Below are 105,196 nucleotides of genomic sequence, written 5' to 3'. Positions count from 1 at the left end.
TATGTTAAATATTTTTCTTATCTTATATATATAAATAGAAGCTAAGTATTTAATATTTCTACGTAGGAAATTATACTAAATTTAAAGTCTATATATTAGAACTTTCTCTACATATAAATATTTACCGGTAAACGTTTTACTACTTACTATTTTAATATATAGTATTTTAATATATTTAAATTTATAAAATATTTTATAATCTTCTTTTTAAATATAAAAAAATTAATATATAATTCGAACTAGTAGCCTTTTAAAAATATAATCCGTACAAATACTAATTATACTATAACATTAAATCTTATAATACAATTATTAACCGGATCTATATAAAATTTAGGTAATATTATTTTAAAAAATTAAGGCCGGTATAAATAGTTGAGCGAATAAAGTTAGATTTATCCCGGTCTAATCCGAAATTAATTTATACTATAAATTTTATCCGATATTTTACCCCTCTTAATAAATATACATAGTACGATGTAAATAACGTAATTACGTACTTGTATTTACTAATTTAGCGAAAGGAATAATCGTTATATTAATTAGAATCTTTTCTTTTCAAATTTCGTTTCCCTAATCTTTCTTCGACTATTTAAATATTTATTAATTTACCCTCGTCTACCCTCCGCCGCTCCTCCGAAATTTATCGAAATTAATTAGAAATTTATTAACGACTTATTTTCTATAATAGCGCCGGCTTAATATAAATTTAAAGTTTTTAACGTATATAAAGAATATTTAGAAGGCGATTAGAAACTTACCAAACCTGAAAATAAGGGTAAACGTTAAGCCGTAATACCTCTTTTAAAAATTAATAAATATACAAATATTAAAACTGATCTCTAATTTATTCTTAATTTATTTTTAATCTATTCCTACTAATTACCTTATAGGACGTATATATAATCGCCCTTAGTAAAATCTTTTACCGCTAGAAAAAATTTAAACTAAATTATAATAGCGCGGATATTTAATATCGTTTCAATATAAATAATATTTGAAAATTATCAATATTAATTTAATAATTAATCTTTAACCTATTTAAATTATATTTACTACCTATAGTAATTTTATTAAATATTTAATAGGTATTTATAATATCCTTAAAGAATATTTATTTAATGTTTCAATTGGAAATATTAAAATTAAAATTCATATAATTACTATTAGTATATAACCTGTCCTTAATTAATTTTTGAATAATTGAAAACTAATTACAAATAAATTTAAAATAGTATAAAGATTTTATACCCTTTATAACTTCTAATTAAATTATAACCGTCCTTATCCCTAGTAGGACTTTATAGCCAGTTATTCTCAAAAAACGTAAAGTAACAGTTATTGACGAAAAATCGAACTTATCAGATTCACTATCAATTGAAAAGGAAGAATAGTAAGAAATATAAGAGGAGGAGTAGGAGGAGGAGTAGGAGGAGGAATAAGAAGAAGAATAAGAAGAGGAGTAGGAAGAAGAATAGGAGGAGGAATAGGAAGAAGAATAGGAGGAGGAATAGGAAAAGGTATAAGAGGAGGAGTAATAAGAAGTATAAGAAGAGGAGTAGTAGGAAGTATAGGAGGAGGAATAGGAGGAAGAATAGGAGAAAGAATAGGAGGAGGTATAGGAAGAGGAGTAATAGGAGGTATAAAAAGAAGAATAATAGGAAATATAAGAAGAGAAATAGCAGGAAGAATAAGAGGAGGAATAAGAGAAGGAGTAGGAAGAAAAATAATAAAAGGTATAAAAGGAGGAATAGTAGGAAATATAAGAGAAAAGAAACGAAAAGGAAGCGGAAACGGAGGAAGATGGTCTTATAAAAGTCCCCTTTTAGAAGAACGGCAATATAAATATTTTGGATCTATCTTTAATAAATCGATAATTTATTCTTAATATATCCTTCAATTATCCTTAATTAATTTAATTAATATTTAGGTTAATACCTAATTAATAAAGAAAATATATAAAAAGTACGATAATATCGCTTCTTCCGTTAAATTTATTTATGTAGTATATAAAAACTTAAACGTATTTATAAATTTTACTTTAAATATATCTTTAATAAATCTTTTATTAATTATTAATTTATTATAAGTCCTCCTCCCTACCGTTTTAAATAGGGCAATAAAGGCCGGAGCTACGCTATCTAATACAAATTCCGCCGCCATCCAAATAAACCTACAAAACTTACTCCTTCCTCGTCTACAATTTAAAATATATCCCAAATATATTATAAATATATTATCGGACTTTATATTTCTCTACAGGGGAACTTTAGGCGAGCGAATAAGGTTATTTCTCCACGGGGGGACTTTTATAAATACGACCCGGATAAGCCTATAAAGCCTAACTTCCTCGTCTACAGCTTAAAATATATTCTAAATATATTATAAATATATTATCAGACTTTATTCGAACTACTATTATCAATTTAATATATTGAATTAACTCCGTACGAATACGTATTATAATAACTATATTAATCTTTTTCTTTTATAGGTCGGACTAATTTTGTATATGAATGCACGGACCATGGGGTTAGGAAGCTTTGGGTATGGGGTCGTATTATCTGACCACTCCTATTTCTCGTCCGCTCGCCGCGTTGGTCGCCTTACGGATACCCAGTCGCCATTCGTCATTTTCCACTCAAGTTCGACAGCAATCAGTCCTGGCTTCACGCCGTCCTCAGTCATAGGACCAAATGATCGGTTTCATCCCCGCTTGGCAGGGTTCGAGTCCAATGAAGCCATGCTTGCTCACCGAGACTTGACGACCAAGAAGCAGGTTCCTGATCGCAGAATGACTTGCATGGCGCTCGTCGCGGCCATGGAGTGAAATGTGAGCGACAAACCAAGGAAGACTGTCCAAGTTGAATCTCGACTTTGAGGCGCGGCACAGCAATCTGGAGGAGCACGTCCGACTGAAACCTGACGCGGGCACTATGCTGGCTGGCTGTCTTTTCCTCGCGCTGCCGGCGTCACAAGATGCTGACTGCCTACCCTACTGCTGACGACGAGAGAACCTTAACTTCAGCGAGCCTATACGGAGCTTGACGCCCAAGGGAGGCGCTGTTCCGCCGTTGCTGCAGGGGCGGTTTCGGGGGCAGAGGAGGACAACGGGAGTTGAGTCCTAACGACAAGTCATCATCTCTCGATGGCCTCTTGATATCCCATCCGTGGTGGTTTGGGTGAGATGTCGTCGGAACAACAGTCCTTGATGGGCAAAGCTCCCATAGTTAACCGCAGCATCTAACCCATTGTGGCAGTGGCCTCCGGACACCCAAACTGATGGCTAACGCAGTTACACAAGCAGAACGCCATGTCTTTCAATGGGCCGACCCAGTCGATCATAAGTCCGGCTTCATCCCGTATGGCTTCAACTCGCTAAAAGGGACCATACAGAGGTGCTATCCTGCTAAGGGTTGCGCGGGAAGAAAACGCCCAAGACTCGAGTGGCTTTTGCTCACTGGCCATATTCCATCTCGCTGGGATGGATGGTGGTGACGAGACAAAGGGACCGTATGTCTTACGGACTAAAATGTCAACTTTGGATTCGGCGTCTCTAGTATCCCCAAAACCTCCCAACTGCTCGTTTAGGGGTCGACCGCCACGACATCGATGACCCAAAGACGGACCACTGCCCGAATCTCCCAAAGTTTGAAACTCGGGGCTTGCTCCGAAACTTAAATCCGGTGGTTGCTCCGGTCATGATCTTTAAGGAGAGTTGGCTGTGATATCTGCAGAGCTACAGATTCAGCCACTGCGGGATCTTCTGAAATTGGGACCCGTGATGGTGGTTTTCGTCCTTAAGTTTGCATTCATCACAGTGCGTGGGCCGTCAACTAGGACTCAACCGGCGACACTACCATCCAATGAGAGGAGATCTTTTGAAGCATTTCCTCATTTGGCCGCCGCGATTGTCGACATCGCGACGTTAACCCAAACTGGGCACCAGCCACACCTGGCTATACTGCAATGCGACCATCCCTCTTCCCAAAACTGACCCGCGATTTGGGCATCTCCTGGAACCCATCCACTTAAAGCACCTGTTCCTGGACCGTATCCTCAAGTCACCAAGACGGACAAGCCAGTCAAGATTTTGGTCCGGATATATGCGGTACTTGGAAGCGATTCCCTCCAACACTACGCTCAGTTGCCCTTTACATCTAGGACTTTCACACCAGAACATGTCAGGACAACGCGGTGAGACATTGTGGTTCTTGTCAGCGCATTCCGGCCTGAGACTCCATGCACTCCTTGACACAAGGAAGGATCAGATCGCCATTTTGGAACAATACCGACCATTACCCAGACACCATCAGCTTCGCAAGTTGGCGCTTCTCGAGATCAAACCGATATCTGGCCAAAAGACTCTCCATCTTCGCCTCCACGATGCCCTCTTGGGATGTCAACATTCTCAAAAGGCGGCAAATGTACCCGTCTTGTTTCCGGGCCTCCTTGACCCAAGATCCAAAGCGTTGCAGTGCAGCGGCAATGCTCGCGCTTCACTTCCCTGGTGTTTGTGGAATTTCTGTAATGATTATCGAGGATTTGAGATCAACATACGCGTGTAAAGAGGGTCAGCGATGGTCAGATCCCCTGGTATTTGCTTACGACACCCCCGATACACCTCACCCTAAACTTAGGCGCGCAAACTTCTGGCCACCAAGAGCGAGACAGCTCATGACCAGACTCTGCTTGCATCAAGAGCCGCAATGCACGATGTAGCCATTCAGGTTGACAGTTGACAGCGAAAATAGTCTTCGTCAACCGTATCACCACAGACGGCGGTTGGGCTTGATCTCCAATCTCTGTACTCCCCATCCGGTGCTGATATACGAGTCCTTGGTCCTATGTTTATCGCATGGTGCGCGAACCATTCTTTCAGATTACACAGTCTTACAAACTGGTGTTTGAGCACGTATCGATACAATCATTCGGCAAGATCTCCATGTGCAACCAACCTCGAGACAAGACCCCATGGATGCCTATGGCCTCTACAAGAAAAGTGGCCCTCGATCACAGGTACGTATCGACATCACGAAGTACACAGCAAACTCCAATCTTTTCGAATTGTGGACCTCACGATAATTACAGGACCGTAAAACTGCTGAGTTGTCCAAGCTGTGCCAGTAGCCATGGAGCGCAGTAAGCACTAAAATGGCAGGCAATTGGCCAAAATTCACGGATGCCCCCCATAAAATTTATTGTTCAGACACTGGGACCCCGGCAACCGGCCCTTTCCTGATCGGGTCAAGCTTTTGATGTGTGTAAGACGACGTGATGAGAGAGGCCTTCCTCCGGTCGTCACCAATGGCTGAGCCACTGAGGCCTTCCCCTCTCCCCATTGCTTGTCAAGGTAGCCGCCGTACCACAGGTACTTGCTCTTGGCCTTTTTCCTTATCTGAGCTCTCGAGCAGAAGTATGTCAAATCAGTGAAGAGTTGAGGCTCTGCTGTTACCTCGGCTTGTACCTCGACTGTGCAGCTGTACAAGTTGGGCGAGTCCTTCAGTCCCTTTGCGGACGGGAAAGACCCTTGACTCTCAGTCACAGTCCACTTACACTGGCTGTCGTATAATACGCCCATGGCCCCCCTCCAGCTTCCTTCAGGTCACGCCTTTCTTTTTCAACCTTATCCTTCAGTCAACATCGAAGTGGTATGACTTAATTCATACCTCAAACATTTTACAACACCACGGGCATCTAACATTTCATATCTACTGATACCCCTTCTCACTTTTCTTCTTCCGTCACAACACTCGTGGCGTATCACGTTCTGTGTCCTCGAATGCACACTACCTTTCCACCCTGAACTACTCGAAGACCACCATATTGTTCGTGATTTGTGCATCTGGCACAGTTCGTCAAGATGACCAACCCATGGTTCTACTCCAACGACGGCTACAACTATCACAACATGCAATACACTTACAACAGAATGGAGGATACACCGGAACTACCCTCGAGCTTTATCGACCCCAGCCTGCAAAGTCTAACACCGCCATCAGTCTACCCGACCACCATGGATCAACACCAGTCGATGCAACGCCAACTCAAGGAAGAGCAAAAGACAATGTTCTTCAACTCTGACATCCCACAACAGGCTACCTTCATGCCTTCAACAATGGGTGCCATGGCTCCCTTCCAGGTCCGCTACACCAGCCCCTTTTCCGCCTTCGAGGCTTCAGAAGCATCCGGAAGTGCACAAAGCCCACCCGCCGACACCAACACCGAACCACCTGCATACTACGAAACCCGCTCGCCCCTACAAGAGCCTCTGCCGCTTGAAGACTTCGGCTTCTCCCAGAACCACTTTGTCCAGTTCGCCGGCATGGGTCTGGGTAATGACTCCTTCGTCAACCCCATGGACGTCAACTCAACCGGGCAGCTGGACGGCTACGACAGCGAGACTAGCACTCCCGAGTTCACCTTGCCTCAGCGTGTCAACAGCTGGGAGAGTTACACGACTGGTGGCGTGTCCGGGTGTGACGTGGAGCAGCAGCAGCACAACTCTCCTATAGTTGACTGCACAAAGCCCGTCAACCACTACGCGCCTGCACCCCAGGAGAAGATAGAGGAGCAATCACCAATAACCCTCCCACTCAACCTGAAGAGACCGAGAGGCGTCAACGCCGATGACGACGATGAATACCTCCCAACCACCAAGCGAACCGCAACCCTTGCCCCATCAACAACAACCACCAGCAGAACCGGAACCAAAACAACCACAACCCGCCGCGGCCGCCCCCCAACTTCTCACTCCCCCCTCACCAGCCACCGCCCTCACCAACACCAACACCAACACCAACCCACCCTTCCAGCAACCCTCCCCTCAACAACCAAAGCCCTAACCCCCAACACCAAATCCTCTCTCCTCCTCTGTCCCCACCCGCCCTGCCAACAATCCACCACCCATGGCTTCAAAGACCAGCCCTCTCTGGACGCGCACATCAAGAAACAGCATTCCCGGCCGTTCATCTGCGTCTTCAGCTTTGCCGGGTGCGACTCCACTTTTGGTTCCAAAAACGAGTGGAAGAGGCATGTGGCCAGTCAGCATTTGGTGCTGGAGTATTGGCTTTGTAGGGAGGGGGAGTGTGCTGGTGTTGATAATAACGTTCCTTCTGTGGCAGTTGCTGGTGGGGCTGGTGGATCGAGGTCTGGACGACGGGCTGTTGCAACAGTACTAACTGACGACGAAGAGGATGATAACGACGCAATGCTGCTACCGAACGGCGCCATTTTCAACCGCAAAGACCTCTACACTCAACACGTTCGTCGGATGCACTTGCCTTCGCACTTGAGCCACCTGAGGAAAACCACAGCCCCCCAATCTACCACGAGCAGCAAGAAACCATCATCCTCTTCCATGAACCAAACAAACGACACCACCGCCCAGGAACTAAACGCCTACATCACCACCTTACAATCCCGCGCCCAAATCAAGCGCTGTTCCCTCCCGACATACATGCGTTGCCCTGTTCCCAGCTGCCAGCAGGGCGCCGAGTTCAAGGGCACAGAGGCGTGGGATCAGAGGATGGAACACGTTGCTAAGCATCTTGAATCTTTTGCTGCATCTGCGGGGACTGCTTCCTCTACTGCTACTTCTCGCAATTCCAATTCCAATTTCCATACAGAACGTCATGGGAATGGGAATGGAGATACGGCGGAGGAGGAAGACCGGGTGGAGTTTGGTGGGGAGAACGATACCACGTTGACGGAGTGGGCTAGTAGTAGGGAAGTAGGCATCATCAAGCGCGTCAAGGCCGGAAGGGGAGGGGGAGGGGATTGGAAGTGGATGACTAGGGACCCGATTAAACGCAGGGGACACGGCGGCGGTAACGGAAACACCACACACGGCCACGGGTGCGGAGTGGGAAGGGGTGGCAGAACAAAGCCAGTCAAGGTTAAGGCCATGAGGATTAAGGAAGAGGAGGAGCAGAAACAGGAGCAGAAACAGATCTACGTCAAGCAAGAGATTGTGGTCCAGCAGACGTTCGACTTTGAAGGAGATGAGGACGATGGCATGGTTGCGCCAGAGGATTGGGAGGATGAATGACTTCTGACGAAAATGGGGAAGGTGGACAGAATGTTGCCTTCCCTTGTCGGGTCTTTGGTTCGATTTGGTTCAGGATCAGGATCAGGATCATGGCCACAATCACTGATGGGGAAAATTACTAATGATACGTTAACTGGAACTGGGGATTTGGTGGAGTTGGATATGATTGATTGATGATGATGATGATCATACCATGCTTATATACAGATACCTTGGCAGCTCTTTCTTTTGTTTATCTTGTGATGTGGTTAATACAAATGTGCGATTTGTGTTTTCTTCCATTCGCTGGTCAGTTGCTCCATCCAAGTGCCTGTCTGCCTTCGCTACTACTATGTTGAGTGACCCTTTCGGCATCTCTTGTGATTATCGGGATGCACCGTTGGTGGAAGGTCAGGGGTGAAGGATACCGAAGGAACCACATTAACTGAATACCTACATCAGATCGTTGGGTTAACAAATCGATATGAGAGGGATCTAGAGATTCTACGCTGTAGAGTTGAATACGTTACTGTCACAGCGACCTTGGCCATCTACTTGCCAGTATCATGACAATTATGAGGAGCCATAACTAGGTATGGCTCAAAGAACTTGCTTACCTTTGCTTTTTCCTAGCCAAGATATCAGCAGTAACACCTTCTCGCTTCATACTTCCGAACTTATTTTGCGCGGTTACCATCGTCTATAGACGGTCCACCTCACAAGCCATGCATTCAGCTCATGCTTGATCGTGATGGTGTTACCAAAGGACATCATGGCTGCATTCTAGGCCTCCTGCAAGGCCCCAAGCCAGCGCCATGCCATTGCCATACCAGGAGCGCCGAATTGTCCCCTGCGACTGCTGTTTGACAAAAGGTCCGGTGGTCGGGTCGCTTGTAGGCATCCAGGCATCCAGGCACCCAGGCCAGCCAGAAGAATCAGATTACCTATCAGCAAGGGCATGGTGCTGGCTTGGGGACTTGCAGCATAGTCGGATGGCGCTGAGCACGAAGCCAGCAGGAAGCCAGCGCAAAGAAGGGAAGCGGCGTGATGTCGGTCGTAGTGCCTGTAGTTTCGTAAATTACTTGTTCCAGTTTACAACCCGTTCGTACCAAGGATGTTGAATGTCCCTTTGGCAACGCGGGCAGGCAGGTAGGTAGGTAGGTAACAATCCGGCCGATCACTATAATCATCCGCATCATAACCAATTTCACCACACCGCGATTCTCCCACCTTGAAAGTTCTCAAAGTATGGCCAAGCAGCGGTGTGCCGAGCAATGTCGAGCAGAAAAGTTCAAGTTGCATCGCAGACGGGCGGGCGACGGGCAAATGTAACCTGCTACCACATCCGCGGTGCCAGGACCAGCATTAGGCCAGCATAGTGCCAGGTTGCTGTGGGTCTAACTTTGGATATGGAAACGCGGCGATGGTTTAGTATAGTAAATTGGGTACGTACTGCCCGGCTAGGTAGTAGTGCCCGTGGAGATCCTTGACTTGAAGATGCAGCCACAAGTCCAGCGAGTGGAATGGGGGAGTGGGCAAGTGATAGGGTGGGCCGACCCAGCACTTGGATGTCCATCCCTCATCGGCCCATGCCATTGGAGGTCGTACGAAAGGAGGATTTGGACTTTTTTAAACTCTGCTGGGCGGACGTGGGGTGGTCGTAGTACAAAGGTACTCTCGCAGGGATATATAGACAGACATCGGACATGCAGACAGGCAGACACTGCCATGCCGGCACCGAGACGGGGATCGATCCGTAGATTGATATTGGGGGGGACTGAGACTTGGGGTTGGTTGATGTGGTGATGCCGTGATGCCGTGGAGGTGGCTGTGAAGATACATCTACCGAGAGGCTTGTACACAGATAGATATCTGGTTGCTTGAGAACTGTGAAAGGTGATTGCGTGAGCGATACTGAGGACTCGAGTAACGACTGACGCAATCTCACTGTTGCGGGAATGGCCTCCCATAAAGGCGCCACGGACACGGACACGGCCACGGCCACGGTGCCCATCGCCCTGGGGCGGACGGTTGGGCGCAGGGCAAAGAGGGCGCCAGGGACTCCTAGGATAAGCGTCATTGTCCCCGTCTTTTCTTTTTCTGGCGGCTTTTCCTTCATGATGTCTCAGCATCATGAATACCGTTGACTATTCAGTATCGTTCGTCGTTCGGCGCAAAGGGTCAATGAAGGTCGTTTGACTGGTGAAAGGGTTCAAGGGTTCTTCTTTAGACCCCGTTGGCTATCACTTGCATCTTTGTGATCATCGCCGTTGCAGCTAAGCAGCTAAACTAGTGACGACTGACGAGAGAAAGCTCCCATGACGCGAGCTGAGACTCCATTCCCACTTGCCGCTCGTCTCGTGGTGAATGGAGTTTTAGAGCGATTACGCGCACCGGAAGGATTCACGTACCTCGCAGCTAGCAAGAGACTTGCCATTTGCTTTGCCTCGCACTAATGCGCGGGTCGACCCTGGAGGTATCGGAATTCCAAGATTTCGAAGAGGTATTGGCGGGAGAGGTTGATGGTGAGTAAGTGGTCTGTGGCTGGGTCGCAAGGAGGGCAACCGTCTTTGACATTTCTAGAAGACGAAATAGGAAATGCGGCGATGAAAAGGGAATGGTGCCTCTTGGCGAGCTAGCATGGTGCTGGCATGGGTCTGGCATCGCGCCGGCGTCGCTCTGGCATCGTGAACGCGTTGGTTTACCGAAAAGTGTGAAATGTGACTTGGGATTGGTCAGATAGACGCGCAAGGGGATTTGGGAGGAGAGAAAGAGGATGTGACAAAGTTCGTGGAAGGTTCGCCGGTCTCAAAAAGCGGGAACGGAAAGGATATGTGAGGAACGACCCTGAAGGACTGGCTACAAAATAATCCAAGACCAAGAATATGCTTCCCAACTTGGTCAAGCACAGTCTCGGATTTTATCTGCATTAATTCCTGTATTGCCGTTACACAAGATGTTACACAAATACCTACCAACACCACCAACACCACCAACACCCCTTCTCCACACTCCCTCCCACCTGCCGCATGCTTCCCCATCACTCCATCCAACAACCACACACAACTTTGGACAACACTCGCACACACACGCCGGCTTCTCAGCTGCAGTCAGCTCCTCGCCCTGGAAAATAATGAAGATCACGAATCACCCACGACTTTTTCGACAGTCAGTTACCGCGTACTGTGCTATCTGCCAGGCCTCTCGCCGGCTTTGCTTCATCTTCACCATCACTTGATCACCAAACGCAATGCAGCCACTATCGGGCTCTCAAAGTGACAGACTCTCAAAGGCTATCCTTTGCCCAAATCTCGGGTTATGTTTATCCAATCTCCCTCATTGTCGGAACAGTTCTTTTACATATCCAAAACAATCAGCACTCAGCACTCAGCTATGCAACATGACCTCCCTTCACCTAATCACCAGTCAACTTCGGAGATCCCCTGGGTGTTTAAACCTCAATCCTACGCATTATCTATCCGAACAACTCCCTCCCTCTCTCACCTATCCCAAAAACCCCCCATCTGCCTCGAACAATACCACTCCGAATGACTCCACCGACACTTTCCATACTTGCCAGCCATGATCAGCACTGTATATCCAACCCAGCAGTTAGCTTCTCTATCTTTCTCTCCCTCTCACACATCATACAGATACAGCAAAGAAAAGGGTTCAAGGCAACTACTCACATCCAACAGTATAAACCGCCACCCCAAACATGATGCCCAAAATGATATACCCGCTCAACAACATCAGCGGCAAGCAAATAATATTCCTTAACAACTTCCGCCACCAGCTTTCTGGTTTTCTGGTGGTGGTGGTGGGTTGTAGGCGGTATTTGTCCATGTCTTCGCTCGTGGTGGTGTCTTCGTCTCTTTTGGGTTGGTTGTAGAGGGGGGGTTTGACGTGTGGCCAGGGGTCGTAGTAGGGAGTGTAGGTGTTGGTGTTGTTGGTTGTGTTGGGTCGGTACATGCCCCTGCCGGTATTGCGGTTATTGGTGGTGGTGAGGTTGTTTCTGGGTGTTGAGGAACGAACGGGTGGTTGCTTGTAGAGGTGGTGGAGGTCGGTGATGGTATGGTTATATATGCTATGGTTTGACGCTTGGATGTTCAAGAGAGGTAGCTTTCAGCGGACTTTTGTGAAAACATTCTATCACCAGCGTCAACAAAGGAGTTTTGGGTGTTGTATGATTATACTCTTTTTCTTTCGGTAAAGCAAACGGTGGTGAATGCGTTGATGACACTTGCATAGCTACCTGTTGGGATCACATTGTATCAACAAAAAGTTTTGTTCCTTGCTGTGTCCTTCTTTATGATTGCTGCCTCAGATTGTTGCAGATATTTTTGTAGTCACATCACTTATAACGCAGCTGAGACCACCCATAGACCATTGTTTCATTTTGCATAGCCAAGCGTTCGACGGCCAAAATTTGTTATCTCTACGCTATCGGATGAAAAACTGACAACATCAGACATCAGGCAGAATTCTTCACGAGTGTCGCGATGAGCTTGAGATCGAGGCACTCCGGGTTTTCTCACGGGCTATCAAGCTGCAAGATATACATTCGAGGAAGAACGACATACCATGTTCATCGGAGAACTTCGTATCCAGACTGTCCTCGGAGCTCCTTCAGGTCCTCCTCACCTCAACTTCGGATCACCATGACGTCCACTCGAGCTTGGAAGCGGGTGGAAAACTTGCGCAAACTTTCCATCCTATTTTCTTCCCCACCAAAACCTGAACTCGACGCGCTTCCCTTCACCTTCACCTCGCCGCCATGAGGAGCACTGAGCAGGCAGGCAACCAAACCACAACCCGGTAAACATTCCCGAACTCGGCAGAAGCACCGCATTTTCCTCCGGCCACATCATCACTACTACATCAAACACGAATCCATACACGACCTTAACCTCCCCAGGGACCAACCCCCGCGATGGACAACCCATCCACTACCGCGGGTGACTCGCCCCCTTCCTCTTCTCCACCGCAACCACAAGAAAGCATCCTTAACCGCAAGATTCTCCCCCGCGGCCTCCCTCACAGCTTCTCATCCAACCTAAACCGCGACGTCACCACCCCTAAGAAATCAAAAGCGAACAACCGCTCCGTCCGATCCATCATCGCGTCATTCGAGAGCGCGGCGAGCAAACACCAGCCACCCCACTCGCCACTATTCGAGCCGATTACGCCGCGATGCAGCACCATCAGAAGCAGCGCATCGACGGGCGCGAGTCTGACAAGTTTTCGAAGAGTGAAGGGAAGTAGAGGGGTCAGTGAGTGTCATGACGCGAGGAACAGTCGCAATGGTGAGGGTGACGAGTGGGGAGAGGGGCGTAGTGACGCAGGAACTGCGGTGGAGGGCATCAGGAGCGTTTCGACGCCTGTCATCCCGAGGATAAGCTCGATCATGCCTTTTGCGGTGGAGGAGGAGGATTCATTGACGCTGTTGAATTACAAATCGTATTTCAACCAGCCTTTGGCGAGATGTCTTGATGGGTTTGTCGATCTTGAGGAAGGCAAAAACTCCTCCGAAGAGGAGAAAAGCAAGAAGGAAAACGACGAGAAGAAGTTGAGCACCAAGGCCGGCATCGACAAGGAAAATATACCCCTCCGTATCACGAAGCGAAAGGACAGAGTCAAGACGGCGGCCCAGACCGAGACCCAGCCTACCACAAGTGCCCCGCGACCCGTACGACGACAATCGAGGAGACCGAGTCTCACGCACAGAAAGTCCTCGGCTTCAGTCATTGCTTTGGAGAAGCTCATGCACGAGCTCGAGAACTTTTCGGTCAACCCACCGTTCGAGGAGGAAGAGAGCGAAATCATCGCCATGGCGGAAGACAAGCCAATCATTCGCCGCGACCCAAAAGAAGTCCAGGACTACTGGTGGACGGTCCGTCGCAACCTATGGGTTGATGAACACGAGGTGTACAACCCGGAGGCCTACCACGAATCCAATATCGCAGCGTCAAGCGATATCCCGAAGATCCAACTACCTCTGCCGGGAACAACCGATGTCTCGGCAAGAGCGTCATGCGCCTTCGACAAGCAGATTCCGCTACCTGCGCCTCCTATCCCTTTTCGCTCTCCGAACAGATTGTCCAGTGCCGGTCGGAGCAGTCCGTCGTCAATGGGCACACCGACTCGTTTGCCTAACCGGTCGATCTCAAGCAACTCCTCATCCCCCTTGAAGTATTCGGTGCTGACGGCAGGCCATCCTCCGCCCTCGCCATCCGCTTCTGTCAGACCGGAACCTCCAACACCCCTATCTCCCCCGGCTCTCTTTCGACAAAGTCCGAGTCCACCTCCTAGAAGCTCCAACCGGCCAGTTTCTCCCCCCTTGTCGACAGCGGGCAAGGACGACTACTCGAATGGTGATACTTCGAAGGCCACTCAAGCAATTGTATCCGACTTGAGAGACAGCCTTCACGACCACATACAGTCTCGTGGCCCAAGCTCGTCATCACTCGATGTGAATGCGAGCACATCGCAGGCGGACCGGGACTCGGCCTCGGAGTACGGAGACGAAGAAGTGCGTGAACAGAAAGCCGAGGATAATAATCGTCGTCGGACTCAGCCAGAAGGTCCATCGCTGGATGAGATTGACGGGTTGTTCAGCAGAATCCCAACAGATTCTGCGGTTTCTTCTCCAGCTACAGCTGTTGACGTTGGAGGCAGCCAGGAGAATACCCCCAAGGCCGAGTCCGCCTTTGACCAAATCAAGAAGCGAATAGAGAGCAGAGAAGAGAAGAAACGGTCTACTCATAGTCGTCACTCTTCCCTGGTGCGGTTGAGCGCCAGGTCGCCAGGCGACAGTTCCGAACACCAGCAACCCCATCAATCACCAAAGGAGCAGCAACAAGTTCCGCAGCAAAGTCAACCCCAGGAAGAGCAAGAATCCCCAAACCGTCACTCCGACTCTCACAGCCAAAACCGCCGTCACAGCCGCCGCCGCCTCCACCTCTCAGCCATGAACCTCCCCGGCCTCCGCCACCTCCGCAGCCGCCACAGCAAATCCTCCCTCTCCAGTCCCGATTCCGTGGACAGCCTCAAAACGCCCACCACCGCAAACAGCGTCACCAGCATCAGCAGCACCCGCGCAACCATCAGCAGTCCCGTTCCCATTCTCAGCGCCGGTATCAGCAACCCCGGTAGCAGCATCCCCAGCAGCATCCCTTACTCAGCTACCCGTTCGGCTCGCTCTTCTTTGGCTTCCATCATTGAGTCTGGGACAGGACGTTCTTCTCAGGATCAGGGTCACAAGACGCTAACGGACAAGGGAGGAGAAGATATAGGAATGGAAACTGCAGTGGGAAAGACGGAAGCCAGTGGGACCGTGGTGTTTTACCCGATGCAGTTCGTGACGAAGGTGCCGAAATTGGAGGAGGCGCCGAAGGGTGGTGGAGGGTTTAGGGGGCATTTTAGAAGGAGGAATAAGAGCCGAGATGAGACTAACGAAAACAAGGGGGCGAAGACTTCGATATTGAAAGACAGGAATGTGGAAGAGTTTTTGAACTTGCACAAAAAGAACAGTCCGGGGAAGGAAGGGAATGGCGCACAGCAGGAGGCTACAGCGGTGGAGGATGGCAGTAAGAGGCAGAACGAGGGAAGGAACGACCTTCGCCAGCCCTGCAAAGAGAAAACTCAGCACCGCGTTGGATCCAAGGAAGGAACAACCGGAATCACCTCAAGCACCAGCGCTTCCAGCATCCCACTCCCCACCCACCGCTTCGGCCGCTCCCAGGGGCAGTTTCAAGGTACTACTCACCACCTTCCCTCTTTTGATGACAACCACAACCTTTGCGAGAGCCCTTCGCGCGGCAGCACCGATCACCACGACCACACCACTCCCACCCAGATCCCCGACCCCAAATACGCCAACACCATCTCCTCTTTTATCTACTACACCCCGATAGTCAACACCACCAATAATACCAAAAACTCCCACGACAACAACTCCCACACCTCCTCCACCCCTGACACGCTCCCTTCAACAAGAAGACCAATAACAACCGGGGGGCGCTCTCGCGAAGACCACCTCTCCGAAATCGAATCCTTCCTCAACAAAGACAGCTTCCACAGCCTCCAGTCCATGCGCTCGCTTCATTCCCAGTCGCGGTCTTTGCATTCCATGCATTCCATCCCGGAGTCCAACTCGACTGGAAGTATGTACAGTCAAGATGAAGAGGAAAAGAGGGAGGATGCGTCGGTGTTGATTGGGGAGGTGTTGGAGACTGTTAGGAGCTTGGGGGAGGAAGTGGTGGCGAACCAGGCGAAGAGGAGAGGGTAAAGGAAGGTGAGGTGGGAATTTCCACTGTAGGAGTGAGGTGACAGTGGAGGGGATGACGAGGGCAATTAGGGCGAAGGAGAAAAGGAGTCAGTGGTTGTTTGTTCAAGTGTAAAAGTGTAAAAGTGCTTTGATCATGTGGATTTGAGAGGAGATAGGTTTAGCAGTTAGATAGGGGCGTGTCAGCGTTGGCGCAATGGAGGGGAATTATATCTCTGAGCGTGGTGAAACACGGATGGATCTGTGGTCAGCTTACCCCTCTGGCTCTCTCTACTTTCGCATCTGAGACTTGACTTGAAACAGCCGTAGATGAAATGCCACAAGTGAAAAGAAAGAAAAAGGCTACATACATCTGGTTGGCGTCGTTGTTGCTCGCGGCTGGGTTCACACATGGATGGATGTCCTTGATCCTAACAGAGCTCACTCACATGGACACTCGTTTATCGCCGCCGCCCATCAACACATCATTTTCCTCACGAAGCACATGAATCTGGTAGACCATCCATCCTTCAATGATCAACACCTTCCTTCCTTTAAAAACACAATCAAATTCTTTCCAGAATTACGATACCTAATCAACACCACCGCCCAAACTCCTCTCAGTCCCCACCGATCTCAACGTCCCCCTAGAATCCATTCATCCACAACCCCGTCCCAGTACTAGTAGCAAAGGACTCACCCATGTCCGTGCCCGTGCCCGTACCCGTCTCCGTCTCCTTTCCCTCGCCTCCTTTCATCTCCCTAACCTTGATGTTTACTCCTCCTCCTCCTCTTTCATTTACCCTCCCATTCCCACCATCAACTATCCTCCATCCTCCCCTCCCATAATCCCATTCCCATTGCTCTCCTCCATCTTCACCTTCACCTTCATCTTCATCTTCATCTTCATCCTTGTTCTTTTCCGAGTCTAAAGCTTCCTTTTTATCATGCTCATTGCCTTCGGGGTCACCTTCGGGGTCGGAAGCAGCGTCCGAAGAAGAAGAAGCACAAGAATGAGGCAAAAGGTAATAACAATCCTCCACCTCCTCCAGCGGGATAATCAATAAATCACTGTCCACCTGTACTGATGCCGTTCTCGTTCTTGTATGTCTCAGAGGTCCACTTCCACTTTCTACTCCTGTTTCTACTCCTGTTTCTTCCAGTGTAGAACTTTCATTCGCACTCCCGCTCCCGCTGTCCATGGTGTCAGTAGTCTGATCATTACTATGACTACGGGAGTGCGAGTGGGAGTGGGGGGAGTGTGAAGAAGCTCTGGAAGAAGAAGAGTCGTTGCTGGTGACCTTGTCTAGCGAAGAAACGCGAGAATCGGAGCCGGTGGTGGCGGTGGTGGAAGTGGTGGAAGTTGTTGAGGAGGATCGTTTTCTGTTTGTGCTTGTTGTTTTGGTTTCAGGTTTGTACCAGGAGCTGGGACCGGCAGTAGAAATACTCAAAGACCACGAAGATCTAAACGAGCGGTGATTGCCATTACTCTTGCTGTTGGTGTTGCTACTGCTTTTACTGTAGCGGTTGTGATGGCTGTGTCGGTGTTTCTCCTCCAACTGATCATCGTGTATTTGTTGGGGATCGTGTTCATGTTGATGATGATCGACATCGGCAGTGTTGTTGCTGTTGCTGTTGCTGCCGCCTTCTTCGGGAACAGGAGACGGTAAAGCAGCGGAAACGGATGCAGACGCGGAGGAAGAAGCATGTGCTGGTGAAGAAGAAGAAGAAGAAGAAGAAGAAGAAGAAGAAGAAGAAGAAGAAGAAGAAGAAGAAGAAGAAGAAGAAGAAGAAGAAGAAGAAGAAGAAGAAGAAGAAGAAGAAGCCAAAGCTGCTAAAGCACGCGGACGAGGACGGGTGAAGAACAGTTTGGGTGGTCGCTGGCCGGTGCCGACGTACGAGGGGGCTCGGTCGCAGGGGTGATGGGTTTCGTCTTCGTATTGTTCATGTTTGTGTTCATTTTCTTGTGTATCGAGCTGGTGGCTGTGGTCGTGGTCTGGGTCTGAATCGAGACCATCAGAAGTAATATCGGCGGTGATGTGTTTGGATGGGCTCGCTGTCAGACGGTGATCTTCTTCGCTTTCTGGGATTCGACGGTCCTTGGATGGGTTCTTCAACAACCCCTGCGGCCGAGTTGTCCTCTCTTGCCGAGTCCGTTTCGGGGATGTCTTCATCTGTGTCTTCGTCGGTGTCTGTTCGCTCGTCGTAGTCTTCAAGCTCTTCGTCTTCAAGCTCCTCGTATGTTCTTTTCCTTCTGAATGGTAAGCTTCTTCCTCCTCTGTAACATCATAATCACCTTCTTCAACAAAGTCACGATGCTTGTTTTCGCTGTGAGTTACCAACCGAAAATTGTTGTCTTCGTCTTCACCATGAGAAGAAGGAGTCAAACCAGAACGCCAGGAAGGAGTCAAACTATAACGAACCGCAGACTCCTGAAAGGTCCCTGGGAGACGGCCTGTATCGGTGAAGGTGAAGGCGCTGAACTCCGTTGCCTGGCCGAAGTCCATTAACGGCGATATCGGTGGGAGTGCCCATGTGTCCTGGTATGGTGGGAGCCGTGAGCCTAGATACGTTGGGCGGGATGGCATTAACAATGAGGGTAAGCCTGCGGGTGGCGTTTGACTGCTGGAAGGAATGGACCGCGGAGAGCGAGTGAAGTTGGCCGTTCGGTAAGAGGGAACCAGTCCTTGATATGTCGGCAACAATGTCCCGTCTCCTTGGTTCCCAGCGGTCGCCATTGATACCAAATCGATCGCTGTCTTACAGCGTTTGCATTCACAGGGGGCCTTCGGGCCCTCGCGAGGAGGCGGGAAACCAGGCCTGTGAGTCTTGAAGATGGAATCCTCGTGGTACAGACGGTAATCGATTCCTTTGCCTTTCTCCTTGGCGGACCTGGGCAGTTTCCCTTCACCGAAATGGCTTTCGTTGTCCTTCTCGTCGATGTACCAATATGTTGGGGGCGCCACCATGGATTTCAATCTGAGTATTGGGGGACGACGCGGAGAAGGTTTCTGAGACGACTTGTGCGAGGATTCCTCGTCGGACTCATTCGCCTTGTTGTTCCGGTCCATTGTCGTTGTCGTTTCTGGGACTTCCATAGCTGCTGCTGGTTGTGAAGGATGATTTGTCGAACGTCTGTGTAAAGGAGGAAGAAGTGCTCCCGCTGTAGACTCGGAAGAGGGGTGGTCGTCTTCAATACCCTTCACCTCACCCAGGCGTCTCCCCTTCCAGTGTGGGTGCAGGAGGCTCGTATCAACAATTTTTGCTCTTGAAGCGATGTACGGTCTTGTTGTTGCAGTCCGACTTTCTGAATGTGCCTTGCGGATGTCCGTCGACGAAATCAGCAGCTTTTTAACCTTCTCCAGGCCCCGCTTCCAAAGCCCGGAGGTCCGGTTCTTATGCTTGCTTTGCATCTTCTTATGCTCATGCACTTCTCCTCGGTCTGCATAGTCTGCATATCTCCGGTTGTTGGTATCCTTCTGCTTCTCGGTCGAGCTGGCACCAAGCACCTCAGCCAACCGGTCCATGGCCACCGAGTTTCGCGGCGGCTTTGGTATCGGTGGAGGTAATGGTATACCTGTGGTCTCATCCCAAGGGCCAAGGGCAAGCTGCCATCGTGTCTCCTCCGCTGCTGCTGCTGCTGCTGCTGCTGCAGCTGCCGGTTTATCCGTTCTCTTATGCCCTTCGAATCCCCAAACTCCGTTATCTGCATCCTGCACGCCCTTCCGTCCACGCCTCCAACTCCACCTCCCCTCTCTCTTCCCTTCCGCTTCTCCCCCTCTCCGTCCTGCACCACCACCATCATCCCTCAGACCTCTCAACCCATTCATATTCCTCAACTCCCTCCCCCACTTCCTAACCCTATCCTTCATCCTCCACCCCCTCCCCCTCTTCTTCCGTGAATAACACCCCTCCATAATCTTCCTCGCCGCCTCCTGAGCCTTCTTGTTCCGTTTGGGGTCATGTCGCCATTCTTTGCTCAAGTTGCTGCTTCTTCTCCTTGATCCTGATCCCGATCCTGTAGGGGTGGTGTTGGTTGGGAATATGTCCAGAGGGTCGGAGGGGAAGATTGGCTCCGTGACTGGATCGGTGAACGGGTTGGAAACTCCGGAAGGGTTGGAAATGGAGGGGAAGGAGACGCTCGTTATGGGTGTTTCTGATCTGTCGCAGCCGTGTGGACATGAAAAACCGTGGCCTCCGGGAGCTGAGGGGTGGGTACAGTCTATAGGGACGGAAGGGGGTGTGGAAGAGGGGACGGAGAGGGCTAGAAGGGGAGGGGAGGAGTTGAGTTGTTGCTGTGATGGTAGTGTACTATAGCCGGGAAGAGTGGTGCCACCGCCGTAGGTGCGGCGGAGAGTGGTGCCGCCGCTGTAGGTGGCTGTCGTGGTGGTGATCATGGATCCATTGGATGCGAGGGAGGTGGTGCTTTGTGGGTTTGCTCGTGCACCCGGCTGGATTTGGAGTTGAGATCCATTCTTGGGGCGTTTACCGGTCGGTTTTGGTTTTGATGCCTGGGAGCTTGATCTTGACCTTGACCGCGCTGGAGGTAAGAGAGTACTCGTCCAGGGCGGCGATGGGTCGATGATCGATCGTGCCGTCATTTCGGTTTTCCGTAAAGGATTGGCTGCCTAGGTAGCGGGCAGCTTCCCTTCGAGTTGGGCTACTGAAGCGATCGCAAGCTCGATCTCCTTTATACCTCTCTGGTATCGTACCCGATTGCCAATCGCTTTAAGGATCGCAATAGCCTGGGTATCGTGCCCGATCACTTCACTCCTCAGTAAGTGAGCGACACCCTTCTTGTCATATGCTTCACCACCTGTGCCCATAGTCAGCAAATTGTATTCAATCCCATCGTGTTCTTGTATGAACGAACGATCGAACCGGTGAAGCTGAGCTCAAACGTGAGCCAACTTCAATTTCCTCGGTTCTAACCAACGGCTAACTGAACAATGGAGTACCTATGAGCCGCGGGCGCGTAAGGCGAACCAACACAAACAATGGAATTCACAACGTACGTACCTCGAACCTTTCTTTGTCAGTCCCGTCAGTCCCGCCAGATCCGCCAGTCCCGTCAATGACAACCGCAGCGGTTAGATAATTAACAGCAAGAGCTATATCAAGCCCCAACTTGACCGACACGCGTCCCAACTCGGTTTTTCTTCAAGCTAACGGCGGCGCTTAGGAAATATAATTCTTTCCGCTGATGTATCTTCGATGATGAGGGAATATGTTCTCTCCCTCCGAGGCCTGCCTGGTCCGACACATCCGCTCTCCTTCTCCTATCCTAGGTGCGCCTTTCTCCTGACTGACTGCTTTTCCGTGTTTCGCATGAACCAAACTGACTCGAGTCCAAAATCTCGTCGAACTGTTTACCTCGATCAGTCCATCCAATAATATCTTGTGATGACAGTCTGGCCCGAACGGTTGCTAGGTACTCAGCCATGATAGCATCCGTTATTTTTCGACCTCTTGTGTAAACGACTCGAAAGAAAATAAACCCACGCGGCCGCCACCCCCGTGACAACAACAAAAAAAAAACATTTCCACCACCCTTCCAGAATAGCCTCACTCAGTACCGTGATCCAGAGCCGGCGCAGTGTTTCGAAAAATACCAGATGAACAACTCCCATACATGGTTGATCAAGGTTGGTCCCTGTTGTTGGCCTCGCTGGGACGTTCGGGTTGGATGGAATTCAGGGGCAAAACCGCACGTACCTCTCCTTCTATCTACCTCCTCTACGTACGCGAACGCGATCGCGGGAGTCATTGAAGGCATCGGTAACGTCCTTCTTCCAGGACTTTCGGTTGTTAAGTAGGCGGGAGAGTTGATGGAGCAACACCAGGGTGTTCTTTAATACGGTATCGAGAAAGAACTTGGACCGCAGTGTTGGTCCGATCACGTTGGCCGAGATAGAGGTGGTGGCGGCTGTGAGGATGCGGTCATTCTCAACGAGGATCTTGGGCAGGTTGGGAACTGATGTTGGAGAGGATCCCGACGACGTCGTCTGCGCGTTCGAACGGAGTCCGGATAGCTCCCGTCCCTGATCGACGTTCCGCCGCTCCTGCTGCAGTGCTGTGTCACGATTCCAGCGAGTCGGTACTCTTCATAGTATCGACGGCGAGAGAGGCCCTAAGGCTAAGAGAGAAAAACAAGAAACTATAATTTATACATTTGTATCGCTGAAACTAATAACTTGAAAAGACCACGGTGCCGCTACCACCACTGAACGCTTTGTCAGCCGCCAGCATTCGCCAGAAACAGGTGGGCAATTTCCTCCCAAACGCCGTTAAGAATACCATCAACTCATCTTCTTCCAGGGCACTCAGCTCCTGCTAGCAGCTTCTTCATCCTCAGCATCCTCAACCGCAGCGGGAGCAGGCCTCGGCCTAGGTCTATAACTTTCACTAACGTCAATAGATAAGCGACCGTCACTCTCAACCTCCTCCTGCTCTTCTTCTCTCCTGATACTGGGGGCCTGGGATGCCTCCGGCTGCGGAGAGGGCGGGACATTATTGAAGCTCCAACCTGCCCCCATTCCTCCCAATGGTCCAGTATTCGCGTCCGGCATTATCGTTACTGGATTATGGAGTCTGCTTTCTGGTCGAGTAGATGATGTTGATGGTACTGATGAACGCGGAGCTTGCGTCTCTCCAGTCCCGGCAGTTGTTGGTGATGCAGTGTTGGTGACAGGTTGTTGTTGTTCAGCAGGACTCATGGGAGTTGCGGGAGTCGTGGGGGTAATGGGTTGGCTGAGGCCAGTCGGTGGTGTAGTGGTTAGAAGACCAGAGGCTATATTTCCCTGGGCTTGATTTTGAGCTCCAGTTTGAGCTGCATTATCGGGCCTTGGTTCTACAACCGTTGGCACCGGTCCTGCCGTTGCTGTCCCTGGTATTGCTGTCTCAACATTCCCTTGCTGGCCGGCTTGGTCGGCCTGACCCGCATTCTGTCCCGGAGCAACAGCAGCACCGTTCAACCGCTCCAGAGGAAGTAGCGACCACCCCTCGGGGATCACCACCCCCTCGGGCAAGTCGGGACTGCCGGCTGGAATGGCTGTTCCCCAATCCGCAGCGCCATGCCTAGTGATGTTTTGTGGGAATGGTTGGATTTGTACAGGCTCTTGAGGAAGTGTAAACCCCAGAGCTTGCGCTTGTTGAGCGTGGCGTACCCGAGCCAGCTCTGTAGCAATGTTCTGCAACGAGCGGAACTGTCCTATCGTGGCGCTCAAGTCCCTCAATTCCTGGTCCAGGCGCTGCCCAATTTCCACCAGCTGCGTCTGAATCTGATCCATGCCAGTAGAACCTTGTCCATTAACAGGTTGTTGTGCTGGTGGTGCCTGCGCATTCACGGGCTGATGGGCATTAGCCATATTCTCCGGGATACCCATTCTCCTGGCCATCTCCTGAATATCCTGGCCTTGTGCGAAGCCTAATCTAATAGGACCCAAGTTGAACATCCGAACTCCGTTAATCCGAACTCCGTTATTCTGGTTGTTCACTTGATTATTAGGAGCTTGGTTGGCGGGCGCTTGACCGTTAATCTGTTGTTGAGGTTGCTGGTTCTGTCCAGCCGGAAGATTGAGCCCGTTGAAACCTGCCCCCTGCGCATTTCGGTCCGGCTGCTGGCCTTCCCTAGAAACCGGGCGTCGGCAGGTCGGGCACACTTGCTGGCGTTCCAGCCAGCTCTTGAGACATCCTTGGTGTAGAATATGGCCACAGGGCAGCTTCTTGGCACGAGTACGCTCGAGACGAATAGGGTCTTGGGGGTTCCAAGGGCGCATTTCTTCTCTGCAAATAATGCAGGTGTCGTCTTGTCCGAGATCTTGCTCGGTAGCGTCGGCATACTGATCCATGTCCCGAAGAGCCTGGCGGTAGCGCAGTAGGGCGTTGAGTCGCTTGATGAAAGATCTGGTCGTCATGAACCAGTCTCTGATAATGTGAATGGGCAATCCATAGAAGGTCATGAGGACGCAGAAGAATGCGGTGTAAATGCAGAGCTTGAGGAAGTCTGTTCGCCATGGTTAGTACAACTGCGCATACGCATAGCGAAGAGCACCCCGACTTACCAGAAACCAAATCCAATGACAAGATATACAGTCCCTTGGCATCCCAGCCAGGAACCTCGATATCCATCTCTTCCACATCATCCTCGCTCGGCAACTCCTCATTCTCCGCCTCCGCATCACCCTGCTCTCTGCGCCTCAGAATCTCCGCCCTGCGCTCTCTAATCTGCTGTCTCCTCTGCTCCAACCCATTCCTCGTCTGCACCCTCGTGATATGCTGCTCCCACATGGAGAACAGATACCTTATGAGCGTCTGGCCCGAGGTCACCGTCTGCACAGCAAACTCAAACAGGAACATCACCATCATGGTAGGACGCGCCTGCTGGACCACGGTATCGACGCAGTACTTCAACATCCAGACATTGTACGCCACGCTAAGGAGCAGCGAGACGGACAGGCGGGTGTGGAACAGTCGCGGGTTGGCGGGCGGTTGTTGCTCAAAGATCTCGACCCGGCCTTCGCCTATCCAGCCCCATACTTTGCCCGTGACAAGCGCCGTGAACATGAACAGGAAGAAGGGGCCGACTTCTTCGCGGAAGATGGTCATGGCCAGACATGTCTCGGTGACGGCGAACCAGGCGCGTTCGTACAGTTGCTCGATCTCGACGGGGCGGAGGGGGCCGAAGCAGAGGCGCTGGAGGCCGTACATGAAGGCTCCATAGAGGACGAGGATCAGGTTCGCGAGGACCTATTTGGTAGGAGAATATAGTTAGGTCAGCTACTGGGGATAATACCTCTTTCAGAAGGTTGATGGGAGGATATGGACGTACCACGAGAGAGAGGCTGTTCTGGCCCAGATGGACGACGGCAGAGTAGAAGTTGGCTCGTTGATGGAACGCCGAAAGGATGACCGAGGCCGCTAGGGCCGTCGAGCACTGTGCATTTGAACCATGGTTAGTTCGAGTGTATCTCCATATGGTTTGTGAGTATATAGAGAAGCTGGAGCTGGAGAGTTTGGAGATGTATGGGGGAGCTGGAGCTGAGCTAGGGGGAAGCTTCCACTTACCCCTGCGTACCACGCCAACCGCATCTTGGCCTATTTGCGAGAGTGAATGGCGAAACCGTGACCGAAGAGGTTGAACTTTTGGTTTAGCAATGGAGGGATCGCACTAAGTTGCCATCATGGGTGGAAGTGAGTGGAATGGGAATTCGTGATCGAGTGAACAAGCGAGGTCGTCGAGGTAGAAAGAGGTATCTCCTAGAGGTAGGTGATGAGGTGAGATTGACAGTGGACGTAAGCAGCTACAATGCAGGCAGTAGAATGCACTTCTGGGGGTCCAAAGGTGCTGTAAGGAGAACTTGAACTGTTCAACTGATAAACATGGCCGCGCCAGTAAAGTAAATGCCACGTTATGGGAAACCGCCAACCTAGCTTCAATCGGTTCAAGGTGACGCACGGCGACAGGGAAGGTGGCCCGAAGATCAAGAAAGCCAAGCGCGACTCCCGCACAGCCACAGACGCTTCTTTATTGCCGGCACAGTGTTCTAGAACCCTGGTGTGGCAGGCGTTACCCACCCTCTACCAAATCATGTATTTATTCCAGGCCAGCGGGGCATTCCCTCTCTTCCCTCTTCAACCTTCCAATCAATCCAATTCTACCACTTTGCTTGGTTCGCCTTGTTGTTGTTTTTACCTTGGGTTGTGGCGGCTGCGGACGGTACTAACCAATATGAGTAGGACAAATAGACCACTTCTTCAACAAAGTCACTTTGGCGGAGTGGTTAACGCGCTGCCCTGCTATTCGTAAGAAAGCAAGTTTAGGCAGTTCCCTCGGGAGCGTAGGTTCGAATCCTACAGGTGACGTTTCTTTTTGACTTTTTCCCAACTGCAGCCATCCTTCTTTTCTCTCTGTCTCTTTTTCCTTGCTTCGCCATTCATTTTGCTTTTCGGTTTTCCTTTTGCAAAGTTGACCGAGACGAAAACACTTTGTTAGGCTTGTGACTAATGTTGGGGATTGGAGGTCACTCAGTGTGCAGCAGAGTTGGGGAAACAGACAGGAACTGACCTCCAATCCCCAACGGGTAATGTTGGCAAGTGCTGCCACTATTAAATCGGTATCACAATCATCCGGTCTCTGTTTCTGACGAAGCTTGACTATGTCAACAACGGGGATAATGCGATCGCAATATAAACCAACCAGTATACGTAGCGGGTATACCTTACGCAGTAACAAAGACACGGCTTCTTATCATCGCTAAAAGTGTCCGCTGTCTTGGGTCACCAACCCAGTACCTATGCCTCCTTCCTCCCATATTTGTGGCGATGCAAGTTCGATTCTCCGGTGTGACATGTTGGGTGATGAACTGACCGAGGGATGAAGAGATGTTTGTTGGCTCTTCTACAATCTAATGCTGGTTTGTTTGTTAGCTTGGTACTCCTGGTATACTGGACAAGATCTATCCCGAATTCCGAAATTGTCCCAAACCTCACAAAGATAAAATGAATGGCTACAGACCTCTAGGTACGGATCGGAAAGGCATCAGCAAGATTCAATATGGCATATCAAATTTCCAAAATAGCATATGCAAGGTAAGATCACGCTTTGGTTATGGAACGAAACGGGCCAATTAGATATATAAACGCCTAGGAAAGTTGACCAGAGGTCTCGAGCTAACAAACAAACCAGTATTGGACTGTATAGCTGATCACATTGTCATAGGTATCCGATCAAATTTTCTTATAGTGTTCATCATTCGGGCATATCCGATCGTTTCGATCCTAAAAGTCTGCCTGGCATTGGAGTAATGCTCACCGCTCACCATCGGCATCGGCATCGGCATCGGCAACGGCCACATCTCGCCGGGCTTTCCGTTCAAAGGACGATCGATGCTGTGCCCATTTAATCGAAGTGTGGGATGCGATTTGGTGGTCGTGGTCGTGGTCGTGATCCCCAGACCCGTTCGCAGACCGCAGTTGCAAGTAGGTTGCAGGGCAGTGCCGAACGTTGTGCCGCCCGTTCGTTCGTGCCGTGCCGTTTTGGGGCCGCACAACTGTGTGATCGAAAGTTCGGGCACACGCATATGAAAGGACCAGCTGAATCGAACTGAACTTTCAAAACAGCAATTTGCGGATTATACTGTGTTCTTGCAGCGTGAAGTCCTGCTTTGTTGGAATTTTGGTATGTTTCAAAATCGTTCGACGAGATCGGATAACAACGTCACGACGGGTGAAAGGTAGGTATCATGTATGCCGTTCGGATCTGAACTTGGTACTGTTAATGGGCCGTTAAGATCGGAGAGATCAGAGATCGAACAAAAGATCAACAACTAGGATGGTGGTCTTGATCAAAGCCACCACCAACAGCAAGTAATTCTCTAGACACTTTGGCAGTGATAAGGAGCGTGGCTTTGCTAGGTAGATATACTACTAGACTGATTTATATTGCGATCACATTATCTATCCCCTCCCCGTTACTGAGATATCGAACTGTCGAGGGAGCCTTGGTGATGGGTGATCACATACGACTGTGGCAGGTTCGGGCATATAAGTATCACGTAGAGGTAGGTAAGGTACCTCTAGATATGCGAATTGTCAGCAAGTTGCCATTCCGATGCCGACGCTGATAGGGAGGAGACCTGATATACCGACCGAGTGTGAGATTCCTATCGTTTCACCCGATCAGGTTGGAGACATCGCTTGAATACCTCTGTGGCGTTCGGTCCAACCCGGCTTTTAGACATAAACGCGAGCTGAACAAAAAAAATATGCGAATTGTTCAGGTGATTGATGGAGATTGAGTTGGTGATGGTTTCAGAAGGAGGTGACGGAGTGTATATTGGGGGCTGACAACTGCATCGGTATGCAGTCTTAGAAGAGAGCTGAGTCTTTCCAACGCTTGTGCTCCGCGCTTAATGCGCTAAAACAAACAGCATGATCTATCTGGTGTGATGCGGAGGTTGGAAGAAGCAAAGAAACTTACAATTGGTTTAGAGCATGAGGAGAGAAGAAGAAGAAGAAAATGTGGTTGTAAACTGAAAGGGGTAGTGACGGGAATCAGATGTAGAAACTGGAGAGTCTATGTATTAAAGGGAGACAAGGGAGACGTTAACTAACACCACCATGCCATTACTTCCGTGTACGTAGCCATCTTTTTACCAATAAACAAAACCAAAACTCGACTTTTGTAGACAAGGTGTTAACGCGCTGGGAAGAGGAAAGGGGTAAAAAACAAAGCCAAACAAAAGGGGTATGGGTATCCCATGCGTATGCCAAAACACCATGTAGTCCTTACTCCTTCCCCAACTCCTTCTCTATATGTTCAACGCTCAACGCCCATCCCACATGATCTCGTGAGATTGAGGATACCTACAGAACAGGTCCCCAAACCTGCTCCAACCACTCCCTAAGCCTCATCGGCTGAAAGGCCGTCCTCTCGCTCTGATTTACCAATTCGTTAAGGTTCGTCGAGCGAATGCTATACCGCCCGTTAGCAGTCTGCAACAATCTCTGATAGTACAGATATGTCGCCACATCGCCAGCACGATGGTACTCGTTCGCCCAGGCCTCGGCTTCTTGGTAGGTTCGTCTTGTGACGCTGAACTGGACTGTTGTGTGTTTCTCGCCCGTTAGTACGTAAGTCTACAGCCAACTGGCGATAGATAAAGGCAAAGAGAAAGAAAATTCACCACCCCTAACAACCTCACAAACCCCAACCACCTCCCCCACCGCCATACAATCCCCCCTAACCCTCCACTCCCTCGGCCACCTCTCCAACGGCACCCCCAAAGATCCCGCTCCCGTCAACTCCACCGCCGCCGCCACGAACCTGGCAACATCATACATGCTCGTCATAGCCACGTACGCCGTCCGTCCCTGGGCATCCCGTTCCACCACCTCCGCCGTGCGCTGCTCGACATTCACCAAGTAATCACTCGTCGGCATCGGCCCCATCAACCCCAGCTGCGTCCCGATTCCCCAAGGCTGCAGTCCACCGCGAGCAAATCTTTCCATGAAGATTCCGCATGAGAAAACGGTGTAGTTCATCCGATGAGAGCGGGATTGGGACCAAGACTCCAAAAGGTCCAAAGCGGCGCGGGAGCCGCGGTTGTCGAGCGGGTCGGTCGAGTTGGCCGGTGGGCGGTGGGAAAGGGGGCCCTCAAATTCAGAGGGGACGAAGCAGCGGACGCGGGCGCGGCGGGCGGCGTCGATGAGGTTGAGCTGTTCGTTGTTGGAAATGGTGGAGATGAGGAGGTCGACGCCGCGGAGAACGTAGTGCAGTTCTTCGACGTTTTGGTAGTCTACTAGGGCGAGTTGGCATGAGGGGAGGTTTTCTTCGAATTCTGGATGAGGCTGTTTTTGTGTGTTAATAGAGTTGAAGTGGGAGTAAGGAGGGAAAGACATACCTGTCGAGTGAGAATGAGAACGGGATGGGCACTCTTGGTGATCTCCTGGGCGAGGATGTAGGCAAAGGAGCCGCCTCCTGCGATAGCGATTCTCATCATGGCAGCAGGTTGTTGAGAGGCTTTCTGGCGCATTGTAGAATGAGACATTCAGTGAGAGAGTTGGAGTTGATGGTCCGGCTTGTTGGAGATGCTGATGTCTGAGGTGATATTCGAGATGGAGAGGGTCATGCTGTTGAACTTATATGGGAACCCGGAGGTGTTGTCACTTCGTGATGCATCATCGTCTCACACAGAACCTTGAACCTTAACAACAGCAACCCAGAGGCACGGTAAATCCGGAGGGGGTCAGGAGGAGAGCTAGGCAAGCAGAATAACGAAGGGTAGATTCTCAAGCCAACGGCACAGGAGTAGAGCCGACAGGTGAAGATCGAAGTCGGGAGCAGAAGCCGATGACATCCCACACCCGACTCCTCCACCAGAACGCCTTTCCTTACGAGGCGGTTCGGCTCCGGCTGGCGGCGTGAACAATTCAAGGATGGCATGACTGACATCCAAGCTTGTTGGTCTATCCAACCCCAAGTGTGAGGACCAACGGTGCCCATACCGAAGATCCCATGTCATCACACGGAAGGACTGCCGCTTGGCCCTCTTCTGCACGAGATGTTGCCCGCCGCAATGGGCCACCGCGGAAACCCCACGCTTCGGCAGTCTGAATAATTTGCGGGCTCTTCCGAGAGGCTTCTCGCTTAGCCATACTCTGATCTCACGACTCAGGGGTCGGAAAGTCGGGGCAGATTGAGGTCAAGAATAGATACCATATGTGAGCGCTAGCGGGGCATGGTGATGGAGTTCTCTTCATAACATGAATTTCTTGCAACTTTGCGAGAATATGAAGGACCAGAGTTGAGACGCATGGTGATGGCGTCTTCGGTCAGAATCTAATTCGAGGGCTGGGGTCACCCGGACCGTAGATCGCATCATCTCCCGTAGGGCTGTCCCGAGGCCAAGCAGGCAGTAACCACAAGAGGGTTTAGAGTTGGAAGATGAAGAGTGTTTGGAGAGTTCCTAAGAAAAGACTTGAAACTGTGGCGAGTGGACGAGGATGGCAAATTGCAGAGATTATAAAACATGTTGAAGATGAAGAAGGACCACCGCAAATTGTTACTGTCAGAGTAAAGTGTTAGGAGTCGTGGAGTTGAGTGTTGTATCTGGGAATGGCAAAGCCACCCGAGGACCAACAAGCCACATTGATGATCAAGGACTGGGGTTTGAGGGTTGCGAGATGGTGCAACAAGGTGGGACAATAGGGCTGGCAAGGATGGTGATAGGGTGTTGTTGGCGTTAGACGCCGTTGAAAGAGATGATGGAGGGTGAAGTCTTGCCAATATTGGATTGGAAAGGCGCGCTGCCGAGTGGTCTTACTCGAGGCTTAGCAAAGTCTAAGTGCCGAGTCTTGGGAATAGGCGAGAGCTGAAAGGAAGTAGTTCAAGAAAGGATACTCAATGTTACACGCAGGCTTCAAAATAACCTCCGAACTCTATGTTGTTCTGGGCTTTGTGAAACCAAGTTGAAGGGAGTCTTTAAGCTGTTACCTGGATGCAAGCCTGAGACGAACTGCTGCGTGATGACTTGCATGTCCCTTCGCATCGTCCCTAGGGCTGTGATGTAACGGTGATGGGAACATGGGGTTGACGACACCGTAGCTCGAATAGCGAGACCGAATGACCAGATCTCGAAACGCCTCAAAAGAAAGTTGGTGATGAACAATATCAACAGTAACCACAGTTGGAAGTCCAAGAAAAGAACATCAGCCCAGATGGAGCCCGGTCAACCAGAGTTGTGTTGATGAGTTGGGCGGATTGGGGGCCATGCTTCATCTCCATGTTGGAGGCAGAGCTGGGAGGCTTGGCCGTTGGATCCTCCATAATTCCCCGTCTTCATGGCCAGAAAATAGAAGTTACAAGAACAGGCGTGGATTTCAGCTGAGGTTGATGCCGACCAAGCGAGAATTTCGCATCTCACTTTCCATCGTGGCGACGAAGGGACGATGAGTTGAGTGAGTTGAGGTTGTCAACAGCGACCAGCGTTAAGTGGGAGCCAAGCTGCCAAGCAGTCCTCCTAGAAATGCGGCAGGCACAAGTATTAACCCGCTTGCCTGCCGGAGACTTTGCTGGTGCCTTCGTTCTTGCAGTGCCGTGCAGCTGTTCATCTTATCAACTTATCATCACATCTTATCTCGCCGTCTTCTGCCTCCCGTCCCGTCCCGTCTCAACTTCACTTCTCTTCCTCAAGTTTCCAGCCCGGAGAGGACAACGACTTCAAACCTGGGGTTATGTTCCTGGCAAATGGATGTGGAAACACAGATAGTCTTTTTACTTAACAATAAGCTGTCGAGTTTGGAACACGAGATCTCAGTATCCCATCATGGCCCCGACATCACGGATAACATGAGTAACACGAGTTCCGGCAGTTCATAACTGATGCTCCTTCGTTTTGACTCTGAATCTATACACTCAGCAATCTGGGCGAAATCAATCGCGCAAATTCACTTACCTAACGGTATGTGTAAGAACGAACGCTGCTTAGAATCTCGGTCCTGCAGTGAGCTTCAACATCGGGCCGTTTCGCGCAACACGATACACGGCAGCCGGCGCATGTCAGAATCGTAAATTGAAGCCTGCTTGTATTGCCTCGGTGTAAGGCACCAAGACGAACACCAGGCTTCAGAAAGAGAGGGCCCCAAAATGCTGGGACATCATCACGATCACGACATCACACAGGTGTTATTCGAACAACTCTTTATTATCCGAAACTCAAGTCATTCCATCATCAAGTCGTTATAGGTGAAAAGGGGGGTATCATCTCAATCCATCCTCAACCTCATTCCAAGCTTCCCTCATAATTTAGAGATCAGCCCTCTTCTGCGCCTCAGCCTCCTTCTGGATATCATGCTCCGCCCCGCGCTGCTGGGCCTTGCCAACATCATGCTGAGTCTGGTACTCGGTCTGCTTCTCGCGGTCGCCGACGAGCGCGGCCGCAGCGCCGCCGAGCTGGCCCGTGAAGCGGTCCTTGGCGCCCTCGCCGAGGTCCTTGACCTGGCCGCGGGCCTCCTGCTCTTGGCCTTCGCGGTTTTCTTGACGGCCGGCTTGCTTGAGCTCCTGTGATTGTTGTGTTAGTGGACGTCCTGCTTGGAGAGTGAGAGAAAGGGGGAAAGGAAAAAGACATACCTCAGAGCCAATGGTTCCACCGATGAACTCCTTGGCCGCACCGGCGGTCTGCTTCCAAGAACCGGACGCGCGGTCGGGGTGGTCGGCGGCGACGGCGCCGTCAGAGGTGGCCGTGAAGCCGGGGAGCTTAGCGGCGTCGTGCGAGGCGGCGTGCTCGGCGTGAGCCTTCTCCTGCTTGAGCTGACCTTCGGCCTGTGATTTTGAGTGTTAGTTATGGGGAAAAGAGGAGTGTGAGGTAAGAGGACCGTGGACGTACCTGATCGCCGCGGTTGCCAATGATATTGCCAACAGCGTTCTGGACAGCGCCGGTGGCGGAGTCGATGTAGGACTTGAGGGTGGAGTTGTTCTCGGTAGACATGTTGGGTGGTTGTGGTATGTTGACTTTGGGTGGTTAAAGTGGTGATGGTTTTGGTTTGAAGTTGTTGTTGGAGAGTTGTTATTGTTTGAGTGTGTGATTGATTGTATCGAGAGAATGATGATCAGAAATGTGTCCAAGAGGGAAGGATCTCTTTTCTTTATATATCCCAATCTCGACTTCCACAAGGTCCACCACGAAATCGCATCAAGACAAACAACCTGGAAGAACCAGATCGGATGACTAGAAGGGTCCTGCCGAAATCTTGGCCCGGGGTTGAAGGCGATGACGGACTGGAGAGGGCCTGAAAATGGACATGTGAACCTTGTGTCCATCCATCACTTCCGATATGTTTAGCCCATTTCTTGCTCTAATTGGCCAGTCATGGTCTTTCTTGCTTGTTTGTTTCAGCTCGTAGCTTCCAGTATCCAACTTGTTGCATGTGGCAGGAATGTCCAAAGCACACCAGAAGGAATGATGTCATAGGAGAGCCTGTGGACAGGGGTCCGTTCATCCCACCTCCCGAATGAGACGCTGACATCATAGGTCGTCGCAGCCACAAACGACTTGCAACGAGCCGAGCTAAAGCCCCTCAACACCACGCATTGTCCAGATGGAAGGTTTCGATCCTTTTTTCAACCATACTTCACTTGTTGTCCCAGGCACGATCTTGGCAACTGAACATATTGTACGCATCCTGAGCGGAAAGTGCCGGGTCTGGAGTTGAAGACAGCCACGGAATGGACACAATCTACACCACACAGCCAAATCACATGGAAACCTATCAAGACGTTCATCAGCCATAATGCTGGGAATTATGTATATCCATTATGTGGTGAATTGTTCTCTTGACTGACACCTCCAAGCGCCGCCTTCCAGCCGTATGGTATCATTCTCTTGCTCATCAAAAAACAAAAGTCATCCGCAAATATCGCTTACATACATGATAGTATACAATGGGTCATGTTTTGCCCCTTGCTTCCGTCCTTACGGGAGCCTCACCAATTCATAAGGTTGACTGTATAAATAACCCGGGCCGCCTATAGTCTTCGGAAAGGCAGCGCAGCGGGAGAAATAAAAAGCAATGGAAACTCCGCCCATTTTATAAAACGTGATAAAATACCGCTCATCAACCACACCACGTCACCTCTTAGTGCTGGCTCCACTGGATCGTGTTCAGGTCGATACCCTCCTGGACGAGCTCCCACAGAGGAGAAAGCTCACGGAGGAAGCCCACACGCTCCGTCACGGCCTTAAGAACGTAGTCGATCTCTTGCTCGGTAGTGAACCGGCCGATACCGAAACGGATACTGGAGTGGGCGCTCTCATCACTGTTGCCCAAAGCACGGAGAACGTAACTAGGCTCCAGAGAAGCCGAAGTGCAAGCACTGCCCGACGAAAGAGCAATGTCCTTGAGGGCCATCAGGAGAGACTCACCCTCGACGTAAGCGAAAGAAACGTTCACGCAGCCGGGGTAGAAGTGGTTGGAGTCACCGTTCTGGCTGGTGTGCTCCATGGAGAGCAGACCGTTGAGAAGACGGTCGGAGAGGTACTTGATACGCTTGGAGTCGTACTTTTGCAACAGTTAGCGCCCATCCTTGAACTAAACGATGCATTACATGTGGGATATAGAGGGATTATGATCAGAGAATTTGCTGTTTATCAACAGGGAGTCCTTGTCACGGGACTTCAGAAAGCCATGCATGTGTAAAGCGACTCATCATGAAAGGGAAATGGTAAAAAAAGGGAATGATTGTAACATACCGGCATCTCTTCCTTGGCGATGCGGCACGCCTCTCCGAAGCCGACAACGAGCGGAGGAGCCAGCGTGCCGCTGCGAAGACCTCTCTCCTGACCACCACCGCTGATGATGGGTTCCAGTCTGACTCTTGGCCGACGACGGATGTAAGCTGCACCAATGCCCATGGGGCCGTAGATCTTGTGGGAGGAGATGGACATCAAGTCAATGTTCATGGCGTTAACGTCAATGGGGATCTTGCCAACAGCCTGGGCAGCGTCGGTGTGGAAGAAGATCTTCTTGGACCGGCAAAGCTGGCCGATTTCCTCGAGGGGCTGGATGACGCCAATCTCGTTGTTGACAGCCATGATACTGACGATGGCGGTGTCGGGTCGGATGGCAGCCTCCAGCTCCGCCATGTCGATCAGGCCGCTGCTCTTCACTGGGAGATAGGTCACTTCGAAGCCCTCGTCCTGAAGATGCCTGCAGCTGTCGAGGACACACTTGTGTTCTGTCTGGCTGGTGATGATGTGCTTCTTCTTGCCGGACCGACCAAAGAACCGGGCGACGCCCTTGATGCTCATGTTGTTGCTTTCGGTGGCACCGCTGGTGAAGATGATTTCCTTGGGGTCAGCGCCAATCAGATCAGCAATGTGTTTCCTCGCCTCCTCGACGGCCTTGTCTGTCTCCCAGCCGTAGGCATGTGTCCTCGAGTGGGGGTTGCCGTAGACGTTGGTGAAGTAGGGCATCATGGCATCGAGCACTCTGGGGTCAATGGGGGTTGTGGCCTGCATGTCCAGGTAGATGGGGCGCTGGCCCTCGTCCATCACGGTAGCATTGCTGAGGACATCTGTTTGAGTCAGCAACGATGATGACTGCGCAATATGTCTCCGAGGAGGTGGTGGTGATGATGCTTACCAGCCATGGGGCTGACGTGTTGGCTCGAGCCATTCTGCGCGCTGATGGCGAGGCCCTGCTTCTCCATCTCCCTGTGATCCAGCTTGATAGCATGCTCGGCCTGCACGTCGGCGTTGTTTCTCTTGGTCTCGGTCACATAGCTTCTGGAAGCAGAAGCAGTCTTGACAGCAGCCGCAGTGGTCGCCCGCGACAGCACACGTGCGCTGCGGAGAGGAGCGGCCGCGGCCAAGCGCGATGCCTGTCGCAAGACGGACGGCGCAATGTTGGACATGGTAAAAAAAGAGAAGAAGAGGAGATGATGGTGAAGATGGGGGCGGATGAGGGGGAAAAAGTTGGTTTTGTGACAAAACCACAAAAAGATGGAGGCGGCGGGCGGGGCGGCTCAAGACACGGAAATTCAGAGCTTCCTACCTCTTCGGCAGTCGGCCGGAATTTCCGCCATACAGAAAAGAACAAATCGAAACAAACGGCATCCGCACGCGGACTTGGCCTCGGAGGGGTCGGTGATAAGGAATGTGCCAATGAGGTCAAAGGAGTTGGCATCTTTGATTGGTCATCTCTCTATCAGATGGGCCCCATCTGTTCCTATCTCGGACAAGCGCGTACAGCGAAAATGACGCTGCTCCAAAATGTTGGAGAACGGGCATGACGGAGATGCTCGGATGTGCAGTGGAATTTGTGAACGGCGGGGACGCATCGATTGCACAAAGAGGAGCACTGACCATCAGTCGTGCTCTCAGTCGGCATGTCCACTGCTGGATCCCAGTCGGTCTACCCTGGCGTCGGTCGGTCGCTAGAAGCAGAGCTAACTTGCCGACATCGTTCCAATTCGTTCCATCCCGGGGTCTCATCGACCAAAAGCAGAACAACCGATGACGGTATTTCCCTCCTCGGTTTCCCTTTTCGCATTGGATGCCTGCGTCTTCTTGAACTACAACTTGAACCATCAGTGACATAAACCCGCCGACGACCTACTTGACTTCCATTTACTGTTACCTAGCATCTTAGCTCTAGGACAGCTACTCTACCTCTCACCGTTGACATTCTGAAGTGCTGCCGACATCGAGCGATCCTCCCCTAGGAAGTTTGTCGGACCTGGAACCGCTGACAAAGACCGACCGACGGGATCCAAGAACAAACCGAGATCACAAGACGCCCAGACAAGACTTCTTGCATCTTGGAACGAGGTCACTGTGTGCGGCGTGCCAAACACTCAGCAAATAGCAGCGCCACGAAAACTGTCGCAAGCTTCGCTCAGCCAAGACTTCGTCCACCAGCCAAACGACCTGCACCGCCCCCCTGCCCACCCCAGCGTCATCACCACCATATCCGGATCCGACTTGGAGCAACACAACCGCCGATTGCCTTAAACCTCTTCGAACAGCAACACGCTTTGCCGATTTCCATACAACCACCAAATACCCATCAGACATCATACGACATTGTAGCAGAATATGAGCTTCAGGGGCTTCCAGAAAAGCGTGGTCCGCGTAGGTTCTGCCCCGCATACTTAATCTCACCTCCCTTAGTCTCGTTTAGAGCGTCATCACCACTTCCGCCCTTCCCGTCGAGTCCTCCTAGGGCAGGAAACAGGCAAACAGGCACTAACACGACAGAAACCTAGGCACCACAACTATTCAAGCAAAAGTTTGACCTCGGCGAGCATACCAAAGACGCTGTCTACATCGACTCCGAACGCAGATTCCAGGAGCTCGAAACCGAGACCAAGCGCCTTCATGATGAGAGCAAAAAGTACTTCGAGGCCATCAATGGCATGCTGCAACACCAGATCGAGTTCTCAAAGACAATGACCGAAATCTACAAGCCCATCAGCGGCCGCATGTCCGATCCCGATTCCCTCGTCCCCCATGGAAACATTGAGGGTATTGCCGCCTGCGAGGAGTACGAGGCCGTTGTCAAGGACCTGCAGGAAACACTGGCGCCAGAGTTGGAAATGATCGAGATTAGGGTTATTCGGCCAGCGAACGAGCTCCTCGATGTGATCAAGGTCATTCGCAAAACGGCCGTGAAGCGCGAGCACAAGAAGCTGGACTACGACAGACACCGCGCCACCCTCAAGAAGCTCCAGGACAAGAAAGACCGGTCGGCAAAGGACGAGAAGGCTATGTGGAAGGCTGAGAACGACGTTGAGCAGGCCACCCAAGAATACAACTACTTCAACGATCTGCTTAAGGACGAGCTACCCAAGCTGTTTGCCCTCGAACGCCAGTTCATTCAGCCGCTTTTCCAGTCCTTCTACTACATGCAGCTCAACATCTTCTACACCCTGCACGAGAAGATGCAGCATTGCGACATTGGCTACTTCGACCTGACTTTGGACATTGAGGAGGCCTTCCACGCGAAGCGTGGTGACGTCCAGGAGCGGGCTGAGGCTCTCTCCATCGTCAAGTTCAAGACCACGGGTATGAAGCGACCGCCAAAGTACCCCCAACGTCCTGGTGCTCTCGAAGGAAACAAGCCTGCGGGTCTGCTTACAGCCGGTTCCTCGACGACCACTTCCACCGGTACCCCTGAAGCGGCTCCTTCAGTCACAACCCCACGACCCTGGGAACAGCAACAAGCTCCTGCCGTCACGGCACCACGACCTTGGGAGAACCAGGCGGAACCAGTAGAAGCGCATGCGCCGCCACCGTATTCGGTGAAGCCGAGCACGCTACATGCGACACCCGCCTCCTACGCCGCTCCAGTTGCCAGCCCGAAGCCCTCGTCGTTGTCCATGGCGGCGGCCGCAAAGGCCAAGCCCCCACCGCCGAAGCCCAAGCCCAAGGCCCTCATGGCGACACCCCAAGTAGAGACCGTCACGGCGCTTTACGACTACTCGGCGCAGGCGGAGGGCGATCTGAGTTTCCGTGCCGGTGATGTGATTGAGATAGTAACAAGGACTGCGAACGACAATGAGTGGTGGATTGGAAAGTTGCATGGAAAACAGGGTCAATTCCCAGGTACGTATTGTACTTTTTCTTAGATGGTTTTCCAGATGCGTGTTGAGCGTTTTCTGACATGACGGCCTTCTGCTAGGTAACTATGTCCAATTAAACAGCTAGAGGACGCAAGGCAACTTGTAAATGTAGTTATCAAAGAGTTGCTTTCAGCACGCTTCACTTCTCAGCTTGACTTCAACCAATACCCTTTTTTGTGGTCTCGTTCATGGTCAGGAGTTATTCGCTGCTACGATCTGGATTCTTCCCAAGTTGTCTGCCTCATACCATGTCATGATATTCTGGACCACGGTTTGTGAATGTTCATACACGGACGCAGAGGGCATTTGATTCTGTTTTTTGGGAATAGTCAGGAAAGAAGAATGTTCGTGAAGGGGGACATTGCAAGGAGCATGGAGTTTGCGTCTGAAGGAAATGGCGGGTGTATCGTTTTGGGGCGCTCAGAGACAACGTAAGGGAAACGACGGAGTGATAGGTGAATCGGGTCAAGAGAAAGAAGCTTGGATTGGATTCGTCTTGCCATGATCGCTGTCGTGGTTTGTTTAGATTAGGTACTTGCCCGCGCATATCGAGCTTCAGGTGAAGCTAATTTCTAATTCTGTTAACGCAACGACCACACAGCTCCCCTTCAATGTCACCAACGACCGCTTGCCTTGTCAAGAACACTTGGTTCAGCTTCACCTCCCGGCTCGACTTGAAAGGTTCAGGTCCTGGGAGGAAAGAAGAGTGTGTATCAGCTCTGCCACTCACTCTAAGCAACATTGAAAGCTGTCACATGTGTACTGGAAGGTCCCATTCGGGGAAAATGTTAATACATCGGCCTCCAGCCGAGATTCTCGGTGGATATAGGTACCTAGGTATCCTCCGGTTTACTTGTAGCTTCAAGTTGAGTGGGCTGCACCTGCCTAATGTTTGATACAAAGGCTGACAGAAGCTCCCAATGATGCAGTAAGCAATCCATCTGTGTGCTCCTCCCTCCGGTTCTCCATGATTCCATCCCTGACTGTGAATCAAGACAGGAAGTCACAATCTTCAGTACGCCAGGCAAACCCGGACAGATCCCTGGCCTTTTAATGCCCGTCTCCTCACTTGCACACAAACTCTTCTTCCTCTTCTCACTACCACCACTACCACCAAGCGCAGCGCAACTCGCAGACTCCAGGCAATCTTTTGGCCGCCATTTTTTGGGTATCGTCTCTCTATTTGTCTTGCGGTTCGCAGTATTATGTCATCTCTTCTCTTCTGCCCTCTTTCTTCGTGTTGATACACTTCAAGCGTTTTTTGGAAGCAAGGAAATCTTGCACGGAAACAAAGAAAACAACCCCAGATACAAATCCCCTTCCGCGATACCACTCTGGACAGCATACCCGAGCCAGTCACATCAACTCACGCTGGATTTGCCTGGTCATTCTGTCGCCAACTCTTTTCCCGCTCGTCCCAGCGGAACAGACCGGCCCATTCTTGTTCGAAATAACCGAGTCCGTTGACGAAACCAACGAATACCCAGATTTAGCTTGAAGGACAAACACCGGGTTGTCTTCCCAGTCCACGACACCAACGTAATATTGCTGCTCTCCTGGTCTTGCAGTGAGTTTTTTGTTCCTCTCACAAAGTTCCAACACGATGACTCCGAGCTCAATCTTCGTTGCGTGGACACATCTCGAGTATGCAGTTGACTAACACGTCTCAGACCAGGAAGGACTTTCTACGCCCTTGAAGGACCGAGAACACCCATATCAAGCGACACCCGTGGACTGTCAGACAACATGGCTGCCATAACCAGTCATATCAATAGTAGCAGGAACTTTAGCCGCTCTAGAGTTCCTGCGTTGAAAGTCAAGACTACATTGGGGGATCCAGTCGGTTCTGATGGAAAAGGAAAAGCACTTGCATCCGATGACTGGCGCAAGCATGCGTCTGCCCCTGGAATTTCAAACAAGGGGAACCTCCGGAAAAAGATTGCTCAACGGTCGAGCGCCACAGAGCACTCCATGGAAATGCCTCGCGAACCTGGGTTCTACCGCCCAAATGACGGCCAAACTGCTTAGGAAGTGGTTTCCTCAGCACCAGGAGACCGCTCAGTCTCAAACCGATCCACAGCGCACTCTGCATGCACATTTGAACATTCACTTGACTCGGCTCAGGAACCGATGGTGGTTCGTATTGAAGACATGAAGCCGATGCTCATGAACGTCAACGGCGAAAATATCCCATTACCTAACCGATTCACCTTTGACATCCGCCCAAGATGCTTCAAGAGCGACTACTCCGATGACTCATCTAGTTCCTCTACTTTTGGAGAACTCAAACGCGTCATAGATCCCAGAATCCTCAGCGGCAAAATTTCCTCCGACTGGTTGAGTATCAGCCACGAGCTCCCGGACGATATCCAGGCCTTGCTAAACACCATTCGGCAACTCCCTACCTCAGATGGCCCTTCTCGTGAACCCGAGGATGGCCATCAGGATGCGTCCCCGACTAGCAATAGACCCCAGGATTCCAAACACAGTACGGGCGCGCCTGAAAGTTCGGAAACAAAACCTCAAGATGACGAGGAGGAACGCTTCCGCAACATGATCAACCGCCTTCAAAAGCGCCTGCCAACTCCGTCCTTGGTGAAGCCCAGGGTACCAACCATCAAGCTACAACCTGCAGATCCGGCCATCTTGTCTGCCAAACTGAAGGATGGCGCAGTGTTCGAAAATGCCCAGCTGAACCGAGTCACCGAGCTGCATCCTGAAAGGAAGGGCGGATCCAGCGACTCTGGATACTTCAGCGGTAGCAACCCATCGTCCACCATCCATTACTCAACGCCGGAGTGCTCTAGGGATTCCCAAGACGAACCTGCTGCGGACACCAAAACAAGTTTGGAGACCCAAAGCGCAACAAAGAAACTGAACCCTGCAGCAGCCGAGTTTAAAGTTTCGACTGACAGTGTACATTTGCCAGTACCCACTCCCAAGAAACTTTCTCGTGGCCCACTCACATCGCTTCTTTTTAGCCCAACTCCTGATGAGGCTGTGGCCGGATCTCTCCCTTCAGTAGATAGGCTACAAACTGCTCAGACGAAGCAGGACACAGGTACTGCAGTTGATATGATGCAGAGACAACAGCCAAGTCCGGTCAAGTCTGGTGCGAAGGCCAAACAACGAAAAGCACCTCAGGTTCCGCCGACCCAGCAAGCTTGCCCTCCTCCCATCCAGCATCCTTCCAATCCCGTTCTGTCCAGTGTCAATCCCATGGCTGGTACTCATCCCAGCTTGAACTTGCAACCACAGAAACCCACTGCTGCTCTGCCATTCTTCCCTGCCCCATGGCTCGGAGGACTAGGTATGGGCAACTTTGGGACGTTCCCACCATCTACCGCCCCATCGATGGCAGTTCCGCCGTTCAACATGCCATCTCCGGATATGGCAGGAACTTTGGGGACTGGAACTTTCCTGCCTTCAATGCGGCCGCCTATTCCACCCTTTGCGCCGGCTCCTATTGGCGGCTTGGGATCGATGTACCCTCAGGCTGCAGTGCCACCAATGCCGCCAGTACAGCCGACAATTCCACTGACAGGCGCAGGTCAACCAGCTCAGCCAGGACCTAAGGCTGACCGTCCTTATTTCCCGGTTACGACAAAGCCTCGGGTCCCGGATCCGATCAAGCAACAACAGTACGAGGAGTATTTGGAATGGCGCAAGGCCAATGAGCCCGGGTACCATATCAAGTGCAAGATCCGGCAGGCGAATCGCGTGGTGCGTCAGCATCAACACCAAACCGAGGCTCCCAGGCTCGAGGAACCGGGCATCACGCTTGCATGGAAAGCGATTGCTGAAAAGGCCAAGGCTGTGGTGGGAGCGGTTGAAGCTCGACGTGCAGCGGAGAAGAAGTCGAAGCAGAACTCTGTGATTGAAGAGTTCAAAGCCAAGGTTATTGAGAGGGTCATGACAGACTGTGTGAAGAAGGACGACAAGGAGGACTGTGAAAAGAAGATAGAAGACAAGCAGGCTGCTGAGAAGATCACCGAAAAGGCGACTGAGGACAGGGTAATGGCTGAGAAGACAGCTGAGAAGACAGCTGAGAAGACGGAAGGGGTCAAGAAGGAGTGAAGGCGTGATCCCCAAGAAGAGGAAACAGTGGTATCGGGAGCAACTGGGGATAAACAAGAACTATTGCAATTCTTATTTCCTCGCATATGTATACCACGGAGAAGACGAGTTTGAGAGATCTTTTCTCTCATGTTGACATTCTTTACTGGCGTCGGATTTGGGGACTTCTCATCACAGTTTATGGTTAATGAGACGACGCGGAGTATCGATTTATGGGCCAACTTCGCTATTGTTATGGCGGCGGTTTGTTATTGAGCAGAAGGTGTCTGGAGAGATTCCGAGACACATGCGGGTATGGTTATGATTGAGAGACCACCATATCGGTGATGGTCGTTTTGCGCAAGCTTTGCTCTTTTTCGTTCTTGGGTTTGTTCTGCGAATGACTGTCAGTTATCGTCATTGATATTGCTGTTACCTTTCCTTCTAGATAATCATTGTGATAGAGATATGAATCAAGAAGATTGGTATGCATCCACGTATCACGAAACTGAGCCGATGTCGTGACATCAAGTGTGTTAATGCACTCCGATGGAAAAGGGTACACTGAACCTCACTATTTTGATATGGGTTCACCGAGAACAGGTACTCCCTTTGATAATTTATGAACGCCTGACCAGCATCGTGAAGAACATTCCGAAGTCATCAAGATACAGGACGCCAAAGCCGGCTTCGTCAGCATAAAATGGAAGAGTAACCATCAAACAAGCAATATTCTAAAAACGCTATAACAAACGGGCTAATTCCCAAACAGCCTCGAGTTGTCTGTCCTCAACTCACTGTGACGGTGCCCACACATCACATCCTCTCCTCTCCATCTCATCCCCACTCACGCCTCATCGCCACCATACTCATCCCCATACTCATCTACCACCCACACACAAAATTTCTCCCACTCAACAGCCCACTGCTTCAACCTCTCCGCCTTCGTCCCACTCCCCATACTCGCCTCCCTCACATCCCTCGCCCACTCCTCCGCCGTCTGATCCTCAAACGCCGCCCACCTGACACTATTCTCTGCCAACGATCCCAACCCAGCCAGACCCAGGTTCTCCCACCCTTGCAACGCCTGCCAGAAATCGTGTGTCATGCCCGCCATATCCTGACCCAGAATCGCCGGGTCGTCATTGCACAGCGCGCACGGCACGCCCCTAGCCAGCAGCGCCGGAAGAGGGTGTTGCATGATACTGCCTGTCAACCGCAGCACTTCGTTGGAAATCGGACAGCTCTCGATCAACACGCGCTTGTCCTTGACGGCTTTGATCAGCTGCGGGTGTTTGTAGAGGGAGAAGCCGTGGCCGATTCTTCGTGCGCCCAGGAGCAGGGCGTCGAACAAGTTGTTGTCGACGGCGTCGCCGTCACCTAGCGTCTCGCCGGCGTGCAGGAAGAGGGGGATTTCGACGCCTTCGGCGGCGCATTGCTTTTTGAACCAGAACAGCTCGGGGAGCAAGTCGGTGAGGTGGCGGCCGGCGTCTTCGGGGCCGACGAGGTCGTAGCCGGCGATGAGATGGGGGAAGTTGAGCTTGGTGGCGATGCAGTCGTTCATGGACTGGATGATGGTGCGGGGACCGAAGGCGCGGACGGTGGTCCAGATCATGCGCAGGCCCCAGAAGGAGGAGCCGGCGGGGGTGGCTTTGAAGGCGGCGACTTCTTCTTCGATTACGGTGAACATGGCGGTGTAGTCGGGCTCGGGGGTGGTGCAGCCTGAGCGGCAGTAGTCGAGTTGCCAGGCGAATCTGGGGGGGATGTTAGCATACTGATGTTTTTCAGTGATAGGTAGATAGATCCATCCGTATGTCTTTCCCAAAGTGAACCCGAAAGCCATCCATCCTTTTGAGGCCATACACATCAAGGGGGGGAAAGAAGAGATAAACTCACCTAACCTCAACCCAATAAACCCCATCCTCCACCAACTGCTGCAACAACCGTCTCAAAAACCTCCTCCAGATAGGCTCATAATGCAACATGGACCCAATAACCTGAAAGCACCTCATAAACTTCCTCCAAATCTCCGCCGACCCATGTCTCTGCTCAATCGCGTCCGTCTGGCTCAGTATACACCTACTCTTCAACCAGTTCAAGAACCCTTGTCTCCCTCCCTCGGGAAACGTATCCGCCGCTTCCACCAGGTTAACAAACGTGCCCGGCTCATATTCCTCCCCATCATCCCCTTCATCCTTCCCGGGTGCATGTCTCCCCCAAATCAACCCCGGATCAACCTTCTTTTCTAGTGTCCCAACATACCTAACAACCACCCCGCCCTCCCTCCTCCTCTCCTCCGTCCCCAACCCTCCCCTTTCGGGAGTCGCAATCCCCATCCCCTCCGTCTCCAACACCACGCCCAGCAAAAAATCAAAATCAACCATGGCATCACAATGACTATGCAGCAGCGCGCCCTTGGGCATTTTTCGCACAATCTTCCACAGCTTGGTCGCCTCCATCGTCTCTTTTGCCAGGGTAAACATCATGCCCGGATGAATGATGATCCCGTTGTTCTCCTCTTTGCGCGCCAGCTGCTCTTCGAGATCGGGCGTCCAGATTTTGGCTTGTTCTTGGAGCCGGATGCGTGAGACGATGGAGCAGGCGCGGCGCGCGAGGGGCGAGAGGGATTGACGGAAAACGTGGTCGGAGCGTTGTTTGGCTTCCTCGGCGATGAGGGCGGCGCGGGCGGCGTGGTATTTGGCCAGGATGGGATCATTTGGGGAGGGGAGTTCGTGGGTCACGATGTCCTCCCATTCGGAGTCGGTGATTTTGTTGGTCATCTTGAGATATGGGATGGGATTAGATGAGATGAACCCCTTTTCTTTTGAGGGGTTGTTGACTTTGTATTTTGGGTGGCGGTGGTGGTCGAGCCTCTTGGGGTTGGGGTTGGGTTGATGTTAATGATTGATGGTGGTTGATGGTTGTGGGTTGGGTAAGGGAGATGACCCAACTCAACTTTGTGTGTGAGAAGGAAGGAGACAGATGATGGGAAAAAGTGAAACAAAATTGAGTCGTGATGAAAAACAAAAGTTTTATTCAAACACTGACTGCTCTTGCTATACAACGAAGCCAGGCAACCAAGGCAACAAAAGTTCGTTCGTCAACTGGTCAAGATCTGCTGTGTATGTATCGAGAAGAAGATGGCATTCGCAGGATTCATCTGATGTCAGCCATTAACACCACCACCCATTGGAGGATGCGAGTGAGAGGGGGCGATTGGCCCAGTGGTTACTGCCTGCAACTGCCTAGAGAGTTCCCGCTGATTGCCGCCTTTCGGCGCATCGGCATAGGGCATAGTGTAGGCTTCTTTCAGTGGCCCACCGGAGATCGGAGTTGGGCGGTCTCGGGTCACGGAGCCTCGTCCCCGATTTGGCAGGTGCTTTTGCCGGTCAAGACAAAACCCTCCGGGGACACCTGGACACTGGACAAGAAACATCACGACAAGTCGGAAAGAGCCGTTCTTACGGTTTTCGGTTCTCGGAGGTAATGGTAGCCACGGACTCAACATCACATCCATCAGCTTCACCTTGTACAACACAAAATGTGCTGCTTTGAACGAAAACATATAAACAGCCCTGTATTTATCTTTTCTCTACATACCATCATTTGGTCTGGTGTGTCTGGTTCACGAAATCATCAACTCCCTCCGTAGCCGCCAACAACTCAGGCATCGTAGCCGACCACCCAGGCGCCTGCTGCTGCTCCTGCAATGTCTTCGTATTCTCCCTCACCCACCTCACACGCTCCTCCGTCAACGCCATCTCCTGCGGCAGCTTGAGCCCATCATCCGCAAACGGCTTGCCCGTCATCTCCTCCACAATCATCCGGGCCGCCAGCGCCGCCTGTGGCATCCCGTGTCCCGTGTACCCGGCGCACACATACAGCTTCTCTCCGCCGCCGAGGCTTTCCGGCACCCGTCCGACCCACGGTTGAGCGTCTCTGCTGAAGCCCATGATGCCCGTCCACTGATGCGTGGCCTCGAGTTCTGTAGTCTCGTTCCCCTCCGTAGGCTCCGTAGACTCAGTGTTCGTAGAGCCAGTCTTGTCCGGAGTCAGATCCAACGGGTATGGCGCCAGGTTTTGCCTCAAGAATGTTGCCAGTGGTCGCTCAACATCATCATCCTGCCACACGCCAACCGCCTTGTTCTCCGCGTGACTTCTCGCTCCGCCGTATATCAACTCTCCCCCGGGCAGAGGTCTCTGGATGAGATACTCATCCCTCGGGAACTTCTCCTCGCTGACAAAGCCATAACTGTAATCCAACTCCGCGACCTTCCCAGTGGCAGCATCCTTCGGCGGCCGCAAAGACGCAACCTGGCTCCTCACCGGAACGATCAAGTCCTTCATCTCCGGCAGCAGGTTACTCGTATACCCGTTCATCGCCAACAAGACTCTGTTCGCCCGGATGTGTCCCCTGCTCGTCACCACTATCCACCTCCCATCATCATTGAGTTTGTGCAACCCCAATACCGGCGTGTTGGTCTGCAAATTAAACTCTCCACAACCCCTTTGCCTTCCACCCATACCATTCTGCCGCCCAGACCCCCCCCTAACAGGAAACCTCCCCAACAACCTCTCCAAAACCCAAGCCACCAACTTATACGGCCACAAACTAGCCGCATGCCTCTGCACCACCGCCCCCTTCACCCCCGGCACCCTGAGATCCCTCAGTGTCTCCCCGTCCTCCGTCTTCCTCTCATGATCAACCAAATCCACCAACCCCCTCAACCTCTCCGGCAAATTTTCCACCAACCCCTTCGCCCCTTCCCACACCTCCTCCGTCAAATATCCACAAACGCCCTTTAGCGTTCTCCAGTCCACAGCGCCAGCGATCCCGTGCTCTTCGACAAAGGCCTTGATGAACCTATAATTAGCTAGCTCGAATTCGGCGGTGGTGGGGGAAGAGGAGTAGAGGAAAGGCTGGCAGTGTCCGCCGTTGCGGCCGGTGGCGCCGGAGCAGGGTTGGCGCGCTTCGAGCATTAGGACGCCGCTGTAGTTTTCATCTCCTCCTCCCGATTGCCCAAGCCCATGTCCAGGCCCAGACCCAGGCCCAGGTTGCTGCTGGTTACTGGAAGGTTGTCCGGCTGTCGATGTTGCGGACGTAGCAGATGAAGCAGAACCAGATCCAACCCCAGACCCAACCCCAGACCCAGACCCAGCCCTACTATTCCCAACCCTCGCACCACCCCCCGTCTCCTCCTCCTCCTCCAACAAAAACCAAGCCGCAAACGCCCCCGTAATCCCGCTCCCCACAATCACCGTATCAGCCGTCTGCGGCAAGTCAGGCGTAGACCGATAATCCTCAAGCCTTTGAGAAATATCACTGGGTTGGAGCCAGTAGGACGCGGATGGGTTGGTAGACGGCAAACCGGCTAGGTCGTCGTAGTGGGAAGGGTCTGAATGGGAGGAGGGGATGTGGTGATCGGTCCCTCCTGGGCCGCCTTCGCGGATGGTCATTTTGGGTGGTTGTGAGTGACGTGTGTGGAATGGGATGGATGAGGTGAAGTGGTGGGACCTGGTGATGAGTCACGTTGGGTGTTGACTTGAGAGTGTTGACCTATCTGTTGAACAAACGGACCAGATTAGCTCCGGGTGCGGCTACCGTCTTATACGGATTTGTTGATTGAGAAATGTGGAGGAGAAAGGAAAGATAGCCGAAAAACAATCCCGAACTAGCCATGCATGTATTCGGCCTATCAACCGCCAAAACATTTCGCAGTGTATTCGCATCACGGTAAGATTTCGGAACCTCAGCGGCCGCTAATATCAAGGTTCATCATCACATTGAACTGCCGTTTAAGCTTCAATAACATAATATGACTATAAAAGGTAGGCTGACAGGCTATACATACTGCAAAGAACATGGAGTAATTCCTGCTCGTAAGATATCAAATCCATCGCTTCGTATTCCTCGTATTCCTGCGCTCAGTCAGCCTCCTCCTTCTTCCCCTCCAAGTCTAGCTTTCTGATGCCTTGTCTGTCATGACATGAAGACCTTTGAATCCCACAACAGTCTAGATACAACCTCGCGGCCCTTCATCCATCTAAAACAGACATGATCAGGAAAGGAGAAAGCCTTCTCTTTATCAAACTCCCTATGCAAAGTAAGGATAAGTGTGCCACCATCATCAAAAACCAGAACTTTTTGTGTGCCAATTCTTCATCAAGTATCGTCATATTAACCCGTACCCTACCGCGTAAGGAATTCACCTGATTTTGTAGCACAGACTCTCTCTTCCATTCTCTCTCGTACTGAAGAGGAGATTTGCCGTTCAGAGGGGCCGTGCTACTTCGTAAAAGACCCGTGCCCAACCAGCCATACAATGCCGTCTTAACTCCGTCCTTGAAGCGTGAAAACATTGAAAAGCAAACTGCAAGGGCCTCGAAACAAGAAAACAAAAACCGCTTAACCCTGCATCTTTCTTCTCTTGCCGACCTGGGCAGAGAAACCGGTCTTGATGGCCTGGACGGACCGCCTGGAACCGCAAGAGTTGCAGGTAATGAAACTGTGACATGTTAGCATTTGAGCCTGCGTCGTCGTAAACAGAGGCCAACTTACTAAAGACGGTTCTCGCCCTTGGAGAGCTCGGTGTTGGGGGAACGGCACGTCTTGCAGGTGACGTACTCTGTTGAGCGAGTTAGCATTTGTAATCAGAGCAAAACGTTTGGCGCTGGTGGCGACATTGTCCGTTTGGGCGCCAAAACGCCAAAAACGACAAATCACCAAAAAGACATACCGATAATGTAGGTACGCAGAACGTTCTCGATCTGCTTCTGCTGGAAACGACCCTTGATAACCAGACGCCTGCTGCCGTCGACGGAACCGCTGGTACCCAATTCGGCGAAAAGGTAAGAAGTAACGTGCTCGTCGGCTCTCTTCATGCGCTTGCAAATCTCGGGAAGGTTGGCGAAGATGGTCTTCTTGTTGCCTTCACGGAGACACTGCGGGGGCGGGATCTTATACGACCGTGTACCGGTAGAGGCGTGGTCGGGGTTCTTCTGCGAGAGGAGGGCGAAGAAACGGGACAGAAGAGGGTTGTAGGTGATGGTCTTGGTCTCGTCGTGGGCCCAAATGCCGGTGCCCTGCTCCCAATCGCCGTCCTGCTCATCCTCCTGGGGGGTGGCCTCCTCGCCCTCCTTGCCCTCGAGGTTGAGAGCCTCGAGCTTCTTGGCGAACTCGTCATCCTCCTTGGCGGCCTTCTTCTTCTTCTTTTTCTTCATGGTGAGGTCGATAGCACCGTCACTCTCGGCAGGGGCGGCCTCATCAGCGGCGTCGGCATCGGCATCCTCCTCCTTCTTGACCTTCTTCTTCTTCTTCTTCATGAGCGAAAGGTCGAGGCCATCATCGGCGGCGGGGGCGGCAGCATCCTGGGCGTCGGTGGCTTGGGGGGCATCAGTAAAGGCCCCGAGAGCGGCTACGAGGGGCGGCGTACGAGCAGAGTGGGACTGGGCAGTCTCCTTGATTTCGTCGGTGGGAGAGGCGACCATGGTGACAGAACCGTCGGCGTCAACAACTATCTTCTGGTCGGTAAAGGCGACTGACTTGCGCGAGGTGCGTCTTTGATGAGAGGGTTCCTAAAAGGTTAGTATATCGTAGTGGATAAGGCGCTTGTCGTGGGAGTCGCGATAGCGGTCAAGGATTTCGCCGTCAAGTGTGGATAGGAAAGCTCGGAATTTTTTGGTTCATTGGCGGCGTTTTCGCGGTGCAGAGTGCCAGAACTTTATGGTGGATTTGAGCTGGGGGGGGGGGGGAGGGAGGGTTGGAGACTTGGAGGGGCAGTCCACGTCGGGGGAGTTCAGGGTCGGGGACGGGGATATAATTGTAATGTACAGTGAGGGGTGTGCAGTATGGTGAATGGTCTGTTTCTAGCGTGGTGGTAGGGTCGGGGAGGACGAGGGCGTGTGTGTGTGGGCGTAGAGGTAGTGTACTGAAGCAAGGAGATCCATCCCAAATACTTACTCCGGAATCCATGCTGGGCCACTTGTGTGTGTATGTGTGTGTTGTGTCTGTGTGAGAGATTGTCTGTCTTTTTCTTTGTATCGATGTCCCTTCCGGTAGACTCTTTGTTGTAGCGAAGAGTGGATTTTATGGACGAGATTAGACTTCAGGGTGGTTTGGATGTTGCGCCGAGCAAGTGCGAATGGGAATGCGGGCAGATCTCTGGAATTGTTCTTTGCGGGGAGTTGGGTATTGGGGCTCAAGGCTGGCTGCTGTCGGCTGCTGTCCTTTCTGTCGTTGGGCTGGAGACTGGACCGAGTTCTTTCTGTACACACGGCCCTGGATGGGGCCACCACACCTGTGTTCACACTTCATGACGTTGATTGAAGCGAAACTGTGAGTCAGTCCCTCCATCACCTGACAGGTGGGGTAAAGAGTGGCTAGGACAGCTGTCCGCCACTTGCAGACACCCATCGACTCGCCTCCGCTTCTCCATTTTCTAGGCCATGCACCCCTGCCCCTAACCCGCTCGCCACGGCCGCACAGTCCGACACCGTTGGGTTGGCACTGGCACTTGCAGTGCTTGGCGGCAGCGAGGTTCAGCACAGCTGCACTGCAGTTGGTGCCGTGGCCCGTCATCCGTCACCGACGAACATCCAGCTCCATCAACCTGGAAGGCGGGCCGAGTCCGTATCCATCTCCGTGTGTCGCCGTGTTCGTAACCAACAATCTCCCACCAGCAATCAAATCGTCCCACGCCATCTCTACAATCCCCTCGACGCCAGGTGTTACGCCGATTCGTACAGTGTCTCCATTCTGAACCATCGCAACCTGCCCGAGCTACGATAGCTACCATCATCCCCCGCGACAACCGACCGTGCGCCGGCGCCGACCACTTGCTCGCCTCATCCGAAGCGCATTGCAGGTGACGATAGCTCCCTACTCCCGACCGTAAACCCGAAACCCTCAGATAAACACAGTCCGCGATTGCGCAACATCCGATATCATGTCCACCCCCTCCGACTCCTACGTCCTGCACGACCACTCCCCGTCAACCGACAACGACGATGTCGACTCCCTCGCGTCCATATCCAGCAGTATCCTAGACTCGAATGACTCCGAGTACGACGACGGATCAGACGCGCAAAAGGAATGGGAACAAAGTCTTGAGCAGCTTCAGCTTCTCATGACCATGGTGCTAATACCGTTCGCGGGGAAGTTTTTGGGGCGCAAGTTTGCTTATTGGAGTAAGACAGACCAGATCAGACCAGACCAGACCAGACTTTCGGAAGGAGAGCTTGCCTTGTGTTGGAGGAGCCGACGACCTGGAAAGTTAGTTGCTAACATGGCCTGACAGGTTGGGGACGGTACATGGAGTGGATGCACGGGGTCAAGGTCCAATGGTATAACAAGACGCTATTTAACATTGCCGGTTGGGTAGGAGCCGCGTCGACGGTAACGACGGTATGAGGGAGCCAGGTGCCCGTGATAATGAGGGAGTCAAGGGCGACGGCAAGCACAATTCTCGATACGATACTTTTTCGGTATATCTGGGATACCAGGGATGGACATAGTGCTCTTTCGGCGTTACGGTATAGCATAAAGGGGTATGTTTGGTTCTTGCACACTTTGCGGTTGAGGGTGAAGAATCACAGAGGTGTGGAAGGCATCTGGACTGTCATCATACTCATGGAAGCAAGCGTTGAAGCTGGAAGTACTGATCATCAGACAATGCCAATTACTATTGCTGACTTTAGGTTCGACTAATACCATAGAACATGCAGGTTTTGATCTTTCTCCTCTCCCTACTCGCCATCCTAACCAAAGGTATTACCGTGTCATTACACTGATCTAGGTATAATCATCGAGTTCGCGACGTGGCGCAACCATAAAGAGGATCATTAACCTTTTACCGATCCATCATATCCAGCATTACAATCATAACCCGTTTCATACCATCCAAGCAACCAAAACCATCCAGGATATCCAGTCTTTCCAGCACTCTTCTCGAGCACACCATCAAGTTTCCAACCACCATCATATCTCGCCATCGTTTAGACGCCCACCTGAGACATCGTCGGCCCGCCGCTCCTCACGCTTCGGCCCGTCCTCCTCCAGCTCATAACCGCCATCGTCAACGCCGCCGCAAACGCCGCAAAAAGAAACCACATAAACGCCGTCCCCGCCTGAATCTCCCTGCACCGCTTCGAGTCATCGCCACTCCCGTACGCGATCCAGCCGCGTCCATGATGACCCTTGGCAGTATCTCCACAGTTGACAGCGCCCAACTTGGCAGCCAGGACGATACCCGCAATGACGGTGAAAAGCGTGGCGGCGGCGTCGAGAGCGAGCATCACGAGCGGGATGGCGATGCGCTGGAATAAGGCTGCGGCCAGGCCGAATAGGGCGGCCAGCCACGAGAGCACGATGACGAACATGGAGAAGTTGATGGCGGCGCGGGCGGTGGAGGAGGCGGCGACGTCTAGGGCGATGACGTTGCCGATGAGGCCGGTGAGGATGATGAGGAAGAGGAGCTGGAGGGCGCGGAGGATTAGGTGTATTGGTTCCATTTTGGCGGTTGTTTTTGGTGTGGTCGTGGGTGTTGTTTCTTGTTGTTTAGGTGTTGTAGGAAGGTTGGTAGGGTTGGGTAGAGCTCAGATATCAAGAACGACGTCTGAGCAAAAAGGTGTGGTTTGCGCCAAGTTCTTTGGTTTGATACCAGGTTTCGAATGTTGTTACGGGAGGATATATACCAGGAATGGAAGATGTCTCTGACACCTTTTGGATACAAGTCGCGAAAGGATTGCACAAGGTGAAGAATATGGAAAGAATATGTGGGTGGTCAACCGGTTTTATCGGGAAGGGAGTGTCCGAGTGAGTACCTAACCTAACCTTCAAAGGTCAGGTTGGATTACAATTACATGGCAACGAGGGAGTGCCGTGCCATTCATTCAACTTGTCCATTGTACTCTTTTACACCAGGCCGGCCCTCTTTCTCTGCTCACCAACTGACTGACGCACGGCATATCCGTCAGACATCGAATGTCACTGCGACCGAGAGCGAGCCGATCGATGGAGGGGCGCTCAAGATGGGCAAGAGCGCCAAGCAATGCGAAGCATCATCGCTAGGGTGGGGCGACCCTGGCCGATGACGATATTAGAGGACGTTGGGGCATGGCGAGCTTGGGCCTTCCTTCCGATTTCTGAACCCTTCATGCCACTTTTGAACCCTTTGACGACGGCTTGTTGGGGACTGATTGGTCCGTTTTCAGTTGGTTTGATCATCGTGACTACCCCTCCATTGTTCTTTGTTAGTTTTGTTCATATGAAGAGGAAAAATTTGCGTTAATGGTGTTGGATCGATGTGTTCATCATGGCAACCGGCTTCTCCTCTAAAATCATGACGGGAACAAAAACAACCAAGAATCAACAACATTCCGGATTCACCCACCTCGTTTTGGATGATCACCTATACAACCTTCACACAACAGCTCCATGCAGTGCCACCCCAAGAACACGCCCAGGCAAAGCCTCCCCGCCATCCCTCTTTTAAGATGTTATTACCGGCCAGTTACCCGTGGTTCAAGGAAGCACAATGATACACAACGCCACCCACCTCGGCCATCCGCGTGTATCCGGACACTGCCCGGTAGGTGTACGTATACTTCCCCAGAGCTCAGCTCAACAAGTGTGGCTTGCTCACAAAAAGTTCGTTTCAAGCTTGCTCGTCGTCGACTCGTCTCCTTCGATACTCTTCCGTCGAATGACATGGCTCAACACCAGGATTATCAGTTCCTTGTCGATCTCCTGATATGCCTTCTCTTAGCGCCGCCCTATGTGCGCCACATTTCCTACGTACACTACTAGAATTTGGTTTCACTACCCCTCTACCCCTCATCCTCATCTTCTTCCTCGCGTGTCGATTTTGAATGTACAGCATACAAACTCAAGCAACAAGCCGTTTTGATATGTCCCCTTCACGCCCTCCAGCTTGTTTTGGAATGGGTGAGTGGGATCCAACCAGTTGACCTGTTGTGCGTCGCAATGACCCGCCCGCCCCCTCGATCGGTAGCATGCCGCGCGGAGGGGGAGGAGGGACATGGCACACGGGAGAGGCGCAACTCGCTTTCCTTTCGCCAATGGATACCATGAACGATACATCGTGGGCGCATAAAATGCTGTATAACTTGAGTTTTAGAGGCATCTGAACTTGGAGTTTAGTTGCTACTTGCTAGAGGAAATCAACGAGGCTGGTGGGAGAAAGGGGGAAGGTTGGGGTATGTATTCAAGGTTCGACTTGCTGAATGTCGTTATATGGATGGTTTGATATAGCCGGCGATGTATAATATCAGGTTGAAAGAAGCTGGGGATGGTTGTTGCAATGGTGCTTATGCTCTAGGAAGTGAACTCGAACTGGAGAACTACGCCGGTTTGGCTGTGTAAACAGACTTGAAGACTATGAGATGTTCACTGGTGCAATTACAAGTCTTATGTTAATCGTAAACTGAATTCCGTCAAGACGGAGCATCTCAATCTTGGTTGCTCTGGTTCTTTACCAAAACTCGAGATCCAACCCATGGAACATTGAGCACCGTTTCCAAGCCTGGAAAAGGACATTGCATATTGCGAATCGTTGACATGCCAAACTCGGACCACTACATAACGTATATTTCTGAGCCTGTTATAACGCTCAAAACGTATCTGACCTTGTAATGCATATGTAAGCACTATCCTCGTTCGAACAGACACTGCGCCGTCTACGATACATACGACCATAGGCACTTTGGAAAACTCGGGATCCCGTCCGCTCTCCGATCGATAAGCCAGTGACCGCCAGGCTAGTAGTCGGCTCGGTGACGACCGGCGAATCACCTGGTGTTGTATGTCCTGTTTTTTTTTTTTTTTCGTTCCTTCCTTATTTTCCTTTTTGACGGATCGGAAGGCGCATCCTACCTACACCTATCTAGCTCAGGCAGAGCACTGCACCGCACATGAAGTGGATGACAATATCGATGACTTCCTTATTGATGTTCATTAACCATGAAGTGTAAATATGACATCCGTAGCGTATACTTTATCATCATCATCATCATCAGAAATTATTCCTCCCCAAAAACATCCTCATCGCCCCTCCCCTCTTAACTCCCTCACCACCACCGTTCGGCACACCACCAAACACTCTGACATCATCATCCCCAGTTACTGCTGCTGCCGACTGGTATCCTCCAGTCACCACCACATCCTTCCCACCCAACCTCTTAACATCCCTAACCACCCTGCCCCCCCTCGCCTCCACATCCCTGAAATACAACTCCTCCCCCCTTCCCCCTTTAGTCTCAACACCCGCAAAGCTAAACACCTGCCTACTATCCCCGCTCCCAGTCGAGTTCTTCCCATCACCGCTCTGCTCATACCACGCCTCCCCTTCCTTCTTCGTCTCCAGCCTCGACTCCCTATACTTGGGAGTCTTCCCATTTCCATTGAAAGCAACGGTATCATAATCCGGGAATACCGCCGCTCCGGACAAAGTGAGGGTTTTCCCCTGAATCAAGTGCCCCCAGATTGACAAGTTTCCCTGGGGGGAAACGGAGTAGCTGCTGTTGGCGAGTAACGGAAACGTGTAGGTTGTTTTGTAGTCATAGTCACTGCCACCACCACCAACAGAGGAACCAATAGGGTCAGACGGAGAGGAGGACGAAGAGGACTCCTCAGAGCCGGAGATGAGCATGTCGTTTAGCTGGCTATATCCCTGCGCCGAGACGAGGCCTTTGTTGGTGTAGGAGAGAGTTTGGGTCCAGACGCCCAGGGGGGAGCGGACGCGGAGGGAGCGTTTAACGGAAGTGGTGTAGGTGATGGATTCGGGGGTTGTTGTGGAGTTAGATGAGTTGTTGCCGGTGGAGGGGGGCGTGCGGATGGAGGAGAGGGTGATGAGAGGGGTCAGGCCGTCGATGGTGGGTTTTTTGTTGTTGTTGCTGCCACCAGTAAAGTGGGAGTTGTCGCCCGCGGTCCAGATGAAGATCTTGCCGGTTACGTACCACGATTCGTTGACGTGATCTGTCAGGACTGCAGTGTGGCCGGAGGACGACGAGGACTGGGTGTCGTTGATACCGGCTATGCGAATGGTGAATTCATGGGGATTGCCGTCGGTGAGAACGGCCAGCCAGGGGGTGATGTCGATTTCGTGTTCTTTGAGGTCGAAGGCTTCGATGCCGGCGATGGGTCGGTGTAAGGAGGGGACCACGCCACCGGTGAAGATGACGGGGAAGGGCCAGTAGACGCCGGCTAGTTGGCCGTCGATGAGGACTTGTACCTCGCGGAAGGGCGAGTAGCCGGGCAGTTCGCCGACGGTGTCGGAGAAAGCGTTGACGTCGCTTTGGAGGACGTTGGACCACCAGAACTCTTCGTTGCCTTGGCCGTTGGCGGAGACGGAGAAGACGGCGCGGCGGGCGTTGAGCGGGAAGTTGGAGATGGTGTTGGTGGCGTTTTGCGCGGGAAGGGTGAACTGGCTGACGGCGTTGTTGGCGGACTGCCGGGCGGAGATGGGGATGATGAGGTCGCTGGGAGGAGCGGCCTTGGTGGCGACGTCGCTGTAGAAGAAGGTGGCTGTGAGGGTGGTGTTGAAGATGCCGGTGTACTTGTCGCTGACAAGGTTGCCAAGATCAAAGATGATCTTTTGCTTCTGTTGCCAGAGGGACAGGTACTCGGTCATGTCCTTGAGATATTCCCATCGGATTCCTGGCGGCACTACTGGTTCGGCGGTTGAAGTTCTCCCTGCACTGAGTTAGCTATTTCTGTCTCGGTATTGTGATGATCTCAGTTGTCCCTGTGCTACACGAAGAGGCTCTGCTGTTCATGGCCATGCTGGGAAAGACTCACAAACTTCGGTATCACCGAGGTACATCAACGCCAGGCGGTCGTACTGTCTCCCCTCGCTAACAACGGTGAAGTTCATCACCACCCGGTTAAACTTGCAGCTAGGCGGCGTGTAGTCTCCTATAACACGGTGAAACAGCAGTGTCAGAAATGCTGATCTAAAAGAAGATGTTCTGTTCAGATATGGTCCAGCTTACCGATGTACGGATCTCCATAGCTGAAAGCAAAATCACGACGCATCAACAACACGTTACACGCTTTCTGGGTTGATCCAGCCGGAATTGGTGTCGTTCCATCGCTATCAGCCGGGCCATACGGCATCAACACTGGTGGCGCAACCTCAAAGTTTCTCAGGACCGTCCTCTCCGCGGCAGCAGACGAAGTTGTGACGGATGACTGAATCTGCCTTTCCTTTGGCTGTGATTTGAAAAGGTCGAGAGTTACTGGCTTGGTAGTCTCGAGACCTTCAACCGGGTGGGCATATTTTCCGTTTGACGTGGAACTAATCGGTGAGAATTGCTCGTGGACATCGGATCTCCGGCATGACGGTATACCCAGGCCATGGAGGACAAACCCGGTAACGAAGAGTGAAGCGAAGAGCCACAAGACTGACAAGAGAACCCGTCGTGTTCGGGCTTTCTTGACTGAACGAGGCATGAGTTCTTCCTTCTCGACCACCAAAGGCCGCTTCTCAATGTCCGGAGAAGCCATGTTCATGGTGCCGTAGGTTCCGCTGCGAGGAACCAGTGTCGAAGATGTCAAGTCATGGGATGTTGAGACTGAACCGGCGGGGTTGCCGGGGTATAAGAGAGGACGGAGGAACTGTCGTTGATTGCAATCCATGTTCGCCATGGTACCTCGCAGGAGCGGTTGACGGTGTTACCACCTTCTTAAACTAGAAAGAAGCTTGATTGTCGATATAGTCGACGAATGTGGCAGGCCAATGAGAATCTCAACGGTGCGATACCACCCCGGACGCCGGCACCGCAACGGAACAGTTGATAAGTCCAAGCGAGACTCTGAAAGTAGGTGCTCTATCCGCAAGGGCTAGGTTGGATCATTTGACTTCAGCATGGAACAAATGTAACACTTGTGTGCTTCCAAGCGGATAGGTGAAGGAGGCGGTGCGAACGGTGTGAATTGCGTGCATAATGTGGTGTTGATGTTCGTGCCTGGTCCGTGCAGCCACTTACCGTAGCATATTGATCAGCCATCTTCAGCTGCCGCAGTGTACCTTAATAATACAGCGAGTGGTACACTGGGCTGGGCAGCGTGGTGACATAGAAAATTGCCATGTTGATTCATCCAAATTATCGAGCTTGCAAACTGCAGAGGGGATTACACCGGCCTTCAAGTAACATGCTTCTTATTATGTTCTCCAACGGGTAATGACCTAAGCGTGTACTACAATGCAAGGTTTAGTATGGTGTTGTCCGGATCGTGGGAAAGGGGATTCTTATTTGTATGCAATGCAACCACCACCTACGGAACGCCAGCCTCCAAACAAGGGATATACAACTTAAAAATAAAAATGAAGAAAGACTGAGAAGTGAAACAGGGTATCCAAGGCAAGGCGAGCACTTCTCTCAAGCCTTCTTGACGACTGTCTTCACCTTCTTTGTGCCGATCTGGTAGCCCCAGGACCTGAGAACCTTGACGACCTTGGGAAGGATAGCAGCTGTCAAAGGGACCCTGATAAAGATGAAGCTCTTGTGGATCGCGTACGCCAGAGCAAGCTGGGTGGCCAAGCCTGAGAAGAAAATGGTTAGCCATGTGTGCCCAGGGAGGAACAATGTGACTCGAGTACTTACTGGCTCCAGCTTGCTTGCTCCGCTCCTCGGCGGCCTCAACGCCCCATCCGACAGTCTCCTCGGGCTCCTCACCAGTGCGTTCCCGCTTGTTATCCTTGAGGACCGTCCGATACTTGTGCCAGAAGTCTTGGACGTTCTGGGGGATGGCCTTTTCGAGCCATGTCACGACAACATGCTCGAAGTGGGCTAAAGAGTACCAAAGCGTTAGTTTTTGTTCGCTTTGCCGACGATGCAAGACAAACTCACCAATCTTCTCAGTGCCGACAGTGCGCACGAGCAAGAAGCAGAAAGGGAAGTCTAGCACGCTAAGGGCAAGGTAGACGCCGACGGCAGTCCAGCCGTACTCCTTGGACAGCTTCTTCATCCTCGCGCTGAATCCGGTCGGCTCGGGCTCCTTCTCCTTCCCCTTGGCCTTCTCCTTGGCTCCCTCGTTCTCCGACGACTTGTCAGACCGGCGCGACCTCGACGACTGGAATGGGCGTCTTGACGAGGTGGTAAACTGCTTGGGCTGCCCGGCTCTCGATGCCTGTCTGATCCTGGCCGACAAGCTCGCGTACTGGAACTGTGGTGTAGCTGCGCTCTTGGTAGAGATATGCTGCGCCCATGTCCGAGCCACTGTGGTATCCCTAGAAACCCTCCGGAAGATGGCGCCTCCTTTAAGGAGGGTCTCGGCAGCTCCGTATCCTGTCCTCAACATGGTGATGGTCTATATCGGTTTGCGGTATGAATCGGTCGCGGTCGGTCGCAGAAACGTCGCAAGGTGGCCCAAGCTCCAAGCTTTAAGCTTCTTGAGCTTCGAGGGATACGCTTCGTACACTTGTAGTCGCTGAGGGGAGTTCGAGGATTATGGATGCGGGAAGACGCCGTCGCCAACAAGCTGGCTGTTACTTGATCGGAGTTGAGAGTCGTTGACCTAGCCGTGCCTGTCGGGTTTCCGCGGTAGAAAGACGAACGCGCGATCGATCGAGAACTACGACAGTATCTCCGAAGGCTCAAAGGCGCAGCAAGAGAATTTTGGGTGGGGAGGATGGAAGAGGCGTATCGGCTAGGTCAAAGCAGGTTCCAGTCGGGTATTTCCTCGTTGCGCGGGCTGACGAGATCGTAAGGGGTCACGCAACGACTCTTATTTATTTTTCTCGACTTCTAGAAGTTCGCGGACCTCTTTGGGTTGCATGTGAGTGATGCAACTAAGTCGTCGCGGCAGGCAGAGTATCATTCCACTACATCCCATTGGACAATCGGCTGACAGCGGCATCCGCCTTCGCCCGATCAACGGTGCATCAATGACCCCGCCATGCATTCCCGGCAGGCAACCAAGCTCCAAGTGCTGACGAGTCTCTCCAGTGCCACTGAGGCCGCTCACGGTTTCGCCTGCACCACAAACCCTCAAACAACTCAGCCATCTTCAACTTCTCAGCTTTGCCAACGGAGACTTGTGAGTCGGCCTTTCGAGCAACATTAATCTCCGCCATCGTTATGGACCACTCACTATCCAGGGGCATTCCCAATCACGAGTCGAAGCATCATGTGGCTGATATGGTTCTCGAAAGCCAATTGCTGTTGGTTTAGGAAGCGTTCGGTATTTTGATGGGTCCGAACCATCCGCACTGACCATTATCGCAGAGTAAACAAACTTCCCCTTTCGTTCAGGAGCTCAACATCGGAGGCCGGGAAAGCAAACAGGACTCGGTGAACCACTGAACCTTCTTCACATCTTCTCACTTTTTTTCAAACGTTTCTCTTCAACGCCAAAAGGCCTCGACCTTGGTGAGCTAGAAATTGGATTCGCCAACGGAGATCCGGACAGGACCCTGAGCCTGTAAGATTTGGCCGCCAATCATATTCCTCCGTTCCCCTCTGTAAGCGCCCTCGTCCCGCGCTTGCACTCATTGCTCCATGGCCCCATGAAGACAAGACGGCGCTCTTCCCTTCCTGTCATTCGCAAGGCTCACTGATTGGGCACTTCATCTTCTCCATACATTATTGAGCTTGAATTAGAAAGCAGCCCGCACCACAGCCGCTATGGAGGACGCGCAACAAGAGGCGATCTGGGGGGTTGTTGCCCCCTTCAATACAAATGAGTCTCGGCGCCGAATTAACGTCGCGTCAGATGCTCTTCTTCCTCTCGTCCCTCTTCTCCTCCGTTTTCTAACTCTGTGAATCTGTTTGAACTCTCTCTTTGAACCGGCTTCTCACCATAGCTATCACCATTCTCTGCTGACGGTCTCACGAACTCGGGAAACACAAGTGATCTGCAGTCAGCTTCTTATAAGTGCGGGGCATCCATCGAGTTGACTCCAAAAGTTCCCATCGAGACTTGACGAGGTTCAATAAGAGAAGGACCTATTTCAACAAGCTCAAAGCTATCTGAGAAGAGATTCGTGTGTTCGAACAAAACAGACAATCAACATGTCTTACTATCCTCGTGAGTATCAGACGCTCTTCATTATTGGGGTATGACACAGCTAACCAGAATTCTAGCCCCTCCTGGAGCATCTGGCGCTGGAGGTATGTTCCGAACTGATGATTCCTTGGTCCTCCATCAAAGACATCGGGGTGGTCGAAACGCAGATGGAACGGTTGATACTGACCAAGACAACAGCTCCTGCTCAACACAGCTATCCTCCTCCTCCCATGTCTGCTCCTCCAACCCAGACCAAGTTCTCCTACCCATCTCCTCCGACTACCCAGCAGCAAGGAAGACACTATCCTCCTCCTCCTCAGTCCGCCGGCTCGTCTGCCACGCCACCGCCCAAATCATCCACTCCTTCCTACCCCTTTCCTCCTCAGCAGCAGCAACAGCAGCAACAGTATCAACAACCACCACAGCAACAGTTCTCACCACCACCGGCCCAACAATATGCCCCGCCGCCGACTCAACAACAGCAGCAATATGCGCCACCACCAACCCAGCAGCAAGTGCAGCAACCGCAGCCTCAATACGCAGCTCCCCCAGTCCAGCAGCAACATCCTCAAACCGCCCTCCCCCTTCACATGAGGACGGATTCCAGCGCCTCCCGAACCTCCGCCCACACCCCTCCTCCTCAGCAACAGTTTGCCGCTCCTCCGCAATATCAGCAAGGCGAGCCGCAGCAGTATGAGGAGAAACAACATGTTCAACATCAGCAGCCGGCACCCCAACAACCGGTTGGCCTAGGTTTGAGCACTTCCGCAGCGGCTGCCATTACTGGTGCTCCCGCACCCGGACAGTTTTCCGGTGTTGGTGCGGTATCAGATGACGTGGGAACGTTCAATGGTGGCAGTTATCGTATCAGCCATCGGGATTGCAACACCATCTTGACCGTTCAGTTGGCGATTGGGTGCCCGTTGGAGGCTAAGCCTGGTATGTTCTCTCTCCATTCAGCCCCTGCTTGTATTCAAATGAAGTGTTTGGCTAACATCTTTTGTTTGCGCACAGGCACAATGATCGCCATGTCTCCCTCCGTCTCCCTCAAGGGCGCCTACAAATTCAGCATGAAGAAGCTCGTCGCCGGCGGCGAGATGGGCTCCTCGACATTCACCGGTCCTGGCGAGCTGCTTCTCGGCCCTGCCATGCTCGGCGATATCACGAGTCTTCGCTTGGACGGCTCGCAGACCTGGTCCGTTAGTCACGACGGATACCTTGCTTCGACGCAGAACGTCACCAAGGATTATAAGCGCCAGGGACTGGGGAAGGCCATGTTCTCTGGTGAAGGTCTGTGGGTGTATAAGATCAGTGGCACGGGCCTGTTGTGGCTGACTAGTTTTGGCGCTATTATTCGGAAGGATGTGAGTATCAGTCGTCTGAAGATCCGAGTGAAGTGGTGCGGGTTTGCTAACAGAGGATACAGCTGGCGGACGGCGAGAAGTACATCGTTGACAACGGCCACTTGGTCGCATGGAACACCAAGTACATCCTAGAGCGCGTTGCTTCCGGCGGTTTGCTATCGGGCTTTGCCTCTGGCGAAGGACTGGTGTGCAAGTTCACTGGTCCTGGAACGGTGTTCATCCAGACGAGGAATGCGGTATGTCAAGTCCTCCCCTATGCGGTGAAATAAAACATGGGCTAACACCTAAAAAAAGACTGCCTTCAGTGCGTTCATGACCGGCCAGACACCGAAGGCCTAGAGATAGATGGGTTTGAAAAATAGGGGATTGTATGGGACATTGATACCTGTAGCGATCACACTTGAGGCTGTGATCTCGTACCACTTTTTTTCTTCATCATATTTATCTTGGGGTTTGTGAGCGGCGTCATATCGGTTTTGAGATTTGCTAGGGAATAGTAAAATGTCAGTGTCAGTGAACCATTGGACCTCTTGTCCTGTAGCTAGAAGCGTGACTACTTGACTTTCGCTTAGCAACCTATCGATCATGAATGAGTTTTGGAGAAACAGGCGACATAGAGGTAAGTCTGCACAACGAGGATACGAGAAAATTCCAAAGGAGAAAGAAAGACTTGAGAAACAATAAACAGCGGAAGGAAAGTCCAAGTTGTTTGCCGAGTAAAAGGGTCCGCGGGGGTCAGCTATTTCGCTAGGGTTAGGGTCAAAGCTGCATCGCGCCCAACTTCACGGACAAAGAGACGCCTGTGATTGGCCAGCGTTTTAATTGATTTTGTAAGAGCTGCGCGTCAAGGCAAGTTTGGACGCGTCTCCCAGACCAACACCATCCCCAGATTCACGGCTTCCAACCGACAACCTCCCAGGTCAGACAGCCTGGAAGACAGCCCTAACAAGTCTCCAACATGCTACGATCAAACGTCAGCCGCATCGACCCCAAAAGGCGAAACGTCCTCGACCACCGCAAGAAACAATTTGCAGAAGCCGCCTACAAGGACACCGATTATCCCCATCGTCTCAACTTCTACTCGACCCCTCCAACAGCCGACATCACCATCGAGCAGTTTGAACAATGGGCCATCGACAGGCTACGAAGTAGGCATTTAACCACCCTAATCCCTCAGTAATTTACAATCTTGGGCTGCTTCCAAACGCTAACTAACCTCTTACTTATCATCCAGTCCTCGCCGAACTCGAAGCATGTTCCTTCCGTAACAAAACCCCCGCCGAAACGGCCTCCCACATGAAACCCTTACTCGACAAGTACCTCCCTCTCGACACCAACAGCTCCTCCTCCTCCCAGCTCTTCGCCCAGCGGCAAAAGGACCACTACAGCCACTTCATCCTTCGTCTCGCTTTTGCGTCCACGGAGGACCTCCGCCGCCGCTTCACCCGCGTCGAAACCATGTTGTTTCGCATGCGCCTGAACGCCGACGACGGCCGCGAGCGCGCCGCTTTTATCAACTCGCTTAATCTCGACTGGGAGACCGTTTCCGATGAGGAGAAGCGCGAACTAGCTGCCGAGTTGGCAGCGACTGCCTCCTTCGGTCAGAAAAAGGGTGGACAGCAGCAATACGACGAAGACCAACAAACATGGTGCAAAGTCTCCTGGCTCCGCGTCCCCGAGCTCGTCGAACAGCGGCGCGTTTTTCTTCGGCAAGGCTACGCCTACGTTCCCGCGCGTGAACAGCAAGCGATGGTCGTTTCCGAATTCTCTTCCCGCTTGGAACGACAGCTCGAGTTAACCGCCCGCGCGCTGCCGAGGCTAGACGAAGACGACCGCTTGACTCCGATCCTGGCGCACTTGTCCAAGAACTTCATCACCCCCGACGCTTCGTACGTGAGTACTTCGTCCGCCATCTCCTCGGCGGATATCAGTGCCAGGAACATTGATACCTTGGTGAATAACCACCATTTTCCCGGTTGCATGTCTCATTTGCATCGCACCTTACGCCGCGACGCACATCTTAAACACTACGGCCGACTACAATACACCCTCTTCCTGAAGGGCATCGGCCTCAACCTCGAAGAATGCCTGTTGTTTTGGCGACAGAGTTTCAACAAAATCACGGACGACACGTTCAACAAGGAGTACCGGTACAACGTGCGACACACGTACGGAGACGTGGGCGGCGACAGCAACCGGCGCGGCGGGGGTTACTCGCCCTATTCTTGCCAGAAAATCCTAACCGAACACCCGCCGGGCCCGGGCGAGGCGCACGGGTGTCCGTATAGACACTTTAACATGGAGAATCTGCAGACGCTGTTGCAGCAGGGCATGGGGGTGACGGATCGTGGGGTGCTGAATGGGGTGAAGGAGGATAAGGAGAAGCAGAAGTTTCATATGGCTTGTAATCGGTATGTTATTTTTTCTCACCCTTTGCGTCTTGTGAGATGTTTGAGGTTGGTGTGGGCAGTGATTGATGGCTAACACGAGAAAAAAAAAAACACAGGGTATTCGAACATCTTCACAAGGAAGAACTCAAAAAGGCCAAGGATGAGGGTATCATGACTGCGGCGCAGCTTGAGACTATTGTCCATCCCAACGAGTACTTCAAGCGGAGTTATTTGCTGAAGAATATGGGCAAAATGCAAGGGGATGTGAAGATGGAGGGTTGAAGCTACCATGGTTTTCGTGGGGACGAGAGGGAAAACTTGTTGGGTATTACATATCTTCTGGCATGGGATAGGGATTCAGGTTCCTGTTGCGATATATCCGGCGTTCAGGCGACATAGCGATGGCATGACACTTGTACAAGTACAAAGATGTGTATACAAGGTTTGATTCCTGAAGATGGTGAATGGTTTCGGTGCCCAGCTGTCATTCTTCGTTCGCTTGTTGATAACATACTCACAGCACTCACAACAACACGCAAAAGCATCAGGACAATCGGCATGGGCATCACATTGAACAGAAAAGGAGAACAGAAGGTAATGCAGAATGGGTATCAATTGTATTCTTTCTAATTCGGCAAAGGCTTCCTGAAGCGACCCTGCAACCAGCAGCGGTACATCTTGAGCTTCTTTGCGCGGTTGACGAGCAATCTACGATCGACACCAAGGTCCTCAATCACGAAGCGGATGTCAGGCTCAGAAGCGTCCTCGACCTCACTATCCTGGGTGAACAGCTTGCCAGACCAGATATCGGCCAGCTCGTCTCTCTCAAAGAAGTAGACGCGAGTGCCATCACCACGAATGTAGAAGTTCTCGTCCAGATAACGACCCTTCTTGAAGCGGACCTGGGCCAAGTCTCCTCTTCCATAGTCACGGAAGCACACTTCACCGCCGGGTTTGAGCACACGGTAGACATTCTCGACGGCCTTCTTCCACTGCAACGGGGACAATGCAGAGAAGATGAACACCATGAGGGCGACATCGACCGAGTTCTCCTCAAGGTGAGGGGGCAGCTCGTCTCCGGCCACATCCCACACGTCGGCCTGCATCTGGTCCGTGTTGTAGGCCTCCTGCGAGCGCATGACCTCGACGGCCTTCTTGGAGAAATCACAGGCGTGGAGCTTCAGTTCGGGGTTCTTGTTCTTCGACAGGATGGGGAAGGCCGTGTTGCCCGCGCCGGCTCCTATTTCGAGGAGGGTGCAGGGGCCGTATCCCTCAGAGGTGACCTTGTCCAGAATGGGGAACTCTTGCTGAAGCCACTTGCGATCCTTGAAGAAGTTGGCAGTGTTGTTCTTGTAGAACTGGTTCCACCACTTTGCAGGGTCCGAGTTGAAACGATCTGTTATGGGCAAGTTGAGTTAGCAGACTGCTCCAATGTCTGAATGTGTAAACAACTTGATGTGTTTCAAAGAACCCAATGGTTAAGGGCAAAATCAGATGGGAGCGAAAGACTATAAAATACGTAGTTGTCTTCATAAAATATTCAGATGAACTATGCTTATGTTTGTAAATCATCACGGAAGCCCAAGAGAGGGGTGCAATGGGGATGAACCCCTCTCTTAGCGTGAACCATTGGGGGAGTGAGGTGGAAAAGATGGATGGGTTACTCACGCTTATCGAAGTCCGAGACGGGCGCATTGCGCTGCATCTCGTACTGCTGTTCAGCATACTCGTTGTATGTGTCATCAGTCTCGACATGGTCCCACGCGTTGAACTCAAAGACGTCGTCCTGCTCCTGCAGATAGCGAGATCCGAACTGAAACGGGTCGCTGCGCTTTTGGTTGAACTGGGGATCGTGGGACCGGTGGGGAGGGGCCTGCTCTCCGTTGGCGGGAGCCTGCTGTTCCTCTTGCTGGTGCTGCTCAGGCTGCTGCTGCTTCTCCTCGGCTATTTCGAGCTTGGAGATCTGGGCAGTGAGCTGCTGATCGGGCTGTTGTTGTTCATCGACGACAACCTGTGCCTGGCTAGAGGCGACAGGAGCGACGACACCATTCGATGCCATGGCGAGGACAATGTTGGAGGATCCTAGTTAGTGCACTGGTAGAAAGATGCAGCTAACAATCACCACTGGTCATTGAATGGCACTGGCTTTGTTGTAAGGTTGGTGCAGCATATCGTGCTGGTTCTTGAACCGCGGAGGGAACGAAGAATGAAGAGGAGAGAAGAGGAGAGGAGGGGAAAAGATTTGCAAATTCCGAAACGAGAGAAAAAGTACAAAAATGGCCCAGAGTCTGTGGGGCCAATTGGGGTTGTGGGGGCCCACCCAACTTTGCACTCGGTGGGCCCGCTCCGATTCAGTACCTTATCCTTATCTACCCCTAACCCTTGAAATGACCGTAGGGATGTCACATCAAGGAGCTGTCCTTCACTGGTCCATGGATCTGGATCTGGAGTCAACTGTTGGTCAAATGCTTGGAAGTGATTTGAATCAAGATCTTTCTTTTTTCAAGCTGGAAAGCGACGGATGGCGATGATAAGGACGCTGGAATGAGGACCAAGTGTGTGCAGTAGGTAGGTACCATCCATCGTTCCTTCCTCAACTGAACCGTTCGAGCTTCCGTCGAGTCCGCGGCAGCTGCCGTACTACCTTCCCTACTACTCCTTCATCCGATCTCAAACCCAACCCTAATGACCATATAAGGGACCTGGTTGGTCCTTCTTTCCAACAACAACCGCTTGGTCAGATGGCACAACGGTCTACCGTTTGAGTTCTCAAAACTCAAAACATATTGCTTGTCCGGATCGGGAACGGAGTGCTAAGACACGTAGAGGGGTCTTCACTACCTAGTAGCCGGTCTACCTATATGGTATCTGGGAACACTCCAGTCGACACAAGAAATCAAACGGTTCACCGATGCTCTGAACGAGCGGTTGTTGTTTTTTTGCTCTTTTCCTCTCTTGTTTGGAGAGAGGTGGTGAGTTCGAACCAATCGTCGATAATCTTTTTTTGGTTCTTCTTGAACTCACTTGAACACTACTGTGCATTTCAGTCGATTTCAGTCTCCTTGCCCTTACCCGCACGCTCTTCCCTCCTCTTCTCGATCTTCTCAAGCTCCATATCGATCCTCTTGAAGCTCCAGCTCTTCCAGAAGGGGGGATACAAGAACGGCCTGAGATCAAATCTGTTGTCATCCGGTGCTGTACTGGTGTCAGCTTCAGGTACTCTAGCAGGTGAAACGGGGAGGACCTTACAGTAATCATTGCAATGCAAAGCAGGAGTCAAGGTAGTCATCTTGTGCCTGTTGATGGCATAGAAGTGGAAGAACCTCTTGACCTTCTCGGCAACCTGTCTGGGAGTATAGAAAGGCGCCTCGTCACCCTCGACCTTCTCACGGTCGGCACTCCAATCGTGGACAAGACGCTGGAACATGGCATAGGGACCAAGCTTGTTCAGCTTCCGAAGGCGGCCGAAGACTGTTAGCTCGGCGTATGTCATTCCCATGTCGGCCTCGTCGCTTTGGACGTATTCTTGGGTGATGGGCTCCTACGTTGCAAAGTGTGGTTAGCATCGGAGTTCAAGCTTTGTCAGATACCGGATCACCAATCCTTGGATACTTACCAGCTCAGCAGTAGGAACAGCCGTCAGGAAACCGTGGAGGCAGGGAAGATCAAACTTCTTCTCGGCCCAGGCAATGAAGCGCTTCAAGTCTGCCTTGTCAATCGACCCAATTGGGTTGATATCGGCACTAGAGCAGTCATACTTGGTCAAGTAACCACGAAGACTCTGTCACAAGTATCAGTATCTGTTGACTCGACATGTTCGATGGACATTGTTCGACATACCTCGCCGACATTGGCACTGCCGAGCACCAAAAGACTTCCGCCACCGGGCCTGCCGCGGGCAGTGGGGAGAATCTGACCAAATTCCTATAGCATATCGTCAGTATATGTTTGTCACTGGACCCGGGCGGAACTTACATACATAGGCAGTAACCATCCTGATGCGAGCCTGCAAGCACTGCAGCGTCAAGTTCTCCTGGACTGTACCGCCATGGACCTTGAACTTAGGCTCAAAATTCGTTGTCTGGACGATAAGCTTCTTCTGAGCCTCATACACGTCGTCAATGTCGAGGTTAACATGGTAGCTACCAATGGCGTCGGCAAGCGCCTTAGCACGTCCGCGGGTCTCGGAAGAGCTTTGCTTGCTCATGCCCATGTAAATGGTAGTGAAGACCTGGTTGCAGAGCTCCTGGGGCGTCTTTGGAAGTTCACCTTCCTTGCCATACTTACAGATGCGCCTGACATCCTCAATGACTTGTTGGTTGCCGTCTTCAATGGCTTGGATAACGATGCGGCACATGGAGAAGACAAGGGTAGCCGTGGCACAAGAATCAATGCCTCCGCTCAGGGGAACCAAGTAACCGGCTGTGCCAGACCTTCGGAGGTAATCCCAGAGATAGCAGCCACCACACAGGGCAATCTCCTCCTCTACCGAGTGGTACCTCGGCGGCCTGGGAAGAGTGGGCTTCTTCCAAATGTCGGTATCCTCATCCTCAGGGCTGAACTCGAACGAGGTCTGGATCCTCTGGTACTTGGCATTCGAAGTAGCCGCCTGCAAGCCACGCGAGATCGAAGACCTGTACGCTCTGACTTCTTCCAGATCGACAGTGGCAGTAACGACCTCGACATCGTTAAGACTGAACTGCGAGCCCTGGGCAACGATTTCACCGTTGACAATGATCATGGCGCAGCCGTCAAAGTAGAGGCGTTCACCGTCACAACCTTGTTGGTTGGAATAGAGGTAGACACCGCCCGACTTGCGAGTTGCCTCCAATATAAGCTTGAGGCGAACGTCGAGCTTTTGCAGGGTGAAATGAGAGCCACTGCTGTTGGTGATGATCTCAACACCGTCAAGGGCCATGTCGATGTGCGGGGCCTTGGGGGTGAAGAGCTCTTCGCAAGTCTCTGCTCCGAAAGCTGTTTCGGGGGTTGAGATGACAGCATCGCCGAAGAGAACGTGGGTCTCGCCCTGGATTTCCTGGAGGATCTTGGGAAGATGGAACAGCTCGGTTTCTCTGGGACGCATCCACGGGGTGAAGTGTCTCATCTCTCTGTAGTTTCCGTCGTTTGCAAGCCACATCTTGGGTCTCTGTTCATGGTTGTTAGCAAGCAGTATGTGGTATGGATTTTTAGGTATGTATACTCACGATCAAAAGGATCTTTCCGTTGAGCAAGATTGCTCGGGCGTTATATCTAATATTTCGGTGAAGGATAGGCAAACCGACGTCGATAAGGATGTCATGGCAGCTCTCATCCTCCAAGAGCTTGCGGAGCATCTCCAAACTGTGAGTGTAGACATCGAGCTCGTGGAAGTGATCCAAACCGGAGTAACCGCAAATCTCCAACTCAGGACCAACACGAAGTCTTGCACCAGCCTTCTTGGCGAGATGAATACTCTCAACAATGCGTTGGAGGTTTCCCTCCCACTGTTTGTTTGGGTTAGTATTGACCGGACAAAAAGAGACCAGACAAGGCTCAACTTACATCCAGAACCCATTGGTTCAGACTGCAGGTCGCAACCGTCACCAGGTGACCTCCCATTTTCAAAGACAGATCGGTTCTGTTGTCGATGGCAATGTGTAAGAGAATAACTTCCAAGTGAGGGGTTGCAGAGGGGAGACTGTTGAGTCATAAAGACCTCGACGCCAACTTCCTAAACAAAACGTTCGACTCACCTTGACGAAGAAAAGATCAAATGACCCAAGACCAACTGGTTACCAGAAGAATCGCGGCCCGTTCCTTGTGAGGTTCGGATGACGTTCTCGACGAGGACCGTGGACGGGGAGACTGGGGTCTCGGACTCTCGGTGGAAGATGGGACGGATCCGCTATCAGTCCGTTGTTAGTGATCGGAAAAGATTCGGCATCATGGCCTGTCCTCTTATCACAATCGATCCTTTCTCCATTAGGTAGCCGACGCAGGTTCATTCTTTCTAATTTCAAGCTCCCATAGTTTTTATATCTTTTTGGAAGTCTCTGGTATCTTGATGAATTGGATCAACGGTGATCACAAGTCCTGATGTTGTAGATTAGGTTACCCCGCAAAGGTGCTCTGTTGGGCTAGATTCAAGGTTAAAATAGCAAATCCTTTAGCAATCTACACCCTGGAAGTGACATCTCAGCGCAGGATGCATTCTCATACAGCGGCAATACAGCACAGATTTAGGGGCAGCATATTACACTGTCCAAATAACGACAGCACAACCCCGACCTCGGGATGGAAGTTCCCCGAATTGCGACGGGAATGCCTTCAAAAAGTTCCCAACTTTGTTTATTCCGGCGCATTCGGGTACGCCCAGTGGCCACAATCCCACAACCTCCACGAACCTCCTCATCCTTCTCTTCTCCCTAATTACTCCAGAAACAAAAGTCGCCGGTCTCAAAACTTCAACAACCAACCTCCACCACCTCCTTCCTACTCCGAACCGCAACTACAATACTCGCGGCGCAAACCACCTATCTCGACCGTTTGGCCCTCTCTCTAGCTTTTTACCCAGTCTACGAGACTGCCCCTCGACACAATGCCACCCCGACCGTCCCTCCTCGTCCCCGCAAGCGCAACACGCCTCCTCCTCATACCCCGAACGAGCGTCCGATCACTCTCCTCCCTCACAACCAACAACGCCTTCAACGAACCACCACCCTCACATTCGCGCCGGAAAACATCGCTATCACCTACGCCTCTAACCACCACCCGTCCTTATTCCTCCTGGCTCCTCTCCGCCGTCTCCTCCGCCGCCTCCGCCCTCAACAACGCTTCAGGTTCCCCCGGGGGTGGTAACAGCTCGCCAGAAACCGTCCTCCGCGCGCGGCGCATCCTGCCCTACCCGCCTGCGCACCTCTACAACTTGATCGCGGACGTTTCTTCCTACAGCCAGTTCCTGCCGCATTGTAGTAGGAGTGTGGTTACCGCTTGGGCTGAGCAACCTACTACACAACCTACACAACAACCTACAGCAATAGCGGAAGGGGAGGGGGGACAACAAGGGGCAGCAGCAGGGGAAGAAGGGAAAGAGCAGCAGGCAAGAACAAAAACAAAATGGCCAGCCCGCGGCGACCTAACAGTAGGCTGGGGCCCCTTCACCGAATCCTACTCCTCACGAGTCTACTGCGTGCCAGACGACGGCCAAGGGATCGGGATCGTAGAAGCTGTTAGCGGTGACGCCAGCACCAATATCCCTTCTGCTGTTCTCCGCCAATTCGGGTACAAACCACCTGCACCAAATGGTGACACCGAAAAAATGGAGGGGTTGTTTGAGAGTCTGGTGACGAGGTGGACGGTTAGGAACGTGCCGGCCCCTCCGGGAGGAGGGATAGGGTTGAAGAAGAGCCAGGAGGGGGTAGGAGATAAGTGGACAGAGGTGGCGCTGAGTGTGAGGTTCAAGTTTGCGAATCCGGCGCTGGGGTTTGCGGTCGGACAGTTGGCGGGGCAGAAGGTGGATGAGATGGTTGCTGCTTTTGAGGAGAGGGCTAGGAGGACTTGGAGGCGGTGATGGGGTGATGGGTGCTGGGTGATGGTCTGGTGATAGGATGACAAGCCTGGGTAGACGTCGAGGGGCTGGATGGTAGTTGGTGGTTCACGGGCCGATCTCATAATCTTGGCTGGATAAGTCTCGTAAGAGAGGCTAGATTAAGGTAATTGCCTTGGTGAAGGTCCGACTGAGGAAGAAGGGTTGGAAGTACTAGACTAGACTAGATGGGATGGCGGGCAGTGTTGCTTCTTGATATCTCTGTATTATTACTCGGACTTAGAAGGGCATAGACAGCGTGGCTTGGAAAAGCAAGATATAGACATGCTTTTGTTAGAAATAGACAAGATACCCTAATGTATAACAACGCGAAGGAGGTCTCGAGCAAGCAAGGGATCTGGGGTATTAGAAGAACCTCCCAACCACGGGCATATGTCACAACATCAGAGGCATTCACGCCGAGTTTGGAACACAATCTCCCAGAATCCATGTATTGCTAAACCAAAACCTATACCAACACTCAACCACTCACCCCCCTAGACATCCACATCGCCATCCCCTTTCGACCCTCCCCACCGTTAACGTAATGGTCGTCATCCACACATGATCTCGTATCATCAATCATATGTCGTCAACCTCATCACTCATCATCTCTCATCCATCATCACTCTTCATCCCATCGTAGTACTTTTTTTCGTCATAAGTTTTTGGAACAACGAAACGCGCGTCAGAAAGCCCCCAAAAGGAACGCCTCTGTATCCGCCAAAAGCACAAAAAGAATGTAAAAACCATCAAGCAGAGAAGAGGTATCAAAAGCCAAAACAAACAAACTCAAAAAAACAAACTGAGAAAATTGAATGGAAGAGAAGGAGAGAGAATCAACCAGCGCGGAAGGCTTGAGACCCGGATCTGTGTCGACGACCAGACATGCTGCTAATCCGTCGATGAATTTGGCGGCGTCTTCTCCCAAGTGACTCGTTTAGTGCTTCTTCCTAAACCACACCACACACGTTAGCATCTTTCCTCTTTCCTCTTCACACTCAGGACAAGGGGGGGGAAGGGACTACCTAACAAGGACATACTTCTTACTACTACTCTTCACCGGCTTCCCGCCCGCCATCCACCCAAGCACCGTCGCCTTCGTCTCCTTCCTGCTATGGCTCGACGAGTGCTTGCTCTTATGTTGCCTAACCTCCGGCTCGACATCGACCACAATCGCCGCCGGTCTGGGCGGCGGCGCAGCGTGTCTACTCCCACTACCGGGCCAACCAGGCGGAGGCGGAGGCGGGATACCACCACCACCACCACCACCAAGACCCATACCAGGAGGAGGCATTCCCATAGGCGGACGGACCGGCTGGCCGGGAGGGAACATGTCATGCGCCATTCTGTGCCCGTGAGCGTCCGAGATGCCGGGGGGTAGACGAGAAGCGGGTGGAGCGCCGGGGAACATGGAACGGCCTTGGCCGGGAAGACCACCGAGACTGCCGTGACCTCCTCCGAGGCCACCTGCGTGGGCACCGGCGCCGAAGCCCGGGGGTAGACCACCGGGGGGCATCTGGTTGCGGAGGGGCGCTTTGTCCATGGGCCACATTTGCATGGTGATTTGCCAGTCGGGCTCGATGACGCGCTCCCAGACGGAGGGGAGGATGACCTCGCCGTCGGGGCCGATCAGGTCGTAGTGACCTTCTTGGACGTGGGGGCCGATGACGTCGACGTGGAGGAAGGCTTGTTTGATGAGCTCTTCCATGCCCTGCGGGGATGTGTTAGTACTTGGGTGAGAAGACAGAAGAGGGTTAAGGGGGGAAGAAACATACCTGCCACGTCTGGCACAGACGGAAGGGGAAGCTGAACTTGCGGCCTACAGCGTCCTTAAATCTGATAGGGGCCTTATCTTTCTTCTGTTCAGCCTCCTCCTCCTTCTGCCTCTTGGCCTCCTCCTCGGCCAGGATCTTCTTCTTGAGCGCCTCCTCGGCAGCCTTCTTCTCCTCCTCGGCGGCCTTGGCCTTCTCGGCAGCTTCCCGGGCCTTGTTCTCGGCCTCGTCCAGGAGCCGCTTACGCAGTGCCTCCTCCGCCTTCTTGCGCTCCTCCTCGGCGGCCGCGGCTTTCGCGGCTTCCGCTCTTTCTTTTTCCATCCGCTCGCGGGCTTCGATCTCGGCCTTCAGCTTGGCCTCGGCCTCGAGGTGCTTCTGCCACTCCTCGAACTCCTTCTGCTTGCGCGCCTTCTCGGCTTCTTCGGCCGCCTTCTTGGCCGCCTCCTCGGCGGCCTTTTCCCGGTCGGCCCGGATGGCGGCAGCGATCTTTTCCTCGGTCTCCTTAAGCGCCCGGTCCAGCCTCGCTTTGGCTTCATCTTCCAGCCGTTTCCTCTCCGCGGCCTCCTCGGCCGCCTTCTTCTCGGCCGCAATCCGCTGCAGCTCTTCCTCGGCATGCTTCTTCTTGAGCTCTTCCTCCTTCGCCCTCACAGCCGCTTCGATCCTCTGCTTCTCAAGCTCAGCAGCGATCTTAGCCTGCTCCTCCTCGCGCTTGCGCCGCTCCTCAGCAGCCTTCAACTCAGCCTCGAACTCAGCTCTTGCCTTCCTCTGAGCCTCGGCCAGCGCTTCGGCGTGTTTCCTCTGCCTCTCTTCCTCTTCTTTGCGCGCCTGAGCGGCCTTCTCCTCCGCCGCTCGCTGCGCCTCCTTGACAGCCCGCTCCATCTCGGCGTTCTGCTCCGCTTGGCGCTTCTTCTCCTCTTCGGCGCGCTTGCGGTCCTCTTCCTGCTTTTTGCGCAGCTCCTCCTCGGCTTTTTCGCGGATCTTGCGCTCGATCTCGCGATTCTTTTCCTCTTCTTCTTTGCGCTTCTTTTCCAGTTGGAACTCTTCCAGTTGCTTCTTGAGAGCTTCCATCTCTGGATCGAGCTTCTTCTCTGGCGCGGGAGTTGGCGACTTGCCCGGGTGTTCGGTGGGCGGTGGTGGAGGGGGTTGGAACATTAGTCCGGCCATGTGGCTGGGCCCGGGGGCGCCGAAGCCGCCTCCGGCACCGTAGTAACCGAGAGCGCCGGCGGCGGCGCCTGGTCCTCCTCCTCCTCCGTAGGGCATCATGTCGTAGTGGTGGCCGCGCGGATTATGGCCACGCGGGTCGTGGCCGCCGAAGTAGTCGTCGCCGCCACCACCGCGTCTGGTTCTGGTGAGGGTGTCGTTCATGGGAGAGGGAGAGAATGGGTTATTGTAGTCGTATGGCACCATCTGGTTTCCGTAATGGCTGGGCACGTATCCAGCATGGCTGGGAGCGTAGGCGCTGTGTCCCGCGCCACGGCCATAGTAGCCGGGTTGTGAGTGGTGTCCATGGCCGCGCCCACCATATCCTCCAAACTCGTCCCCGTATTCCGACTCCATGGGGGGAGGAGCCGTCGGGGAGCGGTAAGAGTAAGACTGTCTTCCTGCGGGAACTAGATGCCGGCGCGACGCAGATTCGCTGCGTTCTAGCAGCCGGGGACTCCGGGCGCCGTGGGTACTGTGAGAGCGGGAGTGAGGAGATTGAGGAGGCAATGGTGGATGCCCGTGATGAGGATGAGGATAGTACTCTGCGGTTGCCGAGGCAGAATCCGAAGGATCTATTTCGTCGTAGTGTTCATCCCAATGGTCGTCTTCGGTGGACTCGTCGTCGGTCACCTCCTCGTCGTCCTCGTCATCGACTACCGAGTCGTCGTAACCGTGCCGGTAATTGTACTGTGATGAGTCGTATCCGCTCGATGATGTGGTTGAGGAATACGCAGCACCTGGGTTATTCACAGTAATATTGATTGATCGTCGGCTCCTATTACAGGCGCAAAGAGAGGAGGAAGGGGTCCGGGGTTAGCTGGTTCCAAGAAGGGAGAACAGACACAGGCCAGGTAATGTGGCGCAGTCGCGATATAGAATCGAGGGAATCGAGGATCCGGACCAGACTTACGACATTGGGAATGTATTTGGGTATCACCCTTTGCTCGTGACAATCTGCAGGGAGAAAGCCGGAGCAAAGGGAGCAGCGAGAGAGAGTTGCCTAACAATAGTCGAAGCACCAACTAGCAAACCAAAGTTGGTGCGCTTGAGTGCGGACCAGTGCCGGGACGGTAGTTGCCTTGTTTCCTTGCTTGGTTACTCGAAAGAGTCGGAAGCTGAGGTAAGAGGGTAGCAGACTAGGGACAGAGACGGGCGGTAGGAGTGTAAAGCGGAGGAAGAACGAGCGATGGAGGAGGGTGGGGAAGCGGGAGGGACGATTGAGGGCTCCTCAGCTGGCGCTGAAGTGTCTATGACCTGAACAGTTTGGTAACGGAGTACGTAGCGAGTAACAAGACCCGGGCGGTGAGTGAGTGAGCAACGGGAATGAAGAGCGAACACAACCTGGACGGTGCGGGAAAAGAGACTTAGGAGTGAGTGGTGAGGTGTGGTGGTGGCTTGCGCCTCCCGTGCTATTGCTGGTCGCGGCAGGTTTTGGTGTAATTTCTGGATGGACGTGGATGATTGGTCACGTCTTCTCCCTGCTGGTCAATCTCAAGATTTTTGAGAGTGAGTGACTCTTCGGTACCCTTATGAAGAAGCCGGAGTGAGTAAGCCGAAGTCGAAAGGGTCTCCGTGTTTCACTTGATAGTTGTTGACTTGAGAATTGCAAAGCGCCAGTTCGAGATAGGTGACTGGACTTTGTAATCGTTAGGTGTTCTTGAGGCTTGGATAGTGGACCAAATGACAATATGGCTGAGGAGAGGGGTCGCCAGAGATACCGGCAAGGGTGGATGGAAAATAAGTTGGCTGGGATATCAGGTCAGCATGAGGAAAACAACGGCATTCACAAGCGACAACAGCCAATGTGCCGCCGTTTTGATAGCGAACAAGGGATCTAGATCAGATCGACAACGAGGGGAACGACAGCGGGGCAAGCCGATAGTTGAGGAGCCAGGCTATGTAACAGAGCTGACAGGGTTAAGAAGGCTCGCGGTTGTCTCAGTTCCATGGGCCAGAGGGTCTGGATAGGTGGGTAGAAACGAGAACGCGATTCAAAATGGGCTTAACAGTGTAAGAAGACAGGTCTAAAAACGTACCAAAGGTTATCTGACAGCACAACGTCGAGGTGATGGTCGAGTTCGTACCCTGTGGTCTTGGCTGTTAGTGCCCAGTTGGTCAATGAGGGGTTGATAAACATCTAGAAGCCTAGGAGGTTCTATAGAATTGTCACAAGAGAGTCTGGGGTAGCGTGGACTGCGGGAAGCCTCTGTCTCGCTAGGCCTCCCGATCTCACGCAAGGGGGGCTGGAGGGGGGAAGAGGTAAGAAATTTGCAGCCAACAACGACGACAGTGACTGGCGAGTTGCATCCAGACGGACCGCCGCTGGATTGGCTGGCCTGTTCCTTGTTCTCGTGTGTATAAGCGGTCGATTTCATCGGATCGGTTCGTGTTGAGCGCTTAAGAAACTGAACTGTTCTTACGAATGATTCTTCCACACCTTCATCCTCACACTGCCCTGAAGCTTCCCCGCGACTTTACGAACTGGCGATCCCGCCAAGACGGAGGGGCGAACACTTCCCGCTTCTGCTGATAGAGGGCAGCAGAGGGAAAAGAGAATGCGAGGCGTTCCGCGAATAGCAGACACAGAAGAAGGGGAGAGGCGTGGTTTAAGATAGACCACGAGGAAGCAGTTAAAAGAGATCACCACGTACCGTTGTATTCCTGTAGGATTCCGTGGGTTTCTGGTTGGCCGGCTTTGCTGCGTGGTGGTTGAGAGTTCGTGGCGATCTCGGCGTATTGTGTATGCGAGGTTGTCTGGAATCTCTCAACTGTCGACAATGGTCGGCATAAGGTTGGCTACTTCAATGGTGTGTGAAACTGTTTTTGGATTTCAAGTACGTGTGCCTCCTCTTTGGTTAGTCACAAGACTTGAACCGTATGGGACCACTTGGATCTTGTTAGATGGTCGTAGAGTAGCAGCAGAGGACGCACGAGATGTGTTTACGCAGAACGTATGCACAGTCTGTAGTGCAAGGAGGCAGGGAGATGGTGTGCAAAAAGAGCCGCCTAGTATCGGGGGTACAGAGTACTCCGTATGGCAGGACGGGTAAAAAGATTTGTTTGGTTGAAGGAGGGCAGAGGTAGTGCCGGCGTTGATATTTCGGGTCCAAGGCCAGCGGATGTTGCTGTAGGCGGCCGTCTTGCCGTATGTATAGGAATCTTTCATACGATCAACTCGCCCTTGCAGAGCAAAGATCCTTCGGCGGGATGCACCAAGACGGAATTACATACGGCCCCCTTCCGTGACGCAAGCTGGACGATGCTGGAAGAGCCGGGAACAGGTATCGGCGGAGGGGAACACACATAGGTGCCTCATGGTTGGGCCTGAGACGGTAGTTGAGCAAGGCTGGGGGAACTGCAGCACGACGGAGACCTTGTGTAAAGGCGGAGCGTGTTGTCCTGCCTGCGGTGCCTAGAGACAGGTAACCCTGCCCTCATCACCCTTACACCAAGCACTGATAGACATGGCCTTACTTTATCTGACGGGCGCACCCGGCTTTTTAGGTTGCCAGGCTCTACCGTAGTGTAAGTCGACTGTATCCTGATAGCTGAACGGACAAACATCGACCATAGGTAACGGTCTTTTTGCGGATACTCGATGCCTTTGTGTCCTGGCCGAGTGACTGTACTCACGAGGCAGCAGGAACACAAGCGGCCAGGCAAATAACTCCCGTCCAGCGTGGAGAGTGAGTGAAAGAGGTGAGGGTTTAGTTTCAGAGGTTCTTTGGCCTGAGTTGATGTTCAGGGCAGGGGTATTGAAAAGGTTTAGTCCGCTGGAAACTAAGACTGGGGAGACAGGGGGTGAAGTGGGGATGAGCGACGACTCTCCCCTCCGTTGGTGATACCGCCCAAAGATGCAGAATGTTAGTACTCGTCAGGTCTTCAGACCTTCTTCTACAAGTGAGTCGATGATGTGAGTCTACTGTCTAGCATTGAAAAAGGGAATGTCGTTTAAACAGAATCACTCAGTCTCCTGTCGCAGTTGTGATTTTGGTTTTTCAATTTGTGCTCTGATTGACTTGTAGAGGAGAGAATGGCAGTGTGGTGTTCAGTGCAACTTTGGTCGCATGTACGCTAGAGAATCGCGGCCATGAGGGTGCGCCAGCCACGGAGACAAGAGACAGAGACGCGAATACGCCTCTTGTCGAGCAAATCGCCATGTTGATAAATTGAAGATCTGGTTTATGTCTCTTGCCGTTTCAGTTGAAAGACGCTGAAGAATATCGTCGGCTGCTGTTCCGGATTGTTCATGTATAAGCTATCATCGACTCGGCGCCGGCCATGCGGCAGGGAGGTTGTGAAACCGTTCATGGTGATTTTGGAATTCCATAACATGTCTTGATTCATTATTATTATTACCAATGACCAGCAAGGCATCAATTATCACCAAGGATACCTCGTCTTGAGTCTGTACATGGTGTTGGAAGAAAACGGAAGATGAGCCGGTGTCCTGGCCTGGGCTGTCGGCCGGTAACCATGTTGCGATACCACGCAATTCGGAGGGCCAGTCAGATGTCGTTCCGTGCCGAAACCAGGCCGCCAGTCATGAACACCTTTTCTGCCCAAGAAATAAAAAAAAGGTTTCATGAGAGGTTCGGGAGGTTTCGCGACCTGCATCAACGCAACAGTCGCGGGCTTGGAGGCGTCGTCCTCTTTCTGGTTGGGCTGAGAACGCCCGCGCCGCCCATCTGACCACCAGGCAAAGGATCGCCTTTGGGCATCTAGTGAAGCCACGTGAAGCTGGTTTTCTTGATGCCTTTTCGCTGCCCAAAGACCCACTGCGTCAACTAATGCAGGTAAGAGCCAAAGTACCTCGCAAGGGTACCGCTGACTCCCCAGCCATCGTCAAAAGGCCGTTCCGATTGCGACGACGGCTTCCATCACGCCCGGTGGGTTTCGCTAACACATTCCGATTGTGCCAAACACCATCCATCAAGAGATCAAAAGAGGCAATAGGCATATCGAATCGGTCACTGGACTGGGCGCCGTGCCGTTTGCCTCGTTCAACGGCATCAAATCTCACCTCTCAATTCCATTTTGTGAGAGCAATTCCCGGGCGGCTGCAACCTCACGTTCGTCATAGCCGCGCCAGCCCCTGTCCTTCAGAGTGCTGTGACGAACAATTTCCGATAGCTTGGCTGTCGCAAGCTCGTCGAGACGCTCAATTGTCTTGGAATCAGGCAGAGTGAACTCGCCATCGTCGGTTTGCTTTGCCTGCTTGGCCTGTTCCTTAAGGAGCCTCGTGGTGACCTAGCGGATAGTCAGCATGTGGTTCGCGTATGACGGCTACCGGAAACTTACCAGCTTCAGCCCATAGTAACCACGGAGATAGTCGTCGCACAGCTCAATGCTCCGAGCAAACCGCTTGAGCGCCTCGGCCAAGTATTTTTGCTGGGACCCACCGCCATTTCCGGAAGTCGTGGCAGCCATGTACTGCAACTCTCCCAGTCGTGCATGTATCTAGATGGGATACATTAGTATAGGGTTTAGACTGTCGGATGAGGGAGGAGCGCATACGTTCCAGGCATTGGGCGACAAGAGGAGGACCTCTTCCAACGCGTAGATGGCCTGGGAATATAGCCCTTGTGTGAAGTAGAGATCGGACAGCTCAGACCAGGCCTCGGCATCGGTTGGGGAAAAGTCGAGGAGTTGTACGAGAGCCGATGCGGCATCCGAGACGCGGCCCATGCATCGTAGGAGGGCAATCCGACGCTTTGTGATAGGCTGTAGACGTAGACACGGATGGTTAGCAAATCTGCTGTCCGAGAACAGTTGGCAGACGGTCATGACCCACGATATTGGTGCTGTTTCCTTCCAGAATCGCGTCGTATTGCTTGAGCACCGCTTCCAGCTCTCCGTTGTTCTGGGCCTGGGCCTCGGACAACAAGCCCCTTAGAGCCATCACTCTCTCATTGTCGGCGCCAAACCGTGCCTCTAGTCGATCCATGCATTTTGCGGCAGCTTCATCATCGCCGGTTCGGAGGCATGATAGCAGCAGATTCTCGTATGTTGCCCACTGGTCCACCGTCTCGGACGCTGATGACGATCCTTGCAAGACAACGGGGGCTTGCTGTGCGAGTTGGAGAGCTGCCGAAGGAGGGAGTTTGGCCGGGTTATAGAGAAGCGAGGGCGCCATTTTAGATATTCAATGCGATAGCTCGAGTCGCGATAGTTCGATAATCGTGGGGTTCAGCTCGGACGACGGATTCCGTCGCTTGTTCTCCTTGGGAGAGGAATAACCGTCGACCGGCAGGAGTCTATGTCGCGAGTTCTGAAACGGCCAATTGGGAATCGTCGTAAATATAAGCGAGGCTAGTCGAAGTCTCGGGTTAAGCTTGTGAGTCGGAAGTTGTCGTCGAGTGGTGGAAGAGGTGAAGTTGCTGTGGGAGAAGCTTGATGTTCTCTGGCGTCTTGACAGCGTCACAATCTGTAGACGTCGCGCGGCGAGCAGCTGAGCTGCCGCACTGGATGGCTGTGGGGCAAGCATGGAGCTCTTTGTTGAAATTTACACTGTGCCATAGCTGTGCTCTTTCAGCGATAAAAAGCTTAAACAAACAGTGCGATATGGGGTTTTAGGGGACAGTCGCAAACTGTACGATCCTCAGCTCCACCCACTTGACTCCTCCAAGCGCGGGCAGGCAGAGAGGTCAGAGGTCAGTTCCGCCAGTGACGTGAGACAGCACGACCACGACGGGGAGGGTGCCACACTTACCTCTAGGAACCCACCACGGACATCTCCAGCAGCTTGCTGATGGTCATTACGGTACCCTGGCGCTTCCTTCCAGAACTCCAAACGAAGATCCAGCAACTGTGTTTCAACGACAAGTAATCCCACGGCGTCAAGACGAGAAGCGCATTCACAACCCTCGACCCGGGTGCGCCGACACTATCTCCAAGCTCCCCAGTACGGCCGCGGGCAAGATGCGTCGAGTTGCGATTCAGTCCAAACACAACAACACGTCGTCCCCGTCGCCTCGCTACACCTCCAGCTTATACTAGACTGCTCCTGTCACCAAGTACTACGCGAACCAAGCTCCGAGAAACCAACGATAGCTACCGGTTGCGCCGTCAGTGACAACCCTCAAACTTCCATATAATACCCACAATATCTGGAACACTGGCAGTTGGCCACCACAACCGCAACCATGTGCGTCAAGCTCCGGCTTCCGTCTGCACGAACCGACTTAGCTGATGCCCCCTAGGTTCGAAAAGTCACTGTACGACCTCATCCGAGGTCTGCGTAACCACAAGGGAAACGAAAAGGAGTACATCCAGAACTGCCTGAAAGAATGTCGTTCCGAGATCAAAAGCCAGGACATGGGTTCGTCTCTCTTTTGTTGTTATATACGCATTCGCTAACAGATGCGCAAAGATGTCAAGGCCACGGCCCTGCTCAAGATCATATACCTCGAGATGAACGGCCATGACATGTCCTGGGCTTCCTTCCACGTTCTCGAGGTCATGTCCTCGCCCAAATACCACCAGAAGCGCGTTGGATATCTCGGCGCCGTCCAGAGCTTCAAGACCGATACAGAAGTGCTCATGCTAGCCACCAACCTCCTCAAGAAGGACCTCTCGGCCTCCTCTCCGATAGTCATCTCGCTCCCAATCGCCGCGCTCCCACATATCATCACGCCATCTCTCGCCCTCTCCGTACTAGCAGATTTACTGCCACGTCTCAGTCACTCGCATTCAGCTATTAGGAAGAAGACCATCGTTACACTATACAGACTAGCCTTGGTATACCCAGAGACCCTTCGAGCAGCATGGCCCAAAATCAAGGAGCGACTTATGGACAAGAACGAGGACCCGAGCGTTACAGCGGCCATCGTGAACGTGGTGTGTGAACTAGGTTGGCGGAGACCCCAGGATTTCTTGCCCTTGGCTCCGCGCCTGTTCGAACTATTGGTAGATGGGGGGAACAACTGGATGGCGATAAAGTTGATCAAACTGGTAAAGGGAACCCCGGCATCCCCGCGAACGGCCTCTTTGCTAATTTGCGCAGTTTGCGACCCTCACCCCTCTAGAGCCGCGTCTCGTCCGAAAACTATTGCCACCCCTGACCGATCTGATCCGAACAACGCCGGCAATGTCCCTATTATACGAGTGTATCAACGGCATCATACAAGGAGGCATCCTTGGAGACTCGGAAGACGATGGAAGGGAGGAAATTGCTAGCCTATGTGTTTCCAAGCTTCGGGGCATGATCACTTTCAATGGCGATGCCAACTGTGAGTGCCCCCTCTGTGAGTGTTTCTGTTGTGATTCTAACATGGGTTGTGTCTAGTAAAATATGTGGCTCTCTTGGCCTTCAACAGAATCGTGGTCACGCACCCGTTCCTTGTTGCTCAGCAAGAGGACGTGATCATGGAGTGCATCGACAGCGAAGATATAACTATTAGGATAAAGGCCCTAGACCTGGTACAGGGGATGGTCAGCAGCGATAACCTGGTGTCTATTGTCAGCCGGCTTATGAGGCAGCTCAAGACGTCCACAAACTCGAACAATGATCAGTTGGACGACCTATCAACCGACTCGAGCGAAGAGATGGGCGCGGAACGACGGTCTCGGAAGAGAGATGAGGCTCCTCCTCTCCCCGAAGACTATACAATTGACGTTATTGGCAGGATCCTGAAGATGTGCTCGCAGGACAACTACTCCAATGTGGTCGACTTTGACTGGTACATCGACGTACTTACACAACTCATCCGGATTGCTCCGGCGTCTCGTAAGGAGGTTGACTCGGACGGTATGGCACTGGGAGCGAAATCTACCACAGCCGATATCGGGGAGAGCATTGGCAATGAGCTCAGAAACGTGGCCGTCAAGGCGAAGGCAGTGAGAGTTGCCGCTGTCCGGGCTGCCGAGCTTATAATCGCAAAGTTAGCGATGGAATCCACTTCACACCAAGTGACATCAGGTTCACTGAAGCCTGTTGCTTGGATCGCCGGAGAATACGCATATCACCTATCAAACCCAAGCGACACACTCAATCACCTACTACAGTTAATACCGCGCATCAGACCCCCAGAGGTTCTCGCAACCTGCCTGCAGGCCTCCATGAAGTTGTTCGCGCTGATTGCTGGAAACGACCAAACATCCTGGACAGCAGAACGGAAGTCGATGGTATCTCTGCTCATGGCGCGGGTCATCCATACATATGAGCCCCTAGTGCTTCATCCATCTCTTGAGGTCCAGGAACGAGCGGTAGAGTTTACCGAGCTCCTGAAACTCACCGCCGAGGCAGCATCGGCACAGGCGCCATCAACAGACGAACTCGAACAAGACCCACCACTCCTTCTCACACAAGCGATACCCTCTCTCTTCCAAGGCTGGGAGTTGAACTCCGTTGCAGTTGGCGCTCAGCTGAATGTCCCAATGCCGGAGGGCCTGGACTTGGACGAACCTATTCATCCTAACCTCGGCAGTTTGCTGGCACAAGCAGACTCGCTGATGCTTCCCATCCAGGAAGACGACGAATTCGCGGCTTACTACAACGAAAAGGCGGCCCCGACCAGCATCTCCAGTGAGCCAGCAATCAACAGACTGAGGGATGCGCCCGAGACGATATCTTCCGGTTCCTACCAGCAAGCGACAGAGGATAGCTACCTCGACGCTGACATTATCGCCCGTCGGAAGGCCGAACGAGCAGAGCGCAACCGTGACGACCCATTCTACATCGGCGACCTAGGCAGTCCTTCTCGCTCACAAGGCACTTCTACACCCATACACAACATCCTGCAAAACGAAAACGGTCCAGACCTCGACATCGACTCCATCCCCATCATGAAGCTCGATCTCGGTGCCATCAGCTCCTCCGGCGTCGGCGCCGGCGCCGGCGCTCCCGGAACATATCAGCAACCCAAACCCAAATCACGCCCACAGATCGTCGTCGCAGCAGACGAAACACTTGTCGGCAGCCGTCCCTCCACACCGCGAACGGGAAGCCAGCATGACTCCGACGCCGATCCCTCCAGCACCAGCGCCAAATCCCGCGCGGCCAAGAAACTCAAGCAATCACTTCTACAAGTTGACTCAAGCCACTTGCGCAACCTCAGCTTAGAAGCCAGCCAGTCGGATGATTCCGGTGCTCTCCCGCACGAGAAGCTGGCAGAGACCGATGCCGAAATGGCAAAGGCCATGAAGGAAGTCCAGCGGCTAAGATTAGAGATGCAGAGGGCTAACGAGAGGATACAAGTCGCTCAAGGTGTGCCGACGGAGGGAGTGGTGGTTAAGAGTAAGAAGAAGAAGAAGGATAAGGAGGGCAAGAAGGCGAAGGCGAAGTTGGAAGGGGGTGATGGGATTGATGACGAGAAGGAGAAGAAGGTGAAGAAGAAGAAAAAGAAGGCGGAGGCGGAGGCGGCAGAGGGAGCGGAAGGAGGAGTGGTGATAGAAGGGGAACCGGTGGGTGGAGAGGGAGAGGGAGAGGCGGTGACTGTTAAGAAGAAGGAAAAGGAGAAGGTTAAGAAGAAGAAGCCGAAGAGGATTATACAGCTTGATGATGACGCTGGGACTGGGACTGGGATTGGAGCTGAAGCTGGAGTTGAAGCTGGTGAGCCATAGGTTAAAGGGCGAGATGGAAGGTAGAAAGGATGAGTAGAAGCATTGGAGTCAATTAATGGTTATGAAGCTGCCTGTATGAGCCTTTTCTCCGGTTGGACTTGCTGGTGAGATTGAATAATAACCACCGTGAGCGGGGATAAATACCCAGAGAACCACTCCAAGTACAGGGAGGGAAAAGTCGCAACAAATTCATTCGAACAGAACACCACAATGGTAGGTAGCCTTTCATGTTTCGGATCAAGTCATCGTCAATGTTCGTTATCGAGTCATCATGGCAAAACATAGCCACATGTGCTTTATATCCAAGTGTCACCCCCTCTCATCAAGCTAACCTCCTCCTCCCCTCCTCCTCCTCCTCCTCAACCACCCCCACCAAACCCCTCTTATTCACCCTCGACGGCCCCGGCGCCATCCCAATCCACTCGCCCTCCTTTGTCCACACTCCCGCCTTGGTATAATCCTCACTCTTGTACCCCTGCATCCACGCAAACCTAAAATACTCATTATCTCTCCCCACTTCCTCTCCCTCCCTGGTCCACGTAAAGTTGGAGGGTGCATTCTTGTCAAACTCATCACTGCTGAAATACGTCCGGAATCTTTCGACGTCGTTCACGAGCACGCTGATGCCGTCGTAAACAGAGCCAGGCGGCTTGCCCCAAGTGAAGGTGATGGAGGAAATATTCGTCCCAAGTGAGATCACGGGCGCGGCGAGGGCTGGCAAGGGAGAGCCGAGCTGGGCATCGCCTTGGAGAGCATAAGCCGTTTGGAGGACGGGGTCCCATCCCCAGCGGGCGATGCCGTTGATGAAGAGACCGACCAGCAAGCCTTGGTAGAGAAGCGACGGACGAGTTTGCATGCTCGTTCCGGGCAGGAGGAGGAGAGCCAGGATATAGTGATGGATGCGCAGCTTGAGGTCCGGCAAGATGGCACAGAGGATGAGACCGGCGCCGACGATGGTGTAGAATTTGAGGTAACGAACCAGTCGACCCTCCTGGCGGAAGAACCAGACCTGCGAGGCCATGATGACGGTCAAGACGATGATGATGATGGCCAGAGCGGCCCGCGCTCCAGGCTGTTGTGCCAGGTCGTGCGGCGTCAGGCGCTGGATGGGGATGAAGTCAAATGTGTAGTTGGTTAGGGCGCCGACCCAGCAACCTCCCAACCAGAGCACCGTCTTTTCGAACTGGGCCGTCAGACCGGTTAGGGAGCGGCGGATGCCCATGTGGTCGTACATGACCCAGGCTGCGAGAATGGCGGGGAGGAACGAGCCGAGCTCGCGCGAGATGAGGGAGGGCACGTCGGTGATGTTGGCGGGGTCGGTAGCCAAGCCAACAGTCCAGTAGATTACTGTGAAGACGGGGAAGAAGAAGAGGTGGGGGGATGTGATCAACACCGAAAGTACGGTGGAAAAGACGACGGAGATGGCGAGGAGTGCCCATCTCATGTCCTTAGCTGAGCATTCGACGCCCTCCTCAAAGGTAAAAGACAGTGGGAAGTAGGAATCGAAGGCGATGCTCTCGATTCCGTTCCGGTCCGAGCTGCTGAAGTTTCTCTGCGTCCCGATCAACCGCACCACACCACAGCCGCCATGCGCGTTCGACACGACGCCGGCATGAACGGCAGAACCGCAGAGGTAGGAGTCACCTCGGTAAACCGGAGTGATATCGTCCCCTGTTGCTGGCGGGCCGCCAACGATCAGAGGCCTGTATACAACCTCCTGGTCACCCACAGCGCGCGGGTTCAAGGCCTGGTAGCTTGCGCAGTTGGCAGGACACTTGAAGGCAAATCCAGAGTTGGTGAAGGGCCGACATTGCATGCCTTTCAGCCCGCAACCATTGTCCATCTCCCAGTAGGCAGCGCCGCAGCCGATCGAGACGGGCCTCCCCCATCCCGGAATCTCGTCCACATCCAACTCTTTGCGCATGACCAAGGCGAATGTAATTATCCACATGGCGATCCAGAAAAAGAGTAGCCATAGCCTATGCCTCAACCGTGGGAATTTCTTTTCCAACATTAGGATTGGCGCATACTGGACGCTGGGGAACAGAGGCTTGATCCTGAACCGCTGAGGAGTAACGGGGCCGTGAGCCCATCGAATGACAGCGACAATTGAACGCCGGACCGGATACGGTACCCATTTCCACCTCTTCCATGAGCCGGCATCTTGGATGAATCGGGGAGTGGGCGGGGAGCTGTCGGCCTCGAGAGCTTCGACGAGGGTTACTTCGGGCAGTGGTGCGTCGGGATGGTCGGTTGCGATCAGTATCGTTGCGCTGTTGGCAACGTTCGGAGTGCCGGTGCCGCTGCTGGAACTGCTGCTACTGGCGCTGTTGTCTGAACCGGAGGAGGAAGAGAGGCTCTCGGGATCTTGAAGCTGGTGTACTTGGTGTACGTGGTGAACTGATTTGGGGGACGTCGCCCCATCTTGGGTTCCCACCATGTCTTATCGTGTTTGTAAGTTGTCGTTCGTAAGATTTTGGGTATCCAATTCTTCGTATATAGGCAAATGCTGTTTAAGTCGACTTTTCGAGGTCCTCGCGGGTTTTCGACGGATCCAAGATCACCTCGGAGACCTTGATGGACCGCGTGGAGACTAACGCCGTTCTAAGCAGGCTATGACGAAACGCATCAAAACAAAACAAGAAAAGTCAACAAGACAGTTGAAGTTCAAGATAAGTGATGGGGGTATCAATCAATGCTGTCAAGCCGCAAAACGAGAAGATAAGCAAAGCATCTGCGACCTGCGAGTGTATGAGGCTATGTTCAACATGAAGTGTAAAAAGGTGGAAAGGGAAACAAGAACAAGGTAAAGGGATATGGTTGAGGTGAGATGTTTGTCTTGGAACCAAGTTGATGCGCAAGGTGCCGGATGCACCGCTTTGAGCGACCCGAGGCCGGGGTTGCCCAGAGACTTTTCTTGGAGTGAACATGATTCGAAACATTGGCCGTGATTGGCACACACGGGGCTGAGTACGGGGTACGGCACGGGAATACGGTCATGTTTGTTACCAACGGCATCTTCCAGCAGAGGGAGCACAGGCCTGGTAGGGCAGAATAGGACATGCAAGTACTCACATCACCCGACCCCATTACCAAAGCTTCCTAACCCAAGTGGATACGCTAAGACCGACCCTACACTATGAAAAATCTCTTATCCGACCCTCGCCCTCTTAATATTTTCTTTCCCCGTAGAGAAATAATTAATCGCTCGCTTGAAGTTCCCTATAGAGAAATAATATCACTCGCGTTTTTAAATACTCCTCTTAAATACTAACGATCGTATATCTAAATACGACTATAAACCAACCACGACCGACATCTCCTCATTGCACACAAACAGTCTATAAATTATTTCTAATATATCCTTAAATTATCTTTATAAAATAGCTAACAATAATATTACCAACGCTAATACTTTAACTATTATTATTAAACTCGGTTTAATTAAGTAGAATAATATAATTTTTATTAAATTATTAATAATATTTAATTTAGAATAAATAGATAGTATAACGGCCGAATTTAATCAATTAAAAAAATTAAAAGATATAACCCCTCCTGATATATTAATACTAACCGACCTCCTAATAAATATAATTAATATATTATTAATATATTTTAAATATATTTCTTATTAATTAATAAGATAATAATATTAATTATATAAAGGTTGAAATTATAAGCCTAATATTTATTTTATCCGATAGTATTAATCAATACTTTAACTTCGTTTAAATGATATACTATACTATAATTATTCTAAAATAACCCGAATCTTCCATTCCTAATGTAGTTTACGTTATAAATATTAAGGGCTTAACTAAAGCTTAAATTAAAGCCCTATAGGACGAAATATATAAGGTAAAGTAGTCCAAAATAAATTAGTAATATGTATAGGATTAATTTCTACTTAATCTATAATATTATAAATCTAATATTATAAAAAGAGGAAAATACCTATTAAAGATACTTCGTTTAATTACTTAAATAACGCTATATACCGTTATACTACCTATAAATACTCTAATATTAAATACTATAAATATTTAAACTTATAAATTTAGTAAACGTACTAATAAGGGTTTACTACTATAATTGATAAAGAAATTATAAACCTTTTATTTAAAATCCGCCTTTAATAAAATAAAGTCCCTTTAATTAAGTAAATTATTAAGTATGGATTTATCCTTAATTTATTCCTAAATTATTTTTTATATTCTTTTAACCCAATCGAAAATAATTATGTTCTATTAATACTATTTTAATAATTAGTTAGGTATAGGCGACTAGGACGCGTTAGGAAATATAGGGTTATAAAGAATCGAAGTTATTATATAAATTTATTTAGTATGTAAATAAAGTAAATTTTTATTTAAAATATATCCTTAATAATTAATGTTATATTTAAGATTTATCTCTATTTAAATAATTACCAACTATAATTGCTATTAGTTAAAATATTAAAATTCGAAGCCGGGAAAGAGAATATACTTTTTTACTAGCCTCTCTAATAATTTTAATTAATATTAATCACATATTAAACTAATTATTAAAAGGTATTCAAAGGATTCTACATCCAATGTATTATATATTAAGACGTATATTAAAACGAATATTATATTAATAAAAAGGACGTACTATAATAAATAAATCGTTCCTCAATATATTTAAAACTTATTAAAGATTTATTATTAATAAATTAGAATCCGATTACGCTTAAGGCTATAGTACTATTAAAATTCGAAATTATAATATTACTATTAACTTTTATATTTTAATCGATATTAAAACTATCTTATATATTATTATAATTTCCTATATTCAATATACTTACCTACCCCCCCTTTCTGATAAAACTCTTAAACAGATTATTAATAATTTAATACGGGTATTAGAGCAGGTAGGAAATTCTAATATAATTTAGAGTAAGTAAATCCGGAATATATCGTCGATAGATTAAGAATAAATTAGAAATTAATCCGCGATTTAGCAACTTTAATCCGCAACCCCTACTTTATTTAATTCTTTAATAAATAAAGTACTAATACTATTAACTAAATTTATACGATTCTCAATAATATTAATAAAATTCGATTAGTAATTAAAAATATTATTTTCTTATTTAGCCTTTAGGAATTTCGAACCTTAAAATTATAATATAAGAGTATTAATTAAAATACTAAAATTTAAATATTCGTATAAATTTATATATCTAAGATTTATTAGGGATGAATTATTAAATTTCTTTTAATAGTATATTTAAAAAATCCTTAACGATAGGATCAGTTTTATAAATATTTATTTCTTTAAAGAATAAGTAGAATTCTTTTGTAAAAGTTTTATTAAATCCTTCGAATTGGATATAAATTATGAGTATTTTTCTAATATAGAAAATGGGGAAATTATTTAGGGCTTCTATTCAAAATAGTTAAAACGATACAAATTATTAAATTATCCCGAATTTATCCCCAATAAATGTCTAACTCTAATAACTATCCTTCTTATCCGGATCCTTACTAATACCGATTCGCTGAAAATATACGCCCTTACCTTTAAAACGGTATTTAAAATCTTTAAAATTAATTATAAATATATAGTTAAATAGCGGGAATTATTTAGAAAACGTCTTTATAATATTACTATAAACTAAAACTTTTAAGTAATTATAAGTACATTATTTTATTCTAAAATCCTTTTATAATATATCCTTATTAATTCCTTAATTAATTAATATAAATTTTTCGGCGTATATTTCTAAAATAAATCCTTACCCCCGTAAAATCATATACTTCGCTCGCTATATAGTACAACTTTATTATATTTATTTCAAATATAGTATTAAAAATACATAAAAAATAATCTTTAACTTCGCTAACAAATAGAAGGGTTACTTACATATTCAACCTTTAATAAATATACGTAACTTTATTACTATTTAAAATATAAATTGAAAATTATCTATAATTATTTTTGGATTTATCCAAGATAGATCCTAAATAAAGCCCTAATTAATTATTTTGTAGGTTATTTGTGGGAAGAAATTCAGAATTAGGTTTAAAATAAGAATATTCTAACTATTCGCACTAGGTATAACCGCGTTTACTCTAATATAAACTAAGAAATATAGAATATATTTCGACTAAATACTAATATAATCGAGATGCTATATTAATAATTTTACCGTTAGAGTAATCGGTTTATATTGTTACTTCTTTATATTTACGTATAAATTATTAATAAAAATTTATTATTATTATATTTGAAATTTATTATTAATATATTTAAAATTTATTATTAATACATTATAATTAATTTATTAGTAGGAATATAAAATTCAATTGCTACTTTATAGTATACGAATAAATTTAGATAAGTATAGTATCAAATTCGGGTATCAAATTAATTTACTAATAAATTGATTAAATTGTAATATAATGAGGGTAGATAATAAATTAATAATGAATTAATAATTCATTCGATATATTAACGGTTAATTTAATATAAATAAACCGAAGAGGGATAGTACGCTTATAATGGAAAACGTAGTTAAGAAGGTATTAGTCTTCCTTAATTTAATAACCCCTCTTCGTCTTTTGATTCCTCCTTCTATTTCTACTCTATAAAATAGAGTAGGATTAATATTTAATAATTCTCCGGTTGTATTATTATCTTAAGAGAAACTCTATTTGTACGTGGATAAAACTCTATCTGCACGTGGATCCACTTTTTCCTTCATATATTTCCCTAACCCTCCTCTTTTCCAATTGACTAAATGTACCTTTTGATTCCGATAGCGCATTCGCTCCCCGATACGGCCCCCAATAGCGTATTCGCTCCCCCGATAGCGTATTCGATCCTCGACAAAGTATTCACATTATAGTCGAATTGTACTTACGTAATTATAATCGCTGTCGTATGTGATTCCCTATCATTAATTAATTTTTTTCGTCATTTCAATCGCTCCGAAAGAAGCTATACGTTTTCAAATATTAGAGTCGCGAATACCCTATTCGGTATTGCGAATGTAATGTCGGGGGAGCGAATGCGCTATTGGAGACCGTATCGGGGAACGAATGCGCTATCGAGGGAACGAATACACTATCGAGAAAACGAATACGCTGAGGTACTTTGGTGGAAGGTACAAAGCGGCAGGGTTAGGGTTTTATATATAAAAAAAGTGGATCTACGTATAGATAGAGTTTTATCCACGTGCAGATAGAGTTTCTCTATCTTAAACCTTTAGCGACTATTAACCCTTTGTAAAGGTTATAATTTTTAGTATTACTATTCTAAAGTCAATTTTAAATATATTCTAAACAAATCGGTAAAATATCCTTAGAAATCTAATATATATACTAGACGTTGATTATTTTAAAAGCTTACTCTGTAGTTACAAATATCGGCCTAAAAGGTAAAAGAAGTATAAACCGAAGAAAGAAATAAAAAATTAGCGCGCGCTATCAAATTTAAAAATATATTTATAAAGCGAATAAAAGCGGAAATTATAAATACTAGAATATAAAAAGAGAATATTGAAGTATAAATGAAATTATTTTAATTAATAAAGGAAGGCAAATTTTAGGAATAGAAAATATTTATTTTAATTATTAACGTAATTTATATATTCCTTATAAATAATTTACTTTCGCTAGGTAATATACTATATATAATTACGGGTTTACGTAGGAATTTAAAATAAATAAAAGCGTTTATATATTTATAGAGCTAGCCCTAAACAACCTTCCCTATACGTAATTAATCCCGCCCTTATATAATTAGAGATACTATAATAATTATAATTACCTAATATTTATTATACTACTATAATTAATAAATATAAAAGATAAATAATTATAAAGAGAATAGGAATATTTTTATTAAATATTTAAAACGCCCTATATAAACTTTTAATGAAAACGTATTATTTTTCTATAGGGAAGGTCGAGCTTAATTAATATCCTATAATATTTACTCTCTTCGAAATAGACTTATATACGTAGGGTATAAACCCCCCCCCCCCGGGTCGTCCTTTCCTATCCTTCTTCTTCCTCTTTCTTATAATTCGTACCTTCCCTTTTATTTCCCTATAAAGAAATAATTTATTAAAAACCCTTAATTAATATTTTACTACCTTATATAAATAAATTTATAATTATAATCGAATAATAAAATTTTTATACGGAGAAATAATATCCGAATAAATTTAATAATTATAATCGAATAATACAGTTTCTATATAGAGAAATAACGTACTATAGACAATTCTAATACGGACAATAATTAAAATACCGTCTGGTCCGAGCGAATTAATATAGTAAAAAATCTTAATCTAAACCCCCCTTCAATTTTCTTCGATAGTATTAACTTCGTAATACTATCCTACTTCTATTACCCCCCCCTCTCCTAATATTGCTTAAGTAATAATAGGTAGGCTAGAAAATATAAGAAAGATCATTGCGAAAATATACTAGTCGATAAGGGATACCTACTCTACGCTGGCTATTATAATATAAAGATAATTGTATTATAGGTTAATTTTGATAATAGTATTAAAATTCCTAATTATTATAAGGGAAATAATATACACTTAGTCGACCGTATTACCCCCGGACTTATTAGTAATAAATACCGATAAAAGGAATTACTATCGCTCCTCAAGACTTTATTACTTAAATAAATTATTATATTTAAATTAAAAGTAAAAGCTCTTTATAGGGTTAAATTTATTATTAGTATATTAAAGTATATTAATATATGTACCCTAACGCAATATACTGAATACGAATATATATACCCTTCGTATTAAAATTTTATTTACCCTTTCCCTATAGAAAAATAATATCCCCCTTTTTATATTAATTTATTAATTTATATTTACTAGCGAATATTTTTAATCCTTTTATATATTTAAAAACTTCCCACGAATTCGGTAATAAACTTTAGACCGGCGTAACCTTTAATAATTAAATTAATATACTAAAAGGCTTTCCTGGATACTTCTATAATAAATAATACGGGTATATTTTAATAATTATAGTATAATAGGACGAATTAACTTATATTCTATACGTAATTCGGATTATGGACTCAAAAAGCCCTACTGAATAATAGCGATCGTTAGTATACTAATACAAAATCTATATAATAACGACGTTTTATATTATATATTTAATATATTTCAAAACGTTTCGTATTGGAATTAATTGGTCTAGGGAGCTCTAATATATTTAAGACCCTTGTAACGAATAGAATAAAAAGGGTTATTAGGGAAGTTTCTCCGCTAATACTTAGGTATGTACTATAATATATTATATTTATATTATTAATTGTCGTACTACGAAGAATTACTATCTAGTTAATTATAATAGTATATAATTTAAAAAGGTTATACTTTATTAAGTTATTTCTTTAAACGACCGGCCGGGGATTTTAAGCTGCGAAGGGTATAAAAAGTTAATAAATAACTTCGCCTAAATCGCTACTAACTGATTATACTTAATAATGTAGGATAGTTTTAAGGCCGTTAATGACTTTTCGGACTTCGATAAATTTTGGGTATTAATTTAAAATTTAAATTACTTAAAAAAATTAATATACAATTTAGCTATTTTCTCATAATCAAGCCAGACTTTTTTAAAATTATTAAAGCGGAATAAATTTATTAGGAACTAAAAGGGTTAGCTAATTCCCTAAAGTACGTAGTAATTTTCTAATTTATATTTTAAAATATCGATTCTAATTTTAGAATTGATATTTAAAATCTTATTTATATAATTTATAATATTTACTCGAGACCGCTCCGCCTACGATTATTAATTTATTATATTAATAGAAGGTAATATATTATTTAATATAAATTAAATATATTCTATTTTCTTTAATAAAGGAAATTTAAAGTGTTATGTATAACGTAACGGAAATAGCGAAGTTTATAAAAAAATTACATAAACATTAAGGGAGAATACGATTACTTATTAAAAGAAATTAGGGTACGAAACTGAAGTTTGTAATAAAAATATAAATTGGTAGAATTAATACGCCAAAGAATAATAAAAATATAACTTTATTATAATTCAAATATAATAGTACGGTTACTTATTCGAAACATAGTACTACAATCGAATTACCGACCTAATATATAATATAATAGTTAATTAGGGTCGCTCTATCGATAGGAATTAAATATATCTGCCCGAAATGGGTAAACTTATAAATCTTATTACCTTAAATAGCTAATATAATTGGGCAAAGTAGGATTTTAGCGGTAAAAACCAATCCCTATTACTATATTAACTTATTAGTAAATTCATTTAATATTTATTCTTATTCGCGCCTCCTTATATTTTTTCTATAAAAAAATATTAGAAGCTATTATATATTATTTATTCTTATTTTTACCTCTTTAAACATTCTTTATAGAAAAATAACTGGAAGCCGTTATATATTAACTTCGCGGTTTAAATATATATATTATTCGCCAATTTAAATAGAGCCCTTCAAAAATTACTATATTAGTTAACCATATTAGTACTAGAAAAATTATTATATATATAATAATAATCTGTATATATATAGATAGGGTTTAAAATAATTATAATTAAAGGATTCCTATTCTAATATACCCGTTATTAATGCTAATATTAGCTTTAATTATTATATAAACCTTTTACAAATATACTACAATATTTCGCAATATACTCATTTTTAAATATACTCATTTTTAAATATTTTTTATAATTATAGGGCAATTATAAGCGTAAAAAACCCGTAGGTATAAATAAAATTTATTTAAATAAAATTTAATGAATTTATATAAAATATAATTACTAGCTAAAACGATATTAAAACGGTGCGTCTTATTATTTTAGCGGCCGTCCTAATATATTACCGCCGCTAAATAAATAAATATATATAGAAAGATAATAGAAAACTAGAAGATTCGTACGAATTATACAATATAATCCCCGATAATACGCCTATTTAATCCGGTAAATCTACTAAAAAGGCTATAATTAAAAAGCCCGCATAGGGAAAGATATTGCTAAAAAGGGTTCTAAAAAAGCTACTGCAAAGAAAAGTATTTCTAAAACCACTATTTAACCTAGCTTCGAAGAAAATAAAAATATCGATGACGATTTATTAGAAGCGTATTGAATTGAAGGGGAAATTAATAAGATAGGGAATATAGATGGATAAATTTCTTTATAGAAAAATAATACGCTATATCGAAACTATTTTAAATTAATGTACGTAAAAACCCTATTTTGGATAATAAAATTAAAAAAAGAAATTTAATTCCGCTACAAACTATAGATAACTAAGGTAGAAAGTATTAAATTCTACTGGATTATTTATAACGAAGTATAATTCCTACGAAATTGAAATTCCGTAATATAGTAGTAGATTAAATTCATATTTAAATATACTATTATCTTCGTATTAGTAACGCCTCTCCTAAACTATATTACCGATTTAAATACCTTCGTTAAAATAATTTAAAATAATACTAGCATGCCTATTACAATCCATAATATTATAGAGGAATAAATTCTAATATAATTAAAGAGTTTTAATTACTCCCTTAGGATTTCCGGTTATTAATTCTACAATAATATTCTATATTATATATTTATATTTTTATAAGAGATTGAATAGGAATAAAGGTTTAAATAGTAAGCCCTCTTAAACTATTGATTTGGGGTAGTATACCTTATGATTTTTGCGCTGATTTTTTCACGATTTTTCTGCAATGCATTTTGTTCAGGAGCATGGTTACAAGACTGAAAGAAACTGGTCAGCTAACATTGATCAGAGATTATAGGAAAGATCTAAATATTTCGTTTTATTTTTAATATTTAAGTAGCGTAAATACTTCTCCTTAGTATTGTCGATTGTAGGCTTATTTATCAAACTGTAAAAATTAAGATAGAGGCTAACATATAATTATTAAAATTATTAATACGTAGTAATATTATTTTATTAGCGGGTGTAGTAGAATAATTAATTGGTAAAAGTCCGAATAAATATTTTACGAACGTTATAGGCTTCGGAAAATTTATCCTTTCCTAATTATTCGGTAGCTTTAGTAGGCTCGATATTAAAACGTTTATTTATAATATTTAGGAGGATTTCTAAAGATTCGGAATATATTTTATAATTAGTTTAGGAAAATTCTTAAATTTATTATTAAATTACGTTGCCTTTTAATAAATTTAGGAAGTAAAAAAGAATTTTACTAATACGGCCTAAGGCTCCTTCTATTCTTTAATATATATTAATTTCTTAATTAAAAAGTTCTTTATAATATAAAACCTTCCCTTAATAAAATATTAAATAGCCTTTATAGGCTTTATAGGGTACGTTGGGCTAGAATATATTTACTTTTTAAGTTTTTTAATCGTTGTTGGTGGGGCGAATTTTATTCCGACGAAGATTATTAGTAGGGCCGCTCCCGGGGAAACTGGGCCCTTGGAACGGAGGAAAAGGCGGGTAATTATTATTATTTAAATTTCTAGGACTATTAGGGCCGCCGAAATTATTTAGAGTACTAGTTGTACTATTACAAGGCAGCAGCGTACCGCCGGTATTACTAATAGTATTAATAATAATAATTAGAATAATAAAGAAATTAATTGGAATTAAATAAGTTGGGATACTGAAATATTTATAAAAGGGTATACCCTATTTATAATTATAATAATTATAATATTTTAGAAGAGGCGGGATAGTTTTATAAAAAATACGGGTAATTAGGGGCGTTAGCTTCGGTTAGAGGCGGTGGACCGGGCGGAAAATTAGGTAGGAAACCGGTTAGTAGGAAATTAATTAGTAGGAAACCGGTTAGTAAGAAGTTTAACGGAATTCGGGGTAATAATATATTGTATAAGAGCTTAAGAGAAGCGAAAATATTAAATATTATTATAAAGGAAATTATATTAGTGATCGGAGCTATAGTTCCGCTGTAAGTAAATAGATTAAGATTAGTAGGGATAAGGATATTAGATTTTATAAAATAAATACTAAATTTGGTAGCGCCGATATATTTAGTCTTAATAGCGGCCAGGTTAGCCGAATTATTGCCTAAGCTTTCTTTTCTAAGGGTTATTTTATTAAAAGTATTGAAAATTTTACTAAGGATAGTAGAATCGTTAGAAATATAATATTTTATATTATTATTAAATTTACTTTTTTTAATATCGGATATAGAAATATCGGAATTTAATTTTGGGCGTATTTCTACTTCCTATGGAAGGGTTTTAACGGTTAGGCGATAGTATTTAATAATATTTAATTATAGAATACGGATTTTAAATATTTAAAATGTAGCGGAGGATAGTAATATTAAATAAATAAAAGTCCTATTATATTTAAGTAATATTACAAATTTAAAAATAACAACCTAGGTTCGTAATCTTTCAATTATTTAATAGTCTTCCTTTAGATTTCTAGTGTAAATATAGACTTTTAATATTAATTAAATTATTAATTTATATTTAAGATTAGCTATATTAGATATAATATTAATAATAGAATAAGAAATTAATATTAACGCTAACGTACGAAACGAAGAAATAATTAGTAAAAACGAAGGTAATATAAACGAACGGTAATTTAATATAACCGTTACATTATCTTTGGCGGGAGCAGTATCGAAGAAAGCTCCCCGAATAATTCTTATAATATTAATATAATTACGAGTATATATAAAATCCGACGTTCGAAGGTTAATTGGTTTATTTACTCGTATAAAGTCGATATAAAGCCGCTCTTCGGTATCTAAATAAATTAGTCCATCCTTAGGGAAAAGATTAATTTCTATTTAAATCCGATCGACTACTTTACTTTTGCCTTTAAAGTCGGATTTACTTTTATAATATAGGATTATAATTGAAGAAGATAGATCGGCGGCGTAATAAAGGACTAGGGTAATTAACGAAGAAAGCTTAGCGTCGTATAAAGTTAAAGTTATTTCTTCTTTGGTTATTCTAATCGTTTTTGTTTTTATTTCTTAAATAGTAAGAATTTAATCGATTTAATAACTCTTAACGAATTCGTTAAATTTAGTAAGGATAGAAATGAAATATCTTTTTAGAATATTGAAGTCGGTAATTTAATGCGGATAATATATAAATATATTACCATTATTATATAATTTATTATCGGTTATATAAAATATACTTTTATTAAGCTGAAGTTGAATTTTTTAAAGTAGTTAAGAGCCGCTAAGTTATAAACGTCTACGTTCGCTTATAGGGGGTAGTTAAAATAATATTTATAAAATTTATATAAATTATCAGTTCTTTTAATATTAATTTCAGTTTAAATATTGGGAACTATTTTAATAATGCGGGACGCGACTCCGGGGGGACGAAGAAATAGGTATCATAGAGTAAAAGTATTTATAAAGTAATAATAGAAATAAAACATTTTATTCAATTTTGAGCTATAGAAACTATTTGTTATAAGTTAAGGAGAATTGGACTTATAATTATTATTATTTTTATTAATAAAATCGTTAGTTAACGGATTCTTTTAGGAAAGAAGAATCTGGTAATAACGGATTTATTAAAGGGATTAATCGTAGTAGAAATTATTATAATAGACATAACGGATTCTACTTGAAGAATTATAGTTAATTATAAACTAGAACTTAGGTTAATGAATAATTTTATTGAGTAAGTACTTTTAGTTGTAGATAATGATTGATTGAGTGAGAGAGGAATTCGTTTTAATAGAGACGAATCCGTTATTGATTATTTAGTACTGCCTAAAGTTGTATCGGGGCCAAGATATGCCGAATCCGGTATGCCCTAGTCCTAGTATACTCTGGCCCAGCCGACCAGTCGTTATGTAACACCTATAAAAAATAATACGATTATTTATTAATACATTTTAGTAGGTATATTCTCTACAATTAAAGATTAGGATTTAATATATTAAAAATTCGTATTTACGGACTATTTTAGCGTATAAAATTACTAAAGTATCAATATCCTATAAATTTAATAAATATTCGTCAGTAGCCTCCCTTCTTTAAAATATAAATAATTATTATATTACCCGTACTACCCGAATTAAAAATGTATATTCGTTTATTATTTCTTTATACGCCCGGGACCCTTATGAATTCGAAGCCGATCCAATTTATAAATATCTCTTAGAAATATTTCCTATCTTCGGCCTAATATTCGTTAAATTTTATTTCTATAATTAGCCCAATATGGTTTTAACGCTAGAATAATCGGTCGAAATCGTTTAGTAATCTATCGATTAAATCGAAATCGTTTAATAATCGGTCAATTAAATTGGTTTTATTTAATAATTTATTGAATATACTATACAATATTAATAATCGTAAAAAAAGAAGAGGTTATTCCTAATTAGTTTAGCAAGTATTCCGATCGGAGTGGCGAAGGATAACGTTTATAAACGTTTCGTTATTCAAAGTAAATTTATAAACGAAATTAGTTAGACTAATATTAAAATCGAAAACGATAAGTAATTGGATATTTTGTAAGGCGGCGATAGTAAATTGGTAATTCGGTACTAAGCCTTAGCGACGCTATCAAAACTTTAGCCCTTACTCTTTAAAAGTAGTATCGACGGGGGCGAAAATTTATTTGTACTAACCTTTAAACGGCGGTATTTAGGCGTTAATAGTATTTTTAATATATTTAATAGGTAAAACCCGGAGTCGATAAATTTTTCTACGGAAAAAGAAGGTAATTACCTTAATTTACTTTCGTTACTTACGGGCTTACATAGATAATATTAAATTAAGAGGCAATATATTTCTGTTAAGAATATAGTAATTATAAATATTAATTTTATAGAAATAAATTTCTCTATGAAGAAAGAAAGTAATTATTTTAATTTACTTTCGTTATTTACAAGCTTATTCGAGCAACCCTAAATTGACGAATAAACCCTTTTAATTGAATTCAAAGTAATTGAGGAAGCTTATTTTATTCTTAAAAAAGAAGCTCATTTTATTATTTAGGTAATTAAAGAAAATATTCGTTTTATTATTGAAGTAGCTGAAGAAGATACTTATCTTGCTATTAAGGTAGCCGAAAAATAGGAAAGGGCCCGTTTTATTATTGAGGTAGCTGAAGAAAATACTCGTTTTACTACTAAAGTAGCTAAGGAATAGGAAAATACCCATTTTACTACTAAAGTAGCTAAAGAATAAGAAAGGGCCTATTTTATTACTAAGGTAGCCGAAGAATAGGAAAATAATTTGCAAGTTTTATTGAATATTCCTATATATAATTAAAACGATTCTTTCGATTATATAAAATTGTTCGCGTTTGCTAACTTTTTAGTAAAGGCTCTTCGCGCAATTATAGCCAAAATTATTAAATTTAATATTAATAGAATGGTAATTATAAAATTCCTACAATAGGAATTCGGCGTTGTTATTTTATTAAATTGCTATACGGCCTATAAGGGCGCTAAATAAAAGAAATATAAGGTTAATAGCCCCTTACACGATATAATTAAATATTTCAGGCCAGAAAGGGACTATATTTAAATGTATAAGATATTCGGTAAGGAGGTTTAGAGAAGTATTTATAAATTCAAGTTAAATTATTTAATAATTACTATTACGCTATTTACTTAATTAAATTTAAAAGATTATATTATAAATAAGTACGAGACCCTTTTAAATTATCAAAAGGGTTATAATAATAGCCCGGTTTCATAAATAATATTAATTTCTCTAACCTTTATTTACTCTTTATTTTTACTATCTTATTAGTTAGTTGCAAGTAGTAGTTACAATTCTTATATAGGCTATTCGTTTAGGATTTTAATAATAGTATTGAATAAAGAATATATTTATTCACTTCTAATACTAAAATTTCTATACTATTTTTAATATTAATAGTAATAGTGTTTTATATTATTTCTACGTAAGTAAAGCTTTTATAACTTCTTTCTTTACCTGTATTTTGTACTGTAGCTTTACTTATATAATTAATAACGGAAAGCTATATATAATAATTCTAACGCTATTATTTATCTTACTATTATATATCGTATCGTTTATTCGACTTTGTAATATTATTTACGGGTACTATAATTAGTAGTAAATTAATTATAATAATAATTAATTTTAACGGTATTTATATTAATAGTACTTAATTTATTATTTTTCTATAGAGAAATAAATTCTAAGTATTAATTTAAATACTAATAATATTCTTAATTTCGTTCTTATTTTATTATATCCGTAATCTAATGTAAATAAGCCTTATTATATATCGATTATAGTATTGTTATTGATTATCTTCCCCCAATTTTTCTAATTTAATACCCTACTTATTATTACTCTATAGAAAAACAAATTCTTTATATTAGTAATATTTTTTCGTTCTTATTTTATTATATTAGTAACTTAATTTATATAAGCCTTATTATATATTAATTATAGTATTGTTATCGATTATCCTCCCTAATCCTTCTAATACTTTATTTACCGTTTCTCTATAGAGAAATAAATTCGGTATATTAGTAGTATTCTCTTATTTTTATGTTCCTTTATTATTTTAAAAAATTTATTTGAATAAACCTTATTTTATATCGATTATAATATTATTATCAATTATCTATAAGTGTTTCCTATTTTTAATAGAGGGTCCCGAAATAAATTTTCATTTTCGAAGTTGAATTTATATTTTACATTTTCGACGTAAAATAAATTCCCTCGTTTTTATCTCACTTTATTTTATTAGCTATAATTTTTATATAGATTAATTATATTAATATATTTATTTTAATCCTTGTAAGTTAATTGAATTAGATTTGTAAGCCCGGAATCTACTAAGTAATTGAGTAAATTATGAATTCTTTTTTTATTTAAGTCTTCGATAGCTTTAATAATATTAAGCCGTCTTTAGGCGTAGGGCGCGGGATAATTTCGTTTATAATATATTTAGCAAATATAAAATTATTTAGTTAAGTTATTTATTTATTATTTTCGGTCTATTGTTTAAATTTATTTAGTATTTTAGCTATAGGCCTCCGCTATTTTTATCGCTCCCTTAGGTAGGCGTCCTCTAATATTAGGATTGGAAATACGTATATATCCGGTTTAGGTTATTAAGCTAATTAATTTATTATATTCGAAGTATTTTGTTATAAATTAGTACTCTTTATATATTATTCGTAGCGTAATAATTCTCTATTCGGTAAGGGAATATAAATTTTAGTATTAGCGCCTAGGTAGGTCTATATCGCTATAGAGTTTTATTGATTATTCGCTTTATATAATTGTAATTGAATAGTTTGCACGTAAATAGGTAATATATAGTATAATGTAGCTTTATAGTATAT

At 48.4% G+C, this 105,196-nt stretch overlaps 27 protein-coding genes and 1 non-coding gene across 28 annotated transcripts; 12 read left to right on the top strand and 16 right to left on the bottom strand.

Annotated features, from left to right (window-relative positions):
• The first annotated feature begins 3,754 nt into the window (after positions 1 to 3,754).
• On the top strand, positions 3,755 to 8,341 carry B0H65DRAFT_536967 (uncharacterized protein). Its single transcript, XM_062829063.1, has 4 exons — positions 3,755 to 4,564; positions 4,837 to 5,019; positions 5,210 to 5,264; positions 5,855 to 8,341. The coding sequence occupies exons 1-4, from the start codon at positions 4,107 to 4,109 to the stop codon at positions 8,048 to 8,050; spliced, it is 2,892 nt and encodes a 963-aa protein (XP_062683976.1). The 5' UTR covers positions 3,755 to 4,106; the 3' UTR covers positions 8,051 to 8,341.
• A 4,621-nt stretch (positions 8,342 to 12,962) lies between these two features.
• On the top strand, positions 12,963 to 16,325 carry B0H65DRAFT_487193 (uncharacterized protein; the record flags this gene model as incomplete). Its single annotated transcript, XM_062827697.1, has 1 exon — positions 12,963 to 16,325. The coding sequence occupies one exon, from the start codon at positions 12,963 to 12,965 to the stop codon at positions 16,317 to 16,319; it is 3,357 nt and encodes a 1,118-aa protein (XP_062683975.1). The 3' UTR covers positions 16,320 to 16,325.
• Positions 16,326 to 16,942: 617 nt separating this feature from the next.
• On the bottom strand, positions 16,943 to 20,896 carry B0H65DRAFT_420632 (uncharacterized protein; the record flags this gene model as incomplete). The annotated part of the gene is made up of 6 exons (XM_062824293.1): positions 16,943 to 17,451; positions 17,815 to 18,006; positions 18,139 to 18,514; positions 18,719 to 19,380; positions 19,600 to 20,313; positions 20,608 to 20,896. 6 exons carry the CDS (start codon positions 20,894 to 20,896, stop codon positions 16,943 to 16,945), a joined length of 2,742 nt encoding a protein of 913 aa, XP_062683974.1.
• Positions 20,897 to 22,538: 1,642 nt separating this feature from the next.
• B0H65DRAFT_95828 (uncharacterized protein) lies at positions 22,539 to 25,753 on the bottom strand. Its single transcript, XM_062831611.1, has 4 exons — positions 25,362 to 25,753; positions 25,126 to 25,230; positions 24,359 to 25,043; positions 22,539 to 24,300 (listed from the first exon to the last, which is right to left on the bottom strand). Exons 1-4 carry the CDS (start codon positions 25,383 to 25,385, stop codon positions 22,619 to 22,621), a joined length of 2,496 nt encoding a protein of 831 aa, XP_062683973.1. The 5' UTR covers positions 25,386 to 25,753; the 3' UTR covers positions 22,539 to 22,618.
• Positions 25,754 to 26,059: 306 nt separating this feature from the next.
• B0H65DRAFT_t138 lies at positions 26,060 to 26,159 on the top strand. Its single transcript has one exon. It is a non-coding gene; the product is annotated as a tRNA-Ser (tRNA).
• Positions 26,160 to 28,180: 2,021 nt separating this feature from the next.
• B0H65DRAFT_567373 (uncharacterized protein) lies at positions 28,181 to 29,830 on the bottom strand (the record flags this gene model as incomplete). Its single annotated transcript, XM_062830366.1, has 3 exons — positions 28,181 to 28,900; positions 28,982 to 29,645; positions 29,699 to 29,830. The coding sequence occupies 3 exons, from the start codon at positions 29,828 to 29,830 to the stop codon at positions 28,662 to 28,664; spliced, it is 1,035 nt and encodes a 344-aa protein (XP_062683972.1). The 3' UTR covers positions 28,181 to 28,661.
• Positions 29,831 to 32,601: 2,771 nt separating this feature from the next.
• Positions 32,602 to 33,283, bottom strand: B0H65DRAFT_545777 (uncharacterized protein; the record flags this gene model as incomplete). Its single annotated transcript, XM_062829404.1, has 3 exons — positions 32,602 to 32,856; positions 32,926 to 33,117; positions 33,182 to 33,283. 3 exons carry the CDS (start codon positions 33,281 to 33,283, stop codon positions 32,602 to 32,604), a joined length of 549 nt encoding a protein of 182 aa, XP_062683971.1.
• A 788-nt stretch (positions 33,284 to 34,071) lies between these two features.
• On the bottom strand, positions 34,072 to 36,582 carry B0H65DRAFT_455544 (cysteine desulfurase mitochondrial precursor). The gene is made up of 3 exons (XM_062826242.1): positions 35,937 to 36,582; positions 35,045 to 35,868; positions 34,072 to 34,853 (listed from the first exon to the last, which is right to left on the bottom strand). The coding sequence occupies exons 1-3, from the start codon at positions 36,205 to 36,207 to the stop codon at positions 34,431 to 34,433; spliced, it is 1,518 nt and encodes a 505-aa protein (XP_062683970.1). The 5' UTR covers positions 36,208 to 36,582; the 3' UTR covers positions 34,072 to 34,430.
• A 559-nt stretch (positions 36,583 to 37,141) lies between these two features.
• Positions 37,142 to 39,100, top strand: B0H65DRAFT_95740 (BAR domain-containing protein). The gene is made up of 3 exons (XM_062831610.1): positions 37,142 to 37,426; positions 37,561 to 38,899; positions 38,976 to 39,100. The coding sequence occupies exons 1-3, from the start codon at positions 37,391 to 37,393 to the stop codon at positions 38,999 to 39,001; spliced, it is 1,401 nt and encodes a 466-aa protein (XP_062683969.1). The 5' UTR covers positions 37,142 to 37,390; the 3' UTR covers positions 39,002 to 39,100.
• A 670-nt stretch (positions 39,101 to 39,770) lies between these two features.
• B0H65DRAFT_95720 (uncharacterized protein) lies at positions 39,771 to 40,467 on the top strand. Its single transcript, XM_062831609.1, has 2 exons — positions 39,771 to 39,844; positions 39,912 to 40,467. The coding sequence occupies exons 1-2, from the start codon at positions 39,837 to 39,839 to the stop codon at positions 40,381 to 40,383; spliced, it is 480 nt and encodes a 159-aa protein (XP_062683968.1). The 5' UTR covers positions 39,771 to 39,836; the 3' UTR covers positions 40,384 to 40,467.
• Positions 40,468 to 40,556: 89 nt separating this feature from the next.
• B0H65DRAFT_567359 (uncharacterized protein) lies at positions 40,557 to 40,944 on the top strand (the record flags this gene model as incomplete). Its single annotated transcript, XM_062830365.1, has 1 exon — positions 40,557 to 40,944. The coding sequence occupies exon 1, from the start codon at positions 40,663 to 40,665 to the stop codon at positions 40,942 to 40,944; it is 282 nt and encodes a 93-aa protein (XP_062683967.1). The 5' UTR covers positions 40,557 to 40,662.
• B0H65DRAFT_95702 (uncharacterized protein) lies at positions 40,929 to 43,142 on the top strand. Its single transcript, XM_062831608.1, has one exon. The coding sequence runs from the start codon at positions 41,047 to 41,049 to the stop codon at positions 42,991 to 42,993; it is 1,947 nt and encodes a 648-aa protein (XP_062683966.1). The 5' UTR covers positions 40,929 to 41,046; the 3' UTR covers positions 42,994 to 43,142.
• A 428-nt stretch (positions 43,143 to 43,570) lies between these two features.
• Positions 43,571 to 45,870, bottom strand: B0H65DRAFT_95690 (uncharacterized protein). Its single transcript, XM_062831607.1, has 2 exons — positions 44,869 to 45,870; positions 43,571 to 44,726 (listed from the first exon to the last, which is right to left on the bottom strand). Exons 1-2 carry the CDS (start codon positions 45,750 to 45,752, stop codon positions 43,820 to 43,822), a joined length of 1,791 nt encoding a protein of 596 aa, XP_062683965.1. The 5' UTR covers positions 45,753 to 45,870; the 3' UTR covers positions 43,571 to 43,819.
• Positions 45,871 to 46,530: 660 nt separating this feature from the next.
• Positions 46,531 to 48,131, bottom strand: B0H65DRAFT_455534 (FAD dependent oxidoreductase). The gene has a single exon (XM_062826241.1). The coding sequence runs from the start codon at positions 47,949 to 47,951 to the stop codon at positions 46,575 to 46,577; it is 1,377 nt and encodes a 458-aa protein (XP_062683964.1). The 5' UTR covers positions 47,952 to 48,131; the 3' UTR covers positions 46,531 to 46,574.
• A 1,246-nt stretch (positions 48,132 to 49,377) lies between these two features.
• B0H65DRAFT_506222 (domain found in IF2B/IF5-domain-containing protein) lies at positions 49,378 to 50,943 on the bottom strand (the record flags this gene model as incomplete). Its single annotated transcript, XM_062828051.1, has 4 exons — positions 49,378 to 49,477; positions 49,531 to 49,597; positions 49,709 to 50,546; positions 50,932 to 50,943. 4 exons carry the CDS (start codon positions 50,941 to 50,943, stop codon positions 49,378 to 49,380), a joined length of 1,017 nt encoding a protein of 338 aa, XP_062683963.1.
• Positions 50,944 to 51,733: 790 nt separating this feature from the next.
• Positions 51,734 to 52,745, top strand: B0H65DRAFT_95592 (uncharacterized protein). The gene is made up of 3 exons (XM_062831605.1): positions 51,734 to 52,157; positions 52,268 to 52,517; positions 52,686 to 52,745. The coding sequence occupies exons 1-2, from the start codon at positions 51,917 to 51,919 to the stop codon at positions 52,378 to 52,380; spliced, it is 354 nt and encodes a 117-aa protein (XP_062683962.1). The 5' UTR covers positions 51,734 to 51,916; the 3' UTR covers positions 52,381 to 52,517; positions 52,686 to 52,745.
• An 11-nt stretch (positions 52,746 to 52,756) lies between these two features.
• On the bottom strand, positions 52,757 to 53,656 carry B0H65DRAFT_95636 (marvel domain-containing protein). Its single transcript, XM_062831606.1, has one exon. The coding sequence runs from the start codon at positions 53,478 to 53,480 to the stop codon at positions 52,965 to 52,967; it is 516 nt and encodes a 171-aa protein (XP_062683961.1). The 5' UTR covers positions 53,481 to 53,656; the 3' UTR covers positions 52,757 to 52,964.
• A 2,159-nt stretch (positions 53,657 to 55,815) lies between these two features.
• On the bottom strand, positions 55,816 to 58,975 carry B0H65DRAFT_518129 (peptide N-acetyl-beta-D-glucosaminyl asparaginase amidase A-domain-containing protein). Its single transcript, XM_062828691.1, has 3 exons — positions 57,981 to 58,975; positions 57,787 to 57,903; positions 55,816 to 57,681 (listed from the first exon to the last, which is right to left on the bottom strand). Exons 1-3 carry the CDS (start codon positions 58,633 to 58,635, stop codon positions 56,003 to 56,005), a joined length of 2,451 nt encoding a protein of 816 aa, XP_062683960.1. The 5' UTR covers positions 58,636 to 58,975; the 3' UTR covers positions 55,816 to 56,002.
• Positions 58,976 to 59,077: 102 nt separating this feature from the next.
• Positions 59,078 to 60,735, bottom strand: B0H65DRAFT_455518 (uncharacterized protein). Its single transcript, XM_062826240.1, has 3 exons — positions 59,841 to 60,735; positions 59,595 to 59,780; positions 59,078 to 59,533 (listed from the first exon to the last, which is right to left on the bottom strand). Exons 1-3 carry the CDS (start codon positions 60,289 to 60,291, stop codon positions 59,370 to 59,372), a joined length of 801 nt encoding a protein of 266 aa, XP_062683959.1. The 5' UTR covers positions 60,292 to 60,735; the 3' UTR covers positions 59,078 to 59,369.
• Positions 60,736 to 61,583: 848 nt separating this feature from the next.
• On the top strand, positions 61,584 to 63,826 carry B0H65DRAFT_95373 (tryptophan RNA-binding attenuator protein-like domain-containing protein). Its single transcript, XM_062831604.1, has 6 exons — positions 61,584 to 62,019; positions 62,076 to 62,102; positions 62,197 to 62,937; positions 63,013 to 63,362; positions 63,425 to 63,598; positions 63,657 to 63,826. Exons 1-6 carry the CDS (start codon positions 62,004 to 62,006, stop codon positions 63,699 to 63,701), a joined length of 1,353 nt encoding a protein of 450 aa, XP_062683958.1. The 5' UTR covers positions 61,584 to 62,003; the 3' UTR covers positions 63,702 to 63,826.
• A 378-nt stretch (positions 63,827 to 64,204) lies between these two features.
• B0H65DRAFT_455504 (eukaryotic and archaeal DNA primase, large subunit-domain-containing protein) lies at positions 64,205 to 66,338 on the top strand. Its single transcript, XM_062826239.1, has 3 exons — positions 64,205 to 64,510; positions 64,597 to 65,773; positions 65,869 to 66,338. The coding sequence occupies exons 1-3, from the start codon at positions 64,321 to 64,323 to the stop codon at positions 66,032 to 66,034; spliced, it is 1,533 nt and encodes a 510-aa protein (XP_062683957.1). The 5' UTR covers positions 64,205 to 64,320; the 3' UTR covers positions 66,035 to 66,338.
• Positions 66,339 to 66,347: 9 nt separating this feature from the next.
• Positions 66,348 to 68,063, bottom strand: B0H65DRAFT_455501 (S-adenosyl-L-methionine-dependent methyltransferase). Its single transcript, XM_062826238.1, has 2 exons — positions 67,421 to 68,063; positions 66,348 to 67,148 (listed from the first exon to the last, which is right to left on the bottom strand). The coding sequence occupies exons 1-2, from the start codon at positions 67,809 to 67,811 to the stop codon at positions 66,379 to 66,381; spliced, it is 1,161 nt and encodes a 386-aa protein (XP_062683956.1). The 5' UTR covers positions 67,812 to 68,063; the 3' UTR covers positions 66,348 to 66,378.
• Positions 68,064 to 68,565: 502 nt separating this feature from the next.
• On the bottom strand, positions 68,566 to 71,436 carry B0H65DRAFT_95339 (glutamine-dependent NAD(+) synthetase with GAT domain-containing protein). Its single transcript, XM_062831603.1, has 7 exons — positions 71,294 to 71,436; positions 70,957 to 71,235; positions 69,732 to 70,898; positions 69,593 to 69,676; positions 69,369 to 69,533; positions 69,002 to 69,293; positions 68,566 to 68,947 (listed from the first exon to the last, which is right to left on the bottom strand). The coding sequence occupies exons 1-7, from the start codon at positions 71,348 to 71,350 to the stop codon at positions 68,796 to 68,798; spliced, it is 2,196 nt and encodes a 731-aa protein (XP_062683955.1). The 5' UTR covers positions 71,351 to 71,436; the 3' UTR covers positions 68,566 to 68,795.
• A 601-nt stretch (positions 71,437 to 72,037) lies between these two features.
• On the top strand, positions 72,038 to 73,655 carry B0H65DRAFT_518113 (dehydrase and lipid transport-domain-containing protein). The gene has a single exon (XM_062828690.1). The coding sequence runs from the start codon at positions 72,330 to 72,332 to the stop codon at positions 73,299 to 73,301; it is 972 nt and encodes a 323-aa protein (XP_062683954.1). The 5' UTR covers positions 72,038 to 72,329; the 3' UTR covers positions 73,302 to 73,655.
• A 561-nt stretch (positions 73,656 to 74,216) lies between these two features.
• B0H65DRAFT_95133 (uncharacterized protein) lies at positions 74,217 to 77,591 on the bottom strand. Its single transcript, XM_062831602.1, has 4 exons — positions 77,205 to 77,591; positions 75,095 to 77,069; positions 74,345 to 75,030; positions 74,217 to 74,269 (listed from the first exon to the last, which is right to left on the bottom strand). The coding sequence occupies exons 1-4, from the start codon at positions 77,207 to 77,209 to the stop codon at positions 74,257 to 74,259; spliced, it is 2,679 nt and encodes an 892-aa protein (XP_062683953.1). The 5' UTR covers positions 77,210 to 77,591; the 3' UTR covers positions 74,217 to 74,256.
• A 3,558-nt stretch (positions 77,592 to 81,149) lies between these two features.
• B0H65DRAFT_95108 (uncharacterized protein) lies at positions 81,150 to 82,526 on the bottom strand. The gene is made up of 4 exons (XM_062831601.1): positions 82,089 to 82,526; positions 81,812 to 82,018; positions 81,596 to 81,754; positions 81,150 to 81,544 (listed from the first exon to the last, which is right to left on the bottom strand). The coding sequence occupies exons 1-4, from the start codon at positions 82,428 to 82,430 to the stop codon at positions 81,314 to 81,316; spliced, it is 939 nt and encodes a 312-aa protein (XP_062683952.1). The 5' UTR covers positions 82,431 to 82,526; the 3' UTR covers positions 81,150 to 81,313.
• A 959-nt stretch (positions 82,527 to 83,485) lies between these two features.
• On the top strand, positions 83,486 to 86,857 carry B0H65DRAFT_418352 (adaptin N terminal region-domain-containing protein; the record flags this gene model as incomplete). Its single annotated transcript, XM_062824140.1, has 4 exons — positions 83,486 to 83,615; positions 83,667 to 84,247; positions 84,300 to 84,525; positions 84,582 to 86,857. The coding sequence occupies 4 exons, from the start codon at positions 83,486 to 83,488 to the stop codon at positions 86,855 to 86,857; spliced, it is 3,213 nt and encodes a 1,070-aa protein (XP_062683951.1).
• Positions 86,858 to 86,954: 97 nt separating this feature from the next.
• On the bottom strand, positions 86,955 to 89,401 carry B0H65DRAFT_95082 (uncharacterized protein). Its single transcript, XM_062831600.1, has one exon. It carries the CDS (start codon positions 89,295 to 89,297, stop codon positions 87,180 to 87,182), a length of 2,118 nt encoding a protein of 705 aa, XP_062683950.1. The 5' UTR covers positions 89,298 to 89,401; the 3' UTR covers positions 86,955 to 87,179.
• Between the last annotated feature and the right edge of the window lie 15,795 nt (positions 89,402 to 105,196).

The sequence above is a fragment of the Neurospora tetraspora genome, assembly GCF_033439725.1.
Source record: "Neurospora tetraspora strain CBS 560.94 chromosome Unknown B0H65scaffold_2, whole genome shotgun sequence".
Classification (NCBI taxonomy): domain Eukaryota; kingdom Fungi; phylum Ascomycota; class Sordariomycetes; order Sordariales; family Sordariaceae; genus Neurospora; species Neurospora tetraspora.
This window is presented reverse-complemented; position numbering and strand designations above follow the sequence as displayed.

Coding starts and splice junctions, on each gene's coding strand:
- B0H65DRAFT_95702 (XM_062831608.1), top strand. CDS start 41,047: ATGGTGGTTCGTATTGAAGACATGAAGCCGATGCTCATGAACGTCAAC.
- B0H65DRAFT_95690 (XM_062831607.1), bottom strand. CDS start 45,752: ATGACCAACAAAATCACCGACTCCGAATGGGAGGACATCGTGACCCAC. Junction 44,727..44,868: donor GTTTATTGGGTTGAGGTTAG/GTGAGTTTATCT, acceptor CATCCCCCCCAG/ATTCGCCTGGCAACTCGACT.
- B0H65DRAFT_518129 (XM_062828691.1), bottom strand. CDS start 58,635: ATGGCGAACATGGATTGCAATCAACGACAGTTCCTCCGTCCTCTCTTA. Junction 57,904..57,980: donor CTATGGAGATCCGTACATCG/GTAAGCTGGACC, acceptor ACCGTGTTATAG/GAGACTACACGCCGCCTAGC. Junction 57,682..57,786: donor CCTCGGTGATACCGAAGTTT/GTGAGTCTTTCC, acceptor AACTCAGTGCAG/GGAGAACTTCAACCGCCGAA.
- B0H65DRAFT_536967 (XM_062829063.1), top strand. CDS start 4,107: ATGCGGTACTTGGAAGCGATTCCCTCCAACACTACGCTCAGTTGCCCT. Junction 4,565..4,836: donor TTTGAGATCAACATACGCGT/GTAAAGAGGGTC, acceptor CTGATATACGAG/TCCTTGGTCCTATGTTTATC. Junction 5,020..5,209: donor AAAGTGGCCCTCGATCACAG/GTACGTATCGAC, acceptor TTTATTGTTCAG/ACACTGGGACCCCGGCAACC.
- B0H65DRAFT_455501 (XM_062826238.1), bottom strand. CDS start 67,811: ATGGCATCGAATGGTGTCGTCGCTCCTGTCGCCTCTAGCCAGGCACAG. Junction 67,149..67,420: donor CGTCTCGGACTTCGATAAGC/GTGAGTAACCCA, acceptor TGCCCATAACAG/ATCGTTTCAACTCGGACCCT.
- B0H65DRAFT_518113 (XM_062828690.1), top strand. CDS start 72,330: ATGCCACCCCGACCGTCCCTCCTCGTCCCCGCAAGCGCAACACGCCTC.
- B0H65DRAFT_95339 (XM_062831603.1), bottom strand. CDS start 71,350: ATGGGAGGTCACCTGGTGACGGTTGCGACCTGCAGTCTGAACCAATGG. Junction 69,677..69,731: donor TCAGGATGGTTACTGCCTAT/GTATGTAAGTTC, acceptor GATATGCTATAG/GAATTTGGTCAGATTCTCCC. Junction 68,948..69,001: donor TTTGCATTGCAATGATTACT/GTAAGGTCCTCC, acceptor ACACCAGTACAG/CACCGGATGACAACAGATTT.
- B0H65DRAFT_95636 (XM_062831606.1), bottom strand. CDS start 53,480: ATGGAACCAATACACCTAATCCTCCGCGCCCTCCAGCTCCTCTTCCTC.
- B0H65DRAFT_95082 (XM_062831600.1), bottom strand. CDS start 89,297: ATGGTGGGAACCCAAGATGGGGCGACGTCCCCCAAATCAGTTCACCAC.
- B0H65DRAFT_455518 (XM_062826240.1), bottom strand. CDS start 60,291: ATGTTGAGGACAGGATACGGAGCTGCCGAGACCCTCCTTAAAGGAGGC. Junction 59,781..59,840: donor TGTCGGCACTGAGAAGATTG/GTGAGTTTGTCT, acceptor GGTACTCTTTAG/CCCACTTCGAGCATGTTGTC. Junction 59,534..59,594: donor GAGCAAGCAAGCTGGAGCCA/GTAAGTACTCGA, acceptor TTTTCTTCTCAG/GCTTGGCCACCCAGCTTGCT.
- B0H65DRAFT_95592 (XM_062831605.1), top strand. CDS start 51,917: ATGTCCACCCCCTCCGACTCCTACGTCCTGCACGACCACTCCCCGTCA. Junction 52,158..52,267: donor GCGCAAGTTTGCTTATTGGA/GTAAGACAGACC, acceptor ATGGCCTGACAG/GTTGGGGACGGTACATGGAG.
- B0H65DRAFT_455534 (XM_062826241.1), bottom strand. CDS start 47,951: ATGCTCGAAGCGCGCCAACCCTGCTCCGGCGCCACCGGCCGCAACGGC.
- B0H65DRAFT_95108 (XM_062831601.1), bottom strand. CDS start 82,430: ATGGCGCCCTCGCTTCTCTATAACCCGGCCAAACTCCCTCCTTCGGCA. Junction 81,755..81,811: donor TGTCGCCCAATGCCTGGAAC/GTATGCGCTCCT, acceptor TATCCCATCTAG/ATACATGCACGACTGGGAGA. Junction 81,545..81,595: donor GTTACTATGGGCTGAAGCTG/GTAAGTTTCCGG, acceptor ACTATCCGCTAG/GTCACCACGAGGCTCCTTAA.
- B0H65DRAFT_95373 (XM_062831604.1), top strand. Junction 62,103..62,196: donor TGGAGCATCTGGCGCTGGAG/GTATGTTCCGAA, acceptor CCAAGACAACAG/CTCCTGCTCAACACAGCTAT. Junction 63,599..63,656: donor TCATCCAGACGAGGAATGCG/GTATGTCAAGTC, acceptor ACCTAAAAAAAG/ACTGCCTTCAGTGCGTTCAT.
- B0H65DRAFT_95828 (XM_062831611.1), bottom strand. CDS start 25,385: ATGCGGTTGGCGTGGTACGCAGGG. Junction 25,231..25,361: donor GGTTGGCGTGGTACGCAGGG/GTAAGTGGAAGC, acceptor TCAAATGCACAG/TGCTCGACGGCCCTAGCGGC. Junction 25,044..25,125: donor AGAACAGCCTCTCTCTCGTG/GTACGTCCATAT, acceptor CCTACCAAATAG/GTCCTCGCGAACCTGATCCT.
- B0H65DRAFT_455504 (XM_062826239.1), top strand. CDS start 64,321: ATGCTACGATCAAACGTCAGCCGCATCGACCCCAAAAGGCGAAACGTC. Junction 64,511..64,596: donor GGCCATCGACAGGCTACGAA/GTAGGCATTTAA, acceptor CTTATCATCCAG/TCCTCGCCGAACTCGAAGCA. Junction 65,774..65,868: donor TTTCATATGGCTTGTAATCG/GTATGTTATTTT, acceptor AAAAAAACACAG/GGTATTCGAACATCTTCACA.
- B0H65DRAFT_95133 (XM_062831602.1), bottom strand. Junction 75,031..75,094: donor GTCTGTGCCAGACGTGGCAG/GTATGTTTCTTC, acceptor ACATCCCCGCAG/GGCATGGAAGAGCTCATCAA.
- B0H65DRAFT_95740 (XM_062831610.1), top strand. CDS start 37,391: ATGAGCTTCAGGGGCTTCCAGAAAAGCGTGGTCCGC. Junction 37,427..37,560: donor TCCAGAAAAGCGTGGTCCGC/GTAGGTTCTGCC, acceptor ACAGAAACCTAG/GCACCACAACTATTCAAGCA. Junction 38,900..38,975: donor AAAACAGGGTCAATTCCCAG/GTACGTATTGTA, acceptor GCCTTCTGCTAG/GTAACTATGTCCAATTAAAC.
- B0H65DRAFT_455544 (XM_062826242.1), bottom strand. CDS start 36,207: ATGTCCAACATTGCGCCGTCCGTCTTGCGACAGGCATCGCGCTTGGCC. Junction 35,869..35,936: donor ACACGTCAGCCCCATGGCTG/GTAAGCATCATC, acceptor TGACTCAAACAG/ATGTCCTCAGCAATGCTACC. Junction 34,854..35,044: donor TCGCCAAGGAAGAGATGCCG/GTATGTTACAAT, acceptor CTGTTGCAAAAG/TACGACTCCAAGCGTATCAA.